The sequence below is a fragment of the Centropristis striata genome, chromosome 8, assembly GCF_030273125.1.
Source record: "Centropristis striata isolate RG_2023a ecotype Rhode Island chromosome 8, C.striata_1.0, whole genome shotgun sequence".
NCBI lineage: Eukaryota > Metazoa > Chordata > Actinopteri > Perciformes > Serranidae > Centropristis > Centropristis striata.
This window is the reverse complement of record NC_081524.1, coordinates 33,781,337-33,925,515: the sequence shown is the minus strand read 5'-3', so window position 1 is coordinate 33,925,515 and position 144,179 is coordinate 33,781,337. Positions and strand designations below refer to the sequence as shown.

General features: G+C 39.0%; 5 protein-coding genes and 1 long non-coding RNA gene across 12 annotated transcripts; 3 read left to right on the top strand and 3 right to left on the bottom strand.

The window, feature by feature from the left end:
• Positions 1-40,197: 40,197 nt before the first annotated feature.
• Positions 40,198-45,657, bottom strand: LOC131976920 (uncharacterized). Of its 3 annotated transcripts, none has more exons than XR_009394835.1 (4): positions 45,467-45,657; positions 44,223-44,331; positions 43,618-43,712; positions 40,198-41,707 (listed from the first exon to the last, which is right to left on the bottom strand). It is a non-coding gene; the product is annotated as an uncharacterized LOC131976920 (long non-coding RNA). The 3 variants fall into 3 exon arrangements; XR_009394836.1 differs by having other exon boundaries at positions 40,199-41,707; positions 44,223-44,291; XR_009394837.1 differs by lacking the exon at positions 45,467-45,657 and adding an exon at positions 44,825-45,052 and having other exon boundaries at positions 40,199-41,707; positions 44,223-44,291.
• A 1,487-nt stretch (positions 45,658-47,144) lies between these two features.
• azi2 (5-azacytidine induced 2) lies at positions 47,145-61,214 on the top strand. 2 transcript variants are annotated; one of them, XM_059340138.1, is made up of 8 exons: positions 47,145-47,261; positions 49,317-49,570; positions 50,337-50,453; positions 50,747-50,846; positions 51,801-51,934; positions 53,091-53,155; positions 56,223-56,347; positions 59,653-61,214. In XM_059340138.1, exons 2-8 carry the CDS (start codon positions 49,352-49,354, stop codon positions 60,093-60,095), a joined length of 1,203 nt encoding a protein of 400 aa, XP_059196121.1. In that variant the 5' UTR covers positions 47,145-47,261; positions 49,317-49,351; the 3' UTR covers positions 60,096-61,214. The 2 variants fall into 2 exon arrangements, with proteins under 2 accessions (XP_059196121.1, XP_059196120.1); XM_059340137.1 differs by having other exon boundaries at positions 50,747-50,852.
• Positions 61,215-62,251: 1,037 nt separating this feature from the next.
• cmc1 (C-x(9)-C motif containing 1) lies at positions 62,252-70,281 on the bottom strand. 2 transcript variants are annotated; one of them, XR_009394834.1, is made up of 5 exons: positions 70,208-70,281; positions 69,032-69,124; positions 63,370-63,460; positions 62,625-63,131; positions 62,252-62,586 (listed from the first exon to the last, which is right to left on the bottom strand). XR_009394834.1 is itself a non-coding variant. In XM_059340139.1 (4 exons), exons 1-4 carry the CDS (start codon positions 70,230-70,232, stop codon positions 63,011-63,013), a joined length of 330 nt encoding a protein of 109 aa, XP_059196122.1. In that variant the 5' UTR covers positions 70,233-70,281; the 3' UTR covers positions 62,252-63,010. The 2 variants fall into 2 exon arrangements, 1 of the variants encoding a protein (XP_059196122.1); XM_059340139.1 differs by having other exon boundaries at positions 62,252-63,131.
• Positions 70,282-88,420: 18,139 nt separating this feature from the next.
• Positions 88,421-93,609, top strand: LOC131976448 (eomesodermin-like). 2 transcript variants are annotated; one of them, XM_059339488.1, is made up of 7 exons: positions 88,421-88,605; positions 89,808-90,491; positions 90,615-90,769; positions 91,041-91,162; positions 91,577-91,735; positions 91,964-92,025; positions 92,308-93,609. In XM_059339488.1, the coding sequence occupies exons 2-7, from the start codon at positions 89,971-89,973 to the stop codon at positions 93,089-93,091; spliced, it is 1,803 nt and encodes a 600-aa protein (XP_059195471.1). In that variant the 5' UTR covers positions 88,421-88,605; positions 89,808-89,970; the 3' UTR covers positions 93,092-93,609. The 2 variants fall into 2 exon arrangements, with proteins under 2 accessions (XP_059195471.1, XP_059195470.1); XM_059339487.1 differs by having other exon boundaries at positions 90,615-90,781.
• Positions 93,610-94,670: 1,061 nt separating this feature from the next.
• On the top strand, positions 94,671-128,471 carry LOC131975901 (ankyrin repeat and IBR domain-containing protein 1-like). 2 transcript variants are annotated; one of them, XM_059338716.1, is made up of 20 exons: positions 94,671-94,844; positions 97,804-98,088; positions 99,154-99,454; positions 100,341-100,523; positions 101,055-101,172; positions 104,557-104,765; positions 107,738-107,826; positions 107,931-108,075; positions 108,816-108,982; positions 110,920-111,008; positions 111,862-111,992; positions 115,020-115,154; positions 116,331-116,417; positions 116,820-116,886; positions 118,105-118,250; positions 118,765-118,943; positions 119,123-119,174; positions 122,851-122,962; positions 123,818-123,852; positions 125,195-128,471. In XM_059338716.1, the coding sequence occupies exons 2-20, from the start codon at positions 97,901-97,903 to the stop codon at positions 126,110-126,112; spliced, it is 3,351 nt and encodes a 1,116-aa protein (XP_059194699.1). In that variant the 5' UTR covers positions 94,671-94,844; positions 97,804-97,900; the 3' UTR covers positions 126,113-128,471. The 2 variants fall into 2 exon arrangements, with proteins under 2 accessions (XP_059194699.1, XP_059194700.1); XM_059338717.1 differs by lacking the exon at positions 94,671-94,844 and having other exon boundaries at positions 97,621-98,088.
• A 145-nt stretch (positions 128,472-128,616) lies between these two features.
• On the bottom strand, positions 128,617-137,623 carry zgc:110410 (uncharacterized protein LOC553618 homolog). Its single transcript, XM_059338718.1, has 12 exons — positions 137,349-137,623; positions 137,006-137,265; positions 135,922-136,054; positions 135,098-135,266; positions 134,613-134,691; positions 134,091-134,144; positions 133,708-133,798; positions 133,548-133,585; positions 132,799-132,886; positions 130,913-131,002; positions 130,181-130,228; positions 128,617-129,589 (listed from the first exon to the last, which is right to left on the bottom strand). The coding sequence occupies exons 3-12, from the start codon at positions 136,021-136,023 to the stop codon at positions 129,437-129,439; spliced, it is 912 nt and encodes a 303-aa protein (XP_059194701.1). The 5' UTR covers positions 136,024-136,054; positions 137,006-137,265; positions 137,349-137,623; the 3' UTR covers positions 128,617-129,436.
• Between the last annotated feature and the right edge of the window lie 6,556 nt (positions 137,624-144,179).

The window sequence follows — 144,179 nt, the reverse complement described above, 5'->3', positions numbered from 1 at the left end:
CTGGAGCCGATCCTAGCTCGGCGAGAGGCGGGGAACACCCTGGTCTCTAAATGTTATAGTCTCCAGACTATCACAGGGCAGACACATAGAGACAGACAATCAGGCTCTCATTCACACCTACGGGCAATTTAGAGTTACCAATTAAACCTAAGTGCATGTTTCTGGACTGTGGGAGGAAGCCGGAGTACCCACGCTGACACAGGGAGATTTGGATTATTAAATAAAGCAATAATTATTCCCTGAATTGCATGAGCTCTTTGAAGCAACTTATTTCGTGTGATATTACAAACCTGGTGTTTTCAATTTCAAAAGTGCTGGGGTGGAGGGTTGGCGATGGGCGGAGGGTGTTTGCTTGTTTCAATGTTTTGTTATTATTATTATTATTACTTTCTCCTTTTTTATGTACAGTACAGGCCAAAAGTTTGGACACACGCATCTCATTCAATGCGTTTTTCTTTATTTTCATGACTAGTTACATTGTAGATTCTCACTGAAGGCATCAAAACTATGAATGAACACATATGGAATTATGTACTTAACAAAAAAAGTGTAACTGTAAAATAACTGAAAACATGTCTTTTATTTTAGATTCCTCAAAGTAGCCACCCTTTGCTTACTAGAATATAAGACATGTTTTCAGTTATTTCACACTTTTTTGTTAAGTACATAATTCCACATGTGTTCATTAATAGTTTTGATGAATTTACAATGTCATAGTCATGAAAATAAAGGAAACGCATTGAATGAGAAGGTGTGTCCAAACTTTTGGCCTGTACTGTAAATCACTTTGTGTTGCATCTCTCTTGTATGAAAAGTGCTATACAAATAAAGTCTGATTGAATATTATGTGGCAGAACTATTCCTTTAACCTTAAATATTACCAAACTCCATACACAGTGTGAAGATGCATGCAAGCTGATCTATAACCCCCCAACCCCCACCCTCCTCACTCATCTACAAGATGATCATCACCAACTGGACATCTCCCACCACAGATGTTATATTAAATTTAGTCACAGCATCTCTAGAAGTTTCCCCAACACCACCTCATCACCCCACCCACATTCACGTGGCTCTTGGCACAGATCGGGAACTCGACTGTAGTTCTTGGATTCTGGACAGTGCTTCATCACATCTGTGCTGCTCCACCTCCCGTGGTGGCTCGGTTGGGGAACACGCCTATAAATCTAACCGTCACATAGCGGGGGAAATTAAGTTGGCAGAAAGATGGACGAGAGGAGTAAAGACGTCGAGAACAAACAATACGACCAGTAATGGTCTAAATGATCACACATGGCGGAGGAGAAATCACAGCTCTGCATTCTAAATCCATCTCTCTCACACATTTACTACCACAATCTCTCTCGCTGCTTCCCAACAAACCCATTGCTCCTTTTTCCTCTCCGTCTCAGTGGTTGTGACTACAGTATGCTCGTTCACTTGCTGTCAACTTGGAAATAACTCAAATCCAAATGTGGTAATTGAGTCAGTAAGTGCAATTATCATCTTGGATGCAAGGAGTGACTCATCTTGAGTCTTTGTGAGGCATTTGCGCACTTTGCAGGATTGCCAGTTAATGTCAGCCCACTGACTCATTCTGCACTCTTCCCACTCAGAAAAAAAAACGACACACAAATTTACTGCTGTATCCTTTTCCCTCGTATAGGAACACAGCTGCCATGCTTTTAGCACGTACTAAGAGAAGTGACCACATCACAGGGCTCCTTACTGCCCTTTACTGGTTACCTAGATTTTTACTGCTTGTTTTTAAAGCTTTGAACAGTCTGCTGTCCCTGTCCCGCAGCTGTTGAACTCAGTATCTGCTTTAAAATTTCTTCTTAAGACTTACTTTTATCTTATGGCTTTCTCTAAAATGATGGTATTTGTTGTACAATCCTGATTAAAAAAAGCTGGGACACGGTAAAACGTAAATGACAACAGAATATCAAATTTGCATAGCATGCATTTACAAATAAACGAGTTTAACCGTTTTAACATGAAATATACTGTCTTCACACAGTTTTTCAATTGAATGTATTTGAAAAAAGGTTTTGAAAATTACTGCATTCTGAAAATGTCCCAACTTTTTTGGAATCAGGACTGTAATAAGCTAAATATTTTGTCTTGTTTATATCTGGATTTTAATCTGGTTTGTCATATTTATATAGAAGATGCGATACAAACAAAATTATTGTCATATTCCAACTCAGGTCGTGGGGAGCTGGAGCAAATCCCAGCTCTCATTGGGTGAGAGGCTGCAAACACCCTGGGCAGGTCACCAGACTATCACAGGGCTGACACATAGAGACAGACCAATCATGCTCTCATACACACCTACAGATAATGAAGAGTCACCAATTAAACCTAAGCTGCATGTCTTTTGGACTGTGGGAGGAAGCTGGAGGACCAAGAGAGAACCCACGCTGACACGGGGAGAACATGCAAACTCCACACAGAAGAGCCGTAGGCCGGAATTGAACCATGAACCAAAATATTATTACTATTATTTTATTTATGCTTTATTTGATAGGGGCAGATACCATATATATAGTCAGATTGAAAACAGCTATCCAATGCAAGTATCATCACGTTTACAGAGGTAATTTGCAATGCCATTCCATAAAAACATAATTTATTAAACTAAGAAATAAGAACAGTTTGGAAAAAGAAGGTAAGAACTGGTTACAGCAAGATAAAATAAACTGACTGAATTTGTGTAGAGCATTTGATAACACTTTATTTGAAGGACTATGCATAAGACTGACATGACACTGTCATAACCATGACATGACATCTGTCATTAAGATGAAGGAGGCTTTATGCATGATTATGAATGTTGTCATTAAGTGTCATTCGATCAATTATGTCACCTTTAATGCAAAATTGACAAGAAAAAAAGTGGGGAATCTTCTCCTAATAATGTATAGGTACACTAAAGTTGATGACTAAGGTATTTTTACATTAGAATCAGAATAATTACTTAAGCTACAACAATCTCCTTACTTTGTGTTTGAACATACATGATCACAAATGTTAAAATAAACTTTTAACTTTTTTTTTTTAAAGAACAAGCGATCCTCTTTTGTTTTTGTTTTTTCCCCCAAAAGTACAAAATGTACATGTACATGAATATGTTGGGGTCCTCTGTTTGTGGAAGTAATCCTATGTTCCTTTCAAAGACATCCCAAACAATGTCAACTTTGCATTAAAGGTGACATAAATGACACTTAATGAAAATTCATTCACAAACACATTCCTACACAGGTGGCAGATGCTACCATGCAAGGTACAACCTGCTTATCAGGAAGGGTTATCCATTGAAACACACACACACACACACACACAAACTGATGACCTTCTGATGCGTGGATGATCGCTCTACCACCTGAGCAGTAATAAGACAAACACAACAAACACTACATTGAAAACGAGACATGGACACAAAAATATTGAGACAATTTCAAGTGATCCGATAGCAACTTCCAGGACTTTGTTTCTTTTACATATTTCATATTGTATTATTATATAATGGACACTCTCATAGGACGACTTGCACATAATGATCCACTCAAACTCACTAGAAAGGTTCCTATAGTGCAAGATCCTGTAACTCGCTCGCTTGAATGTAGGAGTTGGAGTTTGTATCAGTGAGGGCACAGAGGACGCGTAGTCTGCGCATGTGCTCACGTCTGCTGTGTTTGTGTGTATGTGTGTGTGTGTGTGTGAGTGTGAACCTAAGACAGAGGTCTGTTGCTGAGTAAAGTGCTGAAGGACTGCAGGAGACCTCTGAGGCAACCACTTGGCAAGAATGTGACCAGACCTTGATATCACTACTCCGTGTCACCCAGCAGAGTAACACTGCTGTGTGTGTGTGTGTGTGTGTGTGTGTGTGTGTGCGTGTGTGTGTGTGTGTGTGTGTGTGTGTACATCACACAGAGAAACAGAGAGTGATACAAACGTGTGCATGTGTGCTGATGAACAGTGAGTGAGCTAATCAATAGTTTGCAATTTCAGATTTGTTAACGACAGCCATTCACGGCGAGCCTTGTTGCACATGTTTGTTACAGCACTTCACAGGGCTGATATAATCAAGAGTGTTCCAGCTTGTACTGAGATTACAGACCAGTGTGTGTTCTCCACAGTGGCCATTTTTCACTGATTAAGCTTTTTTTCCCCCCTTCTCAACTAACTCAGGAGGTTTAGGCGTAGACAAATAAAAGACCAGATAAACTGGAGAGAAAAAGGAGAAGCAAAGAGTGAGTGGGAGAGCATGACGGACCCACAGCAAGAAAGAGAGGAGGGTTATTAAAGAGATGAAAGATAATGTATGAGAGAGGAGGCAGGAAGTGAAAGATAGAGAAAGAAAGCGGTGTGTTGGGTGTGATGGATGGAGATGAAAATGGAGGAGGAGAGGAGGGGGGTATGCGCGTTCTCCACCAACTACCTCTCTGTCAGACACTCAGCTGTGCTGCAAGAGTAGGCGGCTGGTGAGAGGTGTGCATGTGCTCTACGTAGCATATGTGTGTGTGTGTGTGTGTGTGTGCAGCATGTACCATGAGTCTGGGGACCAGTGGGGGGTTGACAGATTATCTGTCGAGAAGCAGGTTGGAGGGGTCCCTCCCTCCCTCCCTCTCTCTCTTCTTCTCATTTTCCACAGTCACTCACTGGCTTGCTCCGCTCTGCACCGCTCAAGGTCACTGCAACACTGCGAAAGTTTGGAACGTACATGATACCATGAGCTCAAGGGTGAGTCAGCACTTTTCTACTCCTCTGCTCATCTCTAACAGCCAGATTGACAAAAGAACGAGTGTGAACATCATCCAACATATCTCATATCTCACTTATATGTCACTGTGGTGGCATTAAGGCCTTTACAGTTAGCTCAGGATCCTGGAGTTCCACTGTGATTCATATCTTTTTTTTGATGCAACAGGGAGTCTAATTTAAGAAGGATTTCTGCTTTCAATTAAATTAAACCTGCACCACTCCAAGAAAAAAATAAAGTTTTATTACCGTCAGTTACAGTGAGTGCTTACTCATAACTTGTCTCTGTTTTCTTTTCTAGCCTGTGAAGCTGTGGTATTGAGAAAATGGGCCAGTTGAAAACAGAAATATCTGCCTTTGGAAAACAAAAAAAGAGATAAAATTACTGAGTTTGTTTGGAGTTCTAGGATGTATAAATGGAGCAGCCTTGCCTCTTAAGATGTATGTTTCCATACAACAAGAAAACGTATTATCTATTACATTATATTACAATATCTTTCTCCCAGATTGCGTTTGGCTTTGACCTATCAAATATGTTTCTAATCAATGACTGCATAAGTTTAGGTCAGGGAGGGTGGATGGGTGAAACAAACCCAGGAAGCAGGTAGAGTCGCACAGAGCTGTCCCCCTCCCGATGCCGCTCCGACGCCTTACAGAGAAGCCGTATCTGGGTCCGCCCACAGCAGGCTGGTCACTGTCGGAGGCCCTGCTGGAGTCTGAGCTAAAGGAGGTTCTAGAGAACCTGCATGATTTTGTCAGAATCTGATCAGATGGTACCATGGCAGGCTTTAAGACTCATAACATTGAAATAGGCAACATTCGTGCAGACAGTGGCCATTTTATAATAAGTAAAATTCTGCAGCTGTTTTAAATTACAAAAATAACACAGCATACTTAATTTACGTCACAAAAGTACATAACTAACATACGTTAAGTTAACTAAACTAACAATTGCGCTTATTTTAACCCTAACTATCTTTTCCTAAAGTTAAATTAGATGTATGGTTGTCGCTTGAAAATACATGTCCTTCTATGCATTTTTGTTGTATGGGAATGTAATTTTTAGGAGACAGGGTTCAATGGAATAGACAAATGTTCACAGAACCAACTGTAATCTGTGGTTAGGCATGCAGCCAGTAATGCTATGCATAAAAAATGGGACTATACTTACATCTCTAGCCTGACCCTTTACGTCCTTCCAGTTGTGTGTGTGCAGCATATTGGACTTCAGCCTCAAGCTGATCCTGGGTCTGTTTTCTGGACCCCTTCATGTCAGCTTGGCAGGACAACAGACAAAATACCCCAGCAGAGACGCAATGTCAGCCCCAATAACAGCACAGAGCCAAAGAGGAAAAAAGAGTGTGACATGTTGGATATTCAATCCTTAATATATCTTCTCAAATTAGCTGCGGCATTGTTGTACAATGACCATAAAACCTTGTTAAAAATGGCCAGTTATGTCTGAATCATACCCGTAGTGTGTTGCTGGTGTTCCATAACACTGAGACCATATTTCCCACAAACCGTCTGTGTGTTTTGCTCCAAATGCTTCAACAAGGAGGCATTGGGTATTTTACCATCAGCTCCTGCAACACACTGTGAAAGCTGATTGCACTGCAAGAGCTGCTCCCTTTCCTTATATTGTGCCATAAAGCAATCCGACCAGCCTGCTATACTTTAGCTATAGACAGCATTTACAAATACATTGAAGTTAAGGCTTATAAAACAAGAAAAAAATCTCAGACATAAAAATGAAAAGACCAGGTGCACTTAAAACAAACATCTCAAGTCTCAAACCTCAGACAGGGACACTTCTCAGCTGTTACATTTGTGGAATTTGGCTGCAGACAATTATCACAGTTACTCATGATAGGTAATGAAATATTCATTGATGCTAATGTTTCTTTTGGCATTCTGCCTTTACCTCAAAACAACTGTGGAAGGACTTTTTGGTTCCAACTGCAGAGTTTCTTTTTTTTCCATTAAACCACATGCACAGTGTTGCTGAAACAAAGACATTATTACTGCCTGAGCCAGCATGACACAGATCTGACAGAACGTCAATCGACATTAGGCGTGACTTGTTTATTGGTTGCAATCTTTAATTTATTTGTGTTCATTAGTGACTAATATGGGATATTTATTTTAATGAATTCCTAATGGGAACATAAAATAAGGTCAACATCATTAATTACCAGAAATAACAATTACTACTTCCAATGACACGTTCCCATGACTCCCTTTCTCCTTTACTTCTCCTTGGTTTTCATAATTCAGTCTCACACACACTTCCTCTGACTCCCCCTGTCTTACGGTCTCTCCCTCTCTGTGTAGTCCAGCCAGCCACTGTGGGTTTTCTTGGATTCCTGTGGCTGAGTCATGTTGTGCTCTGTATCATCCACAATATCATCTTCCCAATAGTGTAACTGGCTTAGCATGAAAGGAGTTAGTGCACATCAAAGTGTGTATGTGAGAAAGAGACCTCCCTTACGACTAGCCCTTACAGAATCCAGGAACAATCACAATAGCATTAAATGACCCTCATGCTAACCCTCCCCTCGCCCCCCAGGCCCACTTCCCAGCTGGGAAGCAGACTAAGATCCTACATGCTCCAACTAAGTCCAAATTCTTTTGAATTCCAACTTATCTGTAATCCATCTATCTATTCAGAAGGGCCTCAGCTAACACAACCATTAGCCTCCCACTGTGGTCCTGAAAAGAGGGAAGAAAAAAACATAATTCTACATCTACAAACCTCAATTCGTAGACCCTAAACCAACTCCAGAGTCATGCTTCACCACAGTTTCCACATCACAGACACGCAAGTCCTTTTCTTTAGCCATGTCACCTGCTTAATTCTCTCTTACAGCAAATCCATCACAACAAAAATATTGATTCAACAGTAATTTAGCTTATTGGGTATTTTAAGTGATTAAATAAAAGGCCATTCACTATTGCTACATGGGCCACAAATGTCGAATAGACTAGCTACAAGACTTTGATTTTCTACAACAGCCTTTGTCCAGGTCTTAACCCCAGTTTCCCAGAACTCATTGCACTCCTTCCCACATCCATCCCTTCTCACCCTGAATTCCACCAGTCCTGCACTTAACCAATCCCGAACTTTCAACTCCAGTTGAACGTCCTCATTTTCCCTCAACCCCACATCCGTACCCCTACCTCATCCCACGCCTTGTTCCCAACACACAACCCAAACCCCCAGCCAACTCCTCCGTCACCCCACCCCAGAGCTCGCATCCAGGATTCTTAATCCCAGTCTATCCATAGTCATTAATTCCCAGCCAAGACCACAGATGTTTCAACAGGCCGCTCTCACTCTCTCACAGTTTGAGTAGAGAATGCCAGAATTTTGACAGGTTAGCTCCTTAAAAAGGCACACAGAGGCTGCCAAAAAGAAAACTAAATTTACTCTTAAGATTAGATGAAAAATCTCCACGTATAAAAACTGTATAAATAAATACAAAAGTGATGTATAAGGTGCTGAAATGACCTGCAATATGAGTATTGTATAGTTTCTATTTAGCCCTTTATATGATCCAACCACATATTGAGCCAGCCAAAAAGCCAAGCAGCTAGCATTTACTAGTCAGCAAAGAACCCTGAAAGTGAGAATACTGGCCAGGAAAGAAACTACGTCGTGCTATAGCCGACCTGTCTGTGATCCAACCTGCCACCCACACTGCAAGTACCGTAAGCAAAACATCCAGCCAGTCAAAATGGCCAGACTCTTATTAAAACAACAAGTTCTCCTCTTCATTTTTCCATGGAACCTGTCGCTGCATTCCTTTCTCTGTGAGGTGACTCTTGAGTCATGGAGAGGTCGGGTTATAGGAAGTTAGTCATAACAACACCAGCAGACAGAGGCCTTCAGTTTGCCTCCTAACCATAGCTTTATTCTCCACACAGCTGCCAGCATCTGACTCTACTGAAGCTGCACTTCTTAATCCTCCACAGAAGAGATTTAACTGCAGGCTCCTTAAAGGGAACACTGTTTTATGTGAGAGTGTACTTATTTCTTGAAAGACGTGTGACCTATGTTTTCCTCTTACCTGCGACCTGTTAACGGATTAGCAACTGGAAAGGGTAGATTGAATGGATTAACAAAACATTTGTTTGAAATTTACAACCCCGATCCAAAAAAGAACAGAATGCAATGATTTGCAAAACCTCTGTGACCTACATTCAACTGAGTGCAATATAAAGACAAGATATCTAATGCTCAAAGTCTAATGCATTCCGTTTTAATTTATGTTTTACACAGTTTCCTCACTTTTTTGGAATCAGTATTGTAAGATCAATAGAGGGCTAGGTTTGCCTTTTAGGAAAACTGACTCTTTTTCATGATCTACTATATTCTCAAATGGATTTGGTTTCACCCTTTCTCAAGGACACTTAAGTGTTGATATGACCATGGTGACATGTATAATGTTTTAAAGATCAGTTGGCACAGGTTTGCCAGTTATAAAGCAGGAGGGGGAATTAACATGTTAAAGCCAAATGCAGTATGTATGGCAAGAGAATGGGTGTCAATATTCACTCCCATTATTTTTGAAGTGGTTCTGTCAAGAGTACAAGCAAACATATTGGAATATAGAACATTATTCCACAAGTAAGACAATAAAAACTGGCAGCATCTGCAAGCCTGGAGCGTTGCCTAATATTAAAGACATGCAGTTACACAGACAGGTGTGTGCCTTTCCAAATTATGTCCGATCATTTGAATTTACCACAGGTGGACTCTCATAAAAATGTTCAAACATCTCATCAGATTACGAGAAATGGGAGGCACCTGAGCTAAATTTCAAGTGCCATTGAAAAAGGTCTGAAGACTTGTGTGAGTAAAAAAACGTGTTGGGGGTCTGAACACTTTCTAAAACCATATATAGGACCCAATAAATAAACAGCAAACTGTCTGGGAGCACGTCTAACAAGAGCTAACAATGGTCCACATAACACCTTTGTGCACGAAGAATTAGTGATTCACAGTGAATTTTCTACTGAGATGTGGTCACGTGTATAAAGCAGATGATCCTGTTCTAATACAGTACAGGCCAAAAGTTTGGACACACCTTCTCATTCAATGCGTTTCCTTTATTTTCATGACTATTGACATTGTAAATTCATCAAAACTATTAATGAACACATGAGGAATTATGTACTTATTAACAAGAAAGTGTGAAATAACTGAAAACATGTCTTATATTCTAGTAAGCAAAGGGTGGCTACTTTGAGGAATCTAAAATACAAGACATGTTTTCAGTTATTTCACACTTTTTTTGTTAAGTACATAATTCCATATGTGTTCATTCATAGTGTTGATGCCTTCAGTGAGAATCTACAATGTAAATAGTCATGAAAATAAAGAAAAACGCATTGAATGAGAAGGTGTGTGTCCAAACTTTTGGCCTGTACTGTATATATTAAGAAATACCACAACATGAAAAATGACATGTTGGCTAAATGTTTCATAAAGTATTAATCTTTTGCTTTTTGACAGCATATTGTGCAAATTCCTGTCTCAAGACACATGCTAGTTGTCCACTTTCTAGCACAACTCCATAAAACTGACTTCACCAAGTACTAAACTAACTGGTTGATAGATAAACCATGGATGCTGTGTAAGTCCACTCATCCAGGCGAGTGATACATCCACACAACATTTTTAAGGACTTTGCTCCCCTCAGAGTGAGCCTCCACATTACAATGCTGCCAAAAAAACAAAGTACTTGAGTGGAATTAAAAGCAGAAAAATACTTCTGCATTAGGGTTTGAAATAAAGCTGAAGAGTTTTATAAACAACTTGCTTCTTTTAAATGAGAGCTGACAGCGAAGACGAGGGAAAAAGTAAGAGGAGCAGAGAAAGACGGAGAGACCTGCTGAGAAGAAAGAGATATGGAGCGAATGCGAATGTGAGAGGGAGGAGAAGTGAGGAGAAATGAAATCAATAATGAACGGCTCCATAACAGGAACTTAATCAGAACAGCAGGTCCCTATATTGCTCCTGACTAGCGCACGCATCACCGCCGTCGATTCAATTTACTCCCCAAACCCTGAAAAAATAAATAAAACATGGAAAATAAATTGAGATGCTCATTCAAATTCATTAGAACCCGTCCCTGTGTGCCTACAGTACATAATATTCCCTTGAAGGAAAAGAAGACGAAGAAGAAGAAGAAGAAGAGAAAGAAGAAGAAGTAGAAGTAGAAGAAAAAATGAAAATATGCCAACAACTCAGTATTGGTTTCTGGGAGAGAATGAAGGCGAGGGTACTAAGTCATAACAGCCTCCTCAAACACCATTGTCTTGCGCCCACGCTCACACAGACATTACTGTATATGAATGCACAAACTGTAATAAATATGTATGCACCGACACTGTAATATATGAGAATAAATACACATATTTGCAGACAAATATCTATGCTTACCTTTGCACCTACAAATGCAAGGGCATTTCCACACTCACACTCCGCAGCCCTCCATTTCTATGACTAAGGCACTCAGAACAAATTCATCAGACTCATAAGAAACAGCAAAAACAATAGAGGAAAAAAATCAAATCAGTGAAAGGCAATGTTGCGTAAAAGCGCAAGCTGGGCTGGAGATGACGTGGGGAGCTAGACCGTGGGTGGTCGGCCAGGCATGGGAGCTCTGTTGTGTTGTGATGGCGGCACAGGAGTGATGTTTTAATAGTTGGATCTGCTCCTTCAACCAATAAGTTTCTTCCCCAACACATACAGCACTCTTTTAATTCCTTTCTCACTTCTTTTCTCACTCCGTCTTTCACAAACATCTTTCTATCTCTGTCTCTCACGCTAATCCCATAACTCACTCTCACCCATTTTTTTTTTCTTCTTCTCTCCATCACTCCCTCGCTCCCAGTCTCCCAGACAGCTTCATAATGGCTGGCACCTCCTCAACACTGGCTCTAATTGAAAGATGAACGAGTTTATTTGGGCTTAATCCATCACCCTGTCACCTGAGGAGAGGAAGAAAGTGCGAGGAGGAGAGGAGAGGAGAGGAGAGGAGAGGAGAGGAGAGGAGAGGAGAGAGAACACAGAGAGGTAGGAGGGCACATAAGATGTACAAGAGAAACAAGAGAAATCAAGGATGGCAGAGAGACTCTCCTGAGAAACAGGGTGTTAGCTACATTATGATCAACATTATCAAATAACAAGCACATATACATGCTACACACACCAACACACTAAACACCTTGGGAAAGACAAAGTCATTAACTCCTAATTATGGAGATTTTAATAATGTGGACTTAATAAACAAAATGTAAAAAAAAAAGGGACAAGTCAAATGCAAACATAATCTGGTTCTAAACAAATCAGTAAGGAGGTACCACTGGGCCAGGGTAACAAGCCAAACTGAGTTCTTGTGTTTAAAACAAGTGGCGCCGCTGGGAATATAACTCTGAACCTTGACAGTAGCAGGGGCATTTCTCTACTACTTAGTTACACAGGAAAACAAATTGCTCCTTCATGCAGAGGCAACCACTGAATCTGCCTACTGTGCATACTCTGCTGCATCACTACTATAAAAGCAAGTGCAGGTATTCTTTTAGAAACACTCCAAGTCAGTCGTGAGCAGGCATATTGCAGCACCAAGCTCTCAGGTGACTGCTGGATATCCCTTGCACGCCTTGCAGATATTCTTCCCTTATGGCGTTTGAAGGGGGAAATCAAATTTTAATTACTTAACAGAGCATTTCCAAGAAGAAAACAGGAGTAAAGCAAGTTGCCTGCTTACAGGCAGCAGGGGAGGCTGACAATCGCTCATGTGATGTCAAGACCATCCACTTCTGCCGTACCAAAACGCTTTCAAAGTACTGTATATTCTGCTGCCAGCTGTCACAACAGATGACGACTTCACCCCAGCGGGCAGCAGTGTGCTATATAAGCTATGAAGGTGCAGCAACATGTTCATGAGTTGTTTAAACATTGAAGGCCCTTCAAGCAGTAAGGATGGGTGTGTACCACAATCCCTAAGGGTACCTTCATGGTGGTTTTTACTCTCTGGCCTCTTGAGGAATGGTCATCACAAAGAGCACAGTCAAGCTTGGATGATTTTGTAACCAGCGGTCTGAACTGATCCTTCTCATTCTCCATTTCCACCAGAGATACAGGTATTGCATTGCATCATTGCAAGCTTGGCATGTGGTGTTTTTGTTTTTTTCCCTCCAAGAGTACCTCATAAACAACATCCTTCATTTATCATGTGACCATAAACAGCCCCTGAAACCTGGTGAGTAATTTGGAGCTGAATAAGAGGAGCAAATACAAACAATTTATCTCCTATCTGCCTCGGCAACCATCTCTGCTACACAGATGCTGTTGAGTTTCCTGCGCCTGAAGCAAATTCTCTATTGTTATTTGACCTAGTGAATAGAGTCTTGCTTGCATGTTCAAGATGCACTGAATTTCATTTCTTATTGGTGTTTGGACAGCCCTCAGAGCTCTCTTTGAGTAGAACGAATACACCTGTAGGTTTATTCCCATATAGAAAGTCAAAGGGAAATCCTGTAGAGGCCTGCACTCAAAATAACAAATGGCTCTGTCTTTTACCCAGTTCTAACTATCAGAAAGAACATTGGAAAATTGCTATTTCGGTAGATATGGATACCGTTCTTCTTTCTCAAGGTGTCAGTATGCATCGGCTCAAATATTTCTCAGATGGTCAAATAACACCTGAAACACCCAGCATCCTCACTCCCACACACAGCCTCAAAATGTAAAAATTCTGAACTTGTTCAAAAGCTTTGCAAAACCAATAATGTGGTGATCATACCCACATCATGTAACAATTAGTCAGACGTGCAAAGGAGAGTAAGTAAGAAAGATGTGAACCTCCCTCTCCAGCTCTTCTTTTCTTGGATTCTTCATCCAGCTATTTCTTTCCTCTAAACAATCACAAACTGTATAAAACATTGACTAGTCATAAGTCAAAAGCCATTGTGTAGCTCAGTGTGGTGGCCATCTTGGCAGGCAGGGCTTGACTCTGCTTACCTCACAGCTAATTCAATAATTGGCAAAGAAAAGGAGCATGGGTGCAACAGAGATGGGCTGAATGAAGCCTGAGGGCATCCACATCACAGTAAAAGCAACTTTTTTACTTAAAACTTACTGTTTTTTGTGCTACGATGTAAACATGTTTATTTCTGCCACTACATTTGACATCTTAACATGGGGGTCTATGGGGATTAAATCGCTGTTTTGAGTCAGTATCATGTGGCCAGTTGAGGCACTACAGTTTTTTTTTCTGTGTTGGCTTCATTTTTAAGCCCCCTTTCGTACAATGAGTCCAACAATATAAATACCTTGGAGGTAAGATTGCCCAAATTTGTGCATCATTATCAACATATTTTAACTATTATCAATAATAATGATATGATGATATCAATGATAATGATATGATGAAAAAATGATCCAGCTTTGAGTGTGGCTATTTGGAACATCTATAAACACTTTTATGTAGTATAAGGTGGTTTGTTTCAACCATATCCCAACCTTTATACCATAGCTACAACTGCATTATGGTACCAACTGATCCCATAACAAGACACACTGTGTCAGATCTGCTCTGCTCCTATTTTACCCCCAACAATCATTACATTACATTACATTACATGTCATTTAGCAGACGCTTTTGTCCAAAGCGACTTACAATAAGTGCATTCAACCTGATGGTACTAGACATAGACCATAGGAATCAAGTAAGTACATAACTTTAAGAGCTAACTGTCATTGCTAAGGAGTGCTATATGTTAAAGAAGAAAAGAAGAGAAAAGAATATAGATATATTTTTTTAAATAAATCTGTTAGGTGACCATGACTTAACCGAGGTATTGTTGGAAGAGATAGGTCTTCAGCCTGCGGCGGAAGATGTACAGGCTGTCTGAGGTCCTGATGTCGGTAGGGATCCTAAAAGAGACAATGAAAGCTAACCAGCTAATCACAATCTATATATATTATGAGGTCAGCAAAATAGCAGTTTGGTCAGACATGGAAGTGGAACATCACCAGGGGAGATAGCACGAGGAAAAGTGTGCAGGCTTTCACTCAGAGTTCTTGCTCTCCACCTGCTGGGTTAAAGAACATATGGATCTCCTCTTGTGCTATGACTGCAACAAGGGTGGAGATCCGGTGGCACTGATCCCAATCAACTCGCTTTCTAGAGGCAGACACAGAGCTTCTCCAGCACAAAGGCTGGGAATCTGTAGCTATAATCACCATCTGCCTGTGTCAAGGGGGGAAAGGGAAGCCAACATCCTTACAGGGGGTCCCGTGAAACCAGTAGCTATCCAGGACTGGCTGCTTCATTCCACGAGGATGCCAGGAAACTGTGTTGTGAGCTATGACACAGAAATGAGTCAAAGCACCCATTCTCTCCTCTGCTGTCTACAGACTGATGCCAACACTCAAGGACTTCCAAGTTTCTGAGGATCCCCAAGTCATCCTCTTCAATGTGGAGAGAAACAGAGGTTGGTGGAGATGACTTATTTGGGAAATGGCGAGGCTGTGAACTATGCAAGAGCACTGCTTTCATTCAGAACCTGTGCAACTTCATAGAAGTATGTGAGATGCTCCAAAAGGCTAACTGGTTATCTCCCAGACTTTAGCTGAGGGTTTCATCATTCAATGTATAAATTCATATCGGTGGGCCAATATTGGCCTATCACAGACCGGTATCTATTAGATTATTTGTTGTCGGATATGCGCGGATATGAAAACTTTTTTACAGAATATATAATGCAGAAAACAATGCTTGGGGTGATTTATAAATGGTTCTGTTGTTTTTTGTTTTAGTTTTTTTGCTTGAGCTTTCTTGACTTACTTTGGTTGGTTCTGCCATGTCTTGTTGTTTTATAATCATTATTTATCTTAACATAATAGACATCCACAGAAAAAGGCATATGCAAATGAATAGCCCTAAAGAAGGCCATTTTGTCAAAACATTAGCTTCTGTTATTGTGTGCTGACTGTGAATAAATATGGGTAAATTATTATTGAACTTGCGCCCCGTCTTTGTTGATGTCAAGTAAGTAGTTCAAATTCTTTGGGGCATGCATGCTCCTACCTTGTGCATGAACATTGCTGCCTGTTTGTTTTGGCTGCAAGGTATTTTTTGAATAATTAATTCACTTTTGTGAGAAAAAAATATATAACAAACTAACACAGATCCATATTCATGTAGCATTGAGTGAGCAGTCAGAAGTGATTTATATGAACTTTGCTGAACTCCCTCCTATTGTGTATTCAGCAACTCAACGGAAGAGCATGCTGGAAATCTCCTGTGTCTCAGTTAAACGCTTTATCTCATCCCTTGCCTAGCAACCGGTTATAAAAACACACACACCCAAACAGCCATGCAAGCATAAACACACAAACTGAATCAGGCATGCACCTGCAGTCACTCTCTCTTATACACACGCGCGCGCAGACAGCGTCCATGCACTCAGACTGTCGACAAGCATGAATACACTCACCCAGATGTGTAGGTGCAGGCATACTAAAACACTCATACACACACGGGCATTTCCGCACCGCCTTGTATCTAATTAAGCTCGCAGGCTTGCACTTTTATTTGATCAAATGTTGCTGAGTTAATTGAATTAGCCAAGCCAGTAAGATGTAAGGGTGTCTGCTCCACTGGTAGAGTGTAGAACAGTTTGAAAAGCATGGATGAACCCTGCTTATGTAGTAAGTAAGCTGAGCAGCACAGGCCAAGCAAAATCAAATTTGATGTGTTCGCACAGGTGAAACCGTGCCGTTGTGCTCTAAACGAGGCTGTGTTTGGTTGAAATTTTCCCAAAGCCTCCTTCACTGCCCCTAATGCATTATCCATGAGTCCTTTAGGCCACTTGTTCCTTGTTTAGACTGAAGACACAATGGGCACAGTAAGGTAGGGTATGCTGCTGCTTCTCATTTTCATTTACTATGAGGACTGGCAAATCTCTTGTGCCCCTCTTGTCTTGTCCCTGAGATCCAACAGAATTTTTGCTCCCATGCCAAGCAACCGTCGTTCCTAGAGCTGCACATTGTTAATCAAAGGAGAGCTGCTGGCACAATAAACTACTCCTTCACAATTATTGATTATAACAAGCAATCTACAGCAAATATGCATTTAATGAGCAAAAGTGATGATTTCATCTAGTTTGTTTTGCTAATATCTATTCACTGTGCCTCTTGTTGTTACAGACACGTTCAATTAGGATTCATTAGATTATTCCCCCATTATGCAGTAACTTAAAAGCATAACATATACAGCCAATTGTCGGCTTATATTCACAGTCTTCATCCGGTGGGTCAGACTAAACTGCAACAAATATTGGAGAAAGCAGGAAATGTTGCATTCAAATTGTTATAACAATCTATTAGCGGATAATTCAGGGGGGTTGAGGTGAGGTGGGGGTTTGCTGCCTTGCTACTTCGAGTTAGTGAGTGTACCTGTACATGTGCACATGCATGTGCATGTGCTTGTAGCAATTTACTGAACAGCAGGTTGGCATGGTTATGCAAAATTCAGTTTTTTTTGTTGTTCAAATGTATACTGGAAGCATAAAGACATGCAATAACAGACACAGGGGTCCCCGGCAATGTCCATGTTACATTATAAATGGTCTATCAGTCAGGTCTGTCTCACAAACCTCTTGAGACGGAAGCAAAAACTATGTTCTTCCCAGGCCATTTCTGAGACTTCGGCTTTCCCTTTGTGACTACCCACATGACAATGTGAAAATATTAAAACCCTCAAACTTTTAGGTAATGCACATTTAAACTATCCTGCACTTCTTCTTGCATTTTTCTGTTTTATAGAACTTAATCCTATTCGTCTATTCTAATCCTATTTGTGAAAAAAAAATTGGAAAAGTACCTGATAGACATTTCACGTTCTCCTTAGACAGTCATGGGTCTCTTTAACAGCCATACAAGACACTGTCTGATCCAGCTCCACATTAAATATTACTGCACTTGTCAGTGTAGTAGCACATGTCAGTGTGCGTGAGTGTGTGTGTGTGTGTGTGCGTGTGTGTGTGTGTGTGTGGATAGGTGCGCAAATGCATATGGAAAAGAACCTTTTCGCACTCCCCTCTATTTATGTGCACATACATTCTTAGTACCCATACAGCTATACTGTATATTAGCATGTACTGTATGCATGAACACGCTTAGTTATTTTAAACATCAAGTGAAAACAACTAACGTTTTAAACACTGTCTGTTTTTAAAATAACATTTCCACATATTTTTTGTGCAAACTCTTTTGTTTTGTTGATCATGTGTGTCTTTTCCACTGTCCAGCTTTGCCAAAGTCCAGCCAAAAAGAGAAATGTGTTCCAGCAAATGGGATAATGTACAGCATAACGATCAATTGGGCCCAAATACTGTTTGTCTAAGGCCCTCATAAAAAAAAAAATAGAAATAAAAAAAAACTGTTGTTCACACACCATAAATCCACTGGTCCACAGTCTGTGGCCATGTGCGAGAGTAAACGAGAAGAGACAGATTGTGTGTGTGTGTGTGTGTGTGTGTGTGTGTGTGTGTGTGTGTGTGTGTGTGTGTGTGTGTGTGTAAAAGCACCAGGGGGACATTTATGATGCAGCCACCATGACGGAAACCCCACAGTTGGCTCAGTTACATCAGCCCTAATTCCAGAATAAGGATAATAAAAATGACACTGCTGTCATAATTTCATGTTATGCACCAGAGCGACTAGCAATGCAGCGCATGAAACATATGAGCCTGGTTCATCTGGAAAGTGTGGGTCAGCAATGGCCTCGTTCTGGCCCATTTGTGCTTAGTCAACTTAGAACATGTATTTGTCACCAAAGGGAGCCAACCCTAAAGATGTATCACATGAGTCTTGAGGCTTGCGGCATATACACACAGTAGTTAGCTCAGTGATATACTATCTGCCTTCTGTGCAAGATATTATTTAGTTTTAATGTCTTTATAAAAATAAATACTAGCATTAAACTGTTTGAATGTAAGGCCAGTCTCATAACATGTCTTTTGTTGTAATAGTTAGAATACAGTTGCACTGCAATATCAAAATAATTCTGAGACAATTCAATGAAATGGAAATTTCAAATAGATTATTATTAATGGCAAACTAATTTGAGCTATCCATTAACTGCTTTTTGTTAATCATTCTTTGTGGATCACTGATGGTCTGTGCACAAGGTAAACGTACAGTGTTTATTTGAGCCCAGTTCACTCTCCTACAACGATCCACAGCTCTGGAGGTGTATGACACATCACAACAGCTTTAAAAAACAGCACATTTAAAAGTTTTTAATACCCTGATAAATCTCTCTGACAAGCTTTAAATGGAGTTTCGCCCACATGTCAGCTGACATTTACACAGCTATGTAACTGCAGCGAAATCATTTAATAAATGGAGGAGGGGGCATCCCAGCAGACTTGAATGCCTCCTCAGGGTTCTGGAGACTGAGTAGTGCTTCAGGATGAGCTTAGTCTGCAATTTATCTAGTCAGGAGTTCAACTAATGCAGCCTCCAACTGTGGCAGTCTTTTCGTCTCACTTAAAATGCTGCCTTCCATTGATCGCCATTTTTGCTGTGCTATCTGAAAGCATTTGGTATAGTTTGGGGAAAAAATGCAATAAGTTTAGTAGTGAAAGACAAAGCCACAAACCTTTCATGTTGATAAGTAAATCACAGAGAGATGGCATAAAGCTTTAAGTATGGCATGCTATAGATTTACTATAGTTTACAACACAGAGTCACTATTTTTCTTGGAATTGAAATCAACGGTTCATCATTATTTGGACTATTACTTTTAATATGATGTTTGTTTTATGCCAGATTTATTATAATTCATTCTAATGATCCAATGACTAATCAGTGATGATCATCATCAATTGGCGTTGCATCTGAGATCCTCTAGCTCAAACATAGTCGAATGTATAAAAATCAGAGGCCGTAGAGAACGTAGACACCGTGATGTCATCCACTGGTTTGTGGAATCCTATTTTTAGAAGCCTTGAGTTCGACATTTTGGCAGCTGTTGCCAGGAGGAGGGAGAATTGCTAAACTTAATGCTAAGTTACAAGCTAACACTAGCTCTAGCCGGCTAGCTTGGTTCGTGAAATAATAATTAAAAAAAGGACAAAACAGGCTGAAAACAAAATGTCAAAAGCCCCTTTCATAGTGGCGTTTCATGCCGGAAAATGTACAGCTCTATAACGTCTCGTCTGCACAATGAATGCACCAGAAGCGGGATGCTGGGATCTAGTGATCACCAGCATGCTAACTGTACACATGTGCTGTGTTCCAATACCCATACTTCCCGTACTTACTATACTTAGTTTGAGTACGCAGGGTGTTCCGATTCCGATCGCGGCAAAAAGAAGTGTAACTAAAGGACCCGGATGTTGCCCTCATAACGGTCAAAACGCTGAGTGTGGAACGATGTACACTATACGCACTCAACGGCCGCCATCTTGTCTACGTAGCGGAAGAGGTGGAGCCAGGCAGAGCCGCTCAGCTCGAAAAAAATGTTTGTAATGGCGCCCGAAACAACATCGGAGCATTGTCTGTCAACATCAGGAGGAGTAGATAACGTTGCTGACGATGCCGGTGCATCCTCATTTGCTGCGTTAATGGAGCCATATTGCCGGATTGTAGAAGTAAAGATTAAACAATACAAAGGGTAATTTTTTCGCCATTCAAATCGGGAAGTTTTTCGCGGGTGACGAGCCGCGGCGGCGGCTGTTGCGAGTGTCATTTCCGGTAAGTGCACCACGGAGTGTTAGATTTGGAAGAACACTCACCTGCTGAAATCTGCGTACTTAGTAAGTGCGGATAGTGTACTGCGTTTAAGTGTACTCATGGAAGTATGGGTATTGGAACACAGCAGTGGTGTCCGCCGCTGTGTTGTAAACAAACAGAGGTCGCTAAGTAAACACATGCTGCTGCAGCAGATACATACTGTACTGTTACAGGGCTAACTGTGCAGCCTATAAACACTGTGCTACTGTGCAGCACTACTGTTGTGCTGTTTCCCATCACTATCGCCTCCTCCCACCTCGTTCTGCGACGCTGGACTGCACTCTAAAACGGCACGAATATCACGCCTTTGTGGGATCACTATGAACGAAAGGCGAAAACCCGGCACAGATCTTTCCGGCAATATAGCGGGACATTTGCGGGACCGCACTATGAAAGGGGCTAATGTCCTGCCCTGCCCTGAGACATACCCTGCTTTATTGGCCATTTTAATTCTAAATGGCAACATGCAGCATTAAATAAACATCACTGTAGGCCAAACGAAGACACGAAAGTAGTGATTTTAACTATAAACTTATTAGGAAGATATTTACTGCATGAAGTGAGAAGTAGGGTAAGTTTCTCCACAACGTTTTTTTCCAACCAGTGGAGTCGCCCCCTTCTGGCCATCAGAAAGAATGCAGGTTTAAGGCACTTCCACACTGGCTTCACTTGAGGTTCACAGGCATTGAGGTTGCTGCTTGATTAATATGCTAGTGTAAAATATTACCAAACAGCTGTTTCAGTGTATTAATTGTACCCTTGTATTAAAAAAAAACAGTAAAAAAAACAACAATATCGTACTGAGGCCTGAACTCTGGTCAAACCCTGGTGACACCCCCCCTTGCCATATGCATTTTTGTCTGTTTCACACATATACACCCTATCTATGTCACAATCAGCAACATCAAAGTAAACAAAATTTCACTAGATTTGAAGCACTGCTTTAGCTGAAGGAGACAACAGTTTTCTGCTGCTCCTCTTTGTAATTAGGCTTGTCTAGATCTTGAAGGGTCTTCAGTTGATGTTTAAATGTAGGAAAGTCTGTAATTTCACTTAATTAGAGACAAAGCAAGCATTAAGAGGATCATTTATCTCTCTCTGTCTCATTTTCCTAAAATGACACACCACAGTCAACAACCAAGATTAAGCACCAACTCATCTTTATTATTTTTCCTTTGTCTTTAATTCTTTCTTAATCATGTCTGCTGGCATCAGTGAGCACAGTGTGCTTTGGCGTTCATTATACTTGACATGGCTTGACACTGTTTCTGACAGTTCTTTCTTTTCTTAACTTTTTCCTTCTCGTCAGGTTTTTAGGCAGGGGCCTGATCACATCTCTGATCTGGTGTCTGTGTTTTCATTAGCTGACCGGTGCTTACAGAATGTAATAATGGCTACAACAAACAAGGCCAAATTATTGCTGTAATTAAGTTCTTGAGCAGCAAAGGGAGGGAGCGGGAGGAGAGGGTGGTGGATGATTTGGCCACAGTACTTGTCTGCTCTGCTGGAGGTGAGCTGGAGTGTTTTTGTATGTATTCCAAGTAAGAATGAACACTGCAGTCCAGTTTTTTTTCTTCCTTCTCATTCCTGCTTGATTTTTTTGCATTTCTATACTATTGTTTCTCTGTTATTTTAGGGCTTTCTTATCCGGCCTCTTTTTCTTTCTTCTGTCCTCAAGCTCTCATTTTCTCCCTCCTTCCCACTTGCTGTATTTCTGTTGCTCCATGCACTCTTTTACCTCCCTCCCATGTGTGTCATTCCTTCTCCTTTGTTACCATCCAACAACTCTGTCCAGATTTCAGTGAGGCACCGGGTTCCAAAATACAGTATTTACCAGGACAAACACAAAATCAATACCCACCCAAAGCAAACACAGCACACAGGCAGTTTGGCAGATCTGCCAATGACGCTGGCTCACGCCCTGCAACTGAATTCACTGTTTACAGAACTGAAAAAACAAAAGAATGGTATTTTGGTCATTTAATGTCTGAAAAACCAAGGATGTTTGCATAAAAGTAATGAAATAAAGTGTGAAAAATTCTTGTGCAAACAGCTGTGGTCCAGGAAAGCTCTCATAGGAAGTAAGACTTTCCAAATGTAAAGGGATACTTTGACATTTTGGGATATTGGTTAGTCTTCATCTTGCCAAGAGGTGGATGAGAACATTGATACATTCAGTCTGTACCTTAGACTGTATATAAAGATGGAAAACGCAGCCTCATTTCCTCCCACTGTACAAAAGTGCAGCCAAAATAACCTGAATCAATTAATTTTAACCCTACCAAAATAAAATTGTTGTTTCTTTAGTTTTATTATCATCTATAGTTGTTAGCCGTTAGTGGCATAATAAAAGCACCATTAACATGTTGAGGAAATAAATAATATTAAAAATAATTACAGAAAAAAGTCACACCAGAAAATTGTCTACTGATTTATTAATCATGAGAAATTAAGGAGCAGTGTGTTTTTACAGCACCTCCAGCATTTAGAAATGTCATGGTGCACAAACGTGATGTACGATTTTGGATATTCTCCAAACTGATACAGTAAAAAGGCATTATTTTTAGTCTGTATATAGTTATAGTTGCCCTGAATTGAAATGCTGTCATTAGCTAACAATAATATAATTTCCCCTCCTTATTTAGCGGGATTTCGTAATTATAAGGGGCACAGGTAATGTGTGTTATACTTTCCTGAATATAATCACATTTTAGTCCAATGTATGTATTATAGAGAGCATATTTATTTCCCTTATTTTGAAAAGCAGATGTAGTCACATGCGTATCCCGGGCCGTTTCAACGTATTTATCTTTATTTATTTATTTTATATTTATTTTTTAAGGTCAGAATACAGAAAACATTGACCACAACAGATGCAACAACTTGGGACGCTGCCTCTGGAGCAATCTGGTGATCGAGAGGTTTTGGCTTCAGCTGCCATGTCGTCCATCTTTATATACAGTATGCAAAATATGCAGCCACTTACCTCACAACTTGGCTAGAATTGTTTTGAGACAACCAGCAGAGACTCAAGGAAGTTACTGGTCCTGATCAAGAAATAGTCCACAACACGACCGTTATTGTTATCGTTTTTTATGCACACTGTTCGTTGCACCTTATTTGTTTCATAGCACCAACATTTTTATACTGTATATTCATATTTATTCTGCACTGGAATTATATTCCACTCCTTAATACATACTCCTTCTTTAGACACTTTATTTTTTATTGTATTTTTATATTTTATTGCTTGAAGTATGCCTAGGTTGTTCTTTTTATTTAATTGTGTTGTCATCGTCTATGTGTGTAATGCTGCTGCTACACTGTAATTTCCCAACTTGGGATAAATAAAGTATATCTATCTATCTATCTATCTATTATTGCATCCAAATTTCTGCACATTTCCTGAAATACTTTGAGTAAGACATTACTATAGATAGACATGGACATGGTGAAATCAAGAGATGTAAGTGAAAAGAATTCTTCATCCACATGTTGAGATGTATTTGATGGCAGCCACATATTGACCGTACAGACATGAGGTGAGTTCTTGCTTCAAATAGCATATTAATAATATTAAAGTTGACCACTATGAGCCCCAGTTTCAGTGCTCACACTCGCCTGCCTGGAAGTCTCTCCTAAGATGACCACTTTAATGTTTTTTTTCTGTTTTTCTACTTGAACCTACAGAGGATTAGTCAATCCAAATTCAACAGCCTGTTTCTCTCTTCAAAACAGCCCTCTCTTTTCCTTTTTCTGTAAAAAACTTAATTCAAGCCCCCTCGGTACCCTCTGTGGTTCCTTTGAATGCAACAGTCAATACTTCGTTGATATTGCAGTTCAGGCAGTGTGTAGCCAGAACATCCATGGAGGCCCACAGCGAATAAAATGTGCCTGTTTAGTGTTTCTCCAGCTGGGCTGATCTGAAGCGACAGAAATTCAACCAACAGCCAGAGTGTCTCTCAGGAGACAAGAGGCTTCAGATGTCGACAGCAGCACCATCGCTGCAGCTGTTAAAATTATCTGGATGAGAATGGCGCTAATCTACTACCCTTCATGGGGACTTCACACCGAATTGGGGACATAAAAGGAAATAACACGCGTTCCTCTTCTGACAGAGGGTGGAATGATGGAAGAGGACGACACAGAGAGGGAGGTGAAAAGGGTAAAAATTGAGGGAGGCGGACGGGGAAGAGAACAAGCATAATAGCGTGATCTCGCCCGCCGTTCCCAAAAAAGCCAATCTGATTTCCCCAATCACTGCATTGTTAGTGTTCCACCTGACGTGTGCACACACATGCTGGCACATACAGCTATACAGACGCACACAAATCTCTTAGCAGTGAGTACAAGATGCAGAAGTTTTCAAACACTCTCTCTTGGGAAACCACGTCAACTAAATCACTGCTTTTCATCATCACCTAAAACTGATTTTGCAGTCTCGTGTGCACGCTGATGTAGCACAATCTCCACTGTAACTAGGACACAAAGCTCAAGCCTGAACTCGATTCTGCTGTGTAACCTCACACACACATAACACAGAGCCGATCATTTTTCATAATTATGCAGGGAAATGGCTTATAAATCTTGTCATATTATTCACTGTGACTCTTTACATTCCTTGGGCTAAACAATGTGGTTATATGGCTGATTATAACAGCTCACTGTCATGGTTCATCGCTTTGTCAAGGTGCGGTATAATTCCTCACAAATAAAACTCCAGCTGAAACCAAGAACAATTTGACAGCAAATCTAGCCACAAACATCAATAAATGCCAGGCATCACATATTTATGAATAATGTTTCATCTCACTAAACTCTGGAGCTATATGGTGTATTATTGCAAAATGTCATCTTGCTTTTCAATAGCTCATCAGACTGAATGGGGGGGGGGGGGGTGTCATCATGTATGCTTTCAATGGCTTTCTCCCAGCAGACTGCAGATCCCCCTCTCTCTTTCTCTCTCCCTCTCTCTCAGGCTGCCTGACATTTAGACTCGAGTGAATGCAGAGGGAAGAGTGGAAGTCAAAGAAAGGATTCTCCCCTGAAAAGGAATAGAAAGAGTCTCCTCTAACCTCCAAAGGCATGACCCGGTCAACCCCGGTCTCAAATCAGAACGTTTGAAACTGCTCTGTCATCCTTATAGGAGGGCAGCTCTCACTATATGGAAAGCAGTTTTTGTTATGTAGGCAAGAAAATTGAAAATGGCCTCTCTGGACTCGATTCCTTGTGTGTGGCTGGGATCTATGAAATGTAAAAAGTAATGTTGCTATCACCATTATTAAACTACTGATCACACTATTAATATAGTGATGATGCTAGGAAGGCATCCTGTGCCTCAGATACTTTATCTCTATAAATGGATCTCTGCAAATAAATGCAGAACCTGTAGGCAACAGGACAATCAGAAGCATTCTGGTTTCCATTTGTAGTCTGAGTAAAAATTGACCAATATAGTTTGAGCAGCTTTTTTAGTGCAGGTCAACAATCTGTGTGGAGAGCAAACGAGGTGAAACACGCTGGCCGAAAGGCAATCTCAGAACCCACTGGCTGTACTCTGACCACAATTTAGCTTTTCATTAGTGTAGCTGACTTAGCTAAACTGGCGACATGTAAAATAAAACAATCTGGTGTAAACATCATCAGTAATCAGACTGTAAACGATGGCAACCGCATAGTAAGAGGAGGAAGAGGAAGTCTTGGCCTAGATCTAAAATAAAATCTTACTGCTGGTCTACAAAGCACTGAATGGTCTCGGACCAAATTACATGCTTGATCTGCTCCCTCTCTACGAAGCATCCAGACCCCTTAGGTCATCTGGAACTGGCTTGTTGCGTGTCCCAAAAACAAGAACTAAGCGGGGTGAGGCAACTTTTAGTTATTATGCTCCTCACCTGTGGAACAAACTACCTGTAGATCTGAGGTCTGCCCAAACGCTCAGCTCCTTTAAATCAGGACTGAAAACACTATTGTTTACTGAAGTGTACTCTTAACTTTAACACCTATCTGCTGTACTCTACTGCCCTTACTTTTTAACTACGCAATGTTTGACTTGTGCTTTTTATGATTTTATCTTTTTTTTTTATCCTGCTGTATCTTATTTTATCCTATTTATATTTTTATTTATATTTCCCTGTTTTAATTGACTGTTTTTACTGTTTTCAATTGTATCTTGCTGTTTTTAATGTTTATGTAAAGCACTTTGAATTACCTTGTGTTGAATTGTGCTATACAAATAAACTTGCCTTGCCTTGCCTTGCCTAGATATCAACTGGTTACACTAAACCCCAAAAATATCAGCCTTGGCCCCCAGAGGCTAAAGTGTTGTTAGACGACAGCCAGTGGATTCTGAGACTGCAGACGCATTAAGATAGGAACGAACACGGTACACTCAGTGTGAAAAGGTGAACAACAAATTTGTGTTGAAATCATAGAAATAAACGAAAGATAATGATCCAATTATGCTTTACCCTCCAGGGGTGACGCTGTGTTGAAAAAAAAATTTTTTTCTTTCTGCACATGTATTTACCACAAAGGGTGATCCCCATTTGTTTGTTGTCTCAATGAGTGAAAGGACAATGTCAACACTTTTCTCAGTTTCTCAGACAGAGAATAAGAATATTTCTCAAACTGTTGAACCATTACATTTATACAGAAGCTTATCAGATTTTGAGCTCATCAGAAAGACTTTTAAATCTTTTATTTATTTTTCATTTATGTTTTTATTAATGTTTTGTTATATTTATTTATTTATCTTATCACCACACTTTCAGAGGACAGTGTTTTTATCAACCAAGTCAAGTTTTGTTTGTGATAAAAGTTTTTTCATAGTTTGAATCAGTATATTTTCGTATCCCTATTGATATGATTTGATTTGTCTTTCATTCTGGTTAGAACTCAAGATGTGACATCTGTAAAAAGTTCTGTCTGAAATCTGAAATCTGTTTTTCAGATTTTGGATTTCATTTGTTTAATTTTAAGATATGTTTTAAACATATATAACCATAAAGATACCATAATTACAGTTTTTAAAGCTACATTTAATTTTCCATGACTTTCTTTTCTTGTTTTTTTCTGCATTGTTTTTCAAAGATATGATTCAACAAACAAAACGGCTCACGGCTTTATTGTTTGTTTTTATTTGTAACTGCATTTTCACTGTTTTAACTGTAAAGCGTCTTTGAGTAGCTTGTTAAGCATTCTATACATAAAATGTATTATTATTATTATTATTAAAACCAAGACACTTCCATACTTGCAGCAGCTAATAATAATTCATATACGTTTAATGACCCAGATTATGGCTGAACATTGTGAAAATGCACTTGAAATATACCTTGACCATACCATGGCTGATGCATGATTTCCCTAAACCCCCTTGGTGAATTCAACACTTGTTATTTAAAGGACTTAAAAACTTGCTGTACTTGGATTTGGATCATAACTGCTGTTTATCAAAATAAGAAAAATAAACACCTGTGTGCAGACACTCGATCCATATTTATACACCAATTTATAGGATTTCTCTACAGCACAAGGTGACACTAAAAACACAACCTGGAGATAATACTTAGATTAACACACCTACAATATGCAGGGACATGTTGTGCATTAAGTAGTTTGAAAAATGACAGACACTGAATAAATCCTGAGATTTGCTTTTTAAATCTTTCAGATGTTTTTCAAAAAACCCACAATGGGTCACAGTGAAAAAAAAGATACTTGCCTCCCACAGAAACAAACATGGAAGAGAAAGCAAGAGAACGACAGACAGGGAGAAAGCTTGAAGGTCTGAACATTCACAAATGTAATCTCTATACGAGTGGATATTTATCAGATAGAGGAAGAAAGAGAGGGGCAGAGGAAAGAAAACACGCTCTTGGATGCGGGCAGGCCTTGAGGGAGAGACGACATAAACACCCAGCTTGTACAATCAGAGGATAATTCATGTTAGCACTCCCGAGGACAGTTAAACTATAATGCTGGCCAGCAGGCTTGAGCCCCAAATGTTACATAAAAATGCAAATGCTGCAGTTATGTCCTGGTTAAAGAACACCAACCATCTCCCCTGATGACAATGTGAAAGTTTAAACTTTAGGAAGATAATATCTTCATTTTCACCACACTTATCCAAAGACATAAAGTCTCCTCCTATTGGCAAGATGCGTCTCACTTTGTTTAAAGCATGTGTAGTAGGGGCGTCCCGGTGGCTCACACTGGTAGAGCGCCTACCATTAAGGCTTAGTCCTTGCTGCGGCGGAGCCGGGTTCGAATCCAGCCTGAGCTCACTTTGCCACATGTCTTCCCCTCTATCACCCCCTTTCAATCTATCAGTTTCAATAAAGCAAAAAAATGCCACAAAAAAAAAATCTTTAAAGCATGTGTAGTAATGGCAGCAGAGCAGTGTACTGCAGTAACAGGCTTTTGGCCTGCAGGGGCTTCCAAGAGTGTTGGGTCCTACTTCCCAAAGCCTCTCATGCTTTCTTTCCTTCCATCCATCTTTCTGCCTCACTGCATGCTGTCTCCTTCCTTTCTTCCCCCCCCCCATCTTCCCCTCATGCTTCACTCCCATCTTCTATCTCTGTGTCCTCCCTCCATCCCTCTCTCCCCAGCCAAGAGGCATCCAGCTTCTCATAACTCTTCATTAGAGCCTTCGCAGGGACCCGCGGCTGCATCGTGTAACGGAGCAAAGTCCGACTGCAACCAGAGAGAGAGAGAACTGAACCCCAGAGACAATTAGCTCAGCCTGGAAAATAACATCATACTCCAGTCCGCAGTCTCTCTGTGTGTGGGTGCCGGCAGGACAGCTGAAGCTGGCTTTGATTAGGCCGACATATAGGAAACATGCTCGAAGAGCACAGAAGCATTTACTGGTATAGAATCAGCATAGGAATAAATGTTTTGATGTAGTTCTGTGTTCAAGGCAGGGATTTGTATTAACACAACAGAGGTATCATCCCACTGCACATGTACACTTATCCACACAAAGCCGATGTGACACTCAAGGCTAATAATGTAGCGAGTTTGTCTGGTTGTCTTGTTAAAAGTGACATATTTATACCATTCATTTTACAACTAAAAATTAATGTACAGCAAAGGAATAGTGTTATCTCTGTTAAGCCTGGAGGGGATTTTGTGTTTGGTCATGTGTGTGTGTGTGCGTGCGTGCGTCTGTATGTGTCTGTCTGTCCGCAACTAATTTCTCATACTACTGGATCAATCAGCCTAATACCTTTGGTGCACATTTATACTGAATGCTTGTGGCCATTCGTGTTGGCGGTGATTCATTTGACTGTTTTACATCGTCACTGACTGCCGACCCCTCACTCATCTGGTCCATGAGGGGCCAAGTTCAAGAAAGAAGAACTATATATACTATATTTTATTTTACAACCTTCTTGCTCGCTAAATTAAACAGAAATGTACACTACATGTGATAAGGGTCATTTTATTGACTTAAAAATGTCATACATTTTTAATGGAAATTACAGTTTGAAGGCAAAGTATTGCATCGAATTCACAGCAAAAACAATGCAGAATATTTCAAACACATAATTATATTATTGTTGTCTATTACCAAGACAAACTCAATGTAGAATGATTCCAAAGAAGCTGGGATGCTGCGCAAAATGCAAAGGAAAAAAAAGCATTATATTTATGAATTCAGTGTATGTTGACAAAAAAAATAAAGTTTTTCAGTGTGAACATTAAATACATTATCTTCGTACTGTATTCAGTTAAATGAATGTTGAAAAGGATTTGCAAAGCATTGCATTCAGGTTTGCAGGTAGCTGCTGTAGACTCTTTTTTCATTTTGCCCCTGCATGATCCAAAACAGACAGGAACATTTCTAATAAAGATGAGTTCAAAGCACCCAGACTGACAGCAGATTCTCCTTTATATATTGCTTCATATTAGTGTGATATGTCACAGGAGTATGACATATGGGGGCACGTCGGTGACCCAACAACAAGCCTCTGACCAAAGAGACACAAGCAGACAAATAAGTCTCTGTCACTTTGATGAGACCTAGTGAGAGTGTACGTGTGTGTTAGACGTGCTATGAAGCATCAGGTGTCCTGAAGGGTAATTCCACTGATAGAAATACAGGGCTCAGGGAAATTCCACTGCGCTTGAAAAACTCCTTCACACACACATAAAATATGATTAGTTTATCCTTTCCAGAATGCAGATACCACCCTTGGTGGGGTTTCCCTTCCTGCAGTAAAAAAGGGCCTCTTTTGTCATCAAAGGTTATATGTGATGAAGTCTGTTATTAATACTATACCAAGGTCATGGTTTTGCTCTCATCCTTATCTGTGTCCACACATCCTCTCATTCTGCTGGTTTCATATGCCCTGGCATGTCTCTGCTAGCAGCTTTATTGTATATGCACCACTTCAAACTGGTTTACCTAACCTGTCCATTCCACATCTGAATTGGTAGGGCTATTATGCAGGAGTAGAAAGTACAGCACTGAGGAAATATATCCAGAATGTCGCACTGATATATACATATATTCATTTAATAGCATTGCAGTTACTCTGGTTTACACTTCCTGACTAGGCACTTTTTTATTTCCTCATGAAAGCTGTATGACTGTTAGGTTAAATGCTTGCTTTCTTTACCAATATTAATAAAATATCTGATCCAAACACTGTTGCTTTGTTGCACATTCTTGCCGTTAAACGTAGAAACCAGAACACAAATTAAATTCAATTAAAGTTATTTTGGAAACACATCTCCACTGAAGCCAGTGGTGGAATAGCTGAGCATAAACAAAGCACTGTGCAATATAAGTTGCAGTTGGCTCACTAATTAAAATAATGACCTTAATAAAAAAATGAGTGCAAGAAAAAGCAGGGGATATGAATGCTGCAATTAGATTTACAGCAACAGAGCTCTACAAGCTGCTCTGCTCTAACATGAAGTTTTACCAGTCACATCCTTCCAAAGACTGCAGCTGCTTTGTGCTGCCATCTTAATGGCGAGTCTGCATGCTATTGTGGCTCCAGAAGCTATTTTGGCTATTATGATTATAGTATGACCTTCCTAGCCTATTGGCTAGGAAGGTCATACGCCACTCATTAACAGTGGCATATGGAAGCGACAGCATTGTTGAAGGTACCTTTGCATTTGCTGAGAGCAAACCTCAGCAAAACTCTCAAGGAGATTTAAATGGTGGTGGCTGAAGAAACAGATACATTTTTCAGGTCTAATATCAATGTCACTGAATAAATTATGGTTACACAGACAAACTGTATATTTAAAACAGAAAAAGCACAAATAACTTTTATACTTTTATATGTGCCCATCTGTCAATGTACTGTCTGATTTACAGCTGAAAGGAGAACAAAACCAAAATAACTTTTGTAAAGAGGGAAAAATTGAGTCTTTTACATCTGTATCAACAGCATGTAGCAATTTATATAGATACACTTCAGTGTGCCGACATTATGTTTTGTTATACTCTACTGATTCTCAAAAACAAGTTTCTGATCCTTACGCTTTTTGTTCAGCAGGATAATGACACAAATGAACACCACTTTTATTATGTTTGAAGCGTTAATGCAGTTGATGAAAGTAAAAAGCTAACCTTGTGCTATCACAAACTTCACCACAATCGCATGACTCCTACGTCACTACTGTTAACCTCCTCCAACAAGCTAACAAACATTTTTGACAAGCTAGCGAATCTGTAGCCTTATAAATTGTTTCTTTACATAACTAACAATCTACAAGAGTTTGCAAGAGCACTGAAAAACACGACTAGATGCTGTAAGGCAGACTAGTGAGATGACATTTAATGTCCCCACCAACCACTGTAGTCTCATTTAGCCTCTTGTTAGCAACTGTCTTTTTAAGGACACGTAAAAACTCAAAAATTCACAAGCTGGAGAATTTACTAACGTATTTTATGTGGTACAATAAAACATGAACATCTCTTAAACTTGTGTTAACCACAGACCTTATTTCAGTCATCTAAGCAAAAACCGATTCAAAATTGAGTTTGAGAGGAGACACCCCAGGGCGCTAAAATGCTAGCTTACTTCCAGGTTTAAGGACTCATTCCTGTGGCGCCCTATTCTGATTGCATTAAAAAAAAATTACTTTTTTAAATTACATTTGTGTGTTGTTTTTACCGACAGTTTTATATGTATATTTATATTTATCTTAATATATCACAATATATTGAAACGTAACCCCAGTATCATGATACTATCATACTAGCATTTCCAGATTCTTGCCAATACACCGCCCTACTTTTACGACGCTTCTAGCCTCAGAAATCTGCAATGCAGTCCAAAACTAAAGGAAGGAACTACACAGAGAGCAGCAAGTATTATATGGAATTTAGGAATAACAAGCTGTGTTTAAATACTCTTAAGTAAGGCATTTGGGTCACATTATTGTTCTTCTATTCCCTTTACTGCTAGTTCAGTATTCCTACAAGTAAATTCCATAGACTATATTAGGTATATATAATACAGTATTTGTTTCTCTGGATTTTTTTCCTTATCCAAACCTGTATGTTTGTTGTCTGTTGGACAATCAAGAAAAACAACGTCTCACTTTCAGCCAGTACAGTCTCTTCAGTGGGCCTTGAATGGCAGCAGTAACCAAATGTCGTAGAGACATTGCTCATAAAGGTATCAAAACAGGACAAACCTGCTTGAAAGACTAGTGCAAGCACACAAAAGTAACAAAAGAGTATGCACCAAAACATATTTAGTATTCAACACATAAGCACACCTAAAGTATCCACACACAAGCATCAAATTCACACAAGCATGGACACACGCCCACACACAGAGTAATCAGTGGTGCCAAGACAGACATCTCACTCCTGCTGACATCCCCCCACAAGACTGAAGACGTCTCTTCCTCACTGTCACACTGTCAAACCGTCAAGTAGAGACAGAGGAAGACGGACAGGCAGGATGAGAGAAAATCAAGTGTGTTACACAGAGTGGGAGAGAGATGCAAAAACTTCTTCCTGAGATAAAAATGACAGGCACAACAACAGTCTGTGATTTTCTCTGGGCAGTTAAGTCATGCTTGCTGTTTGATGTGTTGATGCTTAACAGGAGTGCACTGAAACAACAGCTGGCCTCACAGTCCCAACACAAGCTGCAGCAAGTGGAACAGTGCTGCTGATACAAAGCCACCAACTTATGCTCTCACAATAAATAAACAGATTAATCAAATATGAAAATAATCGTTAGTCCAAAAATGCGGTACACTATATTATTATCTGACACGTACAATGGCGTATTAGGGCCAAGTATGAAAAAAGAAGGAATACGGATATGGGAGAGGAGGGTAATATTTTTAGCAAAAAGTCACAGATTTCTGAGATTTAAAGTGGCAAATCTACGAGAAAAAAAGTCGCAGATTTAGGAGATTTAAAGTGGCAAATCTGCGAGAAAAAACTCACAGATTTATGAGAGAATGTGACAAATCTACAAGAAAAAAGTAGCAGATTTATGAGGGGATAAAAAAGCCAGAAAAATAGTGTTTTGTCTTTGTCAAGGAACCTGAACACACCACAGACATTCCATACTGTTGCACCTTTTCACTAACGTGTCTGTGTGCCATCCCTTACTTTCCTTGACAAAGACAAAACACATTATTTTTACGACTTATTTTTCGCATAAATCTGCTCCTTTTTTCTCGTATATTGGCCACTTTTTTTTTTATAAGTCTGTGACTTTTTTCTTGCAAATTTGCCACTTTTAATCTTGTAAATCTGCAGCTTTGTTCTTGCAGATTTGCCACTTTAAATCTTATAAATCTGCGACTATTCTTTCTTGTATATTTGCCACTTTAATCTCGTAAATTTGCGACTTTTTGTCGAAATATTACCCCCGTCCTGGGTCCGTCTTTTTTTTTTTTTTCATACTTGGCCCTAATACGACGTCGAAGACAAGCACTCTTTCTATTTAGTTCGTTTTTTTGTGCCTGTTTCCAACTCAATTTGCTGACTCACTTAGAAAAAACAGGTTTTGCCACAACGTCACTGGCCAATCATCTTGTTGTGGTTATGATCTGTTCCCCTTTTATGCTTTCAGCTGTCATTGATGCAACCCACCTCCAACCCTCCAACCTCCTGTTTCCATTAGAACCAGCTGTCCAAGGGGTCCATCCAATGAGCTCATCACAAATCCCGCTCCAGATCACATCCATCTAGATCCTGAGCTAAGGCTAATGTTCTTCAAGTCTTCAACACCAGTTCTTTCTGAACTCAACTGCGGCAGATATTCCTGCATGCCTCATGGTGTGATTATCTGAAAAAATGATGATTTCACGATGGGATATAGCTGCCAGACACCTCACATGTCTCTTCAACTTTTCCGATTGAGTGAAGTCTCATGTTTAAAATAATATGCCCCAGAATTCCCATTTTTATGTGAAACCAGAAAGACATTTGCAGAAACAACGTTTCCACCATATATCCAGGACTATCCAATCTGCGACTTTCACAAAATTCTTTGACTGGAAAGCAGAGAAAACTTAAAATTGTTGCCACTGAGTAGGATGTCAGCAGATGAATTCTCAAAAAGTAAACATTAGATCAGTGCTGGGTTTAAGCTCCGCACCTGTTTTGTCTGGTACTTATTCACAAAGAGTCACACAACTGCATAAATCTGTGTTTTTAAGAGCCCACAGATTTCTTAAGGTTACAGACATAAAAATATAGAAAAATAGTACATGAGTGAACATATGGACTTATTAACCCTGACAACTGGTTGTGTTGAGTAAAAAAAATAGGGGAACAAATAACCAAAGCGATGGAGACCGAGATAAATTATTTTCACTGATCAAACAGAGCTGCTAGTTCCTCTCCAGGCAGACTGACCGAGGAACATTCTAGTTAATTTACTGTCTTGATGAGTAGAGTGTTTTTCTTCCTCTGGTCCTGATGGTAAAGACTTTGGGATATCACTGTCAGGGCTATTTTACTTCTCTGACTTTAAAGAGGAGGCATAGAATTCCAAATTCTAACAAAGTGAATACAACCAAGATCACAAAGTCAAAGATGTGCTTCATGTAAATACAGTCTGACACACCGCATAGAGAGCGGATCAAAAAATCCCCCGCTCAGGTAATTATTTCGCACTGCCACACTTAGCTCAGGGAACAAGACTGATATGTTAATCGGAGCACTATTTGTAGTTAATGCAGGAAACCATCCATTAATACATCATGTCTTAAATGTAAATTTCTTCTCTTCATACAGTATGTAACAAGAGAAGTTGTACTTTAAACTAGAGAATCTTAACAAAGGGAACTTTGAAATTATAGGCTTTAACATTATAGACATATGTCATGTCATGTTGTTTAGTTATCACTGTTGATAATTCATGTCTGGCATAACTGTTCCTTGTAGATATAGATGTAGAAAACATACTGATGATGCAGACTATATTTTAAACAAAACCAAGGAGTGTGAGAATATGATTTGATGTGCTGCCTGGGCCTCATACAGCAACATTCTCTTATTTTTTCCTCATATTTTCTTTAATGACAGAGAAGTCAGCTTTTAACCAATGTTTTTAACCATCCAAATCTGCTCTTAGCCAGGTGTGCTGGAAGATGAATGTCTATTGATGGATCATAATTGTTTGTAAGTATAGGTAACACCCCATAAACCCTGTACAAGGACAGATGTTGTGCTGTGTGCAAAAAGAACTCACATACACAAGAACTAGAGAGATGCAACCAAATAGAAGAACTTCAGCAGAGGTGAAATCAGCATACTGTTAAAAACAACTTACAGCATATGTCACTTTCCAGAGTGTCAGTACTGGCATTTTAATTATTTTCTCTTACTTAAGAGAAGAGCAAAAATAAGAAATCTTCTTTGGTGAATCCCAGAAATTAAAAGGTACTGAAAGAATATGAAAAGCTCATGGACGTGAACAAGAGAACAAGACATTTGTCCATATATCACTTCCTGCTTGAGCCCCAATAAGTTTTATCTGTGTAAAAACACACGCACATGGCTAGTCACTGATTTCTTCAAACAGCTGCACACCAACAGTTGTGTCTGAAAAAGAAACAGCAATTTTCCCAAACTGTTGCATTCAGTGAGGGCAGTCAAGCAATGGGTCAGATAGCATTGATAAGCTGTTATTATGTTTGCTTAATTACAAAAAAAATATCACACAGTGTGGGAGAATGGAACACGGTGGGAGACTCTCCACAGACAATTGATCTTTGCTTCCTTGTCGAGCTTTAAAACACTGATTACACATTTGGGCAATAAGCTGTTATATTATTATTATCATTATTATTATGTCTAATTGAATTCAAACTGCAATTTAATCTGTGCCTTCATCTGATTCTAAATGGGGCCTTCTGCGTAGAAAAATAACCTTTAGTTCATGATGTTCATGCACATATAATTTTGCAGCATTCCCAGCCCAAATTACAGTGGACTGCAGTCAGTCGTCCACAGCGTTTCTGAGGTGAGGTTGAGGCCCCCAGCAGTGCTACTGCAGCCAGCAAGGGCAGTCTTAATGAATAGCGAGATACATGATAAATGTGGCCATATGGTGGAGCCGGCTGGCCAAGCCAGGGGTGCTAGCTAGCTCTGCTAAACACACACACACAGATATACACACAGAGACACACACACATACACCGTCATACCTCTCTCATTCACTCCTTAGCTGGAAAAGAGGAGTCATCAAACTCGGCACAGCTCGAGACAGCAGCAGGTAGGGGTTAATGACCTTCCGGTCCTTTGGAGAGATGGAGTGTTATGGCCTACTGTGAAATCATCACCACACTTCCTGTCAAAAAGTTTCGCCGAAGTTGGAGCGAGGACACAAACTAACTGTGCATGAGCCAGACTGTCACTCAACAGCGGTGACTTTTTAATTACAAGCATTGTATGTGCCTCAGCGCATAAATGCAGGAAGTCTTCCTAATTTATATTTGCCTCTCTGGTGATTTGCTGTGTGTGTCTGTCTGTCTATGTGTGTGTGTGTGTGTGTGTGTGTCAGTGTGTGTGCATGTGCTTGTGTGCGTGCGTATGTGGGGCTTAACTGAACCACAGCAGATGAAGCCATATGCTGTCTGTCATACTTTGTAGGCAGTCATTTTCTTGTGTCCTCTCCTCTGCTGTGTACAATACTCTGCTCTTTCTTATTACTATTCAACACACATACTCCACATGCTCATATACTGTAGCTACAGAAACACACACACGCATAATTACTAACTAGCCTACAGACACACACACGCAAACTTTATGCGTATTCACACACACACAGTCTCATGGACTCGAACACGCAATGAACAAGCCATTGTTCTCCTTTCATGGCAGATGCTATCTCTCTCTAATTGGCTCAGCAAAAACAAAGGAAGGGCCTTGGATGCCCTGCTGCAGCTATGTTCATTCAGTCTACAGGGATGCCCTCTGCTGTACCAACACATATACGGGGGCCTTGGTAATGGCTGACCTCTGTGCTGTTTAAAGAAGGCCAGTTCTTGATTACATGGCACAGTTTCAGGGTCTGTAATGAATCAGTAAGCAGGCAAGTGCACTTTACTTCAGAACAGTTTTGAAGCACAATATGAAAACACCCTGTGGGTTGGCAAGAACGCTCTGATGGGGGTTTCGTGAACTCTACATGCAAATAGTGCTCCGCAGATAACCATTTCACACAAGGCACACAGTGTGTGTTTGTTAGTTTTGTCATTGTGTGTGTTTTTCTAAATCAATGCTGGAAAAAAAAAAAGCACCCTGCACCAACAAAAGTTTATGACACTATTCCTCCCAGTGCAGCTTGACACATAATTGATAGGCGATAAGACTTCATCACATCATGGCAATCCGCGGCTGTCAGACATCCCCAGTGTTTTGAAACGCTCAGAGAGAAAAAGTGGAGTTATATGTAGGTGTAATTTGTGTTGGTGCAGTTTAGTTCAGCAGTGTGAAACAACTCTGAGACAGCAGTGTGATATATGACCATACTGCTGGCATCACTGATCCTAACTTTAACTGCAGCAGTGCAGTTGTAGTTGATGGGGTGTTATATTGCAGAGACTGGGATCATAGAGGGTATACTGTGACCCCACCATCCATACATGTCTCACCAGTGATTAATAATAGGTGAATATGTTCTACTTTGCCAAAAGACAAAGGTGAGTATGTTCTGAATGTCACTTCTCCCTACTAATTTCATAACGTTCTAACTCAAGGTTTTACAAGGTAGTAAAAGACGACACAGTAAGAGTCCAACCTTCAGCCACTCTACATCTGTACAATGAGTTTCATTTGCCTTTGAATGTCTCATTGTCATCCATTATCATCAGCTGAGTGCAAAATGCCTGGGTGCAAAGACTGAGCAAAATAACAAAGAAATAGCACCCTCTTCTGGTTAAAATTGATCATAGCACATGCTACGTTCCATCAGTGGTGATTTATCGGCAGCAGATGTTTATATCAAAAAACAGGAATAAGATAATCGCACAAAAAAAACACAACTGCAACCACAGAGCAAAAGATAGCACCCAATACAGCAGTGTCAATCTGTTATAACTGTCTTGAGGAGGTGGCCGTCTGTGTGAAGAGGGTCAAAGTCCGAAAAATTGTCAGAAATGATAAAGACCCGAGTGGCTGATTAATCATTTCCAAAGAACGGCGATCACTCTTGTTTTCCTGGTCCAGTCTTTTCCCATCAACATCTAATTACATGGGCTGTAACATAAATAATTCATGCAGCACTTGAGGACAAAAACATGACAATCAACACAGTCAATCTGCAACTTCTGTCATTACTAATTCAGCATCTGCTGAATGCCTTTCTACCACTTTTTCTACCACTTGGTCTGATTACAAGATGCATGTGCTTGTGTGCATAGTGAGAGTGAGCATCTGCATATTATATGTCCAAACACTTCATTATTAAGCCCTTTCTGTATTCATATAAACATAAGGAGATGTCTTGCTGTAGCTTTGAATGGTTAATAAATATGATTCGAGCTGTCTTTGTGTTCTAACTATTATAGCTTACAGGCAAATGTGAAACGAATTAGATTTTTCAAGTGACCATTATTTCTGTAATATGTTGTCATAGAGCTCATGCTTGCAAACACATCGCGAGTGCTCCAAACAAGCACTTAATTTGGGCACTGAACTAGCACATGCATAATAATGACCTTATTTGCATATATTATGTCAGTCTGTTTAGTATGTTAATGCTTGGTAAACTTCTGGGTTTAATCGTTCAGCAGACATTCTAATTGGGAGTTTGTTAATTGGTTACATTGATGCTCTGACATTTGTTAATCTACTGGCAGGTCTCGTTTGTTAATTTCAGAACCAAACACACACAACAAAGGGCGTAAAGTGCCATACCATCCAGGCATTATTATTATCATTATTTTAAAATTTGTTCACAAGATTTTCATATTTCATTCTATGTCAACCAACTAATGGTGCTAAAACTAATGCTGCTGATGTGTGAGGGTAACAAAATTGTACTCTGACTCTGTGATTACAATCGGCCTGCACTATAAAACAGGCAACAAGAGCACAGAATTTCCCCATTACATATACTGTAGAGGGATTTACAAGGTAATAAAGGGCTGATACGTTTATTGTTCTCACTGATACTGCATTTGGGGCCCCTTGACACATTCGGGTCAACATTCATAAGATGGCCATTTGCTATTGTTTCATATCTGCTACAGTCTGCACTAGAAATTAAATTTGAAAGATTATTTAGATACAATTTTGGTTAAAACATATGAAAAAGCAAAGTTAACCAGACATCTTTTATTCCCCTTTAGAGCTGATAACAACAGTATCACAATACTTGGAGTATGACATGTATCAAATACTGTGAATCGATGCTATCATGTAATGCAAGCGGTTTCACAAGTTTATGAATACATTTTGAAGTCACACAAATCGTTTTATAATACCAGTTTTCCCACCAAAATCGGCATATGAGTAAAGACACGATGAATAATCTACCTGACCTATCAGGACACACTGTAGAGGAGTGAGGAAGAGCAGCATATTAAAGAGGAACAGACTAAATTAAAAAGTCACCCCCCAATGCAGTGTAGTCGATTTATGAGCTTTTAAATATCTTGACTTTAAGTTATTCAAAGACTTCTTCGAGACCAAAGTATAGTTCTGTCATGTGTATTTATATCGCTGTTTTTCTTCAGGACTACTGCACTAAAAAGCATGGTGGGCTGTGAAACTTTACTGTAGTTAGAGCACTAGCGGTGCTTTTAGGGAGCGAGATGATCTACAGTAGGGTACAAACAGGAATAGCCCAACAGCTCTGTGTAATCAGAGAGAAAGCTATGTCCCCATCTTACCTACAGTGTATTATTGTAAACAGGACATTCAAGCTGTGCGTGACCCACACTGTAGTTAAAAGCAACAACGTTAAATGAAATAAAGGCATAACTGGATGTGAGCTGCTGTTGCATTCGGATCACGCTGCTGAAACTGCAAAATGTGCTACGCAGGGTTGGACAAGACTAACGGAAGTGGAATAAATAATGCAAAGACATCACCATTAGCCTAAACAATGGCATTCTATCTATAACTTATAATATTCCCTGCTTTATACTGTAGCATTATCATAAAAACAACACTCAAAGCCAACTGTAGGTTCATATTCTGAAATGGAAACTCAAACGCTGCCAAAAATATGACAAACTGTGTTCTTCAAGATCAAAAACAGAACAATGAACAAATAACTCATGTCTAACATTAACATTTATGAACAGTTGGAACATTTATCTACTGTAAAAATTGTTTATATCGTCTATATGACATGGTGTCATACTGCTTTGTCTCTCTGTTGTAAAGAACTACATGTCAATGTTCTCCCACCATTTGAAATCATGTCATATGTTGGCTCTCTATCTGCCATTGTTACCTCTCCCAGTCGTTTGACCTTGTTGACTTTGTGTGATGAAACCACTAAAGTAGCCATCACTCATGTGTCGCTCTCCTGCTCCTCCACCAGCCTGTTATCACAGCCTCCTCAGGTCTTCCCTGCTGACCACACTGTCAAACCTGAAGTCCTCTATGACCAAGGTCTCTCCATCCTCCTTTATGTTGGCCTGACAGTCCTGCTGAATCTGTAGCAACAACAACATGCACACTATCATGCTGTGCACAGTGTGGCTGGGCACAATGAAATAATAACAAGGTCATTTGTACAGCCATCAGTCAAAAACTGCCCTGTACAGTATCACCATGCTAAAGGTCTGCCGTAACATATACAGCAGTAACACATAAAAAAGTGAATACTCCCATTTTTTTGGGAGTTTAGTTTGGCTTTCTTAAACAGGTTCCTGTCTGGTCTGTAGAACTAAAAAAAAACGCAAATTGGATCATTATTATTATTGTTGTTGATTATCTATCTATATATTTGTTTTCGCTTTCTGGGGTGGGGATTCTGTTCTGAGTGTTCCTGTATGTCTGTATTTTATTGTGAAAAAACTTAATAAACAAAGTTTAAAAAAAAATAAAAATCTCTTGATTAGAGAGATTCAGGAATATTTAAAGCAACAAGCTGCAACATTTTCATATCAAGTCTGTCATATAAATGATGTTTCCAATGAAAAAAAAAACAAAAAAATGCAAATTGCTCTATTTTAAGTGGATGGAGGAGTCCACAGCACAATAATAACGACGATAGTGGCAAACGATGTTGTTGCGATCACTGCCATGAACAGCCAATCAAAATCTATCTGAATCTACAGCGTGTCACGTTCTATACAAAAACAAATTGTAATGAAGTGTACTTATTTAATTCAACAGCATCTCCACATTGTCTCCATCCCATTCTAATGATACATGAAAAATAAAATAAAGTCCTTTGTATCTGCTGTTTCTGACTTCCCCCTTCTATGTATGCTTATTGATGGTATTTAGTAAACAAAATAATGCAGAAGAGCATGTAAGGCTCCGACACAGCTGGAGTGTGGGCTGAATGTTTGCCACAGCTGTTTACAGAGCATTATGGTTTATTAGTGTGGATCTTTATAGTTATAGTTATCATTATAGCGATCATTCTTGGGATGGACAGCCCTTAACTTAGTGTTTTGCTAGTCTGGTTCCAGACCTATAATCTCACATTTTGCTGAGAGATTCAAGGCCTTCCATGATTGGCTGATTTCCAGTTGGAGAAATAACTGAACCAATCAGTGCCTTAGCAGGTGGGAGAGAGTTTGGGGTCATTATCTTGGCCACAGCCAAAGAAATGCAAAGAAATATGGCAGCAATAGACCACAGACTGCAATAGACCCAGCTTTGGAGGCTGTTGTAAATCACCTGACTGAAATATAAGCTTCTAAATCAGAGCACCACACATGGAAGGTATTTCTTTAAAGCAAAAATATATCTCTCCTTTCTGACCAAAAGTTTTGAAAAAAGTTGGATTTGTTGGCCCCTCTGGTACTTTATGAAATAGGTCAGGAGGATTTAATGCTTAAAGCTGTTTGTCCCTTGATCACTTTGATGGAAAACCATGTAAAAGAAGTTGAGAGGCTCGGCTTAAAGAGCACAGCAACAATTAAATTGTAAAATAGTTTAGCAGCTTCTAATGTATGTCAGCTGAAAACTACATTGATGGCAATTCAGTTTACGTCTCAGGCTGCAGCTGAGAGGGCAAATTAACTGTGTTGCTATGCAACAGAAGTGAACTCATGTTGCCTGACCACTTCTGATCTCAGCACTGAGTCAATTTAACAGTCCTATCTGCTTCATTATATGTTTTAAAGACAGAATGGAATGAATGAATTAAACAAATACACCTCTCTGCTCGACACATTACATAAGAGCTGCAGTGTCAGTGGGGGAAAGAACAAAGGAAAAAAACAAGAAAGAAGACAAAACTCATGGAACCACATGACTTAAAAAGCTCCCCAAAGGCAGTATGGTTATGATTAAACAAATAAAACTACTTGGTTAAAGTAAATATTGTGGTCATGGTTGTAGTCACATGGTTTCATGCGGTTTGTCTGAGGATTTGCCTTATGCATACCATTCTGCGCTGTCTCTGAACAGAGGGACCCTTTGGTGTACAGCTGTCCAGCAGCTCCTCTATGTCACGCATCAGCAACTGGGCCTTTGACAACACTGTAATGACATTGACACAAGAAATAGTAACCTCCACATCACATTTGGTAAAAGCTTTCGATATGCTACATGTATTGTGTGTTACTTCATACTGGACATTTGGATGAATTGGTATCTCTAAGGGGAAAAAAGTTTCACAGAAGGGACAAGACACTATTTTCTGTAATTTCTGTGTATGTTAAAGTACAGCCTGACCACTACAATAAACTCAACTCAAGAAAAATAAATGAATGGTTGTTAATCAATCACCAGTGACAAAGTCACCTCCTGTCATTGGCTCTAACCACATTTGCCTTAAATCTAGGCTGATGGTACACCTAAACAACTTCACACACCTGCTGTGGACTGTGCTTGTTTTAAAATGAATGAAAAAACTTTATAATGTAATTGAAAAGCATTTCCCTCTATGAAAGACTAAGAACAAAACTAAACGTACATGTGCCACAGTCACAAGGATGAAAGTAATAACACATTATCTACTGAGGTGCCATATGGAACTGTCGGGCTTACATTCGCGAGTCTTTAAGATGCAGATCCCGGGTGCCTCTTCACATGTCATGTCACTGATCTTTGCAGGTCCTGCCACAGCCAAACCAGGGGGGGTTCACACTATAGACTCCTATGGCGTTTAAATTGATTAATATTGCACATTTGGGAATCATTTGTCAGTATAATGAATATAGAAAAACATGCATTGTAAGAGCAGTGAATATGATAAGTGACAAACTCAAAAAACACTGTAGACCAACAGTAAGAATCAAGGAAGCATGCTGTCTTTAATGAGAACACGTGGAGTTTAGAAGGAGATTAAGGGTTAATGCTTTGCCCAGCATAATGAAGTCTGCTGGTAAGTGCCATCATCATGTTTCTCTCTCACTTCCTCAACACAGAGTTCCCAACATTGACACACCTTACATTACAACATTAATATTCAAAATGTTAATATTGCTGCTACCAATATTATAGCTATTTTTGCAACTTGGTCATTTGATATCATAGGCGGGTTAACTAAACCTATTGCTTTAAAGTCATTATGGGAAAGAGATTTAAATGTTTTAATTTAGTGTAAATGAATAGTTCAACTAGTCCAAATACCACAAACAGGAACACACTTTGGTGCACTTCGTGTTGGGATTTCCAGTGAAAAAAGGAAAACAAGTCCAAGGATTGCAGGTTTACAAAATTCTCCAGAGAATCCAGCAGTAGTAGTAGAAGTCAGGGAATGTCTCAGTTTAGGGAATCAGACTTTGCTAACAGCTGGACCGCTTGTTAATATTTATATACTAATTGTGAAGGGCAAAAGGAGAAATAACAACTTGTTATATTTCAAAAATATATTAATTAATCACTTCACTCTTAACCAGAATTACTGTGACACAACCGAAAAAAATAACATTTAAGCTAGCTATATATATATATATATATATATATATATATATATATATATATATATATATATATATATATATATATATATTTATTTATTTATTTATTTATTTTTTTACTTTGGTGGTAGTTAGCTTACTACAATGCCATACTTTCCGGATCAATAGTTGAAAAATAAAAATAAACAGCGTTTTGTCATAAAAATAAGTGCCGTTCAGTTTTTGTCAATCAAAAAACATTTAAGAGTGATATTTTGGCTGTGTAACGTTGAGTTAAAAGTAACCTTAGCTTAGCATCTGGTGAGCAAATAATGGCTAGCTCATTAGCTAACACTAGACATACTGCTAAATAACGGCCCACTAAAGTACCTGTAACTGCAGCTTTTCCTGAAGTCAGTCTTACAAAAGATGCTCAGGACAGTAACAATAAGTTCTTATTTCTTTGATTTTTATCGTGCTTACTTACAGCCAACACGTGGTTGTATGTAAAGACAGGTGTGGGGCTGTAGCATGTAATGGGGCATATCAGTGTACGTTCACTCCCCATTTTGCAGCCTTTAACCCTATAAAGCCTGAACCATGAAATAATTGCCAGAAAATTATTTTTTTTAAAAAACCGAGTGCTTATTAACCTGCTGACGAATTTTAAAAAATAAATAAATTGCATATATGAATTCTAATTTGTATCATATTTGATACATCAGGTCTTTTTGTGCAATTTGTTGCTCACAGATTGTTTTTCTTGAACTAACAAAAACATATAAAACCTAACATTTTTAACCTATTAAGACTTTGACTTTTCCTTTTTCCTCATACATGCAAAATACATATTTTTTCCATATAACACAACATCATACATCAGCTGATATTAAGTTTTTTAATGCAGCAATAACTGATCCACTCGTGGAACCTGCATATCATTTTTGCTACATCTGATATTTTTGTGCAATTTGTTGCTCAATTTGTTTATCTTCAACACATGTATACATCAGGTTTTTGATGATGTAGAGGTCTCAAAAATTACTGTATCTAATATGATACACTTGGCTTTATAGGGTTAACTCAATTTTTAGGGTGAATGCAAACGCTGGAAGCAAACGAATTTGCCTACTTTAATTCTGGCTGACGGCTTTGATATTCCTGTAGTCAAGTCTACTTTTTCTGAACTTTTTATATCAAGGAGACCATCCTCATGTTACACATCATCACCCTGTTAAAATAATCGCCTAACTCATTTTTTCAAGTTTTGCAGGAAACACGAAAAACATATGACATTTATTGATCATTTCACTCAAAAAGGATGTAACAAATGATGGCTATTTGCATAGTAATAATACTGTGTATAAATGATGTAACTTAAGAGAAATAAATGAGAAGTCAGAAGTGACTAAGGCAATTTTTTGAACACGCCTTTGTGACTTAAGCAAGATATGGTTACACTTTATTTTGAAGGTGTCTACATAAGAGTCACACAAACCTGTCAGAATCATGACATGACAAGTATCAGCATTAATATTACTTCAAAGTGTCATTAATGTTCACGACACATCTCATGTCATGTTTATGACACGCTCATGTCACTCTTATGTAGACACCTTCAAAATAAAGTGTTACCATATCTTGCCTAAGTCACAAAGGCATGTTCAAAAACTTGCCTAAGTCACATTTTATTTTGACTTAGGCTTAATAAATCCGCTTAAGCCACACACTCGACATAGGCCATTATTTTAAAGGGGTAAAATCACGTGATCTGATCAACTGAGGATGTAGGCGATTTTACCATAGGTGGCCGGCGTCATGAGGAGATGATTTAGACAAAAAAACAAAAAACAATTTTGACCAAAAAAATGACTTAACGGTGGCGATGGCGATTATTTTAGCAGTGTGACGACATGTTGTCCAACTAAATCGCCCTAATTTCAATCATCCGTTATCTTCCTTATCAACCAGAGGGTAATATTTTATCGTGATTTTATTTTGAAAGAACTTCAGCAGTCAAGTGACTCCCGGAAGTTTTTGTTTCCTCACCTGTCAGTTCTGACACGGTGCGAGAGTCGAGCCTCGTCTCTTTGTTTTTCTCCGAGGAACAGGTCTTCTTTTTTCAAGAATAAATGATAATCCTGTGTGGTCAACTGACACCCAATTAAGGACAGCATCTAACACGGTTAGTGAAAGTCGAGAGTGAAGAATAATCGACTGCTTTTGCTTCACCTAGCCACAAATAGCCAGAAGACGTTAGCTAAGAGCTAGCTAACTGTTATCATAAACAGATCGATCATTTTAATCACGAAAACTGTTGACACATAGTTCATGTTTCTGTAGGCCATTGTCTGCTAAATGTGTTATTTATTATGAAATCTATTTTAGAACTGCCCACCAATGTGTTTTGTCGGTTGTCAACAGAGCTCACGGAAGCTAACACCATAACGTTAGCATCGTATACAAATGAGAGATTGTTTACATCTCAATTATGGCTGTTTTTTAACATATATTTGAACAAAATAAGGTGTCTTTGTTGCTGTCAATTCTCTTTTAGCTGTTAGCTCTCATAATTTATCGTGGAAAAGTCTAAAGGAATGACGTTGCTATTCGTGCCTTGTTTTATAGATTCACGTTGATTTTCGTTTTGACTTGCTGGGTTCACTTTCGATTTCATTTCATTTTCAGAGGTCGTCTTTAAAAGTCAGCGGCGCCGCGTTAGTCATTTTTCTTGGTTTGTTTGAATGACATGGATCTAAGATGCGTCTGATTATTCTCCTGAAACTTATTTTTTCAAGAAATAGGCCTTCAGTGTTAAAAACTTGGCTCCTACGTGTTTGCTGCATCATTGCATGCTGACATCATCAACTAGCTTTAGCTGCACAGTCTGTGCTGCCGGGTTCTCTAAACAAGAAGGGTGTGAGTTGGGTTGGTTTTGGGTAGGTCTGTCTCAGGTAGCTTGGTTGGATTGCTCTAATTGTTGTTGTGATTGGTATCACAGGCTTGTTACAACAGGTCACTGTGAGACTTTCCAACCCTGTACCTGTGTACAATCAAAGTTTTATTTTTATATTTAACATATTAGTACATATTTTACCACAAAGTGTGTTTTTGTATATACATCATGATATTTATGTTATAATAGGTCAAGCAACCATGGATCCAAGAACATGCACAAAACTGTCAATTTATCTGCAAAGCAGCTCTATAGTACTCACACACACTATTATAGATATTACATTGTTTATACCTTACACATCTGTTTATACCTTACACCTTTATTATTTCCTTCATTTGTATATTGGCCAAATGATCACATACAAAAAAAAAAAGAAAAAAGTGGAATAGACTGTTTACATAAGCCACATGAATGAAGTTTGGTGAAGGTTGAGTTAACTTTGCACAAAACAATCTTACTGTAAGTTTGGCCTTATGATGGTGACACTGAGTTCATGAATATGTAGCCTAATGCCGTTAAAGTCCATCTGAATCAGTGTTGTCACACCAAGAATTAACTGTAGATGTTTTTCTAAACTCTTGCACGAAGAAGAATTTAATGTAATACAATTACATTAACTTGGGCGCTTTAATATCAACACAACTTTAAAAAAGGTCTGCAATTTGTAAACCCCCATCAAGCCGTAACCGTTTTTATTAGTCAAAGTTCCCTTTTTGAATCCATATGAAGTGCTGCAGAATTAGCTTTAATGTTGTGCTCAACTTCCTGTTCCTGTGCCTTCATACTTACTTTAAATTGTGTGTCACAGCCAAACTACTATAACAAACCAGTTTCATCTGAGAGATCACTAATGGTGAATCTGGTCTGACTCAAATTAACTCTTCAGGATTTTTTAGATATTTCTTTTGCATTCTTTTTTACCTAAACTTCACCTCAGGCAGCTCTTTGCTTGTAAAATGTCTCTTGCACACAGGAAATAATGCATTATACATTTCCTGCTGCAAGTATTATGTATCAACCAAACAATATGACAGCACTGTGACACTGTTGGATTGATCATTGCTTCAAAACATAGCAATAACCAACTATCCACAGTAACGTACAGAAACTATCAACAAAGATAAATAACAAGCCAGTGTACTGTAAACACAAGGCCATACAAATGCTTTATCCTAGTCATCCAAATGGTACTTCAGTTAATAATTCAGTCTTTTGTTGTCTTCGGCTTTTACAAGAAATTATTTATCACTTTGAAAATAATTCTCGTCATGTGTTTCCCAGGTCTTCTATCTGCTACAGAGTAGGCCTGTGCAGGCATGGAGCCCCTGGCAGTGGATGATGACATCTGCATCCTTAAACATGAGACAGCCTACACCGCTGCGGGCGAGAGTCCTGTGTCAGTGTGTGCCGGCGACGAATCTGTTGCCTCCCACTTCGCCCTGGTCACAGCCTATGAGGACATCAAGAAGAGGCTGAGAGACACAGAGCGAGAGAATACCTTGCTGAGGAAGAGGGTTAAGCAGCTGGAGGACAAGGTATAGATGCAAACGAAGGGTCGACAGTGGTAGTGAGGAAAGAGATAATAGCGTGAGGAGAAAGAAGTTAAAGAACATACCGTTTATCCAGATATCGATAAAGCCAGGGTGCAAGGTCTAGAAAGGGTGTGCTATGGACAGAGATGAATGAGATATATTTTTTTATTTTCCAGTATATCAGAATTATGGGGGCAAAAAAACACAAAGTGCTCAGAAAAAGTTAAGAAAAAGTGTGTAGATTCAGCTGCAAAACATTTGCCTCTGGGAGAGTCTGCATGCCAGCATCATTAATATTGTTGGTCTATAGTCAAAGCTATGAAACAATGAGAAATAAATCTGCTCTGGTCTGAAAACAGAGAGTGGGGTCCAGAAAAGTATGGTATTGCCAGACAATGTGTTGGAGCACAAAACACTTGGCTCCTGAAATTGGATTTTTAAAAAAACAACAACAAAGGATCGAGTGCAACACAGAGAGAGCTATTTAAACAGGAAGTGTCTTAATACAGATGGTGGGCTACAGTGAAAATGCTGCACAACATGTGGGCAGAGATGCGTCTCTAGAAGTTTCTGAGATCTTCTTATCGGGTTTTGTTTCATCTGCTGCAGCATCTGTCCCATTAAGATAAGATGTGGTGGGAGGAAAGTAACCTCCTACCACAGATATGTGAATGAAATGAGATTGAGCTCTCTTCTCTTCTCTTCTCTTCTCTTCTCTTCTCTTCTCTTCTCTTCTCTTCTCTGTGTAATTGATTTATCTCCACTGTAGCTCTTCAGGCCAGAGGCTCCTCCATCAGAGGGTCCTCAGTATGTGAACAAGGCCTTCAGTGCTTACCGAGGTATCTATATAGAGAAGGAGGACCTGCAGCTGGAGCTTAACAAACTGGTGCGTGTACTGTTTGATTCACATTTTTCTCAAACTGACTAGAGTCTGCCAAAAAGAAAAGTATGTTACAGTCTTGAAAATACTACATATCTTAAGTACAAGAAGCATAAAAGGTTTTTTGTAACTAATACTACTTGGTAGAAACACCAAGCTTATGATATCATCACACAAATAGAGCACAGGTGCACAGATCTTACCCGGGGCCAAAAGAGAACAGTGCATTGGTTTGAATGCTGACTCTCCCTTCATCTTCCACCCCCTCTGCCTTACTGATTCCTTTCTGTCTCTGTCAGAAAAAGGAGAAGAGTGAGAGTGAGAGGCTGCTGACGGAGCAGCTCCAGGCCAAAGAGTTGGAGCTGCTTCAGCTGAGGACTGAGATGGAGACCAGCCAAGGTACAGGTAGAGCACTCAGGGTTGTTTTCTACTCTGTATAACAGCCGAGCAGCACTTTAAAGACTGTATGAACAATGGAATGTTTTTAATGCTCTGAAAAAATCGCATACAGTAGTGTTCTTTAAAAAATGGCTAAATTCTATAAGACATTTCAGAGGGAATGATTGTATTTTATTTATGTGACAGCTTTACTGTAGTTACTGGGAAACTCAAGATTTTACATTTCAACAGTAGTAAACTTATAGGATATGAAGCTTTTTGTAGATTTTACTACCCCAAAGCTTAGAAATTAGTTGAAATTTGCTCAACCACGATTAGCTAACACATTTAATTACTGTTTAAACATGAATGCATCAATTGTAATAATTCAGAAATATATATAAAATGATATATATATATCACACAATCCAATAAAATGACTATAAAATAAAAGCATAATAAAAAATTACTGTTTAAACATGAATGCATCAATTGTAATAATTCAGAAATATATATAAAATGATATATATATATATATCACACAATCCAATAAAATGACTATAAAATAAAAGCATAATAAAAAAAACATTCAAAACAAGAATAATTAAGTTAAAGCACATTAAAGTGCTCTGAAAGGGGCTATTGTGAAAGAATTGATTGCTGATTATACTTATTATACTCAAGTCAAATTTGAATGCAGGACTTTAACTTTAACCTAATGGAATATTTTCACACCGTTGTATTTTGACTTTTAGTAACTAATCTTAACACTTTTTTCACCATTGTGTAAAACTACATTTAAGCTTCACATGTTTAAGTTTATTATTCTGTCTTTAACTGCGTTAGCTTACCTATTTTACAAAAGTCACTATCATCGAAGTGATGATCATAATGATATATATTTTATGTTGAATGGAAAATGTCAACACTTGACATTTTCAAGTTCAATAGTTGTTTTTTACTGTGTGTGTCCAGTGATGAAGAGCCTGAACAACCCTCAGGACTTCTGGCAGATGGACCGGGTTAGCACCGAGCTAAAGATCCACAAACTGCAGGAGGAGCTGGAGAGGGTGACACTGGAAAACAGTAGACTGCTGGAGAGAAGTGGGGTAAGTGAAGGTGGGAGGAAAGAGCTGAAGAGAAAGGAGAGGTAGAAATGGAGGAGAGGAAAGACGGGATAAGAGGGAGGGGAGAGAGCAGCGTTGCTTTTGGAGAGATGTGGTTTTAACTGGAGGAGAGGAAAAGAACAGAGGAGAGGTGTTGGGGCAGAGCAAGACAGGGTGACACTGGGAAACAGTAGTGGAGACAAGTGGCACAGGGAACAAAAGGCAGGGGTGGGATGCTTTTACTTAAACAGTAGAAAAATCAAATCAAATCAATTTTATTTATATAGCCCAAAATCACAAATCACAGATTTGCCTCAAAGGGCTTCACAGACTGTACATGGTACGACATCCTCTGTCCTTAGACCCTCACATCGGCCAGGGAAAAACTCCTTAAAAAACCCTTTTAGCAGGGGAAAAAGAAGAAAAATGAGTTGCTGAAGGAAGAAAGAGAGAAACAAATAGAAGGGGTTTTATGGGTTGACAAGCAATGGTGGAAAGTAACTAAGTACTTTTACTCAAGTACTGTACTTAAGTACAATTTTGAGGAACTTGTACTTTACTTGAGTATTTCCATTTTATGTAACTTTATACTTCTACTCCACTACATTTAGAGGCAAATATTGAATTTTTTACTCCACTACATTTAGCTGACAGCTTTAGTTACTTTTCAGGTTAAGATTTAACACAAAAAACACGATACATTTAAAGTGATTAGACATTTTTTAATTAAACCTCATAACAGTATATTAAGTACATAAAATTAGTCCTATCTTTACAAAATTAAAACACTTCTCACATAAATGTATCAGTCCAAATATTCTAATAATATATCTGGAATATACAAGACAATCTGAGTGGGTCCACTTTGCAATGCGTACTTTTACTTTTGATACTTAAAGTACATTTTGATGCTGATACTTTTGTACTTTTACTTCAGTAAGTTTTGAATGCAGGACTTTTACTTGAAGTGGAGTAATTTCACAGTGTGGTATAAGTACTTTTACTTAAGTAAAGGATCTGAATACTTCTACCACCACTGTTGACAAGGAGCAGGGGAGTCCTGTGTTATGTTCATGAAAATAATGCTAAAACACAGAAATAAATACAACTTCAGACACCGTCTCCACTTTCTATTTTGCATAACTTAACTCTTTTACAGGAGGAGCCCCATGGCCTTAACGGACCAGACTTGGACCAGATCTGTGACACAAAGTATAATGCAAGGTAAAGTGATTTATGAATATCATTAGGAGCGGCTGCAAATTCAATACAGACTCTCATTTCAGTGACCAAATGACTAAGCAAGTAAGCACTGTCGTAGTGGGAAATTCTGGGAAGATTTGAGATGGGAACATTTATGGGAATTAACATGAAATATAGGGTATTTACTCAAGTATTTATTGTTTCATATCTTAAAGATTGATAGGCGCAAACAGTTTACCGATTAAGAAGCAGATATAATTGTAAAACTATTCTAAGGAGCTGACTCATTTAACATTGTATGGAACTTTAATTTACCGACAACAACCAAAACCCTATGACCTCCAATAAAAGTGTATTGAAATACATGGTTGCCCATAAAGTTGGAATAAAATATTTTTTACCTCTTTCCATGAAATGATTGGGACAATGTGATTTATTCTCGACAGATAAAGTGTATATCTTCTCAAAACTTTATTAATCAATCCCTTCAAAAACATATCGCAATGAAAATGAAACCACAATTAACAGAGGATTGTGTCTGAAAACAAAATGATTCCAACTTTATGGACAACGTGTACATAAAAAAGAAATTCCCATGTTCACCATAATCAGTATAAACATCAGAGAAATGTGTGTTCACAGATGTTTTTCTCACTTGAAATACATTTGCTTCTTTTGCAGCTTATCACTTTGAATTTATTTACACTGAATTCAAGAGATGTAGAATTCAACTGCTAAGTAGTAAGCTTTTTCATGCAGGAAGCTACATAATTAACCTTACCATTTGCAAAATCTCCATGTCTGATTGTTTAAGTTTTTTTTCAAAGGTTACCCAAAATGAAATACATTGAAGACATTTCCAATGTATGTTTTCTACTGCAAATACAACAAATTTTGTATCTGGACTTCAGATGGTGGTTTTACATCAAACCTAATGTTAAATTGATTGAGTTGCTACCTAGAAAATAAGTCTAAGCATAACTAAGCCATGCATTCTAGGACTAAAGTGATACAAGGAACAATTCTGGGATAAAAGTCACGACCCAGACTTTCCTGGTTAGATAGGTGTTTTGTTACACATGGGAAGTGATGTCACTGTGATACGCTGCATGTTGTCTGCTGCTGTTGTAATCGCCCCCTTCGGCCACTAGAGGAGGGTGCAGCTTTATACATTTTAACTCTGCAGCCTCTGATATGCAGATAACCTCAGAAGTCCCTGAACATTACACACCAGCTAAACCCTTAACACTCATGTCCATTACAAACAGGTTGAATGTTCCAATCCAGTGTTTTGATGTAAGCAGGGTCTATAGCATATAGATCACCCTCCGCCTACTGTTTCAGTGAAGATAATCTCCTGTAAATTAGCATCTTATCACGTCATGAAGAAAATTCTATTTGTGGTGCATTATAATTGTTTCATGTGTCAGCAGTTTTCAGATGGTGTTAGTTTTTAGCAGCACAAAAAGCACTTTAGTTCTTCCTCAGTTTTTTTTTTCATGTTTTTTTGCTGTTTCAGGCAGGTGTTTGAAGTTAATGCTAAGTGTTGATGAGATTTTGCATCTTTCCATAAGGTGTGGATAGGACAGTTTTTAGGTGTTGCCTCAAATACCCCCACTTCTTGGGGTGTGTGTAATAGAGCTGATGCTACTGGGTGGTTTAGCCTTTAATCTATTAATGCAGTTTTTCCTTTTTTTTTGTCAAGACTGGCATCATCGTTAAGTGTCTTTACCCCGCAAGTCTCTGAAATGGAGCCTAAATGTGCATAATGCTATTGAGTGATCATGCCCAACACCTGTGAGACTCCTCTGTGGCTTAAAATCAGCGACATCTGTAACCATGTCAAATTTATCAGCAAAAAAAAAAAGCATATGGCAGAATTATTGCAAAGAAACAAGCCTCTCTGGATTTTCTGTAATGTGCTAAATAGATTCGTCTTCTATGACTATATATCCTTCAGATTCTGTCTAAGTTTTACATCTTGCAATGTCAACAAAGCCTAAATTTAACATTCCTTGGCCATAAGAAAAGGGTTATTGCACAAAACGTCTTCTTTTTTGTGTAAGATAAGATAAAATTAGACAAGATAAAATATTCCTTTATTGATCCCCATGGGTCAAATTCAGGTGTTGCTGCTCAGATGTTGTTGATAATACAAATACAAAAGAATAATAAAATAAAAAAGATCAAATAAAAATAAATAGTATAATATATATATATATATATATATATATATATATATATATATATATATATATATATATATACACTACTGGTCAAAAGTTTTAGAACACACCAACTTTTCCAGAATTTAATTGAAAATGATGCAGTTTAATGTCTCAGTGTAGTCTGAAATGAATGCACATTTGCAACATTTAAAATTCTTTATTGAGCATGATAGTGTTTTGAAAGTAAAAAAAAGATTCAAAATCACATTTTATGTTGGACTAAAGGACTAAAAAAAAGACACCAAAAGACACAAAATTACTTACTGAAAATAATTCAAAAATGGACAAAATAGCCCAAGACTCCATAGAGTTAAGTTGTTAACCCACTTCTTGTTCCCTGAAAACGGCCTACTTGTATAATTCTGAAATGTACATTATTTTTCAGTTTTGGTTAAGCTTACCTTTTTTTATTTACCTCTGGTAGTTCACCACTTACCTTTGTACCCTTTCAAGCTGTTCATTTGACTTGAACTGCTTGAATTTCAATAAAAAACTGGAAAAATTGGGGTGTTCTAAAACTTTTGACCGGTAGTGTATATATATACAGTCCAAAGTCCACAGTCCAAAAACATGCATTAGGTGACTCTAAATTGCCCGTTGGTGTGAATGAGAGTGTGATTGTCTGTCAGCTGGGTTCGGCTCCTGTGACCCGAATGCGGATAAGCGGTTAATAGTAATGAATGAGTGAATGAATGAAACAATAATATCAAGGATATTTGAATAGTACTCCAGTATGAGCGACAGAATGCCACACAATTTATGATCTGTAACATATGACATATTTTCTGACAGGCACAGGCTGCCGTGAAAAGCAGAAATCCCTTAAACAGAATTTCTAAAGTAAACATTGTGTTGTGCAGGGAGAGGAGCATGCAGCAGACGTACGAGGCTCTGTGCTGCGAAGTCACTCGTCTCCATTCAGAGCTGAAGCACCAAACAGGCCTGATTAGGAAACTCAGGCCACTCGTCAGTGAGACAAGACAAGGTGAGACACACAAACTCTCAGGTGTTTCTGTATATTTCCAACTTAGATTTCTGTGCTTGTTTCTTTATATGTTATAAACCACACCTTTTCACACCACCTCCGTATACAGAGCACGGGAAGCATCCTGTACACCCTATATGCTCTTAAAGTTGTTTTTCACAGGTTACCACTCAGATGTAGTTAGTGCAGCCTTGAAATTTTTTTCAGGTTCAATATATCTTCCAGACTAGTATACAAATTGTTCTTTTACCTTAAGTGTCCAGGTAATTATTTTCTTCTGTTTTACACTGCATACAGTACTATGCAAACATCTAAGGCAGGGGTGAGAACATGCCGAGAAGAATTGATGCTGGTTTGAAGGCAAACAGTGGTCACACCAAATATTGATTTAATTTAGATTTTTCTTCTGTTCACTAACTTTGCATTTTGTTCATTGATAAAGAAAAAAAATAAAGTATTAATATTTCTATTTTTAAAACCATTCTTATTTTACAGCATTTTTTTAATAGCTGCCTAAAACTTTTGCACAGTACTGTATATTGCATTTATATTTATACCGTGTATACTTTGATTAACGTAACTTGTTGTTAATTGTTAACACATTGGCAAAATATGGCACCTCGAACAGCTGGTGCTGCTTGTGCCATTTTTTCACATCAAAATGAAAGTTTTGCATCAGTGGTGGACCCTTCAACTGTGCAAACACAGCCTCCTTCTGTCATTCCTTTTAACCAACTTCCAGAAAAGTTTGGCATTACAATATTTGCACATATCCAAAAACCTGTTCATAACAATGTTCCTTCTTCTTTTCTTTTGGGCATGTATCTACTCTAGCTTTGCAAACTGTGGGCTAGTTTTACTGTTTACAACATACAGAGCTGCTCCTAAGACTTAAATTATTTATGCATATCCCACTAAATCGGAATTTATTCAAACTGAATAAGCTGTTTACATGACTGGTATACATGAATACTGTCATATTCAGAATAATGGGAGAATGTTAGTGTGCATGTAAATGCTCCCATCTCACTTGATAATGAAAAATAAACTTTGCATAGTCCATAATACTTTTAAAGAGGCTTTTACTTTGAAAGAATTGAGCTGCATAAATATTGTACCGGACAAGACTGGAAACTGAATGATAAGCACTATAAAATGAGAATTTAAAAACTATGATTATCTATATAACCTTGCAGAGTTTTTCATATTCAATCTGATAAAAAATACTGACTAGTGTTCACATATTTAACAGATGGGACACGCGAAAATGTGTCTAACCCGAGTGTCAGGTAGTGTCAGATTTAGGCACTTCAAGTTTAGTGGCTGGAAATCAAACGTTGCTTCTCTACACAGGAACTAATGTGGCTAACATCAAACCACAGAAGGGGCTCACTGCTGCTTCTGTTAGGGGGAGGCTTTTCTGAGAAGTACTACTTACTGAGAAGATTTCTCCTGCTGCTCCTTGTTGCAATTTGTATAAGGGTGTGATAAGACTGTGGATATTATCAAAGTCCTCAAACACTTTGATAAAGGACATCATGAAATAGTCTGTTCCTCCTCTTCCCTCCCTCTGTGATGATGTATTCTACCCTAGGAGAGATTACCTCTGTTGTCGATTCCCTCAGAGTGTCAGAAGAGGAGACTAGGAGGTGAAAATTAGAACGAAATATGGCAAGAAAATAATCTTGGCCTATTTATTCCACTGAATAACAGGGTAATCCTGTAACTTAGATGAGGCATATGGTGAAATAAGGAAAGCAGGAGCGGCAAAGAAAGGGAGAGATGAAGGGGGTGGTGAGCTATGTATTTATTCAGTCATACTGTGCATCTGTATTCTTCTAATGTTCTTCCTTTGGAATCACTTTTATTCAAATCTTAGACTCAGGAGACCCTCTCATGGAAGAGTAGCGGGGAGGGATGGATGGATGGATGGATGGATGATGTGTGGATGGAGTGAGGCTCATTTAAACTTTATTATTCACTCAAAATGATGATTTGATAGCAATGTGATGATGTGTGTGTGAGATTAGGACATCTGATTTGTGTATTGATTTGCTTTATATGGGGGGGGGGGTGGCTTGGTTTATGCATAGAGGATTGTTTGATTTGTTCTGGTGAGCAAAACCTAATTATTATTTTGGATATTTCCTGACAGTGATATTTACATGGTGTAGAGGCTTTATTGTGCGATATGTAGCCTGATGCAGTATGAGTAAGATTTACCGCACGCATCTATTCTTTTTTTACGCAATGAGGACTATTATCTACAGAGAGCTCAAAAGGCTTGGTGAAACGCACCGTGGAATTCTTAAATCTCTTTCCGAATCTAAGTTTAATCCATGTGTAAGTAAGTACAGAAATAAGTACAGAGGTGCAATTATGGTGCCAAATACAAAAGGAGACCTCTTCAAGCTATTGGAGGAGAGAGAAGATGGCTTTATTTTAACTGCCAGCTGGATTTTACACACACATGTAGTTTAAAGAGAAAAAAATCAGTTTTCACACACTTCTCACCACCTCATACATAGAAAAATGGAATAAAATTAATCTCATTTCAAGTCTTATCAAAATCAAAATTGCCCTCTAGTGTTATTTGTTTTTTGTGTCTATTTCTAATGGATGGGAGAGATGAACTAAAGCTGAGAAGTAAATGTTTAGTGTTTAATATTGCAGATTAAGATCAATTCAGAAGTCAATGATAATTCTCAACTCTTCAGACATAAAGAATACATTGCTATGAACTATCCTTCATTATATCACAACCATAATCTTTTGTGCTCTATCAATGTGTCTACAGTTGCAGTTGAAGTGCACTCAAATTGAACTGTGTGCCAACTGTTAAGGTATTGAAAAGCTTTTTTTTTTTTAATTTACCAAATTAGCTATCTTCTCAGCCATACAATACGTTTGTGTAAATACAATTTTAAAACCAAAATATCTATTTAAATCAGAAGAAATCAATCGATCAAAGAATAAGTTAAAAGAACCAAGAATCTAGCTGAGCATCCAGTGTCAGCTTTTGGCAATGGAAAGGTTTCATAGCAAATAAGTAACTGAAATATTATCATTATTGTTTTTTTTTAAAAAACATTTCTTGAATATAAATGCAAATATTGATGCTGCAGCTTCCAGTACTGACATTAACACAATAAGTGTTGACAATGTGTGTGGTCAGGCTCTCACCAGCATTTTTACAACAATTTATATGTCTGCATCCAACTTTTTTTGTCTTTTGCTCTCCTCCTCCTTCTATCCTTTACTTCATTTCTCTCTTTCTATCCTCCCACCCCTCTTCCTTTCTCTAGCTGCCTCAACAGTTCCAGTCCAGTGTTTAGACGACGTGGAAAAGAACAACAACCACGTAGTTCCTCGGGCGTCAGTGCCTCGCCCCCCTAGTGCCCCCCCACTCCCCTCGTGCTCCGGCCGCCCCTGCCCCCCTGTCAGCGGACAGTCAGGCACCCTGCTGCCGGACAGTCTGAGGGAGGACTGCTGGTACAATGGGCCCTGGCCCTCCCAAAGCTGTTCAGGGGAGGCTCTGGTTGGCAGCGACACCTGCTCCGTCGTGCTGCCCCCACCTCCCCTGAACCAAGCCTCCCTGGATGACAGCTCACGGTCTTTCCCCAGCCCCCCCAAGCCCAGTGATGCCATGTTCTGGGAGGGACACTCAGCTGTATCCAACTCCTCATCCTCAATTGGAAACTGCAGTCCCCGAAGTCCTCCCAATGCAGAGTGGGCCAAGCCCTATTGAGAGGAACTTCAACAGGAAAATAGATGATTAAATAAGAGTGCGTATTTGGATGGAAAATAAACAAGTGGATGAATGAATGGACTCTCCAACCCTGCCACATAGCTACCACCTAACCTGCCTTAAGTTGATAAGACCACTCCTCTGGGCTGGACTGCACTGGACCTGCTGGTTGTGGGAAGTAATTGAGGCCAGAGGAGGCCTTTTTTTTTTTTGAGGTAAAGACTCTGTAAACTCATTACTCTGTTGCCTCTGCACACCGCATCGGTGAACATATCGGACTTTGCAGAGGTAAATCTGATGAGGGACCCTCAGCAGAATAAATAGTTTGTTGGTGTGTATGTGTCCTTGTATGCACATGCAAGGTGTTTGCAAGCATGCATACAAGCAGTTTTATTTCCGAGTGCATATACACACATCAAACAGAGTGTGCCTGTGTGTGCAGATCAGTGTGTGGGCATCTTTCGCCTGCCAGTATCTGTATATCATCATAATAAACCTAATAGGGCTCAAAGGGCCTCTTACTCCATTCACTGTGGCCAGTGATCATTGGGGCCACAGTATTGTACTAGAATTTGTAAAACTGTACTCCCTCCAATGCAAGTCTTTTTACATTTGATCGCTGTAAAGTATACAAGGTATGTAGTCCCATGTATGTCTCATGATCGTGTGAAGGAGATGTGTAGGTATAAGGGACTTGATGTGATTGTTTTTGTATTGTGATGGAGGCATACAGTAACTAGGATAATCAGATGTGTTCCAAATTATAACTACCAAATTAAATCTTTTTTTTTCTCTATAAACTGTTATTTTAATTATTCCTTATGGAACAAAGTAGGCTGTCAATCCTATGCTTACCAAATCATGTTTGAGAATGCACTGACCACGTTTGGATTTTGAAGGATTGCATAATGAAAAGCAAATAATTTAAATCTAAAATTGTATCGCTTTCTGAAATGAAACACCGCACCCACACTGGCACCAGAAAAGGTTCAACTGTTTACTATTTTCACAAAAACTTCACAACTTAAGCAAGCCTCCTTAAACCTGCCTGTTATCACATATTCAATTCTATCAGAACTGCTGTCAGACAATATCTGTTGTGTTGTTTTCTTTTCTCAGTTGTAAAGGGACATGTAAGATGTGCATTGTTGGATGTTTTTAAATTTGACGGACTCGAGGAAAAGGCTTCACACGCTCCCCTGTATTTGAAACCCTGGTTAAGTTGGAAACATGATTAGGTTTGTGGAGATTTGGAATTATAGATAATGTATCTAAACTCTGTACTGTGCTGATGTTAATCTATGACACATTTGTTTTGCGGTATGAGGAAAGTTGTTGTATGAGGGAAGTTTCTATTTGGGTTCTTTTTTCAAGTCAGATTAGTTTGAACACGTGAATGATGTACAAAACAAAACGCATTATGAGTAGATATACAAAGATACACAGAGGGAAGAATCCTGTGCATATCTGTATAAATGTATATGGCAGGCTTGAGTAGTCTGCCGAACGCAGTTTTGCACTCCAAATCATAGGTTTTGTTTATTTTCTCCCCCACTCTCAAGACTTCTGATGTGTAAAAGAGCTGTCTGCGATGGTGGCAAGACGTTAAGTCTGTAAACCTGAAGAAATGTGAGCTGTGACTTGACAAATAGGTGCACAAAGCACAAAAGCCTGTGGTTGTTGAAAAGACTTTGTTTTTCCATTTTCTTCAGTCTGTTTCATGATAACTGTGGTCTTTTTGTTAATTTTTAAGAAATGTTATTTTACAGCAGTAGTTTCATACTTCTGTAAACTATTTGCAAACCAAAATGCAATGTACAGTAGATATGGATTATATTTTAGATTTACTGCACTTCAGACTGTTTGTAAATATGATCAATTAAACGAAGGAAAGGAAGTCACTGTGTGAGGTTTCTGTGTTTCTCCTCTTGTTGGCTATTTTGCACCCTCCTCCATGACTTCCCAAAACATCTGTTCAGATCTGCAGCACACACTGCATCCAATCTAAAATCCACAGAAGAGCCATGGATTTAATTAGAGAACATCTTCTACGACATTTCCAGCATATCCAAACCTCTTTGAAATACATGATATTCGTGTTTGAATAAAACAGGATGTTAAAGGTTTATCTGGAACAAAATGCATTAACAAATATGCCTTGTTTTGTCCAATTTATCACAGATATACACTTTATTCTACTGAATATTTTTATTTACAATGTCATGTTTCATTGCATGTCACATGATCACACATAGTTCATTACTTGGTGAGATGACAGATATTTTCCAAACATTGTACAAGCATCCTTAATTTCCATGTCTTTCTTAAATTATTTCTTGGTAACAAAGAAGGACTTCTATTTCCTCTACAGATGATTTACCATGCTGTAGGGTCAGGCAAAGGCAACAAGCATTTCTCTTGTGCTGTCACTGCATGTACAATAAAAACACACTTCAAAGTCTCAAAGCAGATATTGAGCATCATTCTATGACTTTATGACTATGCACACCCAAAGCTGAAGCCCTGCACTTTTATAAAGATCTTCCAGGTTTGTGTACAGGAGTTGACTGTGTGATCAGATGTTTTAATAATAACAGTAAGCTCATTGGTAAATGTAATGTGAATGCTGCTGATTGGAAAGGGAGGAAGGTCATTCTGGCCATCTGATTGAGAACAATTTGCAAATATACAGAACAGAAAAAATCCATTATAGTTATATACCACTCTTGCAGAGCAAACCAGTTTCATTACTCCACAGATTTAATTAAGAATGCAAAGACATTCAAGAGTAAATAAACCTGCCAGATGTCCATGTTTCCTGGGTGTGCAGGAGTCGGTGTTGGTTCTGGCCAGACCTTCATACTCTGCACCTTCACCTTCAAAAAATGGATGTTGTTTGGGTCTCACGTTGCTCATTACATGCTGGTCGGGAGTTTTTGTTTCCTGTTCTTTGATGGGATCCCCGTCCTCTCAAACTCCAGTTTCTCTTGGATGTACTCCTGCTTACACTGCTCAAAGAATGCAGGGTCCTTGTAGCTGGTGGAAGACAGAATGTACGGTATTTATTTAACAGATTTGATGTAGTCTTGCATGACTCACTTTGATTGTGGTTATATGGTTTTGAGATTGTTGAGATGATAGGCAACAGTTGAGTGTCAGCGAGGGTGGCTGAGAGACGGGGTGAGTCCTCGAACAAGATGTTTGCAGAATAACACGTGGTGAAATAACACACCTTACTGTGTGAGTGTTGCAGAGGAAATTGCAAAATACTCACTGTATCGTCAGACATTCCTTCAGTGCTGCATTCTCCTCTCGACACTTAAACACCATGAAGAAACCAGAGTCTTTGCAGCAGTGGTTGAAGGCTGGAGGGAGGTGGAGAAGGAAGGTGGCAGAGGAGAAAATTAAATTAACAGAAATAGAGGAAGTTCAACATGTGCAATAGCCCTGCACGTAAGTTTATAAACAGAACTCACTTCAAATCTATTCAAATTCTAACTTTATATAATTTGATCCTAACAGAAGCACAGAAAAGAACACAAGTAGCCACAAGAAAACCAAGATGGGCCTCATCTTAGCACTCCACCACAACAAGGAACCTGGTCATAGGTCACATTGCCAAGCCTCTTATCAACCTGAAACCCATGTTTCCTCATTCACACAAGGACTGAACTGAGCTGTACAGGCCGCAAAGTGGTTGTATCGGTGGTCGCACACTTTCCACATCGGCTCTATAACAGTCAGCCCACCACCTGCATATTTAAACATGGCTGTATCTCCAAGAATTAAATATAGGTTCCAATTCATCCTGTCTGTGACTGTCAGAGTGCAATCATTGCCTTCTAAGACCTTATCTTCTTTCAAATCTGAAGGTTTTTCAGCATCAATGTCTTTAAGCTGGTACACTCGTCGCTACACTGAGTGTCATCAACTGTTCATTGTGCTATTAAATAGATATGGCACGAAATGTCTGAAAAGTCATGCGGGGCTATTCATAAAAAATACGAGCTGTAGCCTCAGATGCCCAGGCCTAAAAAAACACTTTTCACACAACTGAAGCTGCTCCCAATTTTTGGAAACGACTCCTCCACCATGAAGCCAGTAGCAATTTCACTTATAGCCATGCCTGGGGTCATTGGGATAGGAGCCCAGGCCCAGAATTCTAGGATATGTTGCACTGAACCGTGTGTCAAAGCCCTCAACATAACCAAGTTACTGCAAGCAATCTGCATCAGCCCAGAAATGAATGACCTCCAGCGTACAGACAAGGGTTACAACAGCACTGCCTGGCCAACAGGTCTCCTTTATGCATTCCCTTTGATCCCCCTGATTGTGTCCACCCTTTGCGAAGCCGGGGTCAAAGGGTCCTCCTAGTGGCCATCATGACATTTGTGATGATGACAATCCTTGGTCCCAGTTGGACGAGAAGGATGGACATCCATCTCCGATTCTCCTTTACCTCTGGGTATGGCTATTGAGAGGGATCGGCCACTCTTAACTGACTTTAAGCCCTCAATTTGTGAGACCTTGCAGAGTGCAATGGCTGCTTCTACAAGGATCGCGTAAACTTTTGGGCTCAGTGTATTTTTTTATGTTAATTCGGCTTAGGCACTGAGGGAAAAAACCCTAGGCGCTGTGCCCAAGTCCAAGGAAATCCTGCCGTTTTCATGCCATTGTGTTGGCTAAAATGTTGGTGACATTCTTATGCTACGAAACTAGACTAAGAAAACAACAGGCAATATCATGATATATGCACGTGACCTTGATCATTTCTGCAGAGTTCAATAAGTCAATAACATAATTATTGTGACAGGCCAAATGACAATTTCCTCTGATCCATTCCAGTCATTGTCTCCTATACAGGCTGAAATGTGATGCAAAAGGGCTACACAATTGGAATACAATTTGTAAAACAAGGTGAGCACTAAATGTGCTGATCAACAACTGAAAAGTCCTACAACAAGGCAGCATTCAATGACACTGCACACTGGCTTCTGGTGTATTCCAGATTAAACATGCAGGGTCCTCATTGTAAACAAGGTGTTGAAGACTCAGTCCTCACCTTGTTAGCAAGCTCTTTCTCAAGGATGTAATTAAAAAACACTACCCTCCCATGTCCCTTTTTAAACAACTGACATCATAAATACCTTTATCAGTGGCATCAGTATGGTTATCACACAGACACTTTCATCAGGATGCAGATGTGAAAAAACCAACTGCAAAACCAATTTAGAGAAGCAGAACAGTGCGACTAATCTAATCAGTGAACGCCTCATCCCTGTCCCATGGTACTAATAGAGGCTGCAGACAGGGTTGCCTGTCTGATGGCAGCTACACCAAAGGCAAATCTATGAGGCTAGCTTTATGTCAGAAATGGCCCCTTCTAAAGAAAGGTGTGATACCACCTTCACTTTAGGCTGTTTTGCCATTTTTAAAGATGCAGAAGTGTTGCTTGGCAGTTAGTAGAAAGCAGAAGCTACTGGCTTGAACGTTGAGGCAGACTTGGACCTTTGGAGGAAGATAAAAGGTGTAAACCGCTAATGCATAATTAGTTCAAACAGATATTGAATGCCAGGGTTTAAATTAGACTTACGCATTAATAAAATTAATTAATTAAACAGGAACTTGCAGTCTTTCGGAAAATTACAATTTGTTTTTTTCTTCCCCATTTTGCATGCGGGAATCCAGACATAGGCCTAATGAACTCAGTTCACAGCCAAGTGGCTTTCTGCAAATGAATGCAAAAATATAACAGCACTCCATGTTAAAGTAGTTGCTCATTGTATATGTGGGTTGTTTAAATGGTTCATTCTGAAAGATGTGTGAGAACACTGACATGAATCATCAATGCATTAGGAAAAATCACGTCAGGTAAAACTACAGAGATGTTATTTACAGGTCAATAGTACTTGACATAATATACAACTGTCAGGTGTTTAGTGGCATATATGCGGAGACAGGTCACACAGGAAAACAACTTACTAGATTGTTTTTTTGTTGTTTTAACTTTTCTTTGTAAAACACAATCATAGACACACATGTGGGAGCCCAGTGCAGACACAAACATACAGAAAAAAATGAAAGGCGGTCATGGAGGTGTGAAAATGAGTGGGCCGAGAAGCTAGTGAATATGAGGGGGGTTTCCACTACCCACACAGCCACTGTCAGTCCTGTCACCTTAGGCTGCATGTGCACCGTCTCCCCCCGAGTGAGCAGTACACCTTGTTTTATGCAGGCTTTCATCAAATTTCACAAAACCACATTACCAAGGCATTATCAGGCTGATGTGTTGCTGCAGCAGACGGGGCATACGTTAGCAAAGCTGCAGACGGCATTTTCACGCAGTTGAAGTGGCAACTGGTGTCATGCCAACTGACCTGCTCCTAAATTCAGAGACATCAAACGGACTCAAGAAGCAACAAACACATTTGGTGTTGCAGATTCTGATCTTCAGGGGTTAAGCAAAAAGTCAAAGTTAAGCAAAAACTAAGAAGTTACCATTTGTCAAATGATTATAATGTTAAATGCTTTAAGAATCCATGTTTAGTTTGAGAGTGAAATTTTATTTTATGGCTGTGGTACATACATCATGGTCTGGAGTCATATTTTCTGGTAGACAGCCCATGTAAAAAAATATTAGTGATGATTAATTAAATCGGGCCAATTAATGCCATTTTTAGATAATCTAGATCAGCCAATGTCTGTGCAGCCTTGTCAGTGTGTCTGCTGTAAAAGTTCTCCAACACCAGGAAAGGCCACTACACTAACATTGTTTATTTTTGTTTTTATTTATTATCATTATTAGTTATGCAATATTTTTTTTTAATTGTTGAATTCTCTCTCTTAGAAATAAGGAGATGCTACTATTTGATGACAAATGCTGCTGTTAAGTATACTAAAATTATTTTTTATTCATAAGTTGTTTTTTGACCAAGTGTTTTGATTATCTATGGACATTTATTTAGTTGAGGGTTTTTTATTCATATTAAGTACACTGCAGACTGAGTGCTACTTAAGCAGGGTAAAATAAATGTTATTCTAAATTCCACTATTTTGTTAAATTTATTATATTGTTTGATATCGTTACTAAATATCGGCCGTTTGCTACCATGTTTGCTACCTATTGTGCATTTGCCATCAGAAAAAATTTGGTCAACCACTATTCACAATAGTGATGAATAGGCTGTTATAAGCAGACTTTGAGACAGATTTAGTGGACTCCAGACCGAAAGAAAGGTTAAACCATACATAGAAAACATTAATTAACCTTATTCTCATATCTAAAAATATTGTTTTTTGTAAGAACCTATTTGAATTTCTAAGCATTTTTTGTCTTATAGCCGTCCTAATTTCTCTGGAGGTAGAATGTAGACTACAAAACTGCACAAAACTAGTGGGTGGCAGTGTCCTATTGTGATGCTTAACTGTAATGAGAACTGTCATTCTTCAATGACACACTAAACCCACTGCTCATGCATGCTGAGGGTTGTTTTTTTTTTACTTTTTTAAATCTCATATTCTAGAAAATATATTTTCTACAATACATGAATTAAATACACCCCTTAAATTAAAAGGATTTACACAGAGAGACTTCATGGGCTTGATTTAAAAATGCATGTCTGATAAACCATTATGCATGAATCTATTAGGGGGTGAAATGAGTAACACAATGGATAGAAGAACAAGGAAAAAGAAGAATAGTGCTTTGTGGTCTGACCTTAACTACTGTAAATAGGGTGTCAGCATTTTGTTGTGTGTAAAATTGCATTTATAATACAGGATACACTCAGTTGCCACTTTATTAGGTCAATATAGCTAAAACCATTGCAGTATATTGCAACAGCCCAACCATATATCCTACCTTCATGAAGCTTAGACTGTTTTTTTTTTCTTTACGACTTCAGGTTTTGTTTTAGACAGGTGTTGCCTGTACTGCCTTATACTGAGAGGGGTTTATAATGCTTTCTCTACCCTTGTTGATACAATTGGCCTATTTTGACTTGTCATAGTAAGAAAAGCACAAGTGTTGTTGTTCCATTCAAATGTCCCAGTAAGTCATGACACAGTGTGACAGTGAGCCAGCAACAACAATATCAGGAACCTGAAACTGAGGCAGCTAAATAGAACTCAGCAGCTATTATTCATTTTATTATTTATATATGCTCTTCCTACAGTGACATGTCAAAATGTTTTACTTCATAATGTCAATATAATACAATTCTTATTTGACTAATAGCCAAAGGTTTTAATTGGAGATTAGTTTGTGTTTTTTCTCTTAGTTGTGTTATTCAGATCCCCAAATGTATGAAGTCATCGTAAAGTATCTCTGGGTCTTACTGAAAAAATATATTTTAAAAAAATTTAATGTTGAAGAAAAAATACATTTGTAAATATATCTGTTACGCCACTGGTGTGACTGCCATTGTTCAGTAATGATTATTACAAATTGATCACAGCAGGGAACGTACAGGTGTTAGTGATTTTGTCACTTCCAATTATCCATTCTGTATGCATGATACCAAGGACATGGAACTGCTTCACCCGGACTGAATGTTATCATAATTATTTCATATAATTAAAAACATCTTTGCTTTTACTGCCAGAACATGTAAAAATGTCTGCTATGAAAAAAAATATTCTCATAACTATTTCCATCTCTAAACACCACACTAATGGACAATATATTTATAGAGTTAAATAGTAATCACTGTAATTCATAATCCGTTCAAATAGAGTAATATGTGTGTGCTTATTTGGAGATTATCGAAACAAAAAAGACAAACCAACTTTAAACCAGCGAGAAAAAGGGGACAAGAAAGTGTGTCATGATGTCTGGTTTAAATGTAACCTACAAAACCTTCAGAAAGGGTTTTTAGGGAGTTTTGTTTATTGACTTTTGGAAAAGAAAAGAGGTGCTCTATCAGAGATACACACACCTTCAACTTTCTCAGCACATCGCTCCTTGGCTTTCTCCCTCATCATTTTGGGGATGAGGACATCTGTCTCCACATGCCTCAGTTGGACCTCCTCTGAGAAAACAGGCCAAACAGAAAGACATACACAGGTGAGCCATCTTAACCATGGTGAGAAGCAGTGTTAGTGCATGCCTCTTTTATGTTGGTTATCGTCACCCTGTTGAAATAATCGCCCATTTTTTTTCAAGTTTTGCAGGAAACACAAGAAACTTCACCAAAAGTGTAACATATGACATTTATTGATCATTTCACTCAAAAAGGATGTCTATTGGCATAGTAATAACACTGTGTGTAAATTCTGTAACTTAAGAGAAATAAATGACTTTTTTAACATGCCAATTTTTTTAACATGCCTTTGTGACAAGATATGGTAAAAGTTTATTTTGAAGGTGTCTACATAAGAGTCACACAAGCCTGTCAGAAACATGACATAACAAGTATCATGAGCATTAATATTACTTCAAAGTGTCATTAATGTTCATGACACATCCCATGTCATGTTTATGACACGCTCGTGTCACTCTTATGTAGACACCTTCAAAATAAAGTGTTACCATATCTTGCTTACGTCACAAAGGCATGTTCAAAAATTGCCTAAGTCACATTTTATTTGAACTTAGGCATAATAAATCCGCTTAAGTCACACACTTGACATAGGCCATTATCTTAAAGGGGTAAAATCACATGATCTGACCAACTGAGGATTTAGGCGGTTTTACCATAGGTGGCCGGCGTCATGAGGAGATGATTTAGGCAAAAAAAAAACAATTTTGATAAAAAAAATTACTTAGGCGATTATTTTAACAGTGTGACGTTATTAGATTGAATGCAGGCGATCGTTTATTGTATATAAAGCCAACCCTAAGACGACTATGGTCGATGGTGAACATATAACCTAGTGGAGAGACGGGAAACCATTAATCATTTCCCATATCGTAGAGATAGAGAGATATCAGATAGACAGACACCAGTTTACTTATGCTAGCTAACGTTAGCTACACGAGTACATAACAGTAGTCTTTCCTGAATGCACGAGGCTGAACAAAGCTGTTTAAAGAGCGAAGTAAATTGGATACGCAGTTAATATTATGTCATTAAACCCCGTCATCAATTTAAGAGTGCAGAAATGTTTAATACCTGTGCAAGTTGCTTCCATTGCCATTCTCAAAACATTACAACACTGAACCAATGTGACCTCTCTCACGTACGCTGAAAATACTTCCGCTGACGTAGTTCAGCGGCAAAAGAAACTACAAATCCCAGAGTCACACACGGAGTCCGCCCTGCGATATACCCCTGAATCTGTGAAATTTGTATTTAATTGCTTATGTCCTTGACATTTACGCTAATAAGACACCAGTAATATTAGAACCATTTTCCATTCAAAATTATTATTATTATTATTATTATTATTATTATTATTATTATTATTATTATTATTATTATTATTGTTGTTCTTGTTCTTGTTCATGTTCTTGTTCTTGCTCTTGTTCTTGTTCTTGTTGTTTTTTGTTCTTGTTGTTGTTGATAATGAAAGTAATCATTATTATTTAGAAAATAAATAAATAAATAATAATAATAATAATATATTATTAGTATGGTGTTATTTTTTATTTGTCCACTCGGGTCTCCAGGTTTTTTTAATAGTAGTAGCGTTGTAGTTAAATATGTAAATAAAATGGTGTCAGAGCCAAGTGTAAATTATGTGAAGACAAGGGCTTCCATTTATTATTCTATTACTTTCATTTACATTTTAAATTGATTACTGTAACATATTTGTATAAATCCCTTGCTAATGTCACATTTGATGCAATATATGTGCAAAAGCAGCAAAACTGTTTCAGACATACAGGCTGTAATTAATCAGACATACAAGCTGTGTGTCTGTATGTCCGTCACTGAAAAATTAGAAAGTATTCTAAATTATGTATATTAATTACTAAATGTCATAATAAAATATTCTTCTTTCATTCTTTTTTCACATGCAAAAGAAAATGAGCATGAGTGGAATGAAGCCATAAGAATGGGGAAAGAATACTCCGCTGAAAGTACATCAACATCCAACCACAATGTTTCTGAGCCTGCACTACAGACTGCATGTTGAGCACAGTAAGCCTGACCACAGTCACTTGTGTGGCGGACTGGCTGTCTAGATCCCATGCAAGGAGGCCCCACCTGTTCAGTCAAAGCGACAGGTACACACTCACAGACACACACACACACACACACACACACACACACACACACACACACACACACACACATACCTTGAAGCAAAAGACAAGCTTCACACATACTGTTAGAATATAGACTACAGTAACAAACAGACAAAAGCTACCCACCTCCACATTCAAACCACATATAAACACCCAGTGCGCCTTCACAACTCACACTCACCCACACACACTACCAGCAAAAGGGGATATTGTGAATGTCTTGCCTGTCTGCCTGAAGTTCTCACGGCTCTCTGACCATACAATGCTAAAGCTGCTACGTTTCATCTGCAAATCAAAGGACACAAAGAAAAAAAAACAATGATTTCTACAAGAAGAAAAAAAGATTCCTTTAGCAAACAGATACCACAGGCCATCACCTGTACGCACTGCTTGTGTTTTTTGTTTTTTTCCTGTATACCCCAGACTTAGACACATGCAGCAGATGGACACACACATCTCCAAGCCCAACCAAACACCTCCCAGACAGCACACTCTTCTGTTTCCATCCCTCCTGACACCAGGTGGGCATCTGCAGATTTTAATATCAGCAAATCTTTCCAAACTGCAGCACTAGCCAAGTTTCCACAGCAGAGCCAAGTGGAACACATGCGAATGATTGCACAACTATTGAACCAAATCTGAGAAAAATTATATTTTTATCTGTAAATGCTTGACAAAACATGAGCTTTATTTCATATGTTTCATCCTGCAAGTTATATGTCCCTTAAAAACAGAATCCACTGAAAATATTTGCCACTGTGTAAATATTTACTCATTATTGACAAACCAGTATTGTAAATTAGCAGAAATATGTTTAATATATGAGCAATATTTCGGTGATAAAATTAGTAAAATAACAAATGGATCTTAACATTAATGTCTAAGGTTAACAAGGGAATAAGTTGAAATGGAAATAATAACACACCATACACTTTTTTGGTTTACAAAAAAAGTAATAATTCAATGATGACAATTGCAAATACAAATTTATAATTTCAGCCAATTGGCATAAGCATGCTCAGCAATTAGGTTAGTTAAAGGGTTATGATGGTCCACTGCTTCTTGTGCACATTGTGTTCAATGTCTAAGTTTAAACATTTTTTATTTTTTTATCAGCAAACATGATCAAATCATTGCAGATTTTTGTATAATGAAAAACAGCATCATAACATCTCTTACTGAGTCCTTATAATTTTCTCTGACTGTGTTGCCTGCCTACTGAACTGCTGCAATGATCATCACTCAAAGACAACAAACCTTTTTCTTTCCTGATATTCTTATTTGAACATAGATTTAACAAAAATGTAAATAAACATTATATGTCTTATAACTGTAAGTATAAACAAGAGCCAGACTTTTTTTTTTTGATAAGCACTCACATGACAACAAAATTTACAATGCATGAAACAAAGGTGAAATGGTGAGAGCTATTTATTTTATTTTAATTTCTTAATTTAAATGGTCAGCAATTGACTGGTACGGAACATATAAAACTGATGTGTTTTTAGCTATCTTATCTTATTGGGGGTTTTTTCACAGTTGTCATTTTTAGAATTGGTTGACTATAATTTTTAAGTTAAATGATAATAATGTTAAATATACTTGATTGAAGTAATTTGTTGAAGAAAGAAGCCCTCTGAGTACCTTAGTATTGTCATACTGGTGCAAAATCACTGCACAATCCACATAAAAGGGTCTATTTTCATACCAGGTTAGAATTTGATTATATCTGCCGCCATATCTCAAAAATCCCATATCTGTCACAGGCTCTAATGTGAACACTTCTTGCGCATTTATAATTACAACGGTCAAACAGCTATCAGTTGGTTTTACTGAGTAATTGACTGACTTACAATGAAATTAAATCAATTACTGAATCATTTACAGATTATTGTTTTTTTTTCTGAAACATATTAGATCCTGGAATTTCTATTTCTGTAGAAATCTTAACAGTATTTGTAAAATTCCACTTCAGCAAAAATAAAAGACTATTAGAAGACTATTCATTTTGTGTCATGGAAAAGGAAAAAGTGTAAGGATTGTGCTTTTAAAGCAATATCTTAGTCTTTGAAATACTGTACAAGATGGGGAAGGAATCAGGTAAATGTCTTAGGAAGAGAGCAAGTAAGCATCAAGCCCAGTTGGCTCTATAGTGGAAACTGCTCACTACCCCAGGAATCGTGCTGGTTTATATGGCAGGGGCACGGGCTCCCAACACTGATCCAATATTACCCAAGCAGCAGGGCCCCATGAACCTGGCAGAAGGAGGTTAGCAAAGTTAAACCCTCTTACTACATGCCTCACTGCTCAGGGCCAACCACCAGCTCCTCCAACTGTCCACTGACGGCCACAAAACAGGGCCCCTGTCAGAGAATGTGAAAGGGTCATTGACACTGACACCTCTTGCATTTTTGAGTCTCAGAAAACCAGGTAATGATGTATGACTTATGTATATTATAAGTAAAGTAATGTAGAATCCACTTAAAAGTGAAGGAAAATTTGCTGCAGCAAGATTGATAATGTCTTTATTGAAAGAGGTACTAGAACAGATTTTAACTTGTACCGCAGAGGGGTATAGTATAACTAAAACTGAAACCTTACATTTGAGTGTAATGCCTGAACCAGACTGCGTTTAACTCAAAGCTCCTCTCCACACAGCCTCAGTGACAGGGAGGAGTGTTGTGCTGCCTCAGTCCCCACTCCTCCGTGTCTGAGACTTCCAAGACGTCGTACGGCCGGCAGATGGGGTGTAGAGATGAGATTTTAGAGAGTGTTTAAGCCCGAGCCACGGGAAGCCTCTTCAGGGTCGATGGAGAGCAGATAATCCAACGACTCGGGTGAGGGGATTACAAACCTACAGGCAGACCTCTGCTGTTGAGTCCTGCTGTGGGGCACCTTCCGCAGGTCACCCCTGTGAAATTTGGCAGTGGTATTTATTGTCAATGTCAACTAAGTGCATCTTGATGTTAGAATGAGTCACAGCTTGGAAGCTTCACCTCTTTTTGATGGCTTTTTGGTACTGATTTATCTGAAAGGTTGTAAATATTCTGATGAAATAGTGATGAGTTTGCTGGGGTGATGGTAAAGGCAAGCATGAGCATTTAATGTCTTCCAAAAATCCAACATTTTTACCATATGAGCGACCACTCTGCCTTCCTGTGCTCTCATAAAGCTCAGCTCTTTAACCAGAACTGACAGATGTCACAGAAGAAGAGTGATATTAAGACGGCTTTCTCCAGCTCAACCTATTGAAGTTTGATGCATTAATCTCACTGCTGTGTAGCAAATTAGATCAGCAGACACTTATAAGTAAAAAGTATAAAAGACAAATTCAACAATATGAGAGAAATAAAACAAATATTTCTGGGCAAAATTATTATATTATATATGTTATACAGTGGCAATGAAATAGATCAGAAATCCTTTTATTTATTTATTTTTGCTCTTTTGCTTTTTTGGTCATGTTGGCACCACCCAAGCCATGTCAGGATGCATTTCCTCTCAAGCAAGTGAAGGGGTCTGCCACTGTGCCACAATCTGCACCCGCTTCTCAGGCAGGCTAAACCCTTTGACACCACAGTTTTTAATTAAAATTACATTAGGAGTAATCAGCCGGAAGAGTTGGGGATGGAGGTCAGAGGCATCAAGGGAGGGTTGGATGAGTGGGGGTGCTTTGCATAGATGATAGAGGGAGAGAGTTTGACCCTAAACAAGTGATCTCTGCTGCCACGTTAGTAAAGATATTAATACTGTCATGTTAGCTTGTGGTTGTTTTGTTCTTTACTAGGGGGTGTGGTGGGTGGGGCAGGTTGAAGGGCCACCTAGGGTGCCCTTAAATGGAGGAAAAAAAAACATGATAAAGTGCTGTCGAGGGTGTCCTTCCGGTGGAGAAAACATTATAACGTGATAAAACCTCTAGATATCCCATCCAGTGGAAAATGAATTATATTTACCTTCTAGGGCACTATTCCAGTGGTGAAAATGTGACCATGTGCCCTCTAGAATGTATTTCCAAATGTGACCAGGTGCCCCCCAAGGTGCCCTTAAATAGAGAAAACAAGATAAAGTGATGTTGAGGGTGCCCTCAGTGGAGAAAACGTGATCAGGTGATCTCTAGATTTCCTTTCCAATGGAAAAAAACATTGTGAAGTGCCGTCTAGGTTACTATTACAGTGGTGAAAATGTTATTAAGTTCCCCCTAGAATGTATTTTCAATGGAGAAAACATGACCAAGTGCCCTCCAAGGTGCCCTTAAACAGAGAAAATGTAATAAAGTACCCTCTTGATTTCCCTTCAGGTGAAAAATTAATTAATTAATTAATTCATTTGCCTTAATCCAACATGGTCTCACAGAAATCTGTGAAATAGCCACGGATTTCGCTTAACTCAAAATCCGTGGAATAGCCACAGAATCGCTCAAATTTCCGTGAAACTGACACGGATTTCGCTACAATGCAAGTTAATGACAGTCATATCCCGTGGCTATACCAACATACAAAGTGATTATGTACATTCACTGAGTGAAGATTTAGAAAATAAAACATATATTTCTCGCTAGAAATGTGATCAAAATCCATTTTTATGCAGAAGTCAAAATATTGATTTTTCACTAAAAATGAGAGAACTGTCCGCCATGTTTTTTGTTCTGACCGCTGGGACCTTGAAAGTCACGTGACTTGGAACAAACCAATAGCCACGGGATATGACTGTCATTAACTTGCATTGTAGGGAAATCCGTGTCAGTTTCACGGAAATTTGAGCGATTCCGTGGCTCTTCGACGGATTTTGAGTTAAGCGAAATCCGTGGCTATTTCACGGATTTCTGTGAGACCAGGTTCCCTTAATCACTTATCCGCACTCGGGTGGGGGGGGGGCTGGAGCCGATCCCAGCTGACATTGGTCACCAGACTATCGCAGGGCTGACACATAGACAGTCACATTCTCATTCACACCTACGTGCAATTTAGAGTCACCAAATATACCTAAGTGCATGTTTTTGGACTGTGAGAACCCACGCTGACACTGGGAGAACATGCAAACTCCACAAAGAAGAGCCGCAGGCGGGAGGCGAACCTTTTATCATGCTTTGAGGCGAGAGCGCTAACCACTACACCTCCATGTAGCCCTCCGGTGAATAAAAACATTATAAAATGCTTTCTAGGGTACAATTCCAGTGGTGAAAATGTCATAAACGTCATGCCCTCTAGAATGCAATATCAGCGGAGAAAGCACCCTCTAAGGTGTCCTTCAATGGAGAAAACATAATGAATTGCTCTCTAGCGTGCCCTTTCAGTGGACAAAAGAAGATGAAGGGCCCTTACAGTGGAGAAAACTTTACAGCAGTACTGCTCCTCAGACAGCTTTAGACTGCCAGTAAAAAAGGACTACAGTACAGCAAGAAAATGGTAATGACACATTCTCTCAGTCTTTAGTTTAGCATGACAGCACTGCACATCATACATAAAAGTATGATTATATAGTTTAACTGGCCAACCGGCCACTAATTAGGAGAGAGAACAGTAACTATGAGATTACAATTGGATAACTTCCTCCAGTTGCTGCATTATTCTCCTGTCCTGTTCTGACATGCTCAGTGATTCAGTAAAATGTTAAATTAAGTTGTTGAAAGGATTTTTTTTTTTTTTAGAAGAGACACATCTGGCTTTCTCACTGCATCTGTAAAAGGGGAAGACCAAATGTTAATATGACTTCCTTCTTCTCAGAAACAGGAGAGGGCTGAAGAGAGAAGGCTACAAAGACCCCATTCGTTCTCACTTGAGGGGCTCTCGCCAAGATAATTATAAGCTTTATGAAAGTACACAGCAAAAAGTGGAAGAAACCCACCAAAAGAATGGATAGACAGGAGAAGAAAATTACTTTTCCCCTCTGCCTTCGCTTTATGCCCCCTTTAACAAGAGATGAGACAGCAATGGATGGAGGAGGCCTTCTTCAGGAGGCATCCCGGGGCTTTTGCGGCAAGGCAAACAGGAATGAGCATTCAGCCCTTCTTGTGTTTCTCCCATTCATTAAGCCAGCAAACCTTTGACCATTCTACAATGACCAGAGTTTTCCCTCATTACATGGTCCATCTTGATGAAAAGATGAAGAGGACTGAGATGAGGACAACAAGGAGAGCAGAAATGAAGACCACACCATTTGAATAGGGGTTTGGTATAGAATCCACTAGCACTAAACAACACCAAAGAGAACATCTTGTCTTTTGATCAAGTTTTTTCTCCATCTCTCTCCCCTTTCTCTGTCCTTTTTTCTAGAATATGATCCTCTCTGGGCTTCTGTACCCACATTGCCTACACCGCGCTGAGTGTCTGAATGCGGTTAATTATCTAAAAGGAAAAGTTTGTACCTGTTGAAAAGCTATCCTTGGTTGCTTGGCTTGTTAATGCCAACAAAAAGCAGCCATAGCGGACGGTCAGAGGACACCACATGCTGCGGGAGCCTTTCAGACATGTCCCTAATAAGAATGCATTGGTGAGAGCGCCTCTGAATGCACGCAGGGGAGAGGAAGATAGGTAGGAAGAAGAAAAGAAAAGAAAGGGGAAAAAACATCTTTTACCTCTCCATCTATAATTACTCCAAATGAAGAATAGGCTGAAGAAATGGCCGGGGAGACTTTCCATTATGACAGAAAAAAAAGCATAAAGTAGAGAAGGCAAAGCACAAGATCGATAGTTTTTTAATGGATAAAAGAGACGTTTTTATAACATCTCAGAAGTAACGACGTATGTGCATCAGAGTGTGTATGTGTGTGAGAGTGTGCTTATGTGGGTGTGCAAGTAAAATCACATTTGTGACTTATAAATGTACAAAAGCGCTGTGCAGATGCCATTATGCCTCCACTCTTATCAGTCCTGCAGCCAGTATGCTTCAGTATAGTCATGCTACAGTACAGCTGTCTGGATCTTTGCTTTTTGCATGCCGTGCTCCGAGAGCTTGGTGAATCGCCTTCACATTATGCAGACACATTCTTCTCTCTTTCCTCCTCTTCACCTCATCTGGTGACATTAATCTGGAAGACGCCTGCCTCCTCTTTCCTCTCTGTCAGTGTTAGGGAGAGATGTTGCTACCTGTGGGGCCGACAGTGATCTGTGTGCGCCTGTGACCCGCTGACCTCGCTGAAAGTGCCACCTTGTGCTGTTAAGAACTCTCTAAATGTTTTCACACTCTCACAGGGAGAGTCGTGTGTGGTAAAGCTTCGGCAAAGGTGAAGCTTGGCCAGCAGTGTTCTTCTTGTCAACAGGCCCCTCACACCTTAAAATAATATATTAATACACACAACACTCTGCACGCTTAGTTTTTCACCGGAAGGGAAATCAAGAGGGCACTTTATTACGTTTTCTCTGTTTAAGGGCACCTTGGAGGTTATGGTCATGTTTTCTCCATTGAAAATGCATTCTAGGGGGAACTTAATAACATTTTCACCACTGGAATAGTAACCTAGTGCACATGGTGTTGTACAGACCGTAAAAAATGACCTTTGTTACAATTTCAGTGTGTAATGTTCACAAAATTGTAGGATGAATCCAGCTCCAAGTTGATATTCATCAAATTTCTAATTGAATGTTCTATGGACTCTCTTTTTTTAATAAGTAGAGATCCATGCAGAAAGCCTATCTAATGAGATTACTCTATTTTCCTTTATTTGTGTAGTGTTCAAATAGGAGAAGAACAGAAATTACAGAGAGTCATTTAAAATGGCACATAAAATACATCTGGTAAACAAAGCTAAAAGCCGAGGATGTGTGTGGTGTCTTCAGCTTATTGTGAGGACTTTGTTACAGTCCGTTTCTTATGGCGGGGTACAGGTTGATGGTGCTTATCCTTCCTCAGCATGTTGTGGTACTGAAGGTCAGTCATGATTCTGGGAAGAATTCCTGACTTGTGGCTGGACCTGGAGCTTCCTCATCTCCTCATCTACCTCATCTTCCTGGGGAAGAATATGTGTTTTTGGCACTTAGAGAGTAGCAGCTCACGTTTGGTCTTTAAGGTGAGCTTGTGATTGACGGTAATGCTAAGGTATTTAAATCTTCATAGGTTTTGCTGGCATTTAGGTCTAGCAGTGGTGGAAAAATAATTCAGATCCCTTACTTCAGTAAAAGTACTAATACCATACGTTACTGTGAAATTACTCCACTACAAGTACAAGTCCTGCATCCAAAACTTTAGTTAACTAAAAGTGCAAAATACCAGCGTCAAAATATAAAAGTACTCTTTATGTTTTGTATATTCTAAATATATTATTAGAGTATCTGCATTGCTGCATTTATGTAAGCAGCATTACATTTTGTAAAAATAAATAAAATAGGGCTCATTTTTACTACCTAGCGTACTGTGAGGTTAAATATAAAAACAATGTCTAATCACTTTAAATTTATTATGTTTTTTATGTTTAATCTCAACCTGAAAAATAACTAAAGTTGGCAGCTAAATGTAATGGAGTAAAAAGTATAATATTTTCTGCAAAATGTAGTGGAGTAGAAATATAAAGCTGCATTAAATGATATACTTAGGTAAGGTAGAAGTACCCCAAAATTGTACTTAAGTACAGTTCCTGAATACATGTACTGTGGATGTCCTTACTGATGTGGTTGTTGGAGTTAGTGGTGTCAATAATATTTTTTGTAAATATGTACACAATCTGGCAAATTTTTCAGTTTGTATTACTCTGTCTTGAGTTCTTGGCTGTCTTTAACCTTTGATTGTTAAAATTGTTAAAAGCTTAACGTAAATTAATTAAATCAGGATTCATTAGCAAATTACAAATCACAATGTACGCTATCCAACATCAATCTTATAGGACATACATATTAAATAAAGCTGCCTAATTTGCTCAGCCTTTTTGCCACCATCAGAATATGAACACGCTTTTTTCTAAGTTTTATTTGTCTATGATCCTCTCTGAAGAGGTGACTAGCACTGAAGGTTTGCAAGCAATTGACAGTGCTTTTAGAGGATCAGTAGGTGTGTGTATGTCTATAACAAATTACACTAAAAATGGTGAAAAATACACTTCGCAAAAGATGATGCAAATCCGAACCCTATCTAAAAGCAGCATGTTTATTCAATATAGACTCGTTGATTCGACGCTCCGTGCATCCGTGTGTGTGTGTGTGTGTGTGTGTGTGTGTGAGAGAGAGAGAGAGAGAGAGAGAGAGAGAGAGAGAGAGACAAGAGTGGGGGTACGGAAGAACACAGGCCTCACACAGGGGATAGGTGCTAATATATACAGTGAGAAAAACTCAGTGCGAATGTGACAGCTGAGCAATAGGGTGGATACAGAGGAGTTGTGTTTTGTAGACAATAACAATCTATTTTACTATCAGTAGTGGTGTATATTTTCATAAGAATACCAATCCATGGTCTGAAATAAAGAAAATTGTTTTTATGCTTGCTCTGAAACTACTGTAGAGGGCTTGTTATTCATCTTTAAAATACTTTGCCATTTTTGAGTGCAGACCTACAGTATAATCATACTGTAGGAACACGTGAGGGTATAACAAAGAGCGAATAGTGATGTTTTTTTAAAGATTTTCCTATTTCATATTATCTTTCCATTCTTTCCTACATACTTCCTAGCGCTCTCAAAGTAACCATACCGAACCACACACACACACACACACACACACACACACACACACACACACACACACAGCCTACTCACACATGCACAGCACAGGGAGCTAGGAAGCAGCCTCTCAATTATCAACCTCTCTCCACTCCTCTCAACACCTCATGTTTCTCTGTTAATGACTGGATTAAAGCTCTGATTAAGATGTACTTAACCCATAAACAGCAGTCCCCATTCACATACTGTCAAAAAGCCAATTAAAGCAAGTCGGGACTTCAATTAAGACTGACAAAGGCCAGACAATATCAGAGGTTTTGTGGGTGAAGGGAAACGAGGACGGGTGTATCACCTTAATAAGTGTGTGTCTTTAGCTTCTGCAAAGAGGAGCAAAGATTTGGGGCAGGAGGGCATAAAAGTAGCATCATCAAATTCTGGGGTGATAACACTTTTTCTTTTTTTTTTATCAAGTGGGCTTATTAAAGTCTAAGACTGAAGTAAATGAGTAAAATTATTTTGTTTTAATTATTGGAACATATTCACAGTTTAATCTTCACTATATGCCAGTTTTATTAACTCATTACACTAATTTGGATTTAAAAGGACAGTTCATCCCCAAATCTTGCATAGTGCTAATTATCTATCTAGATTGTACTTTTGTGTGTGTGAGTTGTCTGTAGAGATGTCTGCCTTCTCTCTAATATAATTGAACTATATAGCACTTGGCTTTAGGTGCTCAAAGAACCAAAAAACAAAAAATATGTATTTTGAACAGTCCCTTTAAATTGTCTGTATGGTTATATTCTTTATTCTTTTTAATTTAACAATAACCTCTAATGCCAGATTTGTAGGTTTTTTTTTATTTTATTTTGTTTTTTTCCCCATCAAGATACTGAAGACTGTGTCTTCTGAAAGATAACAAAATCCTAAATTTGCATTTACAAAGAAGAAAATTATCAGGGCAAAGATGATTCAAGGTAAATGCAAAAGCTCCAAAAACCATCCAGACATAATTATGTCTGTTTACCTGCTTAGTTTTGATCTTTTGTGGTGGTAAACAAGGAATTCTAAGTCACAGGGACTGTTGCCTCTCCAGCAGTTACCAATTCAGACGGGCATTTTTACTTACAAACTTCTAAACAAAGCCGATTAATTAACTCTCAGGCTTATACCTCTGAACCATAAAGAGCTTACAAATTACCTTGGGGGAAGTGATTACAACCATGGAAAACAATAAATCAATCAATGAATCTAATGAAGCCTGCGTGCCGTCGCTGGCATTTCGCTCTTACTCTCAGTCATCTGTGGAATAACAATGGGAAAGAGGGGGATCATAGTTAAATTGTTAATCATAATGTGATACCAGAGTCAGCAGATTCCCCATATGAGAAAAACATGCTCAGGGTCCTGCCTATTGGCTCCAGGAGAGGACATAATGCAGAAAATATTCTTTCCACCCCACTGGAGAGAGGGACACTCTTCTAAACAATACAGACAATGTATTTGTTCTTTTGTTACTGCTTGGTAATTGTAATGATGCTTTGTTACTGCTGGGTCAACATGATCTGTGAGAGAAAAAGCATATTCAGAGCCAAGAGTAATGCGAGAGTTTGCACGTTGCAGTGATTGAGACACAAACAATTTGTTTTCATTAAAACTTGTCTTCATATACTGTATTATTTATAAAGATTATAACAACTCCACGCGTGAAAAGTGTAGCCAATGCAGAAGTGCCTTGAACCTGCATTCCTTGTAATGGCCAGCAGGGGACGACTCCACTGGCTCCAAAAAGAATTCATATGAAAGTTAGTAGGAAAATTACTTTTCCCTTGATTTATTACCTCAGTAAACATTTTCCTAAAAATGTTATAGTCTCAATTGCTAATTTGAAGTCTTCTTCAATAAAGAATGATGCCAATGTTGTAAATTACAGTTACATATTTTCTTCCTTGAACTTTGACCCTTTCACACCTGGGTTTGATGTAATTCCATTTAAGTTAACTGTAACATTTTGGTCGTATAAAAAATCTTGTTCAGTCATGGTTGGACATAAAGACACTCTAAACAGTCATCTCTTCGTTTTAGATAACATATGCCACTTGCTAACCAAGCTAGTTAATTAACACTAACATAGTGTCTTTCCAGCTCTGTTCTCTGCATGCAAATCAAGATGGTGTAAATGCCATATTGGAGGCTTAAAAACTGGAGTCCACAAACCAATGCGTGAGGTCATCCATTATTCTTATACAGTCTTTCATTGTAAAAAGGATGGGAGAGGTTGGAAACGTTGGTTGACTATAGACAGTATTGTCTTTATAAAACAGTGTGATGCTCAATTGAAGCCCGTAGCCATTTTTTCACAGGGAGGTCAGAGGTCATCAAGTATGTGATGGCTGCCTCAGCAGCACTTCAGCAGGGAGGATACTTGGCACTTGTCGGGTTGAAAATTGGTATATTGAACCACTTGGCAGCCCCCGTGCATTTGAAGCAGAGGAGTCAATAGAAAACGTATTATTACATCTGCAGTTGTTAAAAGCTTTTCTAAGGGTGTGTTCATATCACGAAGTATGGCCTTAAATGCTCTGAGGATCGGTTTGGTTTTTATCAAGGCTCATTACTGTGACCTGAGATTGAATTGTGCCTGTTTTGGTGGGGGCTTCTGACACTGGCAGATTGGTGGGCAGGAACCCTTAACAGTACAGATTGGGTGATAATGAGGAAGTGCTCTAAATGGGTCCTAATTGGTACTGGCCTAAGACTTTTGCAACTTCCCTTCAGAAAAGTGATTTTGGGAGTCATGGGTCTTGGCTGAGGAAAGCTTTCCGAGGATGAATCTCTTGTGTGAAGTTGTGATCTGGGTGAACTGGCAGGGACAAGCTCAGATACTTGATCATCAGTGAAATAGTATGTTCTCTTGTAGAAAAGACTGAATATATTTCAAATACTTGTCAAGTTTGGAACCATCGCCTATAAAACCTGCCCTTCGTCTTTGCTGAACGCCAGCATGAGAGGTTTATCACTATGAAGTTGCTCAGGCAGTTGTTGCTCCAGTAGTGACTTACCATGTAGTCAATACTTCAGAATTCCAATGTGGTTCCTGTGTTACATCAAATTTTAAATCCAAAAATGTGAAGACAACTCACAAATACCTACAAGTTTACTGTAATTAACTTGATGCTGCTCTTTTAGTCAGATATCTCCTGAAAAACACATCCTTAATCTCAATGAGCCTAATTGGTTGATAAAGGTTAAACAAATAGGACTTCATCCACCTCCTGTATTTGCAAAGAGATATTCAGAGAGATAGCATTCTAGTATAAAGTCATGCAAAGAGGATCTCATTAGCAAATGCAAATGAGAAAACACCAAATCTTCACGGAGAGGCAGAAGTGTATCTCCATGGGATAGCTGGAACATGACAGCTCACCAACCGCCCCCACGCTGAGCACCAAATGTGATGGTCCGCTCCTGCTGCTACTCTTAACAGGATGTAGGACCGAACCATAAATGTAAGCATAGGGGGGGAGAAAAGGAAGTGGGTCACTAATGGCCTTCACCTTCTGCCATTGGAAGCCCTGCTGCAAAAGCTCTCAATGGTGACTTTTAGTTTGTGGAATAACTATCTCAGTGGTATTAGTTATGTCAGTTATTTTTCAAGTAATGTGATTGAAATGCACATTACTTTGCTTCATATTAAAAACATTATATTTCATACCAATCTAGAGTTGTTTTTATGGTGTTCAAATGTCAAACTCTTGTGTTTCTTAAGTGTGCATGAAAAAGTTTTGTTCTGACAAGGAAAACTTTGCACAAATAAAGTTTGTTCTTTATGCACTGGTAACTAATTAGCAAAAAGGAAGTAAAAAATGAGTTGTAAAAAAATGTAATTACAAATATTCATATATTGGCTGCAAGGTTTTCCAAAGAACTTGAAGAATCCTCTTTGTATGCAAATTACATCACAAAGAGGGAGAACATATTTCTGGTTTCCTGCATGATCTGTTAAGGCAGCTGATCAGCTAGGAGGGCAGAAAGCTGAGTTCACATTCAATTAAAGTGATAATTAATTAGGTCTGTAAGTTGTTGAGAGGGCATTTCCCAGGAAGTGAGAAAGGCAAACCCTCAGAGCCAATCAGAACTCGGGTCTGAGAGTGTGTCTGTCGTGACATCACAAGCTGCGGCGGGCAGAGTTCCTGGCATGGCTTTAGACCAACAGACCTTCTGCTGCCAGCGGGGCAGCAGTGGCCTAGGGCAGGGCAGCGATGGCCAGGTCACCAGCTTTTTCCTCCTGCCTGGCACGAGCACTGCGGGAGGGGTGGCCGGCAGGATGGCAAGATGTCAGAAACAGCCCTTTAGACGTGTCAAAAAGCAAGCACAGCTAGGGGAAGCTGCTCATCGAGCGTGACAGAAAGAGGAGAGAGGCCATTATACAGACAGGCTGCCCAATAAACACATGGGAAACAAACAGCATTATGTGATGTATAGTGGTGATTTTTTAAAGTCTGTTTTGTGCTGAGATAAGGAGATTTAAACTAGAAATGTTTTGTTTTCATCACCACAGAGAGCTATAGTAAATAAGCAATGATTTAATATCACTGGATGGAATTCTAACAAGGCAAATGCTGAAAAAAATGTTTTCTTAAAGTCACCCATATGTTTTAAGAAATATAAAAATGCATATCAGGCACACATACAATTATTTGTGTGTCTGATATCCAGGGCTTTAGTCAAAACCAGCTTAATAAAGTCCAAGTCAAGTCAAAGACCTGGTCCAGTAAAGTCTGAATCAAGACTAAGTCAAAAGGCTGTTAATACCAAGTCCAGAGCAATGTGAGTCCTGATCAAGACCTTAGAAGTCAATAGTGTTTTTCCAATCATAATATAGTAAAAGGATAGACAGAAATATCCAATCTTTAAACAGGTTTGATCTGTCTTCTAACATTACATTACATTACATGTCATTTAGCTGACGCTTTTGTCCAAAGCGACTTACAATAAGTGCATTCAACCTGAAGGTACTAGACATAGACCACAGGAATCAAGTAAGTACATAACTTTAAGAGCTAACTGTCATCGTTAAAGGAGTGCTATATGTTAAAGAAGAAAAGAAGAGAAATGTTTTTTTTTAACAACAAAACTTATCCAATGCATCACGCTGGTATCAGCCAATAGGAACCAGGAACAACTTGACTTGACTTTTCAATAGCCAAAGCCCAAGACAAAGAAAAATCAGTCCAAGCGAACTCAAGTGTAAGACTTCAAAAAAGTGGTCTCAAGACTGAGACCAGACTCAAGAACTACAGCCCTGCTGGTGTGTTTTTTCCCCACAAAAAAAGTTAAATTACCTTGTTAAAAATAAATTACATCTGGATCTGGATCTCCAATCCAGAATATATGTATATACAAATATTGTTTAAACTGGTAGACACAATACATCTACCATTTGACAATACACCCTCAGTGTTGTATTGTACATTGTATATTGCTTTTCTAGACAAAGCGACTGCTCAGAGTCCTTTTACACTACAGGTCAGCATTCACTGACATACTTCAGCATGTAGACTCATATGCCCCGGGATCAAACCACTGACTGCTCTGTCATCTGAGCCTCCTGGCCTCAAATTTCCACATCACACTTGCAAAGTTACACATTGGACCACGGTTGCTTCTAAACTTGTGATGACACAAAATCATGCTTCTGTATATGCCTTTTAAATTTAGATTTCCCCCTTGATGCAGATGAATGCGAAGCCTTCCAGTTTCAAAGTGCACATACATTACTCTGCAGAGTGAAAGTGACATAAAAATAAGAAAAACATTTTTTTGAGTAGGGGTGAGAGTGAATTCGAAGTGTTGGGACAAACAGAGGCATATATAGAAACTGCAATAGAACTCCACACGTTGTCACTTCTGACTCACTGGTTTTACCATCATTACACGTGACCATAGGTGTTTGTGTGTCATACGGGCGGTTTGCTAAATATAGAAAGAGAAAGTTAGAGGGATAGAGAGTTCAATGTACTTGAATTTCAATCCAATACAAATGGAAACTTGAGAGCAAACAGTTGATTACATATACAATACAGAAACAGCACAAAAAAGTCAGTCATACAGTTGGCAAAGGACAAAGAAACAAGCAGTGGGTTATACCTATAATGTGGGACCATTGAAACTGCATGTGAATTCTTACTCAATATTCATGACTTCCTGAAATAATCAAACAACTCAATCAGTTTATCAGAGCAATCAGCAGCATTAGCTTTAGACTGTTTGCTGTTCAAATAGTTTGCCCAAATAGTTGATTTGTCCTGTTTGATGTGTAGTGTGTTTATTTCAGAGGTGGCGACCCGCTTCATTAATCCTCTCACTGTCTTTATCATGCAAACTGTTCTCCAAACGGAAAGCAGCAGCAGCAGCAGCAGCAGCAGCTGAGCATCGTCTGGTCCTGAGAGAAGAGGCTGGTCTTTAAGTGGCCCATTAACACAGTAAGGCAGCATCATTTAAAGTCTTGATTTGGTTTCCTTTGAACTGAAGGAGTAGAAAGAATCAAGGAGGATATGGGTTCCTGAGAGACAAAATTATCTGTGTATTCCTAGTGCTTTTGTGTGTATATTGGGGCAAAGCATTTTTATTTACAGAAAATAGACAAGACATACATTAGTTTGTATATGAGCTCCAGAGATCACTTGTTGATCTCCTGATAATGATATTTTTAATAAAACTGATTTGTGTCTTAATGTGTTTTTCATAGTTTTTGCTCACTTCAGCCTGATTATGCTGAAATGCTGAGACTCTTTTTGTGCCTTGGCCTTTCTCCTGGTTGGGGCTCCTCACTCTCCAGTCCCATTCTACTGATCTGGGGGATGTTATTGATCTGTATATCCGTACTAGTCTTTAACCACGGCCACAAAGACAGTGATACCTCTGAGTTCCAATCATGACAGGTTCCATCTGCTCATCTATTGACATGAAAATGAAAGAATTGTGTTTGTTATTTTCATATTTTACATCTTATTGTCCGTGAGGTACATTTCTCATTTCACAGTCTGACACATTTTGTACAACATGTTTTTGTAGGTAAAGTATCACAATGGCTGAGTCTCTGAGTTACTTTCAAATTTGAAATTAGCAGCAACTTTCATATTGTTGAGTGTATTTTTGTGAAAGTTTTGCAAAGTTGGATATAATCTCTCGGCTGACTCTGGATCAGCTCCACCTTTGAGAATATGAATGTTAATATGTTGAACTCTTTTTAGGCATCAGTAAAGGACCCATGTTATATGAAGCAATATAAGGTCAACATAAACTCTGTACTACTGACCCCCACAGACACACTTTAAACCCTGATGTGAATGATATTGTGATGTCTTTGTGAGGATGGTGATCTGGGAGCAGCCTGGCTCTTATAGCTACACCTTGGCTGTGACGCCCCTCCCCTGGAGCTCAGAGGAGAATCTGATAATAGGCTGTATCTGTGCGTCATGGCCACACGGAGAGAGCAGCGGTGAAAGCGGGAGTGAGTGTCTGTGCTGTGATCAGTCCTCCTCCACATGGCTCAGGCTTTACTTTTTACTCCCTCCTCAGCCCCAAACACAACATGATGTCCTGTGCTGCTATGGGCTCAGCTTCGCACGTTATTTCGCGCATTCATGTTGCCTAAGATTTAATTTAGCTGAAATTATTATTTTGTATCTTGAAGTTGATTTTCAAACGGAGACAGCAGGGATACTCGCTTGGTAAGTTTATATTTATATACATTTGTTTTAAATGACATATATTTACGTTTTAAACATTTGTTTAATTTAACATTGTAGCCTAATAAATGAAAAATGTAAACATGACTCATGTCTAAAAGTGTATTAAGTCTTTGGAATTATTCCCAGGGATTCATGCCACGTGAAAATATTTAATTTACACAGATTTATTTTTTTACTTTGTATTATTATTTTTTGGATAGAGCCGTTAACTTTTATTTGTTGTGGTTTGTCACATCGGACTGTCTGATCTAAGAAACATCACAGGTTTCTTCAAACGGAAAAATAATTGGCTATTTCCCTTTTTCACGTCGGGCATCCCGTTGGGACACAGAACCGCATCAGAACTGAATGAATGCAAATTCATTATCTCTGAATAATAATATAGGCTTAACGACATTCTGTCTATTACGTAGAAAGTGGCTACAATTGTACATTTTTCCCATTAGATTTTGTTTTTATAAAAACAATTGCATTATAACCTTTAAAGAGGGTTATGTCTACATAAATTAGGAAAGGCAAAAAAAGCACAATTTGTTTACACTGAAAAATTTGAGGTTTACGTTCGATTCGCTCAAAATATGCCACCAATATGAAAAATCGTGGGCGAGTTTTCACTTCAGTTTTACACCACAAAGCTACCATCCAAACATATGTGCTTAAGTCAGATGATTTACAAGAAATAGATCCGATTCCCCTTCAATATTTTTAAAATAAGCTTCACTTAATTTGATTTTAAGCATTTGTATTAGTTAATAATTAATCATGATTATATCTGAACTACTGACCTCCATCACATAGTGTCCTTAGCTTCTCCTTGTAAAGTTGAGTTTTAAAAAATAAAAAATAAAAATAAAGCACGATTTCTTATTTTACTACATTATTTAAAACACTGAGAAAAATAAAAGGGAGAAATTGGCAAAAAAAAAAATCCATGTTTTTAAGATACAGTAAAGTCGGTTATTCAATCAATAAAATTCAACATAATTCAGGTTTTAATAGACTCTTCAGCCACACCCTGATACGCCCACAAAGATCTGCTTTGATATGAAGACGATCACTTTCCACCATCTCACTGTTTCATGTAACTTACAAGCAAGTTTCAGGCCTTTAAAGTAATGTTGATCATGAGTGGAGAAGAATAGCAGGAGCTGCTTATAACCAGAATCGGTTTCTGTCTCCAGATCTCAGACTCCAGTGGGTGCTGACAGAGCAAGTTTCACAGGAGACACTGGCATAAAAACTGTTTTAGTAATTCCTGAGGGGGAAGAAGACCCCAGAAAAGAGCAGTCTCAGCCGGGATTAGAGAAAGCAGTCGACCTCTGTGACAAAACGAGAGCATCAGTCATGCTGGGCGGTGAAGGGGAGAGCAGCACCTTCTCTTCTGCGAAGGAAGCAGCGGAAGAGAGGCGCAAGTCTCCGGCTGCGGATGCGGACGATCCGACTCCCGGCAGCAGGTACACGGAGCACGGAATGGGTGCTGACCGGTACTACATCCCCACAGTGTCTAAACAGAGCCCAGAAGCACCGAACCCCTGCTCCTTTATCCCATATACCCCCAGTGGGACGGTTTACACCCCGTCCAGCGCAGGCAGGTACCCCTCATCTCTCCACCTGGGCTCCGTGTTGCCTCCCGCGGGGTTTTCCCCCTCCGCAGCCGGCCGCAGTCACTTCAGCCCGGCTTACCAGCTGGGGCAGAGTCCCGGGTGCATCTACCCGCCCTACACTAGCTCAGGGTCGGCTCTCGGCAACATCACGCTCCCCAGCGCCGGCCCCGGGATCAGGGCCCAGGTGTACCTCTGCAACCGGCCGCTGTGGCTCAAGTTCCACCGGCACCAGACCGAGATGATCATCACCAAGCAGGGCAGGTGAGGGTGTAACTCTACCTCTACATAATTAGAAAGTTGTACTGAAAACATATTATTTATTATCCATTCCAAAACCATTTATTTGATTATTTTTTGTGTTTGTGTTTTTTTGTTTTTTTGCAGACGGATGTTCCCTTTCCTGAGCTTTAACATAGCTGGTCTGAACCTGACGGCGCACTACAACGTGTTTGTGGAGGTGGTGCTGGCGGATCCGAACCACTGGAGATTTCAGGGTGGCAAGTGGGTGACCTGTGGGAAGGCGGACAACAGCAGCCAAGGTACTGAGACAGGTCGATATTTTACTTTTTTAACATTTTAATTTGCACGATGTTGACCCCTCAATTAAAAAAATGTGAAGAAAAAAAATTATATTTGCCTGAGTAAAATAATTCGATACAAATGAGGCTTTTTAATATAGTCTGCTTTATGAAATAGCTTATAGTGAAAATATTAAATCTTTTTAAATTACCAGCCTATTAAATGTTCTACTTTGGGTTTGGCTCCTGAGTTTGATTTATGAAAGGCTATTTTTTTTAATTGTTATTTCAGGAAACAAAGTCTACATCCACCCAGAGTCTCCAAACACAGGGGCCCACTGGATGAGACAAGAAATCTCCTTCAGCAAACTAAAACTTACCAACAACAAAGGAACCAACCACAACACTTCACAGGTATGTAAAACTAATACATAAATAAATACACCTTAATTTACCCATTTAAGTCTCAACGACGATTTAAATAAATTGTATTAAAATGTCAAGATATTTTTGTTGCATTGAATGCTTTCATGTATTTCTCATATAGAGTAAAATATATCTAACCTGATAAACAATGCGTAACAGACGTGGTTAGTTTTGCGCAAATCACCGACACAATTGGGGGTGATATTATTCTTTGTTTATTTTTATTTATTAAGAGAAAACTTTTTCTAAATCCTGTTTTAGAAATAAATAAATTTGCGTCGGAATAGGACCAATAAGGACCATTTGCGCATATTGCACGTGTTTAGAAAATTAGAAAATTATTCACTCTGACTCTTAAAAAACAACGGATGGTTTAACGGATTTTATTATGTTCATGTGCAGATGATTGTCCTGCAATCGCTGCATAAGTACCAGCCTAGGCTGCACATCGTGGAGGTGACGGAGGATGGGGTGGAGGACATTAGCAGTGACGTGAAGACTCAGAGCTTCACCTTTCCAGAGAACCAGTTTATAGCTGTGACTGCCTACCAGAACACTGACGTAAGCATGAAAAATAATCTCTGCTTCTTTTCAATGCATGATGTGTTTTGGAGCTACAGACAGTTATTATACTGCCTATACCTCTGTCTTATAAGTATAATTCACATCGTGTTGTTATCTGCATAGAACTACATTGTTTTTGTATTATTATTATTATTTTTTTTTACCTTTGTTGTCTATATATTCACATTACAGTATGAACCTATTCTTTATTTTGCTTTGTTTCAGATTACACAGCTGAAAATTGATCACAACCCTTTTGCCAAAGGATTCAGAGATAATTATGATTCGTGAGTATTTTATTTCATTGTCATTCATTTCTCACCAGGTATAAAGTCAGTGTAAATCACATTTTTCCAACACAGCGACACATCAAATTAAATGTTTTGTTCCATCAGCTGTCTAATTGTGTTGTAATTTGTTTTTTAAATTGAGCAACTGCTGTTCTTTTTTTTTATACGCACGTCATGTAATATTTTTTTCACAGATGTTTTCACGCCATGATTTTTTCCCCCCCAGACACTGTCTCTGCTTGACCTTAAGTTCATACTTAACCTACATGTATTTTCCAGGATGTACACAGCTCCGGACAATGACCGCCTCACACCATCTCCGACCGACTCTCCTCGTGCACACCAGATTGTCCCCGGGGCCCGTTACACCATGCAACCCCTCTTTCAGGACCAATTTGTCAACAACCTCCCCCAGAATCGCTTCTATAACAGCGAGAGAGCAGTGCCGCAGACTAACAGCCTCCTCTCACCTCAGACAGAAGACGGAGCTTCACAGAGGTGGTTTGTCACCTCCATGCAGCAAGGCGGCAACAGCACTAGCACCAGCAACAAGCTCGATCTGACACCCTATGAGGGGGAATACTCAAGCTCTCTGCTTCCTTATGGTATCAAATCTCTCTCCATGCAAACATCCCACGCTCTCAGCTACTACCCAGACTCTCCTTTCACCACCATGTCTGCAGGGTGGGGGCCCAGAGCAGCATACCAGAGAAAGGTTGCTCCCAGCCTGCCTTGGTCTCCCAGGCCCAGTCCCACCTCTTTCCCAGAGGACTCAAACAAAGTTAAACCACAGATAGAAGAGGAGGTGAATGTGCATGGCAGCCTGATCTCCTCCTGGACAGAGACACAGCCATCAGCTCTGTCCTTAGACACTGCTGATTCTTACTCCACGGCCTGCAAACGAAGGCGTTTGTCTCTCAGTGGTCCCAGCACAGAGGACTCACCCTCTGACATCAAGTGTGAGGACTTGGCCTCTGCTGCCACCAACAGTAGCTCCTATAGCAAAGAAGCACCTTCATCCAAAGGCATGGCAGCTTACTATTCCTTTTACACCAACCCTTGAACGGGTTGTGCCTAAAATATTTTGTCTCATTTGCTGTTGTTTTTCATCTGCCACCATGCATATGAAATATTATTTTGCTATTTTGTTATGTGCAAACCTAAAATTTGTCTTGGTGCTGATAAATATGGTGATCATTTTTAAAATTTTCTTTTTGTGGTGACATAGGAAATATCAAGGACGCCTCAGCATCCTCAGATGTTGGCTTGATCCATCTATTCTGTCCTAAGTCCATCTTTTCTCCTTGACTATTTTTTTTCGCCACCCCATTTATGTAACTCTGTATTTTAAGTTTTGAAAGTGCCAAAGCATTTGTTTAATTTCCACAGTATTCTGTATGTTTCATTGCGCATACATTACTGTATCTGCCTTTATTCTGAGGTTATGTGTTTACAGATTATTTATTGAAGGCCTGTTGATATGAAATTTGTGCACTCATAAATGTGATGATAATATGCTGTATATACCTTCATTGCAATGTTCAGATATTTGATAATAAAAGGCATATGTGTTTTATCCAGTATCTGAGTTGTTTTTTCAAGTTATGACTCCTCTGTCCCTCTTTCTATAAAACATATGATGGGCTAATGGGTACATTTAATACAAGCATTTGTTTGATATATGAATACACCAGTTAGAGACTGTCTGTAAATGCTCTTAAGGTTTTGTGGCCTAGAGATTAAGAATCAGGCTTGTAACCGGACGGCTGAATCCCAGGACTGAAAAAAAAGGATTAAATGCAGAGGTTGAATTTCCCCATTATGGGATTAATAAAGGATACATTTTATCTTAATCTTATATACATTTGAATTGGTCCATTGCACATAAGAAAAATTCAATGCACAGGCGTGTATTGGAGGGCAAAGTCACCTAAATTTAACAGACCCAGTTTTTTTTTTCAAAAAGTAAAATAAAGCAAAGTCAAAACCGATCCAATTTATATCAAGACTGGACTGTTAAAGAATGAACAAGTACAACTTCATGTTCATCCATAAGCACTATTTGTTTCCATGGACTCTGTCGCACTCTAGTGGACATTTATTGTATTCAAAACTACCAGATTAATCACTTTAACAGCCTGTTGAGTTGAGGTGGACACTGAATGCATCTAACATTATATTTATAACATTTCCATTGTATACAGTGGATAGACCATACCACCCTAAAGCAAAAAAAGGACAGTTTAAAGTTTTTCCAACACTTTATTTTTTCATATAACTTTAAAGAATGGCGTGTATTTTCTGTCTATTGGGACCTGTATTGAGATTGACACACATTAGTAAAGGCCTATGTCCGTCATATTTCTATATTGCCCCACATATAAGGAAAAATTCTGATGCGCAACCTTTGCGATAAAGAGGAATACCACAGAGGGCTTCCAAAAGAACAAACAAACAAACAAACAAACCCACGCACTTAGTTTGGACATTGCATGACATCAGTCAAGGATAGTTTAACGTTGTCCAAAAAAAAAAAGTGTGTAGCGTTACTGTGACCGTGTGTATGTGTATTACCGTGCAGTCTGAGGAAAACGAGCCATGTCTTTCTCCGCCTGTTTTAGGGTTTGTGCAGGAACCTGGCAACCCGTCTAGCAGCCAGCAGAGAGTCAACGAAGAGTTGACAGGAACAACATCACTGCTCTGTGCACACATTATCTATGGATTATCTCACTCACAAGAAAATCATCTGTTAACGCCTTAGAGAGTGACAGTGAGTTCGCATCATCAGGTCTACAGCAGCGAGATGCACCATCTGTGTAAGTCGGAATACTTGTTACTCATTGTTTGCTGTGAGTTTAACAACTGTGCTAGCTAAGTTGGCTAGCAGCGAGGTTAGCTTGTTAGCGGAGCCGCTAGCGTATGCACTGACGTTAGCCAACGCAGATACTAGCGTCATGATGTTTTTATGTTTTTGAATAACATCCAGCTAGCAAAGGGATATTGTGTATTGTGATTAACACTCGCCCTTTCAACAAACGGAATGGTTTGCAGCTAACAGTATCTAAGGTCAGTTGGCTGGTGAATGTTTTCATTAACCAGAAATGTAACAAAGCGTTATAGCGGACTGTTCATTAACACACTACCGTCGGTTTGAGCTAGCGAAAATGGTAAACACCACACAACATGGGGAAAGGCCTGCATGAAGGAGTTTAGTGACAAGTGGCAAGCTACGCAGACGAACTGTTACATTTTATATCCTTAGCTGCTGCTATTAGATGCTTATATATGGGTCAATGACGTGATCTAACCCAGTGTCAGTTGCTGTAACCAGCCATTTTTTCCCCATAAAAATCTGATTATATACAGGAAAATAAATGTGAACTAAAATGAGAAAAAAATACAATCTACGTTTACATTGCAACCATATGGGACGTAACGCATTTTACATAACTTGTCAAAACTTTAGAAAAAATGGTTGTTTTTAGAATATGTTCTGCTCAATATTGACAAAATGTGTCAATGTAGAAATACTCCAAACATTTTTTTCATTTGATGTTTTTTAGAATGAAGTAATTATATGTATAAGTCCACTTAAATACAATGTAGGTGGATGAAGTATTTATTATTTATCATTTTTTTGTGGTTACACCATTTGATATCTTGCCAACCCTTATTTGTCACTGACCCATATACATGTTGGTCGGCGCTGTCACGGAGAAGTGTCATTAACAATTGTCAAATATGTTTTTAGTTAAACATTTTGAGTGCTACTTTATCAAGGAGTATGTGTGACCATATATGAGGTTATATAACTCTGTTCAAAGATCAGGTGTTTAAATGTGTTTCATCTGACTGCGTGTTGGTTATGAGGGTGTCTGTCCTCACATGGCACAAGCCTGACACAGATTTAGTGATGCAGGGCAAGTTATTTTGTACCATCTGGCTTCATTGTTAAAGTCGTGTAGAACTTGCTAATGTTTTAGTGGTATGTATAAGTTAATGTGTTAATGCTATTTAAATGTACAAGTCTTATTAAAAGGGAAGCTTGAGATTATGTCCTATCCTGATAATGGCAATTAATTAACACTTTAATATAAGTATACAGTGTGTATTAATGCAGCTTGACTAGATAAAGAACAAATAATTAATCCTGCATGTAAATTGACTTATTACAAGGGGGGATGAGGAGCCAACCTCAGTTTCACTTATCTCCATTTCACAATGGTTGTTTTCATATGGGGTTTCTCTCACCATTTTTCCTACAACCTTCCTAAAAAATATATTTTTTAATATTTTTAAATATTTTTTATATTTTTCATATTTTAAACTAAATGGGTACCTGCTTCTGTATTTGATTGTAATGCGAGAACCTCATAACTTTGCGAAACCTACTTAGTTTAACTAAGATATATACTCACTTTCTGGTGTATTAGGTGCACCTAGCTGAAATACAGTTCTACAATAAATCCTACCTTTGTTATACTGACAGCTGTTTCTGTTGTTTTATTCATCTCATTTATATCAATGAGTGTAGGCAAAATGACAGAAACACCTCTCTGTATAACGAAGTTATAGATACATTTGCACCACGTACTACATCCTCCATAAGTAGTATACAATTTAATTAACATCTGTCCAAATCAGGTAGAAAGTAGAAACTGGACAAGATAACCTCAAAGAAGGTAGGGTTTATTACAGGACTATTGTAATACGCTTTGTTAGTTTTAGCCAGGTGTAACTAATAAGCTATGTGTATTTTGTGCTTCAGCTCTCTGCTTTCTCAGCTTTGTTGAATATATCCTTAAATATTCCCCAAATATCATTGAGTAATTCTTTGTCCTGGAAAAAGGTTACAAAGATATCCTGAAATTCCCTCCTTTTACATTCCTATGTGTGACACACACACACACACACACACACACACACACACACACACACACACACAAACACACACACACACACACAGTATCTTATGTAGTTTTAGCTAATATTGTGTAAAGATAAGACCAGTAAGTCAGGTTCCACAGTCTTGTTTACATAAGCTGGGGGAAATAATCAATTATCCTGCTAAAGGAACATAGAAATTAGCCAACCATTTCCTTTGTTATTGTTGTTAACCTATGGAGAGTTGGGCAGACAGTATGTATGCTTAAAAAAGATTGTCAGGAAGCATTTTTTCCCTCTATTGTATACATAAGTTGCCTACACCAAGGTGTTATTGTGCAGAAGGATTTGTATGGTGGTACTCAGGGTGAATTAAAGAATTATTAGAATATATTGTACTGTTGATTTGTGTTGTAGCTCACCAAAAACACACAAAATCATCACATTGCCCAAACAGTCACGACCATATGGTGCTCTGGTGGAAACGAAATGCTGACTCGCTGCATGTTGTTCTTCAGTGGAGAATATCTTGCTTCACAATGACTCCTGGCTTCAGTGGAACGGGCAGCTTTGGCACAGAGCGGCGGAAGCTCCTGGTGATGCCAGAGGAAGTCTTGTCCTTCTCTCTGTGTGAGCTTTGTTGGCACTATGTTTAGTAATTCAAAACAAAAAATAAAAAGAGATACACAAGGAGGTGGTTTACAGTGCTGTGGTGATGCTGACACAGGGGCTTGTGGCAGAGCAGCCCGAGCAACCTTGGAGATGCAACTCTCGTCCATCTGATTCAGAGACAGTGGAAGAGATTAGGACCATTTTTCAGTCAACAAGGTCTTGTTGGACTCGGACACAGCCATAAAGGAATTAAACTCCTGTTTTTCTTCTTTTCTTTAGGACACTCAGTATGCTGGCCTATTGGGCTTGAACGGGTTAAAGACGACTAAAGCGGCTGCTGTGTGAGTCAGAGCTTCACCCTACAGGAGAGGAAGAGATGGGGAACACAGCAACCAAGTTCCGTAAGGCTCTCATCAATGGGGATGAGGTGCTTGCCTGCCAACTGTATGAGAGCAACCCGCAGTTCAAAGAGGCTCTGGATCCCAACTCTACATACGGAGAGTCCTACCAGCACAACACTCCACTGCACTATGCTGCCCGGCACGCCATGACACGCCTACTCAGGTCAGGATACGGTCCAGATGAAAGCAAACAGACATAATGTACACATTCAGAGTCGCATATTTTTTCTGCTCTCCACGAAGGGGTAATTGATATCTTAGGGTTGATTAATGAGGGACTAAATTGTTGTACTTTGGATTTTTGATATGCTGCAGCTTATTCATTAATTTATTTTTTGTATTTATAACATGGCACCAATTCAAATATCAAATACAAAGTTTTCTTTGAGCACCTTTCTTATTTTTTTCTGTTGCTGATCAGCCATTCCCATCCATTACTGTGTAGCTGCATCATAAGAGAACATTTTTCATGTTTTGTCTCTATACGTCTCTGCCCCATCTGTCTCTCCACATAGCCATCTGTTAGCAGCTCTCAGGAATGCAACATGCTGCGATGGAATAGGATGGGGCTCCAAGAGCTTCCCATCCCACAAGCTACCAAGCTTGCATGTGTTCATCTTTCCTCTCAGGCCCTATCGCTTCGCCACTTATAGGATGCTTGCTCAATGTTGTATTCCTACCTGACCTAAAGAAATACTACTCAGGGTCTGAAGTGTCAGCTGGGAACAGCAAAGTCACATGGAAGCAAAATATATGACTGGATAGATGGATGTGATTCAGATGATTCTAGTTTCCACACGAAGCACCCAAATTCTCAAACTAATTAACTAATTTTAATAATATTTTACCTGATGTGCACATTGTATTTCCACTTACATCTATTCCATTATGTATTTAAAGTGGAGTGAAGTACACTACTTAAAATGCTATAGAATGTTCAGTTACACCAAACTAAAATTAATTAGGCATAATTTGTTATCGCCAACCTTTGTGGTTTGTGGAAAATAAAATGTTTTTCATGTTATTTTCTATACTGCAATAAATGCAATGGTTCTAAAAATAGGCTTTAAAAAAATCATAAAACTTTTTAGGCTAATATCTGTAAACTCTCATGGGTTACTTTGCGGACCAAAGCTGAAATAAAAAGTTCACTAAAATGTTTTGCCCTGCAAAGTCAAAATGCTAAAGTTGGAAATCGGCGGTTTCTGTCTCTATCTCCTTGTTTTAGGTCTTTTCTCCTAAGCAAAGATGGGAATCCTAACAAACGGAATGTGCACAATGAGACGTCTCTGCACCTTATCTGCATGGGGCCCCAGATCCTGACCTCAGAGGGGGCACTGCAACCCCGGATCTCACGGCCATATGAAGACAAACAGCGTCGTGCTGAATGTCTCCAAGTCACCCTGGCGTGGACAGGAGCAAAGCTGGACCATGGAGAGTATGAGCGCGCCGATATCAATGCCACTGACAACAAGAAAAACACCTGCCTGCACTACGCTGCTGCCTCAGGCATGACGACTTGCGTTGAGGTAGGATTCTAAAGGAAAATATATATGTAGAATAAGTGACATTTTAGGTATAGGTCAAAGGCTCCATAGATGAAAAGTGAAGAGCCTCTCTGAGACAGGGAGCAATTTGAGTGGAAGGAAGATAAAAGGGCCAAGAGTATCACTGATGTTAACACAAATTATCCAGTGTCTGCCCTTTTGTTCTTTGGATATTTGTAGAACAGTGGCTGATGTTTGGCCTTGTGTTCACATCCATTATATCACTCCTTTGTGAGTTCTGGGAAGATGTCATGCACAATGTCATGTAAACCATTATTAATTCTTACATACAGTACAGGCCAAAAGTTTGGACACACCTTCTCATTCAATGCATTTTTCTTTATTTTCATGACTATTTACATTGTAGATTCTCACTGAAGGCATCAAAACTATGAATGAACACATATGGAATTATGTACTTAACAAAAAAAGTGTGAAATAACTGAAAACATGTCTTGTATTTTAGATTCCTCAAAGTAGCCACCCTTTGCTTACTAGAATATAAGACATGTTTTCAGTCATTTCACACTTTTTTATTAAGTACATAATTCCACATGTGTTCATTAATAGTTTTGATGAATTTACAATGTCAATAGTCATGAAAATAAATAAACACATTGAATGAGAAGGTGTGTCCAAACTTTTGGCCTGTACTGTATATGAAATTCACAACAAACAAACTATCACTGTTTGTTTCAGTATCTGCCTTTTGTAAACTAGTACTACCACCACAGAGTTACTGGTTCTCCACTAATATCTACTTGGTTTAGGTGTTTCAAAACTACATATTCATAAGCCAGTGACCTTCCGTGTTGTGTGTGCCCCCGTTATTTAAAGCTAAATGTTCCTCTTGTTTCCACTTGCTCAGTTCCTGGTGCAGAGAGAAGCGGACCTGTTTGCTGAGAACGAAGACCGCGAGACTCCATGTGACTGTGCAGAGAAGCAGCACCACAAGGAGTTGGCCCTGTGCCTGGAGTCGCAGATGGTCTTCTCTCTTGCCCCCGAGGCGGAGGGTATAGAGGCAGAGTATGCAGCCCTTGACCGAAGAGAGGTACAGAATAACATACCAAGTGGCAGCTTTCAGTGTCTGTTTTCCTCAACTGGTGTCACTTACAACATTACCAATACCAAACTTCTATATAGTCTCTACCAAACGGATGAAAATCTAATGACAGTTAACCGTTTTTGTCCATGTTGTTGTTATTTTTAGATACATTTTTTTTTTAGAAAGCTGCCGTAGCTACCCTTATCCACACAGGGATATAAGAACTGAACGTCTTTTTTTTGGCAGCCCCCTACTTTATATTGCTGATTCTTTAGTTAGACACAAACTCACTCAACTTAGTCACAAAGGAGTCTGCCATAAGGCATGTGACTCCTATCAACATCACTCTGTTAACTCATTGGGCCTGGCTTAGTCATGTGTCAGCAATTGTTTATATTTGTTTTGCTTTTAATAATTCTATTGTTTTTCTCCTCTTCCCCTGGCCACACCCTCTGTTGCTTCCTTCTTGTCATTGTCCTCCTTTCCTCCTCCTGTCGTTGTCTCCGTCTGTCCTCCCCTGTCCCATGACCTCTCTAGCTGTATGAGGGCTTGCGGCCTCAGGATCTACGGAGGCTGAAGGACATGCTGATAGTGGAGACAGCTGACATGCTGCAGGCCCCTCTCTTCACTGCAGAGGCACTGCTACGTGCCCATGGTACCGTTAACATCTCTGTCTCACACACACACACACACACACACACACACACACACACACACACACACACACACACACACAGGAAGCAGAGTATCTGCTTCTCCTTAAAATGGTTGGCACAGTCAGAATCCTATACATCTGCAACATCCTATGTATTTTTTCTCTCTGTCTTCCCATGTTTCCTGTGTGCATCTACACTGTCACTACCTAATAATAAAGGCAAAAATGCAAAAAAATACTGAATATTAATATCAAAGTCGTAACAAAACATTTATTTTTAAACTGAGACGTGAGCCTTGTTTCCGCAAAGAACTTTCCCTTGTTAAGCAAACTATATTTCACTGTTCACTTCTCAGGAAAACATTTGTTGTAAATTTGTCTTGTGCTACATTGTATTCGGATTAGAGAAGCAGCATCTCATATAAACTACAGGCTACACTCCAGTGATTTCCCAGCAGTGAAAGGGGCAAAATGTGAGCTGCCTTTGTTATCTAAAAGTATTTCACTTGTATTGCTCTCAGTGGAGAAAGTCATTGTCACATGCTCTAAATTCTATTTTTTCCAGCAGATATGTGAAGAAAATAGTGGTAAAATGATGGTACTAACTTGCTTGACATTTACTATAAAGAACATTGTCCAGAATCAGCCATTTCATATAATGACACAAAGGTCTCTTGTTTTTTCTGCTTACAGTGCTGTTACAAACATAATTTGCACCACCATGGGAAAAGAGTTTTTTCTTACTAGAATGCTGCTCTTTTGAGCTAAATTATACATCACTGCAAGCGCATAATCTTGTCAGCATTGCTTGTTAACCAGGGATCAACACTAAGTTTTAAAATTGAGGCATCAGGTTTTGGTTGCTAAAACTTAAAATGTATTGAGCATTTTTAGTCACCTAACAGTTAAGTAATTAAGTAATTGAGTATTTAAGACACCTTGCAGTTTTAAAGAAGGAAAAATTGTCATCACAGAATAAAAGTATTTGTAGTGTGTGTTTTATTTAATACTTTAAAGAATTCGGATCTAAAGTATAGTCAGTTATTGTGTGTAACTTATATTTCTAAAATAGACTCTGAATCGGTAGCTTAATTTGTATCCATCACAAATAGGTAATGGCATGCTCACATTGAGGTCGTTATGTTCTTTTAAAGTAAAAATTTAAGGAACGTAAAGCAAATCAATCATATATATTAATGGTTTGCCTTCGAGCAGACAGTTTGTCTTTGCAGTGTAGATTTAATGTCACAAGGAATATAAAGTGTGAGATTAGAGATTGACAGAGGGTGTACATTTTTGTTGCCTTAATAAATCTGTATGTGAAGTAATGGTATCCTGAGGTAAAAGCCCATATTACACATTGGCATTCACATAACAAACACATAACAAATATAAAAGCACAGCATATCAAAGCACTTTGAGTTGCATTTATATGTATGAAAAGCGCTATATAAAAAAAGTTTGATTGAAGTTTGATTGATATAATGTACACATTCACACAGGTCAGCTCATATAAAACACAGTACACATGATTTTGTCCAGTCCATTAAAAACCATCAAATTGAAATACCTAACAACACATGTTCACCAGTAGACAGTGGAGGCCTTTAAATCTGACGAGATCTCCCTGAATTACTCCAGATGTGTTTGTAAATCAGGCATGGCCGAGAAACAGTGTCAGTTTTTATTGATTTACAGCCTTAAGCCACCACTTCTCCAACTAGCTTCACTTAACCTCAGTAAGGTAATGTGTATGAAGGGTTTCACATGTTTAAAACTGAAGTTTTTGATTTGAAGCCTTTGAGAAGCACTACCCCACTTAATTTAACTTGGCTTAGATTATATTAGTGGAAGACTTCAAAAAAATTAGTGTCACAGTTTGGGGTTGATTTTCAGTCTTTAAATACCTAATCTCTAATTCAGTTAACTCAGAGGCCGGCTGTGTGTGCTACATTTTAGACATACTTTTGGGAGCTTAAAGTGGAGAGTGACCCTAGATTCTTTCTATATTTATTCACCTCTATCATGAGAATGCTATGTTTGTTTAATAGAGAGGGAGCATTTCAGGATTTTTGTTTATTTCCAGGAGATGGGTTTTTGGACTTTTTAATCATTACATTCATGTGAAAACCTTAACATGTTTTCACACTTCCTAACTTTTACTTTTTCACATTGGCCGGTTTTAATTTTCTTATCTGAATTCTTGGTGCTTTCCTGCCAAGCTGCCAGTCTGTCTGTGCTTCTGACCATTTTTATTTCCCAGCAAAGTTGTGATATTCAAGACTAAATGTGAAGACTTTTAATTTCAGACTCCTTTTAATGGCCAAAAGCTGGAAGATAGAGTCATACTCATTGATGGGTTTTAATTGAATGGAGATGGGGGAAATTGTTGCAATATTCATTATCTAAACGAGGCCATTTAGAGTCTGAGGCATTTGATTGGTGGCGAAACGTGTCTTGAGGCTGATAATGGCCTAATTGCACAGTTGACCGGGTCGTGTTCCTGATTTTAGGAGGGGACTTTTTCAGCAGAGAAAATTTGGACTCAGGCACAGTCCACAAGTCATTCAATATTTATACTGAAAAGCTCTCCAACCTGTTCGTGTGCTAATGTGAGATCCAACAGCTATTCTAAAACAGGAAACCAGATGGCAGCAGGTCTATGTTGTTTGCTGTTTGAAAGGCTTAGGTGGTATTGTTGCGACTGGAGAGGGATTTGTGTGGGCTTTGGTGGATTCAACATTGTGCTTACCATTTCTTACAAACATAAGACAGGATGGTTTGAAAAAAAAATGTTTTTGTGTGAATACATTTTGTGTGGATGAAAGGACAATTTAGTTAAGTCTTGTTTTATCAGGTTGAATGGGGAATCAGTCTCTTGTCTTTGATGTTTATCAATGCCTACATTCCTGAACATTTATAAAATATGATTACAAAATACAAATACTACACTATGTTGTTGTTTTTTATCCTCTTGCGATCAACTTAATAAATCTAGATTAGAGCGGCTTATGTAACTGGGCTTGGTCTGTTTGCTTATCACATGGCTTGAAAAAGTCTGTGTTGTTGTTAAAATAAAATGTTGTTTGGGGCTTTTTTGTTTCTTTTAAAGGCCAACATTTAACTGGCCATTCAAACTTTATGTCCCAACCTTTTTTTTATGAGCACTGGCCTTTCACTACATTGATGCAGTAATTTCCCTTTTCCCCTCTCTCAGCTTAATTATTTTTTTGACTGTCATCCAAACTCTTTCTTCATGCCTCATTTTCATGAGCTCATAACAAAACTATTAGGGTTCTCATTTACTTTGATTATTCTTCTGTGTTTGGTTTTATGTGTTAGCATTCCTCCCTCTTTAATTATGTCTTTACTTTTTCGCTTCAGATTGGGACAGGGAGAAGCTGTTAGAAGCCTGGATGAGCAATGCGGAGGAATGCTGCCAACGCTCAGGGGTCCAGATGCCCAACCCACCTCCAAGTGGCTACAACGCCTGGGACACGTTGCCCTCGCCTCGAACGCCACGCACCACCCGCTCCTCCATCACCTCCCCAGACCAAATCAGCCTCATGCCTGCCAATGACGAGTCTTCTTTGGTGAGATTCCCTTTCACCAATGTTTTCTAAAATAATAGAATAAGAGGAAGAGTAAAGAACTGAGATTGTTGCGAAGCTCCAAAAAATTGGCAAAAAAAACAACCTTACAAAATTACTCTTTTTTTTTTTTTTAAGCACTTGTTTAAGCCCCCTCTTGTGAAAAGCCAAGTCTGCTTTGATTGGTCAGTGTGTCCAGGTTTTCCGCCCTTTGCCCTCTCTGCGGCATCATTGAGTGTTGCAGAAATAGTCCTAAAACCAGTAAATTAGCTAGCATTTTTCCACATACAAAAATACATTAACGCTGCAACTCTATTGCAACAGGGGAATTTCTCTACTTTTGACCTAACCTATATAGTTGTGGCATCACAACCTTTCAGGAATCCTGACGGCTTATTTATAGGCACAGTTTCTGTCTATGGACTGTAGATTGATTGTTCTTTCTTTTTTGAGTGTACTGTCACTGTCTTCACATAGTATCAAGACCTGCTCAATCAAAAAGACATGGAAATCCAACTTTTGACAACACGGGACCTTTTTAAAACTATAAATGGCAGTTGCAGATATAGTAGATGTAGCTGAGTAGATCATTGTAGTGAAGTCTATTGTTTAACTGTACTTATCAGTGAAGAGCCATCAGATGAAATTAAAGCACAACATGAGTAGCCCCAGGGAGCAGCATGTTTTTTTGGCCAAGAAGCTCCTACAGCAGCAAAGGATAAAGCCAGCATGGAAGCACACAGATTAATAGTAACTGGCAGTGTAACCATAAAAACTGTACACCACTGTTTATTTAAATCGTGTCCCTAAGGTGCCACAGATTTCCTGAAGTGTTTCTGCTGAATTCTTTAAATTTTCACAGCCACACCTGTCTTTCTGCATAATGTTGCATTATTTCCCAACACTACTTTGCTAAAAATCATTAGTATTCAAGCCAGTGGTCTCCCCCACAAACATAAACACAAGCAGGACTTCCTGTGCTCCTAGGAGAACAAGTGGTTTGTTAATTATCGTGTAGGCTCTGAGCATACTTTCTAAAAAATGTTATTAGTGCATAAAATTCTACTGTCCATAGGCCAATTAGAGGGATAATAAAATAGGTAGTATAATATTCCACAGCAACCTTCTGCTTCTGTGTCAAACATTAAGGAATTAGTCATTAAACTATTGAGACCTCCAGATGTTCTATGCAGTTGTTTTCACTCTACAGACAACATAAACAGGTTTCAAGGACTGTCTGCAAAGTAAAATTTAAGCACCTTGTAATTTTAACAAAGATAAAACAAGTATTTTTGTTGGCTTTGCAATAACTACAGCTCCTATGAGTCATATACATGCAAGTTTGCTGTCAAAACTTCATGGAAGCTGTATTTTCCACAGCTGTGCTTATAGAATCTGCATGTCTAGAAGGACATTATTGAGCCTTATGGAGTAGATGCTGCAAACAGAACAGCACCGCCTCTTCCCGTTTAATTGCCCTCCCATTATCCTGACCTTGTCTGGGGTTTCCTGATAATTACAACATGCTTGACATTTTCCTCAGCAGTCTTCTTTTGTGAAGCAGTTGTCAAGATGGAAATTATGCTAGGTAATGTGAGATGTCCTTTATGCTGCCAACAATTTATCTTGTTCGACCACTCGCTATAGAAGACTGCCAATGAAGGTATCAAGTGTGTTTGATAACAATCGGGCTGTCCCAGAAGAGGTTAGGAGCATGAAGCTGGTTGTCCCAACTTCTAATTGGTGCTTGGCCGAAGGATATGTGTAAAACTTTGCAGTTAATTAGCAGATTTTTTTCTTGAAACTTGTCTGTGTAGTAACTTGCAAAATAGGGTACATTTAGATTTCAGTGTAAAAACTATATAATGAGCTTTTAACAAGCTGAATGTTAGCAAAATGTGTTCTGCACTTTTTTGATGCGTTTGTAAGTTGGAACTTGTAAGTTGGAAGCATAAACGTGGCTTGTACTTGCCCATTAAATGTATTTGCGAATTTATATACACCATAATGATGGAAAGCTGATCCTTTCAAAAAAAATCCCTTGTGTTTTTTTGATGTTTTGGACACCTGACATGGTGACCTGGGACTTTTAAGCTTTTGAAATGGCATTGCTACCTGTGGGGAAAATCTGGCAGTTGTTGCCAGTCTGAAAAGTTCAGTGTTAGAGGACATAATTCTGTTGAATGAATGATGATAAGGGTTTCTGTATGTGAACTAAACTGTTGATAGATGATAGCTAAGGCTGACAGTCTTGATTTATCAATTACTTTATGAGAAATTATAGGTTGCGTTCGGCTGACAGTATCTTTTGTCGTGGCTCTGTGCCTCCAACTGCACAGTGCCAATCGACCGGGTCTACTCAAGGGCCCGTTTAAAGGTTACAGTTGATTATATCGCATTCTGCTCTTTCACAAATCAATACTTACATTGTTGAAGTACACTGCCTCCTTTATGTCTTTTGTTAGGGTCAGTCTTTCACCGTAACAAGGCCTGTGAGTGTTTGTCCCTGTTTGTGTCTCAAGTTTATGTGGATGTGGGAAAATACATTTGATGACAGAACAGTAATCTGTGAGCCACATGCCAATAATAGGTCATCATCTAGGCCTTGGCTGGCCTTTGGCACAGTGTTTTTCATAAATCAGTAACTACCATTGTGTGCTGTTTACGCATGGCATATGAGCTTATTAAGGCATCGTCTTCATGGTCTAGTTATCCCATTGAATATTAAATTTAGGCCACATTTTGAGAAAATGTCTCAGTCAGTGTTTCTCAAGGTTGTTGAATTTCAGGCAAAAAAAAAATGTTCTATGTTCTCATAGAAGGATGATAAAATAATATACAGACTGTTTCACATAATTTTAGGGAATTCCTCAGAAAATGATCTTTTATGGCAAACTTTATTTATCTAGATTGACCTAAAACTATTTGTACTGTGGCCTCAATACAGACTGTATCTCTTTTCTTTTGTGTCACAGTGCGGTATCTGCATGTCTTCCATTTCTGTCTTCGAGGAACCTGTTGACATGTCCTGTGGCCATGAGTTCTGCAGAGCATGCTGGGAAGGGTAAGGCATATTTCGGTGTGGCCTGCTGATTCTGCAGATTGACTCAGGGTGTACCTCATTTCCTTCCGCTGATCCTCTAATCCAGTGTATTCATGCTTCATCAGATTTCTAAATCTCAAGATCCAAGAGGGTGAAGCCCACAACATCTTCTGCCCGGCGTTTGAGTGCTACCAGCTAGTGCCTGTGGAAGTCATTGAGAGTGTGGTGTCTAGAGAGATGGACAAGCGCTATCTCCAGTTCGACATCAAGGTAGGGAGATGGAAAAACAGAGATGTGCACTAAATAGATTTATTTTAACTGTGATAACTCTACACATAATATTGCTATGATATTGTCATTGACAGTTCAATTTCAATAGAGTGCACTAGAGACTACACTGAATATAGATGCTAGTTGACTGATGGGTTAGTTCACAAAAGTTCATTGATGAGAGGTTTACTGAAAAAGTAAGTGGCATACTTTAATGGAAGTAAATACATTCGAAATGAAGTGTTCTTTCCTGAGAAATGGGATTTTTTTTGTTACCAAATTGGAAGGCCCCAAAACCAACAATGCTAGGTTGACATTTGATTTATTATTACTATTTTTTTGTACCTGTATTTTGCCTTTGAAAGGTGTAAGAGGCAGAAATTTCAAATAATCCACTTTATTTGAGTTGTCATAGAAACACGGACATTTTCTCATTAAACGGCACAGGCGCCGCCATCATATTCAGGCTGTTTTGGGTCAAGATTGAATTACTTACAAATAGGGTAGCACTTAGAGTTGGCTGACAGTTTATGGGAATATTGTAACAGAAGTCAGCATGTTTTATCAGCTGAATTCATAAAGTCCTTTCAGATTTTAAAGTCAGTGTATGTGCACTTTTAAAAAGTAAATTAACACCAAGCAGAAACAGGTTGTTTCACTGATCACTCCTGGCAGATTTCAGACCTGTGACAGATCATATTGTGGTAGAAATGAAAACCTTATGTTTCTTCTGTTGACAGGCGTTTGTGGAGAACAATCCAGCAATCCGCTGGTGTCCTGAGGCCGGGTGTGAAAGGGCAGTGAGACTGAACACCCAGGGCCCTGGGACCTCCAACCCAGACCCTCTTAGCTTTCCCCTCCTTCGGGCCCCGGCTGTAGATTGTGGCAAAGGCCACCTTTTCTGCTGGTCAGTAATCACTACCACACACAGTAAAATGTATACATTTATGAAGTTATGTGTTTCATAGTTTAAATTTGTACTTCTGCTTTGTGAAACCTGAACTATTTTACATTGCGATAATGAGATTATTGAAGGCAAAACATTGTAAAGCAAATAACATGTTTTGATCAATAAGTAGTCAGGTAATCTGTTTATTACAATGAAAATGGGTTATGAAAAGCATCAGTGACATTAGAAGCGTGTTTGTCTATATCTGTGAATGTTTATTAGCCCTTTTTTGCCATTAATTTGCATACACCACCCCAAATTGTTAATAGGAGGTTCCCAGATCTAAACAGGAGGTTCCCAGATCAATTAATGTAAAAGAGAAAAAGTTTTAAATTACCAACAGTCATCTAAAAGTTGGGTGGCAGTGAAAAACCATTAACTAGGAAAGATTGGCAGTTTTCCTTCAACAAAGAATCCAATGGCCTCTCCTAAAAAGCTCCGATGCTCTGTTGGGAATCATCTCTCCAAAAAAACAGCCTTCCATCAATCGTTCCTTAATGATAGAGTGGCGAGAGGGAAGTCCCTCCAGAATGAAAGGGGTATGCTAGACCTCCTGTAATCTCAGAGTATGAGGAAAAAGATTTCCTGGTGAAAACCAGATACCACCCCTAATCTGGCTAATACCGGTCTTTATGCTAATATTCTTTCAACTCAAACTTTTTATTTGTCGAACAGACATGAGATTGATATTTATATTATGTGAATTAAGTGTATTTCCCAAAATATAACTAATTCTTATCATCTTAAAATGTGTAACTATGGAATGTGTGCAGATATACAGAATATGTGTACAGTATAATACAGTAGTATTTAAATGTTCCTTATATTTTTTAATGAAAATAGTTTATCAAAGTTCCATGTGGGCAAAATGTTACCCCAGTCTCCAGCAAGAGAACTGTGTCTTTCTTTGACACTTGCGCTGATGGGCTTAGTTCACAAAAGTTCATTGATGAGAGGTATACTGAAAAAGTAAGTGGCATACTTTAATGGAAGTAAATACATTAGAAATGAAGTGTTCTTTCCTGAGAAATGGGATTTTTTTTGTTACCAAATTGGAAGCCCCCAAAACCAACAATGCTAGGTTGACATTTCATTTATTATTACTATTTTTTTGTACCTGTATTTTGCCTTTGAAAGGTGTAAGAGGCAGAAATTTCAAATAATCCTCTTTATTTGAGTTGTCATTAGAAGCGTGTTTGTCTATATCTGTGAATGTTTATTAGCCCTTTTTTTTACCATTAATTTGCATACACCACCCCAAATTGTTAATAGGAGGTTCCCAGATCTAAACACGAGGTTCCCAGATCAATTAATGTGAAAGAGAAAAAGTTTTAAATTACCAACAGTCATCTAAAAGTTGGGTGGCAGTCAAAACCATTAACTAGGAAAGATTGGCAGTTTTATTGGCAGTCTGTTTAAAAAAAAGAAAAAATATGTCCTTATGCAGTTGGGCTTTTTTCCACCGTACCGAATTTGCACCAAACTATGACTCCTAAACTGGGGAACAAACCTAACTGTGACTTCTGTGTAGCGTTACACCCCTACCAACTAATACTATCCACCTCACTGCACCTCACCTCACTTATGCAGTTCCTGAAAGTGGCCGTTAGGCTCACTTGTCATGTTTACTCAAGAGTGCAGTTGACATGACACTTGGTAATAGAACTGGATGTAACACAGGTCTGACTTTAATAGTTCCCTTGACATGAGGAAGGCATTTGGTTTAAAGGCAGATACAGCCAATTGATGGTGGTTGACAGTTTTGACAGCCTCTCTGACAGCACTGTGATTGGTGTGTTTACCATTTGTCTTAATTTTATATGTACTCCAGGACAGAATGTGAGCTTTGAATAACTGCATGTCTGCATCATCTGCTCTGCCTGTGTATATTCCAGGGAGTGTCAAGGCGAGGCACATGAGCCCTGTGACTGTGAGACCTGGAAGTTGTGGCTGCAGAAAGTCACTGAGATGAGACCTGAGGAATGTGAGTAGTGACATGAATTATTATTTTATTTTTGGGGTATGTTTCATATAGTTTTACTGCTGAATTCATAAACTGATTACCATTCGGCCTTCAAACTTATGTTGAAACACTGTTTTAACCAACAAAATGTCAAATAGTTTGAAGGAGTTGATGCAGCTTATTTCTATTCCAGTAATTACCTAATTTAGTTGTTATACCAAAACAAACGTGTTAGGCTACCTGGTGGTAAATTGTTATAACAAAGAAGTTTAGCTTATTAGCAAGTCCCCTTGCTTGCCCAGATTTTTGGGTTGCAGTCAAGTGATTGATTTGGAGCTAAATTGCTTGGAACTCAACCACAGTAATTACAAAGAGTTTAGTGCTGAGCCAATTAAAATGCACCATGTTGATGATAAATTATTAATTAAAATGAACAACCCACTCATTGAGAGTTCCCAGTGTTTAGAAGCAGTAATTGGACCGTGGGCAATCTAATAGATGATTTAAGATGGCCCAAGTCGCTCTAAAGTGCCACCTCTTTGACGTGACAGTCGAGAGATAAAAGCAATTATTTTGCTTTTGGAACTATCTTTCCCTTCGATTTCCCCAGATTCTGTTTTATCTTGGCATTTCAAACAGCACATCAGAGGTGCTTTGATAATAGCCAATTATTCTGTTTGTGTGTGAGTGGGGGGGTGTGCATGAGCATCTTGGGAGAAGTTAGCAAAATATATAAGCAATACACATTAGTCAGGCAGGACAATTTCCCACTCAGTGCAGTGGTCTGTTTAGACGCTGTGGTAATAGTCATTCTCATTCTGCCTCATTATGTCTTTTATTTGTTCTGTTTACGTCCCCCCTCCTCCGATTGAAGTGGCTGGTGTGAGCGAAGCTTACGAGGATGCAGCCAACTGCTTGTGGTTGCTCTCTAACTCCAAACCCTGCGCCAATTGCAAGTCCCCAATACAGAAAAATGAGGGCTGCAACCACATGCAGTGTGCTAAGGTAAGTTAGGCTGAGAGGTTTCAAATACCTGTCTAAGTACTGGAGGATTTAAGGAGTCTTTTTGATCTCAGAAGCTCCTCTGGCCAGGATGTTTTCAGTTGGCAATGAGTAGATATCTGTTTTCTGTTAAAGTCTATTGAACACAACATAGTGTTGTTAACATTTAGAGTTCCCATATTGTTAAAAACAGAGATTTCCCTGCCTGTTTTGATTACAAAGCAGCTGTAGGTACTGTGGCAGGATCAGAACGCTCAATCAGAGAAATGCACAAGGCCCGTATTTAGAAACCATGTCTTTACACGGGCTGTTCGGACTTCCGTAAGGCTATGATGTCATTATTATGTTGAAGCATGATTGTTTATCAGTCTGCCCATATTTATTGTATACATTTGCTGATATGGACAGATATGAAAACCTTTTTTACGGAACATATTATGCAGAAAACAATGCTTGGTGACTTAGAAATTTATATATATATATATATGTATATATATATGTGTGTGTTTGTGTATATATATATATATGTGTATATATATATATATATATATATATATGCTTTTTACATTAAAGCAACATGCAAACATGTTCTCGTAGGAATTTAAAACACAACTATGAATCTGAAAACATGAACAATAGGTTTCCTTTAAACAAAAATAGGACGAGCTATAAGAATTAAAGTTTGAATTGGAAAACATTTGGGCAGAATTACAGACACATTTAAGCGGTGGGGGACTGTTTCATAGTAAGCTTTTAGCTTTGCAGTATATAGGGGCCTCTAGCTGAGCTTTAGACATTTAGTCCCATTTCTGTTATTGCATGTGTACAGTGTTTACATGATGCATTCATCCATTCATATAGTTGATTACATGTGACTATCTTATTTTATATGTTTTAAACTCTGAAGAAGTTGATTTCCCCTCCGTCAGGTTAGATGTTGCAGGTCGTGTTTCATATTGTCTGAAAAGCGACTGAGGGAGGAGAGTGGGACTGAGAACATACCTCCTGTGTCAGGATAAAAAGTTGGGTAGGACTTGATTTGAACATGCTGGTTTTAAATTAGTGCCTTGCCATTATGATGCCCTCAGCGGAAACCTAATTAAGGTTTCCCAAAGCTTTCACAGAACTTCAGGTGGGAGCATCACTGGGGAAATTGGTTTAACATTAGAAGGGAAGTTGAAGGCTCAGTAACGGCATACAAATCATTTTAGAAGCACACAGATGGTTCACTAAGAAACTCAGTAAAACCTGCTACCTTTAAACTTCAGAAGCCTAACAGAAACAAAAGATTTTAAAAAGTGGCTAATTAAATATTTTCCTGTAGGGCAGCTTTTGTTGTGTTGTTGTACTATTTTGGATTTGTGTGATGATGCAGCTCATTTAACCTCAACTATCTCACAACACAATTTGTTCTTGGTTTTTCACTTTTGGGCAATTATTTTTTTCGCTCATTACACAAGATGTGTCTGTGTTTTCTTAGTCTGTCGGGATATAATTTACACCTTGGACTTGTGATGTTTATGATCAAATAATTGAGTATAAAACCGTTGTATTAAATAGCTTATTCTCTAGAACTGAGCAAGTAAAAAGCTCTTTTGTTCTGGAGAAGGTAACTTTAGCAATGCAGTTGTGGAGGTGAAAATGAATAATTGCATTCAAGCTGCTATCAGCCAAGTTGAGCTATCATTATAAAATATTATTTTAATAATGGTGGCTTAATGATACTGTCATGCAAACAAACAATCCATCAAGCACCTGGCGAGTCCTGTAGGCATCCAGCAGCTTCTGTCTTACTTAGATGGACAAGAAAGAGTAATACTGAGGTGACTGAGGGGAAAAAAGACAGTCAGTCAGTGATGGAGGGAGACTGTGAGACTGATAATCACACAGTCATGTTGCCAGTCTGTATCTCTGTTACTACAACTGTCGCTGGAGGGTAGGCCATGAAAGGAGCACCGTGCACTCATACAGGCAGGCTCCTTTTGTCTGTGACAGCCCTCTCACTGTATCCATCCTGGTTAAAGAGGCTGACTAAAGATGGAGATTAGTTTAGGAGGAATGGAGAAGCTTTCACAAGCCGAGAGGCCATGGAGAGCTCAGCCTCTTGACCTGTTATTACCTGGCAAGAAATGGCTTTAACCCTGTTGCTTGGAAACAAGGGACTCAGTGTTGCCAAGGAACATTTCTTTGTCTTTTTCACTGCCATTTTCCCTTCCCTTCAGTCTGACTGAAGACATTTTTTTTTTTTAAATCTTAAGTCTCATTTCACACACTGCTTTTTTGTGTCTCTCCGTCCCTCAATTCATTCCCTTCCTCACATCCTTTTATTTAGTATTGATTTTTACCAAGTGTCATGTACGCATGGTGTTTCCAGGACAACAGAGGCCTTCAGCCCTTTAGGGTTTTGTATTGCTCTGGCTAACGTGTCACCTACAGAAGTACTCGTGGCATGGTGAGAGAAATCACTTACACCCAAATAGGATGCGGATTGGAGTGGCTGCAGTGTTTTGTTGTTTTACTGAACCCAATGGGACTCACTGATCTCAAATGTAGTCTGAGTGCCTTCTTGTGGCAGCAGGCTATGAGGATTGAGCACTAGGTTCAAACAAATTGCCAATGCCTTTTTTTTTTAAAAGAAACGAATAAAAGGGAAGAAAATTGAGAGAAAGAGACACGTAGATCTTAAGTTGGTTTAAGGACACTTGAAGAGATCCTTCACCCTTGGTTATTATTCTGATTTTGAGAGCAGTAAAATGAATAAACAGTACAGACAGATTTTCAAAAAGACCGTCAAATATCTTTTTAGCTTTCATATCCTCAGTGGTCCATACCTGATAATATTATCAAGTGTTAAATCAGTTGAGTTGTGAGGTTTTCGCAGTCTTTTATTTTAGGGGGACTGATCAGGTGAAAAGAAACATAAACCAACTGTGTGTGTATGTGGTGAGAGTGATTTTAATTATTATTTCACATACCACAGCATGATGACTGTTGTTCTCTGTTTCTCTGTTTCCCATTCTCTCTCTGCAGTGTAAGTATGATTTCTGCTGGATCTGTCTGGAGGAGTGGAAAAAACACAGCTCATCGACTGGAGGCTACTATCGATGCACCCGATACGAGGTCATCCAGCAGGTGGAGGAGCAGTCAAAGGAGATGACTGAAGAGGTAGACACAAACACACACACATATTCACATTAGACAGTTATTTCCAGATCATCCTGCTTTTGGTGTGTTAGATTGCTGATACCCAATTTTGATCAGTCGGTCAGGAGACTCACCCATTGTTGCAGTGCACTACTGTGTGCACAGCTCACCCCCACAACTACTATGACTCCTTTTTAAAAGAGGATGTGACAATAGTGACCAGACAGAGTTGAGTGCACAGGTACTGGCATACAGACAATACTGGGGATGCACTGATTCAAAACTTTGAATAGCTACTGGTCCAATAGTGGCCAAAATCAATGGATTAGATACAAATACAAAAAATATTTTTTTCTGTTTCATTTGTTATGATCCATTAGTCTAAACTATCACATAAATGCTTAACTAAACTTTAAATGATGTGTTGTAAAGAAAGTAAAAGGGAGTAAAATATTTCAGCATGATGTTTTGTAGATGCCTCGGTAAGTCAAAGCCATACAAATGTATTATTTACCGCTTAGTTGTTTAAGAGAGGGTAAAAGACAGCATTGCATTGATATCAATATCTGCAGATACTCAAGGTTACGCTGTTGGTGTCAATATCAGACATGAAAAAGTGGTCTTGAGCCATCACTAATTTTTATTCCAAAGATAAATACAGATTTCCCACAGCCCACTAAATAAAATCTTCTTAAAGTTGACAGGAGCAGCAGCGAGGGCGCTCAACTCCTCAGCTGTCGATAGTCAATCAGCCCTCAGCCTCCTTGAACTCTCAAACGTACGCCACTTTGGATAAAAGCGCCTGCTAAACAAAATTGTAACATTGTAGCCCAACCTTTTTACATTCTTCTCATTCTAGGCTTCCACATTTAAAGGTGCACATACACACACATACATAGGCAGACAGTCAAGAACAAGGTGTGTTTGTGTGTTCAAAAAAGACACATATACACACACACACACACACACACACACGCCAATCACAGACAATTCCACCCACCTTCATCAGAGGGTGAAAAGAAGTTCATTCTCAGTCTTTACTAGCATTCCTCCCAATCACAAGTACTGATTTCACCTGTGGCGCTACTCACTGACTTTGACTGCTCTCAACCAGAGTGCCTACACTTTCCTCTGTGAGGGGAACAACATGCTCAGGGGTTTATTGACTGTGACTGGTGTCTCATCACGGTTTTGCAGGCGGAGAAGAAGCACAAGAGCTTTCAGGAACTCGACCGTTTTATGCACTACTACACACGCTTCAAGAACCATGAGCACAGCTATCAGGTAAACAGGCCTGGCTTTGCCTTCCAATGATGTCTGCTTTGCATAGTGTACGTCATGTTATGGTGGTGGAACTTGTTAACTAGTCGAAAAACTGGCACATGGCCTCATTGGTGGGCATTGTCTCTAATGCATGATACCGTAAAATGATGAAATTATGATATTTCTTTATTCTCTACATCGACAATATCACTGAAGATTGTCCTACTTTTCTGTGATTGTTGTGGCAGCATTAATCAGACATAACAATATCTTTGACTGATTAAAAAAGTCGTCTGCTCCCACCTTTCGTTGAATTATTTAGCCTCATTTGCTGGCATTCTCTTCACTTTTTGGCCGGCCAGTCTTCTCAAGACATTTTCACTCAACAATAAAGCCTAACAGCTTCTGTCTTTCTCACAATAGCTGGAGCAGCGCCTGTTAAAAACAGCCAAAGAGAAGATGGAGCAGCTCAGTCGAGCCCTGAGTGGAAGTGAGTGTGCAGTCTGCCATAACCGTGTCAATCTTTATTACAAATTTAGACACATCTTAATCTAGTCCTCTGATATTGAGCTTTTGGAAGTAGGCAGGAGGGAGAAAAAAAACAAAGGTGTTTTTAATAATGCATTAACAACAGTGGGTATAGTTATTATTCAGCAGGCGCGTCTATGTTACAAGAAAGCTGTGCCTTGTGAATAAGCTTTGTCTGGAGTCCTTTAAACCCCCATCTGTACAGGCAATTACAACCTGTTTAGCATAGCCAAGTTTTGTTCTGATACACAACACTCATTTTGAATTCCAGTACATTCTGATTGCAGTGTTTCTTACATAAGTCTGACTGCCAGCTGACAGAGAAATGGAAACAGCCATAACTCAGTGTTTATGAGTCTGGCTCAGATTAAATTTGCACAGTCCATCCTGCATTATACATTTGCAGACAGGTTTTGTTCTGCGAAAATTACAATCGACCATGATTGATATGACTATTGTGTATTCTGATGCAAATCTAAATCACAATGGGAGCATGACACTCACCTTGGATTCAAAAGTCATCTGCTACAGAGAGTTTTTCAAAGTTTAACAACGCTGTCATCAAACCAGATCCCTTAAAGGAGATTTCCCTTAGACTTGGGCAGTTTAGAAGTCACAATGGTATGCTTTTCAGTATTGTCTAAAATACAGGCACTACTCTTCCAGCTTATGTACAGTATAAAAACTGCAATTTGCATGCTGTATTAAGGTGTTGTGTAGTACACAGCACATGCCACCAGAGGTCAGTCTCTACTGGAACAGGCAGCTGAGCTGAGAAAGATGGCAACTTACAGGACTATTAGAAAAGTAAAATGCCTCTGCCTAATTTCCATGTCTTTTGATGTACATAAAGCAGGTCAAGGTGATATATAAATAATGTGAAAGAATAAAAAAACACCCAATCCACAGCCTGTCTTCAGAACTATGCCTTTAAATGAGCTGTCAGGACTTCTGTAAGGTTGCACGAGAGTAAATTATGAGAAAAATACTTAATTAAATGCTAATTAAGTATGTAAGTATGATCTAGTAGAAACCCAAAATTAAAGTATGAACCTGTGAATGAACATAGTATGTCCCCTTTAAAATTGTATCTACCATACATTTAATAAGAGATGCACTCTACAAAAGTAAAGCAGATGTTAATTTCAGTTATCCAACTCTCTTTCCTCCTTTTTCCCAGGGGAAGGAGGCCCGCCTGACACTACATTCATTGAAGATGCGGTCCTAGAACTACTAAAGACTCGTCGCATCCTGAAGTGCTCTTATCCTTATGGGTTCTTTCTGGAGCCCAAAAGCACAAAGAAGGAGATCTACGAGCTTATGCAGGTTTCTGTCTTCCTTATTCAGAAAAAAAGAAAAATGTTCACAGCAGGCAGTTCTATATATGGGCTATTAGAGGTTAGGGACTAAAGCTCTCTACCTCATGATCTTCACAATCTGCCCCAGTTATACCTGCACATCTCAGCTTTTAGTTAAAGATCTACTCTTATATAATTTATTATCACTGCTATTGACAAGGAATGTACTTACCTGCTGTCTTTTATGCCGAGTTCTTTTAAATAGTGTAAAATGAATGGGCAAGACTCCCATAAGTCTCACTGTCTCTTAAAAGCGAGTAAAAAAAAAAAAAAAAAAACATTTTCAAAGATACATACCCAGTAGCCCTTAAAGTACTTCACTTGTAAGGCTACTTCCAAAGTCACTTTGTCCTTGAACATACTGGTTTGGGAACAGATTATTTTATGAGAAAAACTTAAAATAGTGTATCCATGCAGTAAAATAACTCGCTCACTGAATTTCCTTAACAAAATGTCCCAGCCAGCTCTCTTTCTGTCCTCAGACTGATTTGGAAATGGTGACTGAGGACCTGGCACAAAAGGTTAACCGGCCTTATCTGAGGACGCCACGCCACAAAATCATCCGTGCAGCGTGTCTGGTGCAGCAGAAGAGGCAGGAGTTCTTGGCCTCAGTAGCCAGGGGAGTGGCCCCCAATGACTCTCCTGAGGCCCCCAGGCGCAGGTAAAATACAGACATGCAGCTCACTAAACGTGTCAATCTAATTTTTACAATGAAAACACTGCTGTAACAGAGCTGTAGCTTGAAATAATCAAAAGTGACTTAATTAGCCATAAAATTCCAGTAATTAATCACAATCTAATACTAACAAAACCCTCTCTTTGTCTCTTGCTCCCTTGCAGTTTTGCTGGCGGAACGTGGGACTGGGAATATTTAGGCTTTGCATCTCCTGAGGTAACTGTCTTCATAATTGTTCAGCGAAAGCTCATTAAAATGTCAACTATGCCGTTTAAACAAAATGTCTCTGACACTGTTTATTACAGCAGGATTTTGAAACAAATATATTTTTTATATTTGGGCGGCTAAATTTCTGAACAGATTTCTGGTGCTCTGTAAAAATAATCACAAAAACATTTTAGCACTTCAGCTTGTTAATGTGACAGAAAACTGCCTTAGTTTTGACAGAGCATGTGATGAATCTACAGTGTAAATCAAACATCAATACTGTAAAATAAACTTTCAATCAGTTTAAATCAAGTCAAAGACTTTCTCGGTAGAGAGTTGTCATAAATAAAACTGGACTCGGTCATAATAATGCCAGCACAGCATGCAGCCAGCTGAATGGATTCATCCATACAGACGATACACTTACATCAGACTTGTAGCTCTCACCAGCAATCACACCAGTTTGAGGCTTAAGTAGTTAATCAGTGTGCTTGAAACAGATACCTGTGATTCGTCAGACTGTTAATCTGTGAACAGGGAGTGCTTGATTTGATGCAGTAATTCAGGCACTTCTCTGTTAATGTCACACCTAATCAGGTTTAATTAATTGCAGAAACTCAAATCATGATTATTTAAATATTGCAGCCCTACATCGTACCCTTTATTATGAAGTCAGTATGTATATCTTTATCTTTTAATCTTGGTTTGGCTTTGGATGTGTAACAGGCCTGACAAACCATGGCGACCCAAAGATCACCATGTTATTTAACACACTGAAAGCAGTCCAGATGGTTCAGTGTTCCCCTGTGCACACAGTTGGAATGATTAAAAGCACAAGACTCTGGCAAACACCTAAGCAGGTTGCTGCTGATCATTGCACATTAGTAACAGGCATTTGTAGTTAACTTTTACAGTCATAAAACTGTCGACCACATAATTGTTTGATTATTGACCTCCTTTTTCTGCATAGCTTGATGAATTAACTCAATCGAGGAGCGTATGACAATACACTACGGTTCCTACTCTAAGCTTCTGTTATTATTTCGTTCCAACAGCAGTTTTTAAGCATACAGGCTTTTTATCTGCAACACATTCAGCTCAACAGCTGTCCTCAGGCTCCATAAAACATCACGCAAATATTCAAATCAAACCTGAGGTATGTGCAGGTTATTGTGCACACCTTTACCAGCATAGAGCAGAAAAAACAAATGACAAGATTGGCCTTGTCTGCCAGTTTGATGAATGAATTTTGAAACTCTTTATCCTCTGTCTGCTCAGCACCATGCAGTGAGGCATAGGTAATGCTCCGTAAAGCTTCTGTTTACTCAAGGTTTACGGAGTAAACAGTCACTGCTGGGCAAATATGTTTTTATCCAAACCAGGAAGCAGTTGTTTTTTTTTCTATTTCCAGACTAAAAGCAGCATAAGGAAGGACCCCAACTGATGCCAGGGATGTTTGAAAAATACCCTTTTCATTTAGTATTCTTCTCATTTTCCCATTACCTTGTATAAAGTACTTTGACATATTACATGAACCGGGCAGATCCTCTGTTGTCTGAAGGTTATGAAATATTAAGCATGGACAAGGTGTTACAAGTTACCTTCTCTCTCAGTGGTCACTTGTCTGAAAAGTGAAGTCAGCTTTTTGAAACGGACAATTTTAAACACTTGACTCTGTTGGTCCATGTAGGAAATAAATGGAATGTTTCGCTACATGGTTGGTCTTAATTAGAAATAACTTGTTTGTGGCCATCATCTCTGTCAGACCCTAATACGTATCTATTTTTTTACTGCACTGTGTTATGCCATAATTGATTTCTTAGACAAATGTAGCATACAAGCCAACACAAGCACACACAAGCACTTAAGTATACAAGCCACAGGAATAGATTTAATTAAGCTTGGTGCACACTACAAAGAACAAATAATCAATGTAAAAACTCAGGTGAGATGTACATCTCACCTCCACCCGCTTTCCCAGAACAGGCTTTAAATAACAAACAAATTGTCGACAAATTATTTTGGGCACGTGTATCAATGAGACGTTCACAGTAAATTTTACCACCAGATGCTGAACACGAAGCCACTCTGAAAAAAAAAAAATACTCTGACTTATTTTTGTCCCCTAATTAAGAGCCTCTTTCTCTCAGCTGCAGTAGTTAATGGGAACACCATAGTAATAATCAAAGCCTGATGACTGCCTCACAGGCACAGCTACAGATGGTCCGCTCCATGGTTCTTACAATGCCTCCAGATCACTTCATAGTGGGCTATTTTTAGAGTGCTGGAAACATGAAAGACAGTGTTTGGTGACAGGCTTTTGATTATATGGATGTGACTCTGTGACTTTTGTTAATGTATGAGGTGAGTGAATGAAGTTCATGCAGTTGATTACTTGGGTATGCAAATTTGAACATTCAGTATATTTAAATTATTTATGTTGGTCTACAAACAAAAGAATAGAGTAGATTTATCGCTTATGAACTCTATGTTGGCAGCTGCATTGATATTTACATTAAGTGTGCAATTGACCACTAAAGTACCATCTGGTTGAAGCAGAAACCCAAAACTATGATTTCTATCTTGTAGAAATGATTTCCAAAATAACTCCAGCCTGTTTTTATGCAGTTTTGTTTTCAGTTTCACACTTTACATGTAGTGTATATCTAAACTTGGTATATTCTTCTGTAAAACTTTGTCTTAATTAGACTGCTTCATATCAGTGATCTTCTGTCACCAGCATATCATTGGATCTCAGTCTCTTGATACATATCAGCAGTGTTAAATTAACACAAGGAACCATCACATGCACATAGCTATCCTCTAATTAGAAATGCATGCATATGTACACTCACCTCTTACACTGTAGAGCTCTTTTTGTAATTTCATTTAGACACGCTGTGTGAAACACAGGCTGCGTTAATTGATTCTACATCATTTAAACTCCCCTGAGTCATAATGTGCCAGAAATATCAGATTAGGTTTTTGTTGTTTGGTCTAACCACCTCTAAGGCAGAGAACATATAATATTGTAAGATTGCTTCTGAGGTGTTATATTATTTAAAAGTACCTGGACAAAAATGTATTTTAATTCATTTGGTGGGTGTTTTCAAAACTTGCCAGTGGATGAATATTTTATTTACTTTACTTTTTAATAACATCGCTTTCACTTTCGATAAGGTATTGTGGTTGCTTTTGAGATTCGTCGGACAGACAAGTTTCAAACATCAGAACCTTAATCCTCATGTTGCTTCATTTCCAATTCCCTTCCAGTCAGTGAGTGTGCTCCAGTCTAGACCTGAGCGCAACGATTGAAGGCTTGGTTTGGAGATGAAAGGGTTTGAAAGATCTCTCAGCACTGATCTTTCCTCGAACAAAAAACTCAGACCACATTTGATACAAACTGCTCCACTACTTGAAGTGAAGTTACGAGTTTACACATTCAGCCATTGCATGTTAATAAGAAAAAAAAACCCTAGATAGTACGAACCAAGGAAAATGTGCAATTGTAGCATCAGATACAGCGATACATGGCAAGTTTTTCTGCTCAGAAAGCAATATGCTGATGTAAGAGACTGGTTAAATTGCAGGTATACAGAATTTGTTGAAATTGTTGAAAAAGCAATAAAAAGAAATGTAGTTGGTAATGTGTGTATTAAAAAATGTTTTTGGTGTTCATTTCAAGGAGTATGCAGAGTTCCAGTACAGACGGAGACACAGGCAGCGGAGGCGAGGCGATATGTCCAGTCTCCGTAGCAACACACCCGACCCTGATGACTCCAGTGACAGCATTTTAGGTACTGCAGCTGAAGTAAATGACTTCAGGGAGATCTGTCTTTTTTTCTTAGTGTTGGACTTATCTGTTGGGTAATTTGGATATCACACATCCAAATGGTATAAAGTTCATGCCAGGGAATTGATGGTTTATACTATAAACCTACAATTCCCTGTTCTGATTGGTTTCGGATTCTGCTTTTGTTTTACACCTACGTGTATACAATATATTTGGGTATTTTTTTCTCCCTTTTGTGATATTGACAATGGAAATGACTAGAGAGAGAATGGATGCAATTAGCATGAGTGACATAAAAAAACGAACAATTCAAATTTTGATGCAGTGTATACTTGTGCAATTGCCAAGTTTTCCAATCCATGATTTAATATTATGCATACATGCAATTAAACTTGATTGATCCAGTCATCCCTCCTCAATACTGGTTTGTAAAGAACACAAATGAGGGTGATGGCCCAAACTTTGGAAAATCACAACTGTTCACGTTCAACAAGCCAATATTTGTAATCTATAAGTCTTGTCCATCACAGTGCTGCTTTGTTTTTGGCTGCATGGAATAAAAGATGGATGGAGTTTGCAGTTTTGAGTCCAGCTAAAAGATTCTGTTGTGCCAAGAAGGATTAATTGATTTCAGATAAAGATACTGAATTAGTAAATTTCCAGGGAACATGCTGAAGGCACATAATCTGTCTTATTGCTATGGCCTTGATTATTTTGTAGTGTAAAAAAAATTGCAGTAAACTGAAGATGTCTTTCCTAAAAGTGGTAGTTAGAAACAGGTTGAATTGCCACCCAGGTGCTGTTGTAAAGATTCAGTTTAATGACTGTGGGCCTTTTGTCTATTTCTTTTTCTACAAAGACTCACAGGATGCTGCACGAAGACATCATCTGATGGTGAGTGCACTGTTACTTTTGAAGCTTCTTCATAATGTCAAGAGTACACAGCACTTATCCATCTGAACTGATTTATTTTCTTACAGTCACTGTGGTTTGATAATGCTGAGGAAACACAATTTTACTTGACCAGTTTTTTTTTTTTAATATTATTTTTCTAAATTGACTCTTGAGAAAACATTCTAATTGGTCTAATGCACTTGGCCCCCCATAAGCATTATGTACACTGTTAAATTATACAGAAGATTGAATTCAGAGTTACAATTCAGGACAAATAGGGCCATTAAATGCAGTGAAGTAATTAAGTTTGTTTGAAATTGTCTAAGTATAAAACAGGACACATTTTGATAAATAAGGAGTGTGGTCTAGGACCGAGTGACCCCTCTTAGTTGATTAGTCGACTAATCGGTTGTCTGAGTCATTAAGATTTCTCTCATCAGTTAGTACGTTTTTACACTTTTTCATGCTGAATGACTTTTTTCCAAGAAACTTGAGTACATCTCTGGTAAACACAAGATTTAAAGAGGTCCTACAGCATCATTCTCTGTAGAAAAACTCAGTTTTTACAGACCTGTTGATTAATCAACTACTCGATTAGTCAATTAGTCATGTTTGCTCAAGTTCTGTAATCGAGGAAGGCCCTAGTACAGTCTCACCTTTGGTAATAATATCGTCTTGTGATTTGTGCCTGTTAAAATAAACAGTGGAAATAAATGTACATATTTCCAAAAAAAAGTAAAACTCTTACATTTCAAATGTTAAGACTTCCACTTTTGTCTAAAAACTGGTTGTCATGTTTCTTTATCCTAATAAACACATGAGCACATCAGTTTATTTTCCATCCTGTGGGCCATTAATATTCATTAGGAAATACCAAATCTGCACTGAAAATGACCCATTTTTTTAAATATAAAATGATGTATTATTAAATGGACTTCAGGCTGACAGACTGTTTTGGAAAGTTAAATGCTGTTAAATCACCGTTATTTCATTTGTTTGACAACACACTATCAACAACCACTGTTTGAATACACACTATCGCCAGCTTTATCCTTTACAGTTGTGTAAAACCTAAAAATAATAACACACATACAGCAAACAGCAACACAGCAGGCTATAAAGACAAAGAAAAATCTGCCATTGCCTGCTATTATTTTCCTTGTCTGTAGATTGCACACAGCATGATTCCATCTGCAGTTCTAACCTGCTGCTGCTTTTACTTTCCTTGCCAATAGATGGTGCAGGTTAGGCTTAAACTGCAGGTGTGAACAGCTGGTGCTCGTAAGTGTATGATATTTGTTTGGCCTTCAGCACTGACACTATATCCTGGATTGTGTTGCAGGGTCTCGGTTCTTTGGATGACGACGACCCTAACATTCTACTGGCCATCCAGCTGTCACTGCAGGACTCAGCGATGGCCGGGATTGGGTCCAACCACGATGTCCTCGCCAACGAAGCCTCGATCGGTGCTATTGGCACCTCCCTGCCTTCTAGGCTTGAACAGAGTGCTCCAGGTGTAGAGGTCCTTCCCAGAGCTTCTCTAAGCAGCTCAGAACTGCTGGAACTGGGAGATAACTTGGCCAGACTTGGCAACATTAACATCAGCAGCCAGTGCTCTGCTGCCGCCGTGGTTTCAGCCTCTGTACAGCACTGCGACAGTCACCACCGGGCCTATGGGGCCTCTGTGCCCATACCAGTGGCTCCAGGCGGCAGCAGCTCATCGACGGGCCTCTTCTCCTCTTCGAGTGACACGATAGACTCGAACACATACGGCAGCCACGACCCATCCTCGTCCTCTGGATTAGCAGCAAATGCTAACCTGCTGGGCAACATCATGGCATGGTTCCATGACATGAATCCTCAAGGCATCACCCTGGTCCATTCAACATCCTCTGACACGGACTCAAACCTCCATGCAGGCGGAGGAGGTCGCCAACACGATGACGGGAAAGGCGGGGGGGTCCTGCCTGAAAACAGGAAACCTCAAGAAGCGATGGCAGACGTGGGGTTCTGCTCTCAGAGACTGAGTGACATGGAGGAGAAGGAGAGCGCAGTAGCTCAGAGGCCGACTCAGTTAGATCTAGTGGGGCTGGACACCATGCCGCTACCTTACATGTCCACAGTTGACACAAGTGGAGGCCACGGCGAACGGAGAGGCTCCAAGGTGATCCACGTCGACACTCCACAATGTGACTCTGTATCCGACCAGCTGCCCAGCACCAGCTCCTCTGAGTGGGAGGACCAAGTGCACTTGGTATGAACTGATTGGCTGAGGTGGGAGGGAGCGCTTTCAGAAAGGCCAAAAACCACTATAGATTGCAAATGAAGTAGAGTTAAAGAATATGTGTAGCTTTCAGGTGGAATGCATACAGGATGAAGAATGTGTCAGTTTGTAAAGATGGGCTATTTAGACTTTAAGTTAGTCTGGCATTGCAGAGTCAGAACAGTGTCCTGCCCCACAACAACCAGCCCTCCTGAAAAGAAAGCACTAACTGAAGAAGAGATTACATTTGATAACAATTTTTCAAGGATATATTCCTAAAAAAAATGATTCCGTGCTGATAGAAATATGAATAACTTTTTCTGAACTTAATTATAGAGGAGATAAGAGATAGAGTAGAGACTTTAGCACAGTGCAGGTATTCTTTTTTTTCCACTGGAGTAAAAGCCTACTGTATATGTCCCAATCAGGTCTGAGAGGTTTTTCAGCTGTACATATGAACAGACTAATATCTTGGTCTAACTTTCAGTCTGTGTGGTACAGGCTGGGAGATAGTTGTCCAAACCTGCCTACGTTATAGGTGCCAAACACTGACTAGCAAAAGAACAGTTTGCAGTCACCAAGTGGATTCTTCAAAGCAAATTGTGCCTGCTTAAAACAATCAACGACTCAGCTTAACTTTAATGTGAACGTCTCGAGCCATATTTGTATCTGAGATCGTGGCTGTGTGATATTTTTAAATCCGACTATCTCAAAGCTGTTAGTGTGCTGTGTAAATCTGTAGTTTATAAAACCATAATGGTTGTGTACTTTATTATGTGAAACATTCACACAAAACAACTTAGATTATCCAAATGAAGAGGAAGTGGCCTGCTCAAACATTTCAAAATGAACTTGACAGTGGTTATTCATTTCAAAGCCTCAATCTAAGCACTTTTACAATGAGATGTGTCTTCTAAACAACAAACGCTGTCAGGCCCAGAGGGGGCGCTCAGTGTTATTCAGCTCAGTATATTCTGAATTTCATTGTAGCTTGCTTAAATTAATGTTTGAGTACTGCTGCTGAGTGTGGGCCGTGACGGAATAAGTAGACAGTGAGTAGTCTTGTTTTTCTACTGCAGGAAAAGGCCAGTGAGAGAGATAATCAGGCAAATTCATTCAGACTTTGGTGAATTAATTAATCACGCCCAAGTCACTGTAATTAATCTCTGGGTCCTATTTAAGTGTAATATAAGCAAAGCCTTCTTAGAACTCCACAGATGTCCTGGGCTGCAGGGTTAATGCATGGAGAATTCATGAATGTGTATTGCATCTCAAACACATGGGGAGTCCGAGTCTTCGAAACGGTTCTCTACACAGATAGAGAAACAGTGCCTTTATGTCAATTACCGTTCTTTCATTCTTTTTTCAAACATTTTTCTGAGTGCTAATTACACAGTATTTACAGTGTAAACAAAACAAACACCTGTTACCTTAACATTTTTTCTCACATATAGTTTGCAAAACATGAGATTTTTATTTTATTCTCATCAAAATGTAGTAGCATGAGGCTTTTTGTTGGTTCTAATAGTATTATGTTAACGGATAACACTGATTGTATATGATTTGGTATAATGGGTAACGGTTAATGTCATACTTTCAAATCTTGTTCCCAAATATTGTGAAAGAGGTTTCATTGCTCTTGTTTCTTTGCCCCACATTTTTAAATAGTTTATTTTTTTCTGTGATTTAGAAACTAAAATCACTGTATTGACTTTGGAATGGGTTGACCTACTGTATGTGTATCATGTTTCTTACCTGAAGACACTAAAATGGAGCAATGTTGCAATATTAATTAGGTATTTATTTAAAAATCAAGTTAATCCATTAAAGAAAATGGATTGTTAATAACTATGACACATTGATCAGTGTTTCACCTTTAAGACTTAATAATGTTTTTGTAAAGACTCATGTCTGACTGAAGTAAATTAGATTTTTTTCTTTTCGCTGATGCGTAGAGCCACATTAAATCTAAAGATAGTGATGACGAGTGTCTTGAAGTTGTAAAACTTTGAGTGCCATATGGTTAGTAGAGCTAACTTTGTTTGGACTTGCTTAACAGAAGTCGGCTTAACCGAGGAGATAATAGGTTGCCCTTTTTATGTAACAGTATGCTGTGCATGAAATGGGTACAAGTAGAAATGGAATTTGTACTTCCTTTGTATCTCACCTCCAATGTTCAGGTGATTTATTTTAAAATGGCATATAACATTTTGTAACTCACTGAGATTTTCTATTGTAAAGCAACTAATCCTTGAAATGCTATTTGCACTTTCATAGTCTATACTTGATACATTCCCTCTTTATATGAAAACAATGTTTGATGTGTGATGCCAATAAAGTATGTGTTGAGTTTTAATTTGTCTTTTATTGGTCATTGAGATAAATACATTCTGAGCAATCATCATAGTGCACCCACCTGGTTTCTGGGAGTGCTAAGGCTGACAGATTGTGTCCTTTAATGGAGTTAGTTTAGGATAAATGACACAATGTGATCCTCTCATCAGTAATTATTTAAGCATATGGAATGCTCATCATTTTGTCAATGATGCACAGACCACATAATAGCTGCACAACTTATTTATTTCATAAATTACTACCTGAATTGTTTAGGCACTTTGCATTTGCCTTAAAAGTGCTTTATAAGACATTCAGAAACATGGAGGTAACTGACTCAAAATGGTGATGCTAGCAGTGCTAGCCCCGCTAATGGTGCTAACAACTCTTCTGACGGCAACATTGCTGACAGAGCCAACAGAGTTTATGGGGGTTAACTCACACTCCCGGGGATGACCTGGGAGGGAAATGGAGGGTGGGTGCCACTGTGTGTCGGGACGGCGTTATCAGCTCTCCCAAGCATGGCAGACACTGCTACCAAAACAAAGGAGAGAAGCTAGGATTACAACACACAGGGAGTGTGACTTCATTCTCGGGTCAAGACGGCAGTACTGTGTGGCCTTACAGAGCAAATAGTTGTTTGCTTCCATATGAATGTTCTGAATGTAGTGTATAGCACCTTTAAACTTTTTGGCAACAGAAGACTGAAAATAAAAAGCTCCAGCCCCATATTTATAGGAATAAATATTAAGCACATGAATTGGAAGTTGAAAAGCATACTTGTGTAATATAAAATTCCTAAATGTAGCATAGTTTATTGCAGTTTATATTAATAACCCTGACACGTGACAATAAATACAAATCTGTATCTTGGACACATTTGGAGGACTAACAGAGGGTCATGAATCTTTGTTCCAAATCAACATGATGTACTTGACGGTTTGATTGTGTGTTTCTCTCATGAGGCATCCTGTTCAGTCGGGTCAGTTAGCGGCAGAGGCCAATGAGCTGCAGCAGGAGGAGGAACAGGGAGACGATGTCCAAATAGAGGTTGAGAGCGGCAAACACATACTCCTCAGGAGAGACTTCATACTTCCTGTGTTTCCCACCCAGGATAAGCTGCGTATCAAACACCAAGTACTGCAGAGAGAAAGAGAGAGATGAGAGATGCTTCAACACTAACAGCTCTGACGTCTGAAGGCAGCCTGTTTGTGTGATGAAAGAGACAGAGAGCTGGTTACAGAAATCGGTCTGAAAGGAAACACGGGCAGTATTTCTTATCTTTTAGAGAGGGGGCTGCGCAGATAAACAGGCCATGTAAATAATCGTGTAAACTGAGAGTAAGTTGTGACTTGCTGCTGACAGCCTGTTCAGCTCTGTGTGCAGCCGCAGTTTGTTCCACCAGCTGACGAGACGGGTCACAACATTTGCTGTTAATGCCAAAGGCACACAGAGAGGTGCTGTGAGAATGAAGCCTACTGCTGTTAAGTGGTGCATAATTGAAATTAAAGGGCACAAGGACATCAGAGTCTCTCTCTTTACACTAACTACTGTGACAGACACTGGAGGCAGGCTGGCATCAAATTGCACATCACAGACACTCACTTGACATTAAGCTTTAGTTTCTGACAAAGGCTTCTTTCACTTTAAAAAGGTCATTTTCAGTCTGTTTTAGATTCCACCTGTGTTGCAGAAAACCATATTCTGTCATTAAATTGTGGATGTACTTACTAGGGAAAACAGCAAGGTTCCCAGGCAGGCATATACGATGTAAAGATACTGTTGAAAGAATCAGAGACACAACATCAGAAACAGAACCGACTTTATACTGAGCTGTAATTTATTCTTTCACAAATTGGGGTAATTTATAGTTTTAAAAAATTGGAATGTTTTTTTATTGTCTATCAATAAAGAATCAAAAAAATATTTCTGATTCTGATATCTTAATAAAATGATTGTGTGCTTGTTGCACATCTTTTAACTCAGTAGCTGTAAAAATGAGCATAATTTTATACCTTTTTCCACTCTACTTTTACCATATGTGGTTCATACAATATGATGGTAAAGGTTTGATAATGGAGGCACACAATATGCTTAAAACAGCGGTGTTTATATTCTGTTCCAGCTCATTTGTTGTCGGGTAAAAATAGCTGTTTAAAATCAATGGAATGCTTATTTCTGTAAATTTGCTGCTTAAGGCTAAAACACTAACAGCCGTCACAGTTAACAGCAGTGTACATTTAAATGCATCAGTCTGAAATCAGTGCAGCTCCTGAGAGGTTTGAGAGTGCATGCACTCTTCTTTATAGTCTGCTCAGCACACAGGTCAGTGCCAGTACATCCTGGGGATAAAAGCAATGAGGCTGTATGTACTGTCTGCCTCTGACTGCACGCCACTGCAATTCATTTCAAACCTGTTCTATGTGCAAACACAGGCGTAAACACGACGGCTTCCTGATCTACCTGCGATCGTAGGATTGCACAGAGCAATGCAAACGAAAGGAGGGTCCAAGCAAACACCCACAGGCTCCCATTTAGTCCGGTGAAGTCCCACTGGTGCCAGAAGAGAGAAACATTGAATGTGACGAGCCTCTCAAACACAAAACACTAGACAGAACATCTCTCATTTACACTCATCATTGCCATAAAAGCCAGGGCGCTCAAGGTCGCCTGCATTGCAGCTGTGCTGTGAGGCGCCACAGATTACTAAATGATGAAGACATATTGCAGTTCAACACACAAGAAAATTTCTGAACGATTCCGGATGTAATGATCCTGGATAATTAATCAACCAGCTGCAATGCAGACACAGAGGAGGAGGAGGAGGGGAGGTGGCCTTTTGGCCTGGATGCCCTTTTCAGTAGACGGAAAAAAATATGGCAGTTACAACAGGAGAATCAGTAACACTGATCACCTGAGGAGCTATGGGCTAAACATGCAAGGCAGTCTGTTTGACATTTATATCGCAGTGACAGAGAAAACGAAGCTCTTTGCACAGCGTTAACTGCAAAGCAAGAGGTGCTGGAATCTGCAAGATGAACGTGAAGTCATAAAAAAAACTAAAAAAAAATAAAACTGTTTGCAGTAGTGACCGCTACTCAGCCATAAAACAAACTATTTTATGGGTCGAGGGTGCGGCACTTTTTCTATTTATATCACAGTTTCCCCCTCTACATGCAGGCTATTTAGACCTGATGCATAGGCCTTGATTCTACAGATTACTAATGAGCAGCAAGCATTTAAGAACAGATTTATTCTCAGTATAATCATTAGACACCTGCTTGCTAGTTTTATCCAATCTAAGCAGTACAAATAAATGTCTGCAGCTCCTTCAGATGCAATAAGTGGCAAAATGTGCTAAATGCCAAACTGCATTTAGAGGCAATTAAGAGGGACTCTAAATGCAATCTGAATTTGGCCTACATCTATTTCACTTGTCTAATGTTTTGCCCCACTGCCTGTATGATTACTTTTGTTCTGAATATGAGCCATTTATTGAAACAGCATGACAAACTATCCAGGGAGTGATTTGAGAAAGGTCTCCTCACTTGTGCACATTACTAACTAATCATCGCAACTTGTAATGAAACTTTTAAATGTCACTTATGCAAGCATACAGTAAGTTACATAAGCCAAGTGACAGCTTTGAGAAACAACTCTGATAGAGTACTTCTTTTTTTTTTTTATACACAAAATACCATAAGTGTTGGAAACATTAAGTCAGGGTCAGTTTTAAAATATCAGGGTTGGTCAATTATTTATGTTATTTTTAGATAATTGGTGAGAAATCAGGAATTCAAAGTGTATTTGGGATACATTTTACATATTAAAATATATCTGACTGGAAGAGCATCATGTCTATCAGTGTGTCCCTGAAATCACCCCTTTAAAGATTCATCTCAGACTGCGTTTGCTTTATTAGACAGTTCATGGTGAAAGGAGACAAACAGAAAAGGAAGAGTGGGGATTTAGTAAATAACAAAAGGCTCCAGGCCATTTCTGAACTCCAGATTTATGGCAGGAGCCTCAGCCAGCAAGGGGACAGTGGAGAGGTTTAACTCTGTCCCACCACTGGACATAAGGAATTAGCTTGATTGACAAACACACTGATCTCAGCACTAATCATAGTTTTGCCTGGACAGCAGAGCCATCAGTTTTAAACCTTTGCTGGTGACTGCATATAGCAAACACTGCGTGAGAGAACCTGGCCACCAGCTCAGCTTAACACTTTTCCTTTGACTGCACAGGAAACACAGCTCCGTGTACGGATATTTACCACTGACTGCATAAGGTGCAGTTTATGGAATTTCACTTTCGGCTGCACTGCAAACTGAGCTGACAGATCTTACCTTTGACTGCATGGCAAACAGAGTCAAGGCGAGGGACACCAGCGCTGTGGCCCCCACAGCCCACAGAACTGCTTCTGCTTCAAAGTACCTGCAGACAGATATATCAAACAGATATGCAGAGGGAAAGGCACCCCGTAGTATCATGTCAAACTACTCAGCAGGCAGACTGGGTACATGAACAGTTGGGTTCTGTTCTATCCTAAAAGGAGGAAACATTACTTTCTCATAAGAAATGTGGTAGTTTTTAATTCCATAGTCTGTATTATGTGTCTGAACTAGAGTGATGGCTGGGACCCCCCTCTGGACGTGCATTGCATAATGTATTGCCTATGTTCGTTTTATATCAGTTACAGCTTCCGTTATGGCAATGTCCCATAAATATGATAATTTGAATGTATTATTGATAGTCAGGCTTCGACTGATGCCTTTACCGTCAGGGTGACGAGTTGCTAAAAGACGAGATGTCTCACAGATGGAAAAGGTAACATGTGTTTACGTGGAAACTGCTACTGAAAAATTGGTTTTGAACTATTTGTGATGTCTCTGATTTATCTTCCGCAGACACCCCCCCAGAAAATCTGATTCCATGTGCTTTTTAATTTGGTAAACCAGCAATGATAACATCTTATCAGGTTTGATGGCTTCATCGCTGGCATGCAACACGCTATCAGATATGGATCAAATAGGGTTATTATTGTGTAAATGAGTCAGCATCAGGTGGGGATTCATCCTTGGAAACAAACACTCACACTGCCACAGACCCGAGCATCAGCCCCTCCGCAATAGTCTGAGACAGAGAGAGGGAGGGAGAGACAAATGGAAAGTAAATACATCACAAAAAAAACTGTGAAATAGAGCAGGTGCGGCGGGGGTTTAATTTGATGCCTGGCTGGTACTGCTTCTACTCACAAACAGGCCCAGGGCGATGAAATTGAGGGGGACTCGACGACGGAGGTTGTCACAGCAGGACAAGGCCACGATGAGCACCATCACCACCGCCCTATTTCACAGAGAATATAGAGTGTATCGTAAATAGCAAATAAAAAGGCTATAAACAGAAAAAAGGCACTGTGTTCAATATGTGAATTCACTGAGTGCATTATTTATTCAGTGTAGCTGGCAGTTTCCTGGATTGGGATTCAGACTGGTTGTGATTTATTTCCATGGATTTCTATGAGGGACGTTTTCATTAAGGTAACTGACCGACAGGAAGTTTGTAGTCGGCCAAACTGGTTAAAGCTACAAAGTATGCAGCGTCTAGACAATCTAACTGAATGTTTTTGATAACTTACATCATGGTGAAGGAGAACCAGTAGTTGTCCAATACCCAAAACCTGAGATCGTCCCTGTTAATCCATAAGAGAAAGGGAGAGAAAAAGAAAGGGAGGGAGGGAGGGAGAGGGAGGGGAGTGTTTAATAGAGGCGCCATTTATTTGATGGAGGGAGTAGAATGATTTTATTAAATATTAACAGAGGACAGAGCATTGTGCACATGGGAGCTGAATACAATTTATGAAAAGAAATTACTGTAGCACCGTTCTACCACATCTATTATACAAAACATATAAAGCTCTCAGGCTACTGCAAGCAAAAGATATTATGTGGCAGAAATGCCCTTTTATTCTCTGCCATCTTGGCTCACCTTACATATTTATGGTGATCTGAGCAGTGCTGGGTTGCACGCTCAGAGTTTTTCTGGGGACAGCTACGGTACTCGTGCTCCTGTGCAATGCTGACAGTCTACACTAAATGTGGATTGATGGATGGGTGCCCGACATTTTTGGAATGAACTCCCTTGTGTAATATTGTCTCACCAGTAAAGAAAAGCACAGATGATCCCGACAGTCACCAGCAGCTGAATCATCAAGGTCAAGTAGACTTTCCTTATGAAGCCTGTTCAGAGAGACACCGACACAGAGTGAGACAAGACAGATAGAACGGTTGACAGCAACAACAATAACAACATATCTGCCAGAGCAAAGCAGACAGGCAGGTAGGGTTGTTTATGTTGCACAACATTTGGAAATTGTTCTGTTTTCACCAAACACATTTCAACCTCTCATTTATTTTAAATGATTTGTGTTGCATAGGAGGTGAAGAGCCGAGTCAGGGTACAGCACAGAGATCAAGGAACAATTTTCAATTTCAAATCAATTTCAAGAAAACACCAAGAAGCAAATGAGGGAGTATATATTGTTTTTTCAGCTCATTGTTATTATTCGAGCTCTGACTACGCAAACAAAATCATATTGCTTTCTCTCTCTCTCTTTGCCCATTCCTCCCTGCTTGTTGCCCTCACCTCTCCTTATGGCAGCGTCACTGAAGCCGCTATCCTCTAAGCCAGGACTGTAGACAGGTGGAGCTTGACCATACTGCTGGCTGCCACCAGCTTCTGCCATGGCCTCAGGATGGACCACGTTATCATTGACTCCAGGAATGGAGACCACTGTGATGTTCCCCTTCCCTGCCTGTTCATCCAAACCAACAACAACAAGCAGTTGGAGCAACACTTGTAGAATATTATACTTTTGAACACAAATCAATTGATAGTGCTGTTAGCACATCCATAAAACAAAATCATCCGTGTGTAATTAAATGTTTTATGATAATCCCATGCTAAAAGGATGGCAGTGTTTGATTTTGTCTCATGCTGTACTGACTGTGCCTTCCAATATCCATATGACCATAGTATTTAGAATGCCAGATAAACATTTAGGATGTCCCAATACAAATAATTTCATGTCAATATGAAAGCTGACTTGTGTTTCTGACTATTGTGAACCACAACCCTTTCTATATGCAGTTTCAATATGCAGTTGCATAATTTTCTTTTTACTTTAAGTATGAACTGTAGCTGCCCCTCCATATATGAGCAAAACAGTCAATGTTCAAGGCCCAGTGTTAAGAAGTCGCATGTCCAAATTGTATGCATACTGCATGCAATAGTACGGTATACAGCACTTTGTAAAGCAGCTGCAGTACATAGTCATACATAAAAGTATGTGATTGAGAGCGCAGCATAATACTTTGAATACAAGAGAAATATGAAAAAAATGGGGCTAACCGTAACTCTCACTTACTTATTTCTCCTTTTCTTGTTTGACAAAATGTTCAGCTACTAACCTCCATGATCACCCCTGAGTAAGAAGCCTGTACATATTCCTGAGGATTGTACGGAGGAGGATTTGGTCCATAACCATGACTGCTGCCTTTAGTCTGGTCCATTCCACCAAAAGTTAGCAGATCTTTTCAACAACTGCGGCACAGAAGTGACAGATCAGACACACAGATAAGTTAAAGTCACGGCTGACACCACAAAAGCATCCTTTTGAACAGCGTCAGCACTTTCATCAGTGATGTTAAATTGGCAAATGGGGCAATGTCAGAGTGGAACAAATAAATGGGTAATTACAAAATGATGCATCACACAAACACGAGAGCCATCCATGACTAACATCCATAATTATGGCCTTAAGCCTCTATTTAATTGAGCTGTATGTATATTTAATGGCCAAATAGGTTGTAGTTAATTGCTCTCAGAGGAAATTCAGTTGTCATCAAGTAGGGCGGACAGACAGTAAAGTCAGGGATTCTATTTTATATATAGTGAAGACATGAGAGTCACAGATTCTCTTTGAGCTCCCTGGTTTTGCATTAGTCATTAAAGAGACAGAGCTCTAATTACTAACACAATGAGTGATTCTGTATGATATTAAACTTCAGTAAAGCCAGGACTGGAGATAAGAAACTACTACTGAGTCCTCGCTGCACTTTCAAAGAAACATCAGTGCTGCATATTAATCTGCCTTTATATGGTTTACTCAGTAACAACATACACTTCCTGTAATATTAGTAATTAGTCATGGCTTTTGAACCCATGACAGTGATAAATCATCCGCCACCTAAAACAACATTGCGACTACTTCCTCAATTCAACTCAAACTAAAGCCTGTGATGGACAGGACAGCGTGGAAATGTTTAAAAACATATTTTCAAAGATTTGAATGACAGGAAGTGGACTTTGTTTGTGTTTGCTTACATAGTGCGAAAGGTCTGAACATCACTACCCAGATATGATGAATGAAGCTCTTTCTACAGTCCCCCTTGTGTTTTCCAAGTCTTCAACGAGTGATCAATTGCTGTTTGACTTGGGTCTGTTCACATAAATCAATTAATTACTGCTCTAATCCATTCTAATGTGTCTTACCTGTGCTGCGGCGACCAGGAATCTGCTCTGCTGCTCTTCCTGTAGTGTTGGTTCCCCTTCAGGGCAAAGTCTACCTGCTATCAGTCGGTTCCCACAGAGACAGGACTTTAGCTCCGGGGGGAAACGATGTATCCCTCATTAGGCTCAATGGGATATTCAGATGAAGTTCTTAAAATGTCATTAAACCAACCAGGCTGGCATTTTGTCGGAGCAATTCGTGTCTTTACCTATTTCTTTCAGCGACACTGATCCACACAGGCCTTTAGAACAAGTTCATACTGATGTTTAAAACACTTAACAAAGGCCTGTTTGAAATTATTTCCTGTATTAATGCATCATTAACCTGCTGTGTGTAAAGAGGCAAATGGCAGCCTGTGGAATCCTGTGAGTCACACGCACTTCCTGGTTTCATGTTGGTTAAACATTGATAACAACCTGCCTGTGGAAACCATCCAGTCACAGAGACGAATGAATGATATACACCATCAATCCAACCTACACAAAAGGATTATAGGTATTGAGTCACAGTGAGGGAGAATAGCTAAAGATGTACTGTACACCAAAAAAACATGAAGTAATGTAGGTCAGTACAGTCTTAATGCTTCTCCATGGAGAATCGCCACTGAAAGGGATATAATGAAGACTCCATCCATGAATGAGAAACCATTTCATTTTCAAATTCTAATTTCTGCTTCTCAATCATGACTCATTTTGATTTAACCAAACATCTTTATATGCTGTATATTATATTGTGCCTCAAATACATAACCAGTGGTAGAAAGTAACTAAGTGCCATTTTAAGATACTTCACTACATTTCAGAGGGAAATAATGTAGTTTTTACTCAACTTTGTGTATTTATGGAAGTCCATTTTCACTAGTAAAACAAATTAATAAGATGAAAACTCAGCCTGGAGATGAAAAAAGAAAAATCCTGAAAGTCACAAAAATGTATCTAAATATCATGAGAAACTTTTGCAACATAAAGAGTAAAAAATGCTTCCCAAAGAGATCTTGTTTCTCAGACTTATCACATAGTTTTATTTCAGTAAGTGCAGCAAAAAAATATTAATTCACTCCTCCCCCATTTATGATGTTATGACCTCTAAGATTTATATTGTGATGATTTGGATGCAGAATCTTAATTGTAAAGGAGTACTTCTGCATTGTGGTATTGGCACTTTAACTGAAGTAACGGATCAGAGTACGTCTTCCACTACTGCACATAACAATTAGCTATCTAACCTCTAGATGGCATTCCAGCCTCTTCTCATGTCATGGATGAACAACCAAAGAGTCCGATAGACCTCCTACCTCATGTTCTAACACTCAGCAACTCTGCTGGGTTTTGTTTCAAGAGTGAGTCAAACTGCAGAGGACACAGACACATGATTTATAAATGATTGTATCAGCAGTTAAAGTTTGGGTATCATGGTATGCTGGTGCCAAAAACTAAAATTTAAATTCACCGGATCAGTGCACAGCACAAAAAATGGAATTTCGACTCCAAGATGGTTTTCTATGCAGTCATTTCACAGCAGCATGCAGACAGTAATCATATATCAAGCAAACACTGGGGGGCACTAGTCTCCTGTGCTTCTCCTACTAATTGCAGTGATTTGGTTGTGACTCTCCCCCTTCTATCGCTGCCACCTCCCCAACCAACCAGCAGCAACCAAATGCTCCAGAGAGCTCCCTGAAACCAGCTGCCTTAATTTTAACTGCTGGATCAAATCCTTCATTTCTCTCATCTACATGTGACGCGTTGCTGTAACAAAAGGAAACACTGTTTTTCCTTTCCTTTTCAGGCTGTTATAAATGAAAAATCATTTAATAAAATAATGAATTAAAATAAAGACTAGACGCATCATATTTGAAGGCACAGACAGCTTTTTTTCCTCACAAATACACATTCTCACCCTGTTCTCTGCTGATTGGTGTGTCAGTCAACATGGGCTGGATTTACACTGCCTGCTCAAATCTGATGAGCTTGCTCTCACCTGTTCATGAGATCTTAGTGGGATTTGAATGGATGGCACAATAAACAAAGTCACATTTGAGCAGGCAGTTGAAATCCGGGCTGTGTTGACACACCAATCAGTGTGGAGCCCAGTGTGAGGCCGCATTTAACACAGATCTGATTGTCTCTGCGCTGTCCAAACATGAGCAACACATGATGCTGGAGCCACATGGAGCAGAATGTGTGCAGAGCAGAGAACTGAGTCCCGACCATGATACACAGGAGGGAGGGGGGAGGTGAAGATGGAAAGAAAGAATGGAGAGATGGAAGAAGGAAAGGAGGACAAATCAAGTCACATCATCACAAATCACAAATCTGCCTCAAGAGAAACAGCATATGGAAGAATAGAAAGACAAACAGAACAACCTGACCACACTGCCACTGCTCTGAGAACATAAACGATGTTTAAAACAGTGACCGTTACACTTAATAAGTTATAAGGACGTGCTGATCTCCTACCAGCGAGGGCGCTAATTTAGGAATCGCTCCTGTGGGTCGTGTTAGAGGGGAGAAACAACCTATGTGCTAATGTGGTTCAGACTTCTCAGATGGACTGACTGATAGATGGGAAGGAAGGACTGGAAGGAAGAAAGAAAGATTAGAAAAAAGATACACATGGGCAGATATATAGATCTGAAAGAAGAAAGGTAGAAGAAAGGACTAAGCTAGATATGTACAGTCATGGAAAAAATGATTAGACCATTGTTTTCTTCAATTTCTTGTTCATTTTAATTCCCTGTACTACTACTTAAGGTACATTTGTTTTGACAAATATAATGATAACAACAAAAATAGGTCATAAGAGTTTAATTTAAGAGCTGATATCTAGACATTTTGATTATTGTCATATTAAATTCTTATGAGCTACTTTTGTTGCTATCAATATATTTGTACAAACAACAAACAATAACCCTACCTTTAATTGTACCAGGCATTAAAATGAACAAGACATTGAAGAAAACATAGAACACAATACAATAGACAGACAGACAGACAGACAGACAGACAGACAGATAGATAGATAGATAGATAGATAGATAGATAGATAGATAGATAGATAGATAGATAGATAGATAGATAGATAGATAGATAGATAGATAGATAGATAGATAGATAGATAGATAGATAGATAGTGCCTATCTGTCTTTGTGCAGACAGACAGTGACAGCTCTGTTTTGTCAGACTGCTACGATGCTCTTCGGGGCTTTTGGGACTGAAGATCACAGCGGGGAGTGTTCTGGTGTCACTGGAGAAGGAGAGATGTAGCCATCATGTGAGCCTCTCTTTTCACTGCATGCAGTCGTGAATTACTGCTTCCCGGCCGATGGGGCCGCAGACGGATTTATTTGGAGAATTGAAATGGAGGTTTGTGTGAGGCCTCAGAGAGCCCCAGTGCCGGTCTGGAGGTCTTCGCTACTACATGCCTCTTCATTTCTAATTTACAACCCTCCTGAAGCTGCTAATGTAGAATTTCAGCAGGATGTATGGCTGATGGGAGAGTTCTACCACGCCTCGCACTGCACACTGGGACTGCAAGTGTTACTGTAAATAATGACGCAGCAGGCACTCTGTTACATTTTATAATAGCAGCTCGTCCTGCTGTGTAAAGCAAGGGATATTATTTCAGTAATATTAACAATCCTGACATTTTGACTTACCACTACTACTACTTACAAATCAGTGCTGCACTGGTATTCAGAATGACTTGCATTATCTTGTTTGGCAGGATAGTGTGATACAAAAGGCACAGCTGCAGTCAATTTAAGTCAATGGACATAATTAAGTGAATAAATGACTGTTATCCATAGTTGATTTAATATATTACATGACTGTAGCAGAGAGTAAAAAACTGCAGATGAATTTATCCTTATTAGAGTCAGAGTTTACATTAGCTGTGTCTACAATGAGCACTCCATTACTGAATTATAAATAATCTCCAGAAACTTCTGTCCAAATACATTCAACAAGGTGCCTAATTGATTGTGCATCATCAACTTGCACTGTGGCACACATACCTAAACCACATTCAGTCAAATGGCCCAGGGTAATGGAATTATCTATATCTCTGTCACTATTTTTCTTCAAAATAACCATATTACGGGAAATTAAGAAGTCTACTCTAACATCATGTTGAATCTGTGAAATAAATAAACTCACATATCTAGTTTTAAATAATGCTATTACAGTGTGACACCTAATACAGCAGATGTAACAAAATAGATGGGTTTGAAGTGTGGAGGCTGAAATAATTTTTCAAATAAACGTTTTCATTATGTTAATCCTTTAAAAACAACTGCGGCTATACACAACTTTACTTACATAACCCCTGCTCTCTGAGTACAATGAGTGAGCTGTCTGAAGCCAAGCTGATCTTTATGGGCTGTCAAGGCTTATTAGCTAAACTGTCCTCAGACCAGAGCAGATGCTTCCATCACCAGGCACTAGTTGCTGTGGATGCTGTCGTTTGCTCCTCTGGCCTGTCTCCATTGTAGTATTGCTACTTTTCCAGAGGCTAGGCTTTAATTTAGCTACATCTGGAAAGCTAATAACACAGAGAGCCTGCGGTCACCTCGCAGCCTACGCCCAAACGAATCATGCTCTATATACCATAGACTGTATAAAAGAAATGCCAGGTAGCATGGCCATGGGGTCTATTGAGAATTCGTCTATGGGATTTTGGTTTGGATTTTGGATCATTGCAGAAAATAAGCTCTGTGGCAAACACACGTTTATGATGCTTACGTGTTATATTCAGCAGGATAATCTTCACAAATGAACAACACTTTTATCATGTTTGAAGTGGTCATGCAACCGACTGAAGTAAACAGGTAACGTTTTGCTATGGCAAATCCGTAGCCTAATAAATTGGTTCCTAACCTAATCTACAATCTACAGGAGTTTGCAAGAGCCCTGAAAAACAGGACTCGATGCTGTAGGGCGGATTTATGAGAGTTGCTGTCCGTGTCCAGTGTGATGAAGTTTAATGTCCCCAACAACCACTGTAGTCTCATTTAGCCCATTGCTAGCAACTGTCTTTTTTAAGGAAACATAAAAAACTTCAAAATTGACTTTTACAAACATATTTTATGTCATACAAAAAAAGCAAACATCTCTTCAGCTTGTGTTAACTACAGACCTTATCTTTATCTAACCACCAACCTATTCAAATTCTTTATTTAGTTTGAGAGTAGAGACCCCAAGGGGCTAAAATACTAACTTACTCATTTCTTCTGCTCTATACAATCCAACTTCTTTTTGCAACCAGTGAAGGTGCCCCCTGCTGGCCATTCGAAAGAATGCAACTTAAAAGGTGCTGTACATGACATGCAGAACATTTATATAACAGCAAACAAATATTTGCTATGTAATGATACAGTGGAAAAACGATGTACTGACAAAAGCATGAAGGCACACTTCCTCCTTGTGTGTTGTAATGCGAGCTTCCCCGTTCTTTGTCTTGGTAGCAGGTCCAGCCACGTGTGTTTATTAGTGCATATGAGTGCCCAGTTAAAAAAATGGCTTGACAATAAGTGTCCCTTCGATTTGGAAACGAGACTCTGAACCACACTTTGAATGTCTCGTACAGCACCTTTAAGGCACTTCTGCATTGGCTTCACTTTTCAGATCCTGAGGCTACGTCAGTTTTTCGTCAGAACTAGCTAACTCGACAATTATCTCCAGGTCTCTACTTTAGCACACTGGGTAATAGTTCAACTGCTGTTCACATGGAACCCTTCTTCACTTCAGCCTTCAAAGTTCTCGTTTGAATATTTGCGACTACCAGCTACAAAGCTGCCTCCCTTCATGGAGAAAGAAGATTATGTTGCTTGTCTGTGCAGCTACGGGAACAATTTTTTAAATTATTGATAGAGACATTCATGAAAGAGAATTTTAGTTTGAAGTAGAAAAGTAGTTTTTGGTGAATCTTATGATTAAACATAGAGCTAGTAGTTATAAAATCAGTTAAGAACTTATTCTAGGGCAGGTTAAAGGTGCTGAGTAGAAGACAGTGACTCACAATATAACAATATGCTAATAAATCTTCTACAATGAACAAAAGCTGTTGGCTTTTGACAATATTTTCTTGTCTCTGACTCATTTCTACTTTTAAGAAGACTGCAGCAAATTAACTTTTTATTTTTCTTGAAAAAAAAGCTGTCATACCATTGTGTTACTTTTACCAACAAAAAGTGGAATATAACAACACCCGCACTGATAATGAAAGCCATTACTGCATTATTCATCCACACGGCAAGCTTATAAAATAACATTGTGCTGCTTTTCAACAATACTCAGACAGCTGAGTCACCAAATTGAGTTTTCCAGTTGTTTCAAGTTAATTCAGTCTAAACACATACTGCTGACCAAGACCCAATGCTGTGTGACAGTTTTCAAGGCATGTAGTTTTCTAATTACTCTCCAATTATTTTAACTTGATCTGTTACTTGGATAGATCAGTAAATGCTCCGAGATGTGGCTTCCAATGATGAAACAGTCTTGTCAAAATTAGGGACTGCAACTTCGGAATAGCTGAATTAATTAACTGAATTTAAATAAGACATCCTGTTTGGGTAGAAATTTTGACTGTACTGACTCAATTTAACAAGCATCTGATTTTATTACCCCTTTTTGTGTTTCTCTTTCCAAACATGAAACAAGGTCTGCAATTTTTTTTTACTTACTGCAAAAGCGAAGTTAGTTAATTAGAGTCTGTGGACTTCTGATCTAACCATTCCAGATGGATCTGAACAAGCTGTGACTGCTTACTTTTCTGACGATGGTAGGATGCTGGGTTTGGGATGCTGGTGCTGAGTCAGAGCGGAGTGGAGTGTCACGACGCCGTGAAAGGATTGAGAGAAAGTTTCTTCGAAGCCATGGCAGTGTCTGACAGGCTGGGAGCCTGCTGCCAGGTCAAATATAGGCTGGAACTCTATGAAACCCCTCAGGGTCGAAAGTAAGCGTTATCCTGGACAAAATCCTCTCCTTCTTATGCATTTCCGGAGCAGAAAAACTTGATAATGCTAAGATTTTATCTGGAGAGGGTCACCAAATGACAGGTGAGAATGAAGGGATGAACTCCTAATGACTTGGGAAATGCTTTGTCTAGCATATGATAGTTGGTGATGCATTTTCATCTTAGAAAAAATCCATCATA

What these genes read in the sequence shown, in the direction of transcription:
- zgc:110410 (XM_059338718.1), bottom strand. Translation starts at nt 136,023, where the DNA reads ATGGACCAGACTAAAGGCAGCAGTCATGGTTATGGACCAAATCCTCCT. An exon ending in TGACGCTGCCATAAGGAGAG is followed by an intron (nt 134,692 to 135,097) that starts GTGAGGGCAACA and finishes CTCTCTGAACAG; the next exon opens with GCTTCATAAGGAAAGTCTAC. An exon ending in GTGCAATCCTACGATCGCAG is followed by an intron (nt 130,229 to 130,912) that starts GTAGATCAGGAA and finishes TTCTTTCAACAG; the next exon opens with TATCTTTACATCGTATATGC.
- azi2 (XM_059340137.1), top strand. Translation starts at nt 49,352, where the DNA reads ATGGAGCCCCTGGCAGTGGATGATGACATCTGCATCCTTAAACATGAG. An exon ending in TTAAGCAGCTGGAGGACAAG is followed by an intron (nt 49,571 to 50,336) that starts GTATAGATGCAA and finishes TCTCCACTGTAG; the next exon opens with CTCTTCAGGCCAGAGGCTCC. An exon ending in AGCTGGAGCTTAACAAACTG is followed by an intron (nt 50,454 to 50,746) that starts GTGCGTGTACTG and finishes TGTCTCTGTCAG; the next exon opens with AAAAAGGAGAAGAGTGAGAG.
- LOC131975901 (XM_059338716.1), top strand. Translation starts at nt 97,901, where the DNA reads ATGGGGAACACAGCAACCAAGTTCCGTAAGGCTCTCATCAATGGGGAT. An exon ending in CAGCCCTTGACCGAAGAGAG is followed by an intron (nt 100,524 to 101,054) that starts GTACAGAATAAC and finishes TGACCTCTCTAG; the next exon opens with CTGTATGAGGGCTTGCGGCC. An exon ending in TGAGATGAGACCTGAGGAAT is followed by an intron (nt 111,009 to 111,861) that starts GTGAGTAGTGAC and finishes CTCCGATTGAAG; the next exon opens with TGGCTGGTGTGAGCGAAGCT.
- cmc1 (XM_059340139.1), bottom strand. Translation starts at nt 70,232, where the DNA reads ATGGCAATGGAAGCAACTTGCACAG. An exon ending in AATGGAAGCAACTTGCACAG is followed by an intron (nt 69,125 to 70,207) that starts GTATTAAACATT and finishes CTGTTTTCTCAG; the next exon opens with AGGAGGTCCAACTGAGGCAT. An exon ending in ATGTGCTGAGAAAGTTGAAG is followed by an intron (nt 63,461 to 69,031) that starts GTGTGTGTATCT and finishes ACCTCCCTCCAG; the next exon opens with CCTTCAACCACTGCTGCAAA.
- LOC131976448 (XM_059339487.1), top strand. Translation starts at nt 89,971, where the DNA reads ATGCTGGGCGGTGAAGGGGAGAGCAGCACCTTCTCTTCTGCGAAGGAA. An exon ending in ATCATCACCAAGCAGGGCAG is followed by an intron (nt 90,492 to 90,614) that starts GTGAGGGTGTAA and finishes GTTTTTTTGCAG; the next exon opens with ACGGATGTTCCCTTTCCTGA. An exon ending in CTGCCTACCAGAACACTGAC is followed by an intron (nt 91,736 to 91,963) that starts GTAAGCATGAAA and finishes GCTTTGTTTCAG; the next exon opens with ATTACACAGCTGAAAATTGA.